Source organism: Ochotona princeps, chromosome Y (assembly GCF_030435755.1).
Source record: "Ochotona princeps isolate mOchPri1 chromosome Y, mOchPri1.hap1, whole genome shotgun sequence".
NCBI classification, from domain to species: Eukaryota; Metazoa; Chordata; class Mammalia; order Lagomorpha; family Ochotonidae; genus Ochotona; species Ochotona princeps.
In genome coordinates, this window is record NC_080866.1 from 8047426 (window position 1) to 8191604 (window position 144179).

General features: G+C 40.8%; 3 protein-coding genes and 1 pseudogene across 3 annotated transcripts; 3 read left to right on the top strand and 1 right to left on the bottom strand.

Moving 5' to 3' along the window:
- Positions 1 to 4552: 4552 nt before the first annotated feature.
- Positions 4553 to 12114, bottom strand: LOC131478701 (histone-lysine N-methyltransferase PRDM7-like; the record flags this gene model as incomplete). The annotated part of the gene is made up of 7 exons (XM_058659285.1): positions 12009 to 12114; positions 10199 to 10248; positions 7948 to 8080; positions 7121 to 7228; positions 6615 to 6908; positions 5871 to 5934; positions 4553 to 4727 (listed from the first exon to the last, which is right to left on the bottom strand). Coding segments are annotated over exons 1-7 (930 nt in total), but the record flags the coding sequence as incomplete, so codon positions are not given.
- A 179-nt stretch (positions 12115 to 12293) lies between these two features.
- LOC131478702 (histone-lysine N-methyltransferase PRDM7-like) lies at positions 12294 to 49820 on the top strand. Its single transcript, XM_058659287.1, has 7 exons — positions 12294 to 12453; positions 14290 to 14410; positions 46066 to 46187; positions 46907 to 47014; positions 47227 to 47498; positions 48203 to 48270; positions 49613 to 49820. Exons 1-7 carry the CDS (start codon positions 12294 to 12296, stop codon positions 49818 to 49820), a joined length of 1059 nt encoding a protein of 352 aa, XP_058515270.1.
- A 6423-nt stretch (positions 49821 to 56243) lies between these two features.
- Positions 56244 to 86208, top strand: LOC131478703 (histone-lysine N-methyltransferase PRDM7-like). The gene is made up of 6 exons (XM_058659288.1): positions 56244 to 56300; positions 82434 to 82584; positions 83303 to 83410; positions 83623 to 83916; positions 84599 to 84662; positions 86001 to 86208. Exons 1-6 carry the CDS (start codon positions 56244 to 56246, stop codon positions 86206 to 86208), a joined length of 882 nt encoding a protein of 293 aa, XP_058515271.1.
- A 6827-nt stretch (positions 86209 to 93035) lies between these two features.
- Positions 93036 to 94328, top strand: LOC131478766 (serine/threonine-protein kinase 24-like; annotated as a pseudogene).
- The last annotated feature ends 49851 nt before the right edge of the window (positions 94329 to 144179 follow it).

The following is a 144179-nucleotide window of genomic DNA, read 5'->3' on the forward strand; positions in this document are numbered from 1 at the left end:
GCCTTGTTCTCATCTGAAGAAGAGGCTTCGGTCTCCTCTAAAGAAGAGACCTCACTCTTCTCTAAAGAAGAGGTCTCACTCGGGGTGGCCTCACTCGAGGCCGCCTCATTCCAGGCTTCCAAGGACCGTAGAACTTCCCACCCCTGGATTGCTTCAAAAGTAGTCTGTACTTCTCTTAACTGTTTCTCAACTTTCACTTTATCAGTAAATAATGAATCATGGACTAAGCGCCACAAAGAAAAGTTAACAATGGGGAAATTATCTGGGTCTTTTTGTAAACAGGATTGTAAATTGGCCTTAACCTGTTCCCAATCGGAAATATTCAAGTTGCCTGAAACAATAAACCAAGGACTGCTAGATTGAATGGCTTTAACAAAATTTCTAATCATTTTAAATTTAACTGGCATCCCCAGCTGATGTAGAAGTTCTTCAAGCTCGGTGGTAAATTCATCCCAGGAGAAGGCAGAACCCATTTTATCGTCCTTTTCACCAGATAAATTAAACACCAAGACCTAACTATACTTCAAAATAAATCTAAAACCTGACTATATTTCATAATGAAACTCCCTCTCCTACCAGTTTAGGACAGACTTACAACACGTCCCACTTACCTGAATCAGCGGGCCAGCCTCCTGGGACGACCCTTCGTCGTATCCTCTCTTTCTCAATCTCGGTGGGAACTCCAGATGTTGGCAATGCCCGCGTCGCCACATAATCCGAGCTGAGCGAAGGGAGTAGGGTTACAACACAGAAAATGCACAGAGGACAACACAACACGCAGTACACCGAATGCCGATCGATGACAGATTGATCTTTATTGCAACTCCACGCTTTCTTTTATACTCTCCCTAGCTCCTCCCAGTGTTTATCCAGTCCTCAAGTGACCACCCTAAATCCTCTAGTTCCTCCCAGTAGTGGCCACCCTAAATCCCTTGAGTTCCTCCCAGTGTTTATCCAATCCTCTAGTGGCCACCCTAAATCCCTTGAGTTTTACCCTATCCCTTGGCAGATAACTTGACAAATAGGAAGCAGGAACTTGCAGTTAAGCCAGTGGCTAGATGTATCAGGCCAAAATTACCAATCCTGTTATGCTCTGAGAAACAATCTAAGCTGTGGAGTTAATCCTTGGGAGACCGGGGCCTGCAAGAGTCACAAGTCAACATCCCCCAACAATCTCAGGAACACTCCTCTGTTTCTCTAACCCATTTCTCATCATGAAAGTGGAAACGTGCTTAAACATTTCTTCAGTTTGCCCACCGTTGGAGAAACTCATGACTCCAATAGCTCAAGACCTTTCTGAACTAAAGGCTGCTGGCTTGTGTTGGCTGTTAGATGATTTTATCTCTCTTTTACTCTCCTTCTCCACAAACACGCTGCTTCTTCCCACATGTGTTCTCTAGTAAGCTGATGAGTGTAGTCTCAATCACACTCCCTGCAAGCATATGGCTTCTACCTCTGTGTCCTCTGATGTGTGATGAAATGTAACTTCTGTGTGAAAACCCTCCTACACTCCCTTCAAATTGAGAGTTTCTCCATTGTGAGTCTTTCGGTACCTGGTGAGGTGTAATTTTTGTGTGAAGCCTTGCCTACATTATTTGCTCTCATTGGGTTTCTTCCCAGTTTGCAAACTCAGGTGACAGATAATAATCTGTGACATATCACTGATGCCTTACAAACAGTTGCCATACTCAGCCAATACTCTGTTTGAGAATGCTACCTCTCACAGAAGATTTGAATGCTTCCTCTGCATTCACTGCCTAGCCTCTTGTGGGATTGTCCTCTTTTTCTCACTCTCAATCAAAGCCTCCACTGAGTTTTGGGTGGAGGCTGGAAGAAAAAAAGAATGGCCCTTATTTCTCCCTCTGCTTTTTTATTTACGAAATGGGTTTGGAATTTTTATGGACCTCTCGTCCTTAACTGTGTCATGGCATCTATGTGGATGAGATGGTGCCCATCCCTTTGACAGTGGTTCACTGGTTACAGGAGCTGTCTTGCAGATGTTTCTGAGAAGTCCCAAGAGCAGTAACTAAGGATGGCATGTCAAATGAAGGACTTGTGACTGGAGAAGAGAAGAGATATAGGTGACCAGGATGGATCTCTGACTACATTGTGTCTTCCAAAATAAGATGTTTTGAGGTTAGGACAGATACAGACAAGCAGCCTGGCAACCTGCTTTCACTTGGGCTAAGCCTGTCCTACTATTTGTTCCTCATGTACTAGCAACAGCTCGCATCCACCAAGTGATCCTGTGTGGTACGTCTATCATCTTTTTTTTTTTTTTTTTATTTTCTACTACAGCTTTAGAAATCCAAAAGATCTGTATCAGCAGACCTTTCCAAATACAAACCAGTCCAATGCAACCAATTACCATACTGTAGTTTCACCCTTAGATTTCCTTCATAGCTTAGACCTCAGGGACCTCTACCACATCCGTTGAGGATGTCCTCTTCATTCATGTTTCCCTGTACTTCTCTGTCTCCCACAGCCTTCACTTGGAACCCTGGCACTTTGTCTTAAAAGTTACTTGAGGCTATATTCTTGTGTTCAAAAGAACTCTGATCACTCAGGGTAGAATTTCTTTCTTGACATTCTTTATGAACAGGAAGAAATCTATGAAAGAAGAGGCCACACAACAGGAGATCCACAAATTTGGAAGACACATTTTGTTTAAGATGAGCACCTATGAGTAAATCTGTGTTTATCAACCCAAAATAAGTGCAACTTGATGTTTTGTGTTACTGCTCTGGCTAGGCAAGGGACAGTAATGCCCATTCCTGAGTCTGAGACAACCTAACTACCACTGCCTCATGCCTACAACAAGGATTGCTTTTCCTCCCTGTCACACAAATCATGTGAAAGAGTATCCTCATGTGTCATGCCTCTCTGTATTGACCAATCTCAGCGTTTGCCTATTTTCCATGCATTGGAACTTTCTACTTCAAAGATACTTCCCTCCATTGACTGACTAGCTCTCTGACCCCAATTCCAGATACCCACTGCCCTCTGATAGGTTTACACATAAGACTCTATCAACTTCAGTGTGATGAGCCAAATCTCCGCAAGAGTCTTTTTTCATCAGGAAAATCTAGATGGACGGGGTAAAACAGCATGGTGGTGAGGTGTGTTAACCCTGAGACTGCAGTGCTGCCAGCCGGTATATATGATTGTTGGACTTGTAGCTATGCTGCTTCTGAGCAACCCCACTGAGAGTACATCTGGGAAAACAGCAGACTATGGCCTTCGTTTGTGGATGCCACTATGTGGGAAACCTGAAAGAAATTCTTTGGCCCTGACCTAAACCTTGTCCAGCCCTGGTTGTTGGGGCTATTTGGGAAGTGAGTCAGCAGATAATGGATTTCTCTCTTCTGTCTTTGTACATTTTCAAGTAAATAGAAAAGTCTTTCTAAAGAAGCAAACAGACATGAAAACCAGACCTAATCCGAAACACTTGGTTGTGCTCATACTCATATTTCACTCGATTGTATTATTCAGCAAATCTCCATTTCCATGGACAGTCTTAAGCACAAAATTCACATGAAAACATCCCATTGAAACAATGACTAAAGCGAAACATACACCTTTTTTGGTGGCGGGGGGGGGGGGGGAGCATGGAGAAAAAGTAAAATAAACTTTTCATGATCCAGAAGGATCTTCCATAGTAGAAGAGGTGCAAAGAGACCAAGAACTTGTTTTTTGTCTTGGGCCCTCTCCAAAAGGGCTGTTGTGGGATATTTTTGTGAACTAAGTATTTAACAAATAAAAGAATTAAATGAAACTGGTATCAATTGTTCCCAGGAGTCAAAGATATAAAAAATAGGTCAGTATTAGGTTACACTGGTTTAAATCACTGACTATGACACTAGTATGCTGTAGAAGCACTAGATTGAGCTCTGACTACACCATGTCAAATCTCCTGTGTGTTATACAGAAGATTATATATATATATATATAGTATACAAATATAAAGATTGGTGTAGAGACAGAGAGGAAATCTTCTGACTTTTGATTCATCTCCAGTGGCCACAATAACCAGAGATGCGTCCATTCAAAGTCTTGAGCCAGGAACTTCTTCCAGGGTCCCCCATGTGGGGGGTAGGATCCCAAGGCTTGAAGCCATCCTCACGTGCTTTCCCAGACCACAATCAGGATTCCGGAAGGGATGTGGAGCAGTCAGGCAATGAAATGGTGTCCATATGAGATCCCAGCATATCCAAAGTGAGGACTTTAGCCATAGAATGCCATAGGATGCCATACTATGCCCTAGTGCAGCTTTTGGGGAATAAAACAGTAGGTGGTGATCTCTCCTTTCTATCTATCTCTATCTCTGTGCTTGAGTCTCTCTATAACTCTTCCTTTCCTTTGATAAGTAAGTCTTTGTATTTGCTAAATGGAAATCACATTTGAATTGAACTTTGGCAGCCCTTACATTACATTTGACTCCTGAGTTGAATCACAAATATTCCCAAGTGGACTCATTTGCTTATTTCAACACAACAGTGCTACTTACATCTCACTGTTGTGGGCTCTTCCTTTTTCTTCCCTTTCCTCCCCTCTTTTTCTTTTCATTGCTTCCCTTGATAACCAGCTTCTGGCCATTTTCATACCCATACCATATTAGCAGCTCACAGCCTGCTTTGATGACCTGGCAGGTGCGGTTAAATATCTGCCTCTGGTACTGGAAGGCCACCAAATTCTGCTCCTCATCATTCCAGGCACAGTTCACATACCTGGGGTGGAGATAAATACTGAGTTTGCATGCTCTGTCATGTTTAAATCTTATGTGTTCTGTAATAGCATTCACCCTGCTTGAATACCAATTCTGCAAGAGCTCTCCCTGCAAACATATACCTCTCTCATGAGATCAGTGAACTCCCAGGTACAAGTTGTAGATACAGTGTTCATTGTGATAAGCATGCTTTCTTCCTTTGGAGTCCTTTCTCTTGGATCTTTCTCCTGGATCTTGGGAGTCCAAGATCCAGATCCAGAAACACAGAGAAGTCTTAATTGTTTCTTATCCTCTCACAGAACGGCTCACAGAAACCCTTGTCCAAATGCAGCTTCCTTCTCTCATCCACATCCCAGGTTTAGTTTTGCTTTGTTTAGTTGATAAAAATTAGTATTTTATTTTTATTTCAGAGGCAGAGAAGCAAAGAGGACAAGGGGCAAAAGACAGAGATGCCAGGAGAACGGGTGGAGTGGGGACACAGAAAGCACACAGTGGCAGGCAGGATTTTCAACCAGGTCTTCCACGTGGACACAGAGGTCAAAGATCGAGGACATTCTCTGAAACTTCCCTGGATGCATGGGGAATCCACTGGTTTGGCAGTAGAGCAACCAGTACTTGGGATGCAGGCTTTGCAGTCACTGCCTTAGCCCACTGCATGACAATGCCTGTCCCTGGAACCCGGCTGTTTCCTCTTTTTTTTTTTTTTCTTTCACTATCTCATTGATTGAAGATCTTAAGTCTGAAGTTGTTCTGACAGTGTATAATTGTCAAAAGACTAAGAAACATTACCGCCAGGCACCAATCTCATGGAATTTCCATGTATTTAGGAAATTTTTGACACTGGAAGGGCTTAACCAATGCTAATGTGAGAAACAGTGAGTCTAATGGCCCAAGTTGATCTAGATTCCTCAAGGCCCATCTTTGTGCTCTCTTTATTAAGCATAGTGATTTATGTTATGATAAAAGAAATAGTATTTATATAGAATGTGCCTTTAGAAACTGGTCATGAGATTCACAGGTCATTAGAATAAAGATGAAAGAGGACATATAATGTAAAAGTCATGAGGAAAGTAGAGGAGAAAGGAAAGTGATGTTGTTTTGAATAGAAATATCCTCTGTAGTTGTAACATGCCATGGCTCTTACCTCATCCAGTTGGCCAAAGAAGTATCCTTTCCATCCATGTACTCATAACTGTTCCTGCTCTTGCCTGAGTTTCAAAAAGATAGGTTAATATGTTTCTGAAATGGGGGTAGTTCAGCAGAATTATTAACAACTCTATCATCATGTTCTGTGACATTACATGAGTCCAACACATGTTGAAAATTTATATAGTGTTGGCACACATTTATTCTGGTTTATTTCCCTACATTTGAAGCCCACAGAGGAGATTGCCACTGCTTTGTTATTTACAGCCCAGTGATCTTCTCTATGCTAATATTTATTTAATTTTTGGAATTATTTATTTTTATTACTAAGTCAGATGTACAGAGAGGATGAGACAGAGAGAGAAAGAGGAGGACTTACCTGCTGATGAGCCACTCCCCCAACTCACCACAGCAGACGGTACGGTGCCGAACTGAAGCCGGGAAATAGGAAACTCTTTGGGTCTCCCATGAAGGTGCAAGATGCCAAGGATTTGGGCCATCCTCAACTGCTATCCTAGGCCACAAGCAGGGAGCTGGATGGGAAGTGGAACTGCTGGGATTAGAAAGAGTGCCCAGTTTTGATCCCAGCAGGTTCAAAGTGAGGACTTTAGCCACAAGGCCATGACGCTGAGCCCTATGCTAATATTTACAGCCTGGTTGATCATGTTGGCTCAACTCATGCCATCATGTGTAGAAGGACACATGAACCAGTCTCGTACTAGGCAGGTGAAAGCCATCAGACTGGAAAGGGATGTGCTTCTTACCTGCCAGCTGTACCCACTGGTGGCTTCCTCTTCCACTTCTGTGATCTTGCCCTCAAAAGGACCAAAGTGCAGCCCCAAAGGCAGATCAGATGCTTCATTAAATACTCCAAGCCCAGCCTCTGGAATGCTTGATGGACCAATTCGAAGTCCAGGAGGCACACTGAGGAGAGTATGGCTAGGATGTCCCTTTTCCACTGGATTGTCCTTTAGAAACACGGGAGGTCCATGAGCAGCACAGCTCTTCAGGAAGCATATCTGACACTTCTCACAGTCTGGAGATGAGAGTGGAAGGGTTTAGGAAAGTATACCAAACATTGCTGGTTATAGAGAGCATCAGAGGCAGCCAAGTAACTGCTCACATCACTCAGCCTCAGTCTTGCACCCCAAGCTACCAGAAGACAGAATGATGTAAGACCAAATTACAAGTGGAATGCAATTCAGACTATGGGATTTTTCTTTGTGGATGTGCCAAAGGGTTACTTACACAGGTAGTCATCATTCTCAGTCTCACTGAACTCTTTGTATGTCTGACCCTTTCTTCCTTTCAAGTTGTACATCTGAAATTCTTCATTCTCATCCTTTCTTCTGAGTTCTGAGATGGAGAGACTAAGTCAGTGAAGTTATCAGTTCTTTAGGTTTAATGTTTCAAATAAAATTAAGGGCTTTCAAGACAAGGAAAAACTGCATGCACATTTGTTTTTCATTACAATCTCTTGTTTTCATTCATTTCCCCTGAAGTTTGAATATCTGTTTATTTAAAAGGCAAAGAATGACACATCTAGAGATTGAGACAGCAGTTGAGAGAATCAGAGCATACAGAAGGCAAAGAGAGGTGGGGAGGTTCACTTTTTGAGTAACCTGGAGAGCACCCAAATCAGTCTCAGATCAGAAAGCTTTATTCAGTTATCCCAGAGGGTTGTAAGACCTCAATCACTTATCTCCTCACCAAGTGTTACTAAGTTGTATATCAACAATTTGCTAGAGTCAGAGATAGGGTCAGTTCTGGAACCCAGGCACTCTGCCATGGGAAACAGGCATATTAACTTGCATCTTCACTCCTAGGACAGCTGAATTCCTCTCCATGAAGTGTTTGCATATAGGCTAAGTAACCTGATCCCAATTATTTTTTTTAGATCATCCCCAAAGAGCTTAAAATGTAATCATGTTTCTAGAGGCTCTTTTTGTTTTTGTGTTGAGTGTGACCCAAGCATGCAATTGCATCCCTCACAGCTTGACCATCCTCATCAAGCCTCACCTTCATTGCGTTTCCTAGTGGGCCTAGAGAGACAACTCCTGAAATTATTTTCTTACCAAGTTTTTGTGTAGAGTGCTGTCCTGAGCTGTTTGGTTCCTTAGGATGGAACACTGTTTTCTGGCCCTTCATTGAGCCAGTTGTGTTTAGGTAATTTGCTGTTCCTGATGATTCCTTTGTACTGATTTCATTATGTAAAGGCCCGCTGGACTTTCCCTTTAATGAGAAAGTAATATTTTTTTTTTAAACTCACTGTTCAGTCCAGTTGTCCTTTGAGATTGCAAAGTGTTCTCAGGTACATGGCGTTCTTCAATATATCAGCAAACATGGGAACTATGAGAGGTGGTTGAATCCTGAAGGGAAAAGCAGTGTCTGTGTTTCTGTGTATTTGGGGATAGATCACATCATTTGAGGCTGTTTGTCTCCAGATGGTTTTCAATTTCCTCTGCACAAGTGAAAGTGGAAAATGGAGGACGTTGAGAAAGATAGATAATCTGGAGAACAACATTTGTGAAAGCAGCTCGGTAGGGCTTCTTTATAAAAGTATGTCTTGGACTCGGTGGTGTGGTCTATTGGCTAAAGTCCTTGCCTTAAACACCCTGAGATCCCATATGGTGACCAGTTTTAATCCTGGCAGCTCCACGTCCAATCCATCCCCCTGCTTGTGTCCTGGGGAAGCAGTTGAGGATGGCCCAATGCATTGGGACACTGCACCCGCATGGGATGTCAGGAAGACATACCTGGCTCCTGGCCATGGATCAGTGTGTACTGGCCCTTGTGACTCACTTGGGGAATGAATGATCAGATGGAAGATCTTCCTTTCTGTCTCTTCTCCTCTATGTATATCTGACTTTGTAATAAAAATAAATGTTTTTGTAAAAGAAATATGTCTTATCACCTGTTTACTGTGAAGGGAAAATATAGGAAAGCACAGACAGGATGAAATACAACTGGAGAATTTGGTGGCATACATGAGGTTAGGAAGAGGTGAAATCAGATGATTGTTCAAAAAGTAAGATCGTGATAAAAGCTGAAAATGATGATATCCTAAGCATAATTGATTTGGGGATTGGATAAGCTGGTGCCTATATGAATTGGCTTGAAACCAGGTATACTGTTAGATACTTTTCCACAGCTACACTTTCTGACCTGTAAATTGGTATACAAGTAACTAAGATTCATTTTAAGATATTACATACTCATTAATGTGCATTTTGTAATATTTTCATAGTACTGCTACCAGTTTTCCATGTTTTTATACCTGAATCCCAATTCAGCAATTTATACATATTTTTAGAATTCCTTGGACTTGCTTTTCTGTTTCATCAGAAAATGTTGAATGTATTTTCCAGAAAATTGGAGAAGTTCTTCATGACGCAAACTCTACCAAAATTTTGGAGAATTACTTGTAATCAACTGGACACTCAAAAGTCATGTTGTATTGTAGAAGCAACAGGAAACAAAAATAACTGCAAACATTGGAAGGAATGCCTACTTAGTACCCAGAGAAAGAGGAGGTTGTTTTGTCCTACAATAATGTGGACATGAGTTTATGATACAATTTTGTTTAATGTATGAGTGAACACAGAGGGAAGTTTAAGTTACTGCCTGTTTGATATATTCTCAGCATTAAATCCTGGAGTCTTCAGGCTTGAACAGACAAATATTATCAATCCACTGGATCATTCCCAAGTCACAGCTACAGCCAGAGCCAGACTGATCTGAAGCCCAGAACCAGGAGCCATCTCCAGGTCTCCCACATGGTGCCATGGTCCTAAGGCTTTGGGCCATCCTCCACTGCTTTCCCAGGACATCAGCAGGGAATTGGATGGGAAGTGGAACAGCTGGGAAATGAACTGGCTTCCACATGGGACGTCGGAGTGTGCAAGGTGAGGATTTAGCCACTAGGCCCTTGGAGACTTTCTATACTCTAAATAAATTCCCTATGAAGATGCAGACACCCACTCTTATCTCAAACACTTAACAGTACTATACCTCACATTCCTCAACATTTATTTGAGTATATTTCAGTAGGGTTGTTGGAAGGTTTAACTGTGTGTGTTGATGATAAACCTTACAAACAAAGTCTGAAATACTGTGAAAACAACACAAGAAGTAGCGATTATTTGGCTTGTCTTGTTTAAGGTTCCTGATCATGTTAGCTATTATGAAAGAATATGACAGGAAGAAGAGAGTTAATATCATTCGGTGTCCTTTCTTCTCTTGCCTGTGAGGGGCTTAAGAGGATTATTACTTATTGTTTTTTTATTATTATTTTCTTCTAGTGAAAGGGTTTTAAGGGCTACTCACCTTCTGCTGTCTGCTGTGCTTCTTTTTGCAGGTCATGCGACGAGGTTTGTCTAGAAGGTGACAAGAAAGCATTGATAAATATTTCAAAACTTTGCAAACTCTTACCAGAAAAGAATTTTGAATCAGAGAGTAGTGATTCTACCTGTGATCCAGATGTGACATGAAGTCACATCTGGAACTATCACTAAGATGTATGTGTATGTGTTGAAGATTTTTTCTTTAAAACAGACCCAAAAAAGCAAAAGAAATCCATCATTTCCACCTCAAATCTTACTTATGTCTATTGTGTTCAATTAAATGAAGTAATTTTATTTTTAGAATGTAACTGCTGAACAATGTAGGAATAGAAGGAAATTTCCTTGAAAAGAAAATGAAAATTATACGGAAAAATCTGTACTTAATTGCAAACTTAGTTTCTAGAAATTGAAATTTTTTTCTCTAAGACCAGAAACAAGGCATGGTTTCTACATACTTGCTACTATTATTTGATCTGAAACTTTTCCTAGACAGAACAATGAGGCGAGGAAATAGCTTCTCCAATTTGGAAATGAAGCAACATGTTTTCTACATTTGCATTTGGCATGAGCTTACACATGGAAAACCCTGAAAATTCCATTAACAACCTGTGAGAGGTAATAAAAAAATTAGCATAGTCATCAGAAAGAAAGAAAGTCAACACTTCCAATGAATTGTTGGACAGCAGCTCAGGTTGTCTACAACATCAGCAACTCCATTCTTGAGCACTGGTTTCAGTTCCACCTGTCACTTTCCCTTCATCACCTGGTGGTGCAATTGGGGAAGCAGGAAGTAATGGCCCTAATATTTGGGATTCTTCTATCCAAATGAAAGCTTCCGGTCGCTAATGTTGATCAGGTTCATCTGCACAGACTAGGGAGTGAATAAATGCTTAGATCTCTCTGTTTCTTTTTCGCTCCCTTTCTCTGACTTTGAACAATATAAACAACCCACTTATGTACAAGCTTGGTTGTACCTCCGTCTTGAATTAGTTAGTTCTGGTTAGCTGTCACTGTTCATACATTTTCCACTTTTTGTCTAATTAATAGCACAGGTTCAGTTCTAGGATCTTATGTCAGCAGCCTCTGACAGGCACTGTTTTCAAGATAGTAAATGGTGTTAATCAAATATTGCTGAATTTGATCCCAAGAATGGTTTTCAGTTGCTGCTTATTTCTCCTGGCCCTCACTTTCTTTAGTAGGCCTCTATTCTCAAAAGTATCTGTGTTGTTCAGGGGCTGTGAGTGCCAAAGCTAATAAGAAAGCCAGTTGAGGGGGCTCTCAGAGTTAGATTAAAGCAAAATCTTCCCTTTAGGCAATACACCTAGAAGGAGAAATGGAAGGCAAAGCGATTCATAGCACTCCCAGGATGGACTGGGAGTATTGAGTGCAGGTGAGAGGTCTGCATAGTCAGAACACAAACACCTTTTCCATATTCATCCCTGAACAGGTGGGACAAGGGGAGGGGAAGCACACAGGCACAATGAGCTGATACTGCATAGGTCTGTGTGACTTGCATGCTATATTTCCACTTCATTTTTTGAAAGTAGGTCTGCTCTCACTTGCCAATCTTTGCACACTATTTCTAGGAGAACTACATGGAAATTTTTTTGAAGGCATCTTGGAATGTTAGAAAACATAAGAAGTTGCTGTGTAAGCACAGTGGCCACGGAAGAACAAGGTATCAGCCATGTCCTCTGGTCTTGATGCAGTTGTCTACTCTGCCAATGCTAAAAGTCTGTCCTGAAGCTCCCATGTCAAACTCACTAACAAAGCAATGTGCCCGAGGCTCTCACCTCCAGATTTCCCAGTGCTGAAGCTGGGTGTGTCCAAGCTTGCAATGGCAGGAACCTTGACACATGTGATTCTGGTATCCCACACCAACTCCTCTGAGTTTGTCATCAGGCAAGAATTTTGAGAGAGGGAAGATGCAGGGGCTTGCTGTGAGCTAGTTTTGAAAACCAAGAACCAAGCCAGGGGCTGTGGCACCAGCAGGATAGTGATCATCAGGCAGGCTCTGCATTCACTGAATTCCTACAGCTCTAGACATCTGCTGTCTCAACAAAGAGAGGTGCATCGTCATGGAAACCAGAATGTGCGGTAGACAGGCAGTTAATGGAATACGGAATTCAGGGCTCCTTGGGGGTGGGGAGGGGGCCAAGAATGTCAACTTGCAGACCTTCAGGTTTGTACTGAAGAATGATGGGCTTCCCCACAAGTGGATAAAGTTTGCGGTCTCAGGTGAAACAGGGTTGGAGTCTAAGATGGGAAGCTTATGAGCCTGACTGAAGAGTATGTGCCTTTGGTACTTTGAGGATACTGAATCCTGGGTAAGTGTAGGCATTAATTGAGGCTAAGCATTTGTGTGAATGAGGCTTGGGATCTTTCAAGTTGGGCAGTTTGGGACTGGCCCTGGTGTTTGATCAAAATGCAACTCTGTGATTAGTGACATGCTGGGTGGGGGTTATTGCAGCACACCAGGCGTGAGGGCAAAGGGCTCTCTCAGGCTAGTGGACATGGTCTCTCAACCACAAAGGATCCCTCTCTATCACTCTGAGGAGATTGGTAGGTGCTCAGGGTGAAGGGGCCTGTGGCACAGGCTAAGGTTAAAGGGGTCTCACAACAATGCCCCAGCCTGGGCTCTGGTCTATTATTCCTGCTCTCCCAAGTGCTTTTAGCCATTGCTGTCCCCTCCTGCGACACGTCTGGGATTACAGAAAATGCCAGCATGGAGTGTTAATGTTCTGTGTGGTACTGGCTCTCTGATGATGCTATGATGAAAGCAGTAGTGCTGGTTGGCAATCTAGGAACTGATGGTGCACGGCAGAGGAAGGAGCCACAACTATCAGTCATGGTTACCTCAGCCTTGGGTCCTGTTGGTTTGGGTGGAGCTGCGTTTACTCGCACCCAAGTCCTGGCCCTATGCACAGCACATCTGTGTCCTACTCAGGGAATAATAAGACCTCCAAGAGTCAAGCTCAAGTCAAGCTTCAACTTCAGGATTGCCCAGAAGCCTCACACCACAAAATTCACTCTCTCACTCACTCAATCAATCAATCAATCAATCAATCAATCAATCAATCAATCAATCAAATAATCAAATATAATAGAAACCGAGAAAAATACAAGGAAAGCTTAGAACTAAACAGGATATGATCATCATGGATTCACATATACCTTACTAGATGGGACACAAAGATTACTTTCTCCTCACTAGGGTATGGATGATTTCTCTGCACACCCTTACTAAAACAGTTCTACACCTCAACTGTAAACAAAGGCCTGATTACAATTATAAGCCAGTTTAAAACTATCCTAAAATTTACCAAGTTCAGCAAAATTATGCAACAACACAATAAACAGCTAAATAATAAAATGAAAACAGATAAGAGACAGATGAATAGTAGCCTATAGACACTTTAAAGTGTATAGCAGCCAGGCTGAGTACAAAGATAAATGCTGAAGTGTCAATGAAGTAATCACAGGAGGTGGTTAGAACTTGCACTGTTATAATGTATTGATTATTCAATACTGTATCAATTAATTCTATAATGTTGTACAATGTTGTTGATGTTCTGCTGGGGCTTGTAATTGATAAGCATGATATTCTGCCAGTTCTACCTTCAGACCAGAGAAGGTCTCCCCAACAATCTCTTGAATTGATCTGGACAATAAGATGCTGGAGTACATGCTTGGTATATGATTACAATGAAAGAATCTTGACTGAATTTGAACTGTAATACTGCCACAAGTTGGAGGAACCCACCAAGGGAGGAGGGCATGGGGAGGGCATGGAGGAATCCCAGAGCCTATGAATCTGTGTCACATGATGCAATGCAATTAATAAAAAAAAAAGCTTACAAATATTCCCGTCACTCTAGTGAATTTGGTGATATTCAGTGCAAGAAGAGATGTGGATAGAAACAGCATGCTCTATTTCCAACAGGAAGAAAAGTATGCAGGACAGCATAGGATCACATCGCCAGTTGCCTATCACTCACATCCAATATCTAGTCTCTGAGAAACATCTCACCATTGATGTTAGGTTGATATTCCTTAACAATCACTGTTTTACAGAAATAGGAATTGCTGTGGAAGAACAACCTGATCTTGATGCAATTCTTGGGAAGCTGGAGTTTGGCCACCTGCTAGGAGAAGATAGAGCCGCTCCTATGTGGATTTCAGTGGCATGTGCAAGGTGAATATTTAATCTTTCAGCCTTTAACCATTGCCCTGTGTCCCTCTTTTATGCTGTCTCTGTCACTTTCTCTTGTTGACAAAGAATTAACATTTTAAAAACAGAAGACACACATATTCAATAGATAGAGTATTTACTTGCTTTAGTTTGAATCTACTTTCTCAAGGCAACAGCAGCTATAATCTTAAGCCAACTTTCAGTTTGTTTTATTGTGATGGAAGATTCATCTAGAAGGTCTACAGGGAAGTGTTGCCCAGAGAACCTCAAAAAAGAATATGCAAGAACCTTAAATACTGTTAAGAAATACTATGTATTTATTAATATTCAAGCACAAGTCCTAGAGTATCTTTAAATTATTGAGGATATTGACATAAAGACAACTGACTTTGAATCCGGTGTATTGGCCCAATAAGTAAAACCATATTTTGCATGTGCTGTGATCACACATGGATGCTGGTTAGTGACCTGGCTGCTGAAATTGCCACTGAGCACCCTGTTGTGACCTGGGAAAACAGTACTGGATGGCCCAAAGCCTGTAACCCTGCTCCCAAGTGGGAAATCAGGAAGAAGCTTTGAGTTCTTGGCTTCAGATTGGCTAGATTCAGCTCTGGATATTGGGGCTTATTTGGGACTGAAGCATTCGATGGTCAATCTTTCACTCTGAATCTCCTTCACACTTTAAATCTGCCTTTCCAATATAAATAAATAAATAGTTAAAAGAAACACACCAGTCTTCACACATTATTGAAACTAATGCATATTATTATTCTGAGGCAATCATCAAGCTTTGTTCCTATGATGCTACAACTGATAGAAGGAGACATTTTGACAAGCAGCAGTTTAGCCAGTTTGTCTATTCTGCTGATAAAACTACCAATCCTATTATGTTCACTGATAGAGACTATTTCCTGCTGAATCTTATGGCTATTCCTAATCAGCTTAATCAACTTACTATCTTTCATTGATATCTTGGATTGATGTTCTTGTCTATTTGCCCTTCTTTATTGTAACTCACTGAGTTTCCTTACAGTTGCTATTTTGAATCATGCAATTGTTCTTTCATTGAGACATTAAGAGATTTGGGAGCACTCGTGCAACCCTGCTTCTATTTGTTTCATGTGTCCTCGTCATAGTCTGCTCATCTAGCTACATGTCCACCCTCCTAGAAGGAGTTGGTTTTATGATTCGTGAGTTTATCTCTCTTCATCATACATGAATTGGATTGGGTTTCTTTCACAGTCGTAGGGCTGCTTGCATATCAACATTTGCTAACTTCAACGGGATGATTTTCTACCTAACAATAACCCCTAAACTTTCCTGTGAACTCTAGTAGTAGTCTTATGGTAGTCTGTATTCCCTTGTGCAGATAATAGTTTGATGTGCCCCAAATATTCTCCTGACTTCCTCTCTTACACTTTGTATCCACTTGATTTTCATTTCTTTGATTAAAATATCCAGGATTCTATTTACTAACAGGAATGAAAGAGTGCATTTTCCTTATCTCAGGATCCTAGCATATATCTATGAATTTTTCCCTGTTCAATATATTATTGAGCTATGTGTGTTTAAAGCATTGCTCATTTTGAGAAACATTGTTCATTTCCAACTTTGCTTTATGTTTTCAGCTAAAAGCCTATTATATTATAACCAATGGTTTTCCTGGGTGTATTGAGTTAAGCAATGCTTTCATTCATTTTATAGGTTGAAGTGTTGTGTAATATTTATTGATCTTATATAGGAATAATCGCTGCACAACTTTCATACATTCTCTAAGTGGGTAATGTTCTTAGTGAGATGAGGGATATGATTAGCTAGTACTTGTTGAGAATTTTCACAATTCATTTAATCAGGGATAGTATTGTGTCTACTGTCCTCATTTACACTTTTGATTAAGGTTTATGTGGCATTAAGAAATCATTTATTTGCTATTTTTCAGATTATCACTATAGGTATTAGTTTATCTTATTCATTTTTTTGTTACAAGTTGTGACTTGCTGTGTTGTTATCTTCATTCACTTCCAGGCATGTTTCAGTTTTCTTTTGATATCTGCCATGGTCGGTTATTCTTCCTGGAGCATGTTATTGCAGTTCTCTTTCTTTGCACACTTCCTACAGTTTCATTAGCTGTTGATTCCTTTTCATGTAATGGTGGTCACAAAGTAAACATTCTACAATTCAGTTTTTACAGTCTTAGGTATCTTTTTCCATAGTGTATATTATTTCTCTTGTTTTTGATGTGTGTGTATTTTTGGGTGGTTGGGTGTGATGATGCTAAAATATCTAAATGTTTGACTATAGTTGTATTGAATCCTTTGTCCTACTTTACATTGATTAACAAAGGCTTTAAATAGGTGGTGCCATGATGTTGGTCCATATATACCTTCTAAAAGCATTTCCCTATATTGAATTATTGCATTATCTGTTATTGAAACACATCTTCATTTCTTCTATGATTTTTTCTGATATCTGAAGCACTGATGTCCGTTTTTCTAAATTGACATGGAATTTCTCTACCACTATTTCACTCTGTATCAGTGTTTTTCTATTGGTGAGTTGCAATACTTTGAGACAGCAAATGGAGTATGTTATTATTTAATATGGTAGGTAAGTATAATCTTTTGGTTTAAGACTTTAAAGGCCATTTGCATATGGGTTTACTATTGAAAACTAACAATCTGATATTATCATTTTTCCATAAGCATTTCAGTACCTAATTTGTGTCCTTTGCACATTGATCAGCGAGAATTTCTTCCCACATTCTCAGGAAATGATTGCAATTCTCCATTTTGAGTGCAGCACTTAGTTAATTATTATTTGTGTCTGAGTAGGTACTGGTCATTTCCTCAAGTTGCTGATTATTTTCCTATCTGATTTTCATTGTGTTTTCTTTTTGCATTCAACTGGCTGCCATAGATGTGGGGTGTAATTTTTGAGCTGGATTTTGTTTCTTTCAGAATCTAAGTATTGAAGGGGAAAGATGACAGTATAAGGTGCAGACAGGTTTAACTGAAGGAAATCATTAGTAAGGGTGAATCACAAAGGGCAGATTCCAGGAAAAGAAATCTAGCCAAGAGCAGTGGAATTCCTAGAATCCCCTGCATACAGCGGAAGTGACCAGAGCACAGCAGCACAACAGAAATCAGATATACATGTGGCAGTCAACAAACAGGCATGCCATCCAAACCCCAAGGATAGTCAAAACATCAGCAGCAGCCAGGTTAGAGATGAAATTGACTGGGAGCTTAGGAATTGAACACAGAAAGAGAATGGTCATTCTCTTGATGTGCTTGCCTGGATAATGAGCAGTCACAGATGGAAAAGGTCATTTGGTGTATTTGGCATGCAACTTACATCGTATGCTTTTACTTGTTGTTAGTTTATATCATCATTCAGGTGTTTATAAATTTTACCCAACTTTGTTTCAGTGTGTGTCTGGTGTGATCATCTCTACTACACAGATGCCTTTCTCTCTGGAATGTTTCATCGTTACTGTTAAGATTTCTACAAGTGTTCTCTATTTCATGCTATTTGTTTATATATACAAAGGGATGTAAACATAGCCAAAACTGTGTTTCTTGCCCACTTCTGAATCTATCTCCTATTGAATTTGACTATTTTCATCTCATACATTCAAAAATCTTTGGAATTTGAGTTTAATGTTTTAATAGTATAATGTATTTGTTGTGGTCAAGACATAATATGACATATTGAGAGAAATGCACTTGACTGATAAGATGGGTGCCTATGATACTTGAGAATAGTCTTCCTACAGTATCCACAGGGGCTGTGTGACCTTGAGATTTCAAAGTGTGAGGCAGAAAACTGGAGTATGATTTTTTTCATTAATTATTTTGCATAATGTGACAGTTTCATAGTCTCTGGGAATCCTCTCACCATTCTGCACCCCTCTGCCCCCAGATGGATTCCTCCACCTTGATGCTGTATTGCAGCTCAAATTCAATCAAGAATCTTTCCTTGCAAACATACACCAAGCATAGAGTGCAGCTGCTTATTTCCAGAATGGCTGAACAGTTTCTTGGGGAGACCATTTCTGGTCCGAAGATAGAGCTGGTAGAATATCATCCCAGTCAATTAAGAGTTCCAATATAACATCAACAGCAATTTGCATCATTACAGAATTGACATGGTTTTGAGTAACTAGTATGTTAAAAAAAAAAAAAAAGCAAGTTCTTTACCACAATCTATGATTAGCTCATTGCCATTTCAATTTTAGTTTATATACAGGACCGGCTGCATCTATTGATACTATTATATGGTTTTTGCTTTTCAGTTTTTGGATGTGATGTATCACATTTATGGATTTCCTTATATTGAACCATCCCTGCATCCTGGATGAAACCTACTTGGTCTGGATGGATGATCTGTCTGATGTTTTTTTGTATTCTCTTGGCTAGGATTTTGTTGAGAATCTTGTGTCAATGTTCATCAGGGAGATCGGTCTGTGTTTTACTTCTCTGTTAATTCTCTGTTTGGTTTGGGGATTAAGGTGATATTGGCTTCATAGAATGGGTTTGGAAGAGTTGCTTCATTTTCTATTGTTTTGAAGAGTTTGTAGAGTATTGGGGTTAGCTCTGGTTAGAATGTTTTGTAGAATTCTGCGGTAAAACCATCTGGGCCTGTGCTTTTCTTTGTTTCTTGATGATTGCAGATCCCAAATAATGCTATCAAGATCAAATCTGACAACTCATAGACAATGGACTCAAAGCGGCACTAAACAATAGTAAAACTACTGTACCAATGCATGAGGGGGGAATCGAGTGTGATCCTGACATCCTTTTAACAGGAGGTCATGTGTGTGGAGCAGGGGGCCCACCAGAGTGGAGCAGGTGGTAAGGAGGAAGCTTGGATCCCAACCATGAAGGCTCCCAGACCTTCACCACAAACTATTAATACAAGCAACAAGGACTATATCTCAACTGTCAAGGAGGCCACAGGGAATTGGATGCCTTCGGAGGCCAAGTACTCTGAGGTCACCCACCCCCAACCGGAGCTTCTGCAGGGGATGGAAGAAGTCCAAACACTACCGTGCAGAAACCAACGTCATCAGAAAAACAACCAGAAGCCCTGAGCAGTCCGCAGAAACAGAAGAACAATAAATGTCCTTCGGGACCAGGGAGAACTTTCTCTATAAAATTTCACTTGAACTTTCTCTAGAAAATATCACCTGAGGAGAGCTTTCTCTAGAAATCATCACTAGAGCTTTCTCTAGATAATATCACCTGTGCCCCACAGAATCTTCTCAGGCCTCTCCTCAGAGTCTCAACAAGGCTTTTCCATCACCACGTTCAACGACCAAAGTCTGGTCTCATCCTGAGAATAAAGACCAAATATAAACTATTGATATTTTGTTGTCTTTGCTAATATATTGTGAACAGCCATTGAATGCCATTGGGTAGATTCATCCCCTACCTTGAAGCACTTAGAGTGACCTAACCCACTTTTACGTATGAAATCCAATAAGGGGTGGAGGGGAAGGCAGGAACAGTTTACCAATACTATGTCCCACCCATACCAGCAGTGTCCTAATTGTTCTGCCTCCCATCCATCTCCCTGTTGATGCACTTGGGAAGGCAGTGGGTGATGGCCAAAATACTGGAGTCCGAGCCACCCAGGGAACAGTAACATGGTGTTCCCGACTACTGGGGTTCTTTGGAGAGTGAAGCAGTATGTAAGAGATGTCTCTCACATATTCACCCCTTGTTTGTCATTTTCTTTCTGTTGCTCTACTTTTCAAATAAATAAGTAGATAAACTGGGAGGAAAGAATGAAGAGAGAGATGAGAGGAAATGAGAGGAGAGAGAGAGAGGTGGGGATGACAGGGAAGGGAGAGTGGGAAGGAGAGGAGAGGAGAGGACAGGACAGGAGAAGGGAAGGAAGGAAGGAGAGTTGAAAAAATAAAGCCCAACAGGGAGTTTGACACTGACAGTTGAGAACTAAAAGTTAAAACCTGGGATTTCAGCTCCGTGCTTGTGGCCTGGGAGGTCGGCGGGGGATGGTCTGGGGTCTTGGGTCCCTGCACCCATGCGGGAGACCTGGAAGAGACTCCTGGGTCCTGGATTGAGTCTGGCCCAGCCCTGGCTTTGCAGCTATTTGGGAAATGAACCAGGAGACAAAAAATTTGCTTTCTATCTGTCCCCTCTCTAACTTTGCCTTTCAAATATAAATCTGGGATTTATTTCCCAAACAAATCATTCAGGTCTTTTAAATGCTTTCATCTCATGTCTGAGTCAGTCTTGCACACTGGGGACTCTAGAGCCAAACTAAGCAGGGAAGGAGTGTACAATTCTCCCTCCTTTCTTCCCTCCCTTCCTGCTGGGGTCCGTGCAGTATGTTTGAATAACACAAAGATGTGAAGAGAACAGCTCCCCTGCTTGGCAGGGCCTGGTGGATTTCTCTCTGACCACCTTGACACAGTTCCACCGCCTTTCAGCATGGACACTCAACCACCGCACTAAGAATTTTGTAATCTATTGAGGCATTGTTTGCCTCTGTGTGATGGCTTTTGCAACCAACATGCACTTGAGAGTTAATGTTATTGATAATGTCTTAGTGAGGGGGCATTTAACTGTGCACAGGGGTACAATTAAACCCATGCCATTTCTGGACACCTTATTGTGTGCCTATTGCCCTGAAATCTGGCCCAGATATATAGCACGCTTTCAGAAAAATGGCTTGATAAGAATTTTACAAACTAATGGAAGTGCGACTCTGGAGGAGCGGCCCAGCCAGGACGGATCCAAAAACAAGGACTCAGCATGCCAAGACCACCGCTGCAAGGCAGTGAGGGGATCCCTGCCTAATTCCCAGGCCCAAGAGCTACCAACTCCCCCCGGGTAAGCCCACCATGAGGGAACCTCTGGAACGGGGCTGGAGGGCTAGCTCTGCCCCTCGGCCATAAGCTAGAGGTGGGGCGAGTGGGGGAGGGATTGGAACCTTGGCCAACCAAACTAAGACCCAGAAGCTTGAGTGGCCTAGTAGGGAGATAGTGGGCATCTTCCTCTTAGGTAACTACCCCCTCTAATTAACATGAAACCAAGATAGGGGTGGGTAGCTAAACAGAAACGCACATGCCAGTATTTATCTGGGCTGGGTAGAGAGCTGGTCTGGTCGAGTTGGGCTTCAAAATGTATCAATAATTTCCAGAGTCTAATGAGAGGTAGGACAGACTGAACAAGACTGCAGTAACTCACTCACATGCATGGAAAGCATCAGGCGGAGGTTGTGCCGAGTCATCCCAACAGGGCTACAGCTCACATTGATTTGTGTAGAGACTGATTGTGAAGTCGGTAGGATCGAGCCGGAACACAATACCCGTTGGTCCAGGTGGATGACAGAGCTGGAAACAGAACTGACCCAGCGGAGTCCGGTCACTTTAAGCAGGACTATGACATTAGCAACACACCAGAGAAACATATTGGGGGAAGACTCAGTTGGGGAGGCGAGGGCCAAACCCTATAGACATTCTAGCCCCACAGGTCACTTCTAGAGATGGAATGGTGATGGACTAAGCTAGGTGTGACTGGGAAGCATGCCTTTGACCACAGGTTTGAGAACCGACCACAATCTGGACTAGTTGGGGCAGCGGCACTCGAGTGTGCATCCTGAGTGGGTTCGGGGTAGGCCGGACTACAACGTTCACCGGCTCAAGCAGGGCAAAGGGGAGTGCCAGATTGCACCAGCACTGGCCCAAAGCGCAGTGGCATGTAGGAGAATGGGATCCGGGAGGGGCTCAAAGGGGAGAAACGTGAAGTTCCCCAGGCCAATTATATCTCCCACTGGTGAACTGGGGGTCGGAAAGGCTGGGCAAAGCTGCATCAACAGCTGGTCAATGTATTAAAATGGCAATGGAATGGGTGCACCGGGCAATACAGAGCACACCTTAGCCCACAATTAAGGTTGGTAAGCAGGGTGGAGCACAGGACATGCTCAACTAAGTTTTTTTTTTTTTAAGATTTTATTATTATTATTGGAAAGCCGGATATACAAAAAGGAGGATAGACAGAGAGGAAGATCTTCCATCCGATATTTCACTCCCCAAGTGAGCCGCAGTGGGCCGGTACGTGCCAATCCAATGCTGGGAACCTAGAACCTCCTCCGGGTCTCCCACACTGGTGCAGGGTCCCAAAGCTTTGGGCCCTGTTTTACTGCTTTCCCAGGCCACAAGCAGGGAGCTGGATGGGAAGCGGAGCTGCTGGGATTAGAACCGTTGCCCATATGGGATCCTGGGGCTTTCAAGGCAAGGACTTAAGCCACTAGGCCACACCGCTGGGTGCCCAACTAAGTTTTTATACCAACTTGTCTGCATGAGCCATGGATGCTGATCCACAGTGTCTAAGGCTAAGGTTGTGACAGGTGAAGGGCTAGGCCAAGCTGAGTCAGAGAAACCACAGGCAGGCAGATCACTGCCTGAGAACAAGCTGTGGTTGAGGGTCTAAGGGAATGCTGTAGCTGGGTGGAGGTTCCCACCAAGAGGCACAGGAGCTGGAAAGGGGCTGCGTATAGTCAGGATACAGTTGTCTCCCTTGGCACAAGTGTGGACTGGGACAAAACGCACAGGGTCAAGCCAGACTGCAACACTTTCTGATATGTTTTGATGTTTTTATGTCAGTCTGCTTGCTTCCAAATAATCTCTTTTCATTACTAGAATTCATCACGTGCTCATGAAGTAGACGATGGCATCATTTTTCCCAAAAGACTTCTGTGTTTCCTTTTAGTTAAGCATGTGTTGGTTACTCAGAGGCGCATTATTTTACCAGGATGCTATAATCTGTTGTTGGTGTTGTTGTTGTTGTTGTGATTGATGTGGCTGTTATGAAATGATGTCGATCCAGAAAACAGTAATATTATTTCAACCACAAACAGCCTGTATCTCATGCAATAAGACATTGTGAAGTAACCAATGAACCAAAAATCGATATGAGTCAGATTGCTTATGATCTACATCAAGAATTGTAAAACCTAATAAACTTGTAAGGCCCTATGATACTTGGAAATGGGGAGGGAGAGCAGAGAAATCTTGCATCACCCTAGTAGATGTGAGGCAGACGGGGAGTATAACCTATCAGGATCATAACTGGTAACTTATAGACAGCAGACTTGAGTCAGCATTAGAAAATAGCAAAACTACAAAGACATGTGGGGGGAATAAGGAGCAATCCTAACAGCCTCTTAACATGAGGTCATAAGCATACAGCAGGGGGGCACCCCAGAGTGGAGCAGGGGGACAGGAGGAGGCTTGTATCCCAACCCTGAAGACTCCCAGAGCCTCATCAAGGACTATCAGTATGAGCACCGAGGACTACATCCCTACTGCACCAAGGAGATCACAGGGGAAATGGAGTGCCTTCCGAGGCCAAGAACTCTGAGGTCACCCACCCCCATTTGGATCTACAATGTGGGCTGGAAGAAGATCAATTCCTGCCTTGCAAGATCCAGGGTCATTGGAACGACAGCCAGAATCCCTGAGCAGTCCGCAGAAACAGAAGAACAGTAAACTTCCTTCAGAACTAGCGAGAGGAGCTTTCTCTGGCCCTTTCCTGCTTCCAACTTTGGGTCCCCACCCTCTTTCGTAAGGACCATCAGAATCGCTCCAGAAACCCCTCATAACAAACAAACAAATGAACAAACTAGAACAGATAGACAGAGAACAACTAGGATAGCTTAGAAAAAGACAGGTAGTGGTCAGCCGGGATGCACTTATAACTCACTGGGTGGGACACAAAGATCAATTACTCCTCTCTGGGGTGATAAAGATTTCTCTGCACACCCCTCCCAAAAATGTTCACCTAAACTGTTGACATATGTCCTGTTAAAGTTATAGAGTTAGACTACCCGAAAAGTAACCAGGTTCAGCAAAATCATGCTTCATTGCTATAAGATGCTGAATACTAACATTAAAATAGACAAGAGAGCTGAATAGCAATATATAGCCATTTTAAGGTATATAGAACATGGTTGAATGTAAACCAAAATTGAAATGTGTATGAAGAAGTCACAGGTTGTGATTGAGAACCTGCATTTCCCTAGTAACATATTGGTTAATCAATACCATGTCAATTAATGCCATAATGTTGTAAATGGTTGGAAATATTATGTTGGGTTTTTTACCTGATTGGGATGATACTCTGCTGGTTCTACCTTCAGACCAGAGATGGTCTCACCAAGAAGTCATCGAACCTACCAGTACAATAAGATGCTGGACTTTATGATTAGTCAAAACCTCCAATGAAAGAATCTCAACTGAATTTGAACTATGGAAATGCAACAAGGTGGAGCAATCCAAAATGGGGTGGGGAGGGTTTAGGAAGGGGCGGGTGGAGGTCCCACCGAGATTGAGAAAGAGAGGATATGACGAAGGGTCGTCCCGGGAGGCTGGCCAGCTGATTCAGGTAAGTGGGACGTACTGTAAGTCTCTCCTAAACTGGTAGGAGAGGGAGTTTCATTTTGAAATATAGTCAGGTTTTAATTTTATTTTGAAATATAGTTAGGTTTTAGACTTATTTTGAAATATAACTAGGTTTTGGATTTATTTTGTAAGTTTTCAATTTATTAAGAAGTATAGTCAGGTTTTAGATTTATTTTGAAATATAGTTAGGTCTTGGTGTTTAATTTACCTGGCGAAAAGGACGATAAAATGGGTTCTGCATTCTCCCGGGATGAATTGGCTACCGAGCTTGAAGAACTTCTACATCAACTGGGGATGCCAGTTAAATTTAAAATGATTAGAAATTTTGTTAAAGCCATTCAATCTAGTAGTCCTTGGTTTATTGTTTCAGGCTACTTGAATATTTCCGATTGGGAACAGGTTAAGGCCAATTTACAATCCTGTTTACCAAAAGACCCAGATAATTTCCCCATTGTTAACTTTTCTTTGTGGCGCTTAGTCCATGACTCATTATTTACTGATAAAGTGAAAGTTGAGAAACAGTTAAGAGAAGTACAGACTACTTTTGAAGCAATCCAGGGGTGGGAAGTTCTACGGTCCTTGGAAGCCTGGAATGAGGCAGCCTCGAGTGAGGCCACCCCGAGTGAGACCTCTTCTTTAGAGAAGAGTGAGGTCTCTTCTTTAGAGGAGACCGAAGCCTCTTCTTCAGATGAGAACGAGGCCTCTTCCTCGGAAGAGAGTGAGGACAAATGAGATGAGGAGGTTTTCTTAAAGCGGAAAATTAAGGATAAAGAGAAGGTTTTCTTAAAGCGGGAAATTAGGGCCATTAAAAGAAAGTTAAAGAAACAGGAATAGGTGCACGTTCCTCTGGCAAATTGTCCAGTTCAAGACCACCACCATATGCACCTAATTTTGTGACCCCTACCACTCCTCCTGAGGAGGAAGCCATGGGCCATTCACCCAATAATTACCCCATGCGGCCATGGAGTGACAGCCTCACTGATCAGCCGGTGGGTGGGGTTCGATGCTTCCCTGTAATAGAGGTCCCAGTTCGAGGAAGTTCCCCTCGCCGGGAGCATCAGCCCCTTCAATTTAAAGACCTCAAAAATGTAAAGCTGGCTGTTAAAGATTATGGTGCCCAGGCACCCTTTACTCTTGCACTCATAGAATCCTTTTTGAGTTTGAATCTTACTCCTAGTGATTGGATGCGATTGTGCCGCTCTGCTCTCGATGGTGGCGACTTTCTCCTATGGAGAGGGGACTTTCAAGATAGGTGCAGATTTTTTGCTGAGCAGAACGCGGCTGGGGGACATGCAGATCGAAGCCTTGAAATGCTTACTGGCACTGGACCTTTTGAGGGCATCCAACAACAAGTTAATTATGACCTAGGAGTTTATGCACAGATAGCAAATGCAGCCCTTGGAGCCTGGAAGGCCTTACCTAACGCTAATACAGGAGACCAGCTTTCCAAGGTCTTGCAAGGCCCTACAGAACCTTTTCAAGAATTTGTGGACCATATTATGCAAGTTGCTAGTAAGATCTTTGGTAACGTGGAACCAGCAATGCCAGTAATTAAGCATATAGTCTTTGAGAATGCTAATAAATATTGCCAGGATGCTCTCAGGTCCCACAGAGATAAGTCCCTGCATGATTATCTTAAAATTTGCAGACATATTGACTCCACCCATGCCCTTGGGCAAGTGATAGCAGCCGCTGTTCAACACCCTCAGCCCCACCCTAGGGCGCCTCCCAAAACCTGTTTCAGATGTGGACAGGCTGGACATTTTAAAAAGCAGTGCCCCAAAATTCCGCGACAAGGAAGATCACCCCCACAATCCTTGCAGGCCCTAGATCTTTGTCCAAGATGCCATAAAGGCTATCATTGGAGCAGTGATTGTAGGTCCAGATATGATGCCCAAGGCAATTCCCTATCGGGAAACGGGGCCAGGGGCCCCCTCCGGGCCCCCCAACCTCAGGTGTACGGAGCCCAGCAGACACCTGTAACTTCCGGAACAGCGCAGACTCCTTTCAGAGTCCCTCTCCCACGGCGAGGAACACCGACATTTCAACCCTCCTCAGAGCAATACCAGGTAGTGCAGGACTAGACCTCTGTGCCACCTCTGGAGAGGTATTGACCCCGCTCCTGGGACCCCAACAGATAAAAACAGGAATCAGGGGCCCTTGCCTAAGAATACCTTGGGCCTTATCCTAGGAAGAAGTAGTGCTACTATGCATGGAATCAGAGTACTCCCAGGAGGGATAGATGAGGATACCCCCGCAGAAATAGAAGTCATGGCAGAATCAGCTAAAGACACTATAATCATTCCACCAGGAGCTAGATTTGCCCAGCTGATCTTGATCCCCAAGGTTCCAACTGACAACCCCATTCTTAAGAGAGATAGACAACGAGGATTTAGAGATTCTGGCCCCTTAGCATGTTGGGTTTCTGACATGCAAACCCGACCCACCTTACAGTTAGAGATAGAAGGGAGAAAATTCACAGGCTTACTTGATACCAGGGCTGATAGCACAGTTATATCCCAGACACAGTGGCCAAGTTCCTGGCCATTAGAGGCCACCCCAACCGTTCTCCAAGGGATAGGAACTTCTCAGCCACAGAAAAGCGCCAGGTTGTTAAGGTGGAAGGATCAAGAAGGGCATTCAGGAGTTTTCCAGCCGTATGTCTTACCACATATTCCTATCAATCTGTGGGGACGAGATTTGTTGAGTGCCATGAATGTTGTATTGACCTCTCAGCCTGTGCCAAATATGCTTAATAGACAGGGATGCTTTCCTGGAAAAGGTTTGGGCAGACATCTTCAAGGTGACCCCCAACCAGTCTGTGACAGGGTTAGGACATTTTTCGCAGGGGCCATTGTAGAGCAGCCTCGTCAGTTAGTGGAACCCATTAAATTAACATGGAAAACAGATGAACCAGTTTGGGTTGAACAATGGCCCCTTTCAAGCGAAAAATTAGAGGCTGCAATTGAGTTGGTAAAGGAACAGCTTGAGGCTGGACATATTGTTCTGTCCACCTCTCCTTGGAACACCCCAATTTTTGTTATTAAAAAGAAAAATAATAAATGGAGGCTTTTACAAGATTTACGTGCAGTAAATGCCGTCATGGCCCCTATGGGGGCCACACAACCTGGTTTGCCATCTCCTGTGGGAATACCAAAAGATTGGCATATGCTTGTGTTTGATTTAAAAGACTGCTTTTTCTCCATTCCCTTGCACCCAGAAGATGCTCCACGTTTTGCCTTTACCTTACCATCCATCAATTTAAAGGCCCCTTCCCAACGTTTCCATTGGGTCGTGCTCCCACAAGGGATGATGAACAGCCCTACCATTTGTCAGATATATGTGGATAAGGCCTTAAAAGGAATTAGATCACAATTTCCAAATATTTATTTAATCCATTATATGGATGATCTTTTGATTGTGGCTGAAACCAGTTCCATTCTGTCCTCAGCAGCACAATGTATTTATCAGGCTTTAGCCACAGCCGGGTTGATTGTTGCCCCGAATAAAATTCAGACAGATTTTCCTTATCAGTATTTAGGCCATCAACTTTTACCAACTGGTGTCACCCCTCAGAATTTGACCATCAGATTAAGTGATGTGAAGACTTTGAATGATCTGCAGAGTTTGTTGGGTGATAATAATTGGATCCGACCAATTTTGCATATTTCCACTGGGCAACTCAAGCCCCTTTTTGATATTCTTAAAGGTGATCCAGATCCTTTCTCACCCAGACAATTTCCAAAGAAGGCAGGGAATGTCTGCAGTTAGTCCAGCAGGCCATTCATAATGCTCATGTTGATTATGTGGATTATAAGGCACCAATGCGGTTGTTGGTCTTTCCTTCCAATCATGCGCCTACAGCAGTGTTTTGGCAGACTGGACCTATATATTGGGTCCACTCCCCAGCATCCACTGGACAAATCGTGCAGTCATATCCCACTGCTGTTGTATCTCTGTTGTATAAGGCATGTAAGATCAGCCTGGAAATTTTTGGAAAATATCCTGATTTCATCTCCATCCCCTATGATTCCCAACAGGTGGTATGGTTGCAGAATAATATTGATGATTGGTCTGTCTTTTGTGCCACGGTTTCTTCTCAGTTAATTAATCATTATCCTTCCCATCCCTTAGTACAGTTTTTTAAAAGACATCCAGTTGTTTTTCCAAAAATAATTAGACAACAACCAGTGTTAGGTGCCCATGTGGTTTTTACTGATGGGTCGGCTAAAGGTAAGGTTGCTATAGTTTCTGGACATGAAGAACGGGCTGTTTCCATCTCTCACAAATCAGCTCAAGCTGCCGAAATAGCCGCTGTTCTTTTTGCCCTTCAAATTTATCATGATGAGCCCCTGAATTTATGCACAGATAGCTGCGATGTGGCTCATGTTGTTTTACCTTTAGAAACCGCAGCCTATATAGCCCCGACCTCCTCAGTTTATTTGCTTCTTTTACAATTACAGCAGCAGATTTGGCAGCGCACTTGTCCCTTATTTGTTGGGCATATAAGAGCGCATACCTCCTTGCCTGGATCCCTAAGTGAGGGTAATGCACGGGCAGATTCGTTGACTCAGGTGTTGCACATATCCCTGACCATAGACCCTTATGAACAGGCAGTGCGCCTTCATAAAAGGTTCCATCTCAATGCAGCTTCCCTGAGATTACATGCTAAGGTGACTAGAGAACAAGCCACCCAGATTGTCACCAATTGTGAAGTCTGCACTCAATATTGTTCTGTCCCATCCCTAAGGGCTAATCCCAGAGGGTTATTGCCCAATCATGTGTGGCAAATGGATGTTACCCAGGTCCCTTCCTTTGGAAGACTTCAATATGTGCATGTTTCAGTTGATACCTATTCCCATGTAATATATGCCTCCGCTCATTCAGGAGAGAAATTAAAAGATGTTAAAACCCATTGTTTACAGGCCTTTGCCTATATGGGGGTCCCCAAACAAATTAAGACTGATAATGGACCGGCCTATGTTAGCCAGGGTTTTGAGAAGTTCTGCCAAGATTTTAATATAACTCACAAAACAGGCATTCCTTATAATCCTCAGGGTCAAGCATTGTCGAACGTGCCAACCGCACCCTTAAAGTTTATCTAGAAAAAATAAAGAAGGGGGATGTGACCAAGCATCGCAGCTCACCCCATTCCTTACTGGCATCTGCCATCTATGTGTTAAATTACTGTCACTAATGATGTAACTCCTGCAGCGCGCCATTGGCTTCGCCCTGCTAATGAGAATAAAGGCCAAGTAAAATGGAAAGATCTGGCCACAAATAAATGGCGAGGACCAGATTCAGTACTAACGTGGGGGCGAGGCTCCGTTTGTGTTTTTCCCCAGGATGAAGAAACACCTAGATGGGTTCCTGAGAGACTTACACGACAAATCTCCTTGGCTCCAACTCAGCATGATCCCACTCCTAATGATGTTCTTGCAGGATAGGAGACCCTGACAGAAGTGGTGCAACTTCCTGGTATCCTGCCCATGGGAAACGCAGATCTCCAGCTGCTCTCCGATTTACCATGATATATGTGTTACCCCTGTGAAATGGCATTTAACTGGCAGCATGGATGTTTTAGGAACAAAGTGGAATCTTGGCCATGGGGCTGATGGTCATAGCCATGATTGCAGTAATGTTTACTCTTCTTTGCCGCCTATGCAGGCAACAAGCCTGGGAGCAGGTCATTATTTGACAAACCATGATGGCTTTAGCTGTGGAAAACCCTAGTGCTGAACATGGTGTGATGGGCAGCCAGAGACGAGTAAGATCTAGCAGCGCTGATGACCAACCTAAGACAGGGATTCCCCGGGTGGGGCTCCCCATGACGGGTAAGGCGTCAACTGACTGCTGGACAACCTAAGACAGGCATCCATTAAAAAAACAAAAAAAGGGTGACATGCAGGCCCCGGTCTCCCAAGGATTAACTCCACAGCTTAGCTTGTTTCTCAGAGGGAAACAGGATGAGCAATTTTGGCCTGATACATCTAGCCACTGGCTTAACCGTAAGTTCCTGCTTCCTATTTGTCAAGTTATCTGCCAAGGGATTGGATAAACACTGGGAGGAACTAGGGAGAGTATAAAAGAAAGCCTGGAGGTTCAATAAATATCAATCTGTCATCGATCGGCATTCGATGTACTGTGTGTTGGCTCTCTGCGTATTGTCTCTTGTGCAACCCTAGTCCCTCCGCTCGGCTCGGGGTATGTGGCGACGAGGGCGTTGCCAACAGGCGGGGGGAATCCCAGTGCATAAAAAAATGTGTCATATAATGCAATTAAATTAATAAAATCAAAAAACAAACTAATGGAAGTGATGGGAATATGGGCTGAAACTGCTATGACAAAAACATATAGCTACTATGACCCTAAAGGCTATCCTGTTACTGTGACTCTAAAGGCCATCCTGTTATTGTGACCCTAACGCCCTCCTGCTATGACAAAAACATAGCTACTGTGACCCTAAAGGATATCCTGCTATGGGAAAAAAATATAGTCACTGTGACCTTAAAGGTTAGCCTGTCCTTGCAAGTCTTTTGAACATATAAAATGTAGTTGTTTTAGCTGCTTTCATAATTTTTTTTAACTAGAAGAAATATAGGATGATTTTACTAACATCATAAACATACACTTTTGATTATTTGATTGTTTATGAGGTTGCAGAGCCTGCAGCTATAGGGGGATATAATGTTTAAAATTTTTGTCTTAGGACTTTAAGTTTTTTCTCCTTTGATGTATTTCCCCCATTAAGTGATGGATAAGTTGTAGAATAAGAATTGTAATATGAGTGTATTACTGATTAATATGTGCTGTCTACTGAAGAATTCTAGGCTACAGCGTTAGAATGGATAATACTCTGCCTAAAGATGAAGCAATTTGCACAATCATATTTGGAAGCACCCACTTGTCCATTGTAAAGTTGAAACAAAAAAAAAATGGCTCATTGCTAACTGCAAAAAAAAGTGTCTATAGGCTACTATTCAGTTGCCTCGTATCTGTTTTCATTTTATTATTTAGCTGTTTACTGTGTTGATGCATAATTTTGCTGAACTTGGTAAATTTTAGGATAGTTTTAAACTGGCTTATAATTCTAATCAGGCCTTTGTTTACACTTGAGGTGTAGAACTGTTTTAGTAGGGGTGTGCAGAGAAATCGTCCATACCCTCGTGAAGAGTAAGTAATCTTTGCGTCCCATCTAGTAAGGTATATGTGGATCCACGCTGATCATTTCCTGTTTGGTTCTAAGCTTTCCTTGTATTTTTCTAACTCTCTATTCTATTTGATTGATTGATTGATTGATTGATTGATTGATTGATTGATTGAATTTTGTGGTGGGAGGCTTCAGGGAAATCCTGAAGGTCATTGCAAGAGAGGGTGGGGATCCAAAGTTGGAACTAAGTAAGGACCAGAAGAAGCTCCTCTCCCTAGTCCCAAAGGATCTTTGCTGTTCTGTTTCCACAAATCTCTCAGGACTCCTTGGGTCCTGTTGTTCCAATGATCTTGTGTCTGGTGGGGAAGGAATTTGGTCTGTTCCATCCCATGTGATAGATCCAGATTGGGTTGAGTGATCTTGGAGTTCTAAGCCTCGGAATGCACTCCAATGTCCCATGTGTTCCTAGTCTTTTGGGATGTAGTCCTTGGTGCCCATACTGATAGTCCTTGGTGAGAATCCGAGTCTTCAGGGTTGGGATACAAGCCTCCTCTTGTCCACCTGCTCCACTCTGGGGTCCCCCCCTGCTCTGTGTATATGACCTCCTGTTAAGAGGTTGTCAGGATCGCTCTTGAATCCCCCTGTATGTCTTTATATTTTAACTATGGCTTAATGCGGATTTGAGTCTATTGTCTATGAATGACCTGCTATGTTTCTGATAGGTTATACTTTATCCCTTCTTCACACATTCTAAGGAGATGGAAGATTTCCCTGTTCTTCCACCCCATTTCCGAGTAGCTTAGGGTCTTAAAAGTATATTAGGTTTTACAATTATTTCATGTAGAACATAAGCAGTCTGATTCACATTGATTGTATGTTTGTTGATACATCACAATATCATAATGCATTAGATACACAGACTGTTTGAAGTTAAAATACTATTGCAGGGCCTGGTGGTGTGGCCTGGTGGCTAAAGTCCTCACCTTGAACACCCCAGGATCCCATATGGGCACCTGTTCTAATTCTGGCCACTCTACTTTCCATCCAACTTCTTGCTTGTGGCCTGGGAAAGCAGTTGAGGATGGCCCAAAACTTTGGGACCCTGTACCCACGTGGGAGACAAGCAAGAGGTCCCTGCTTCCTGGCTTCGGATCAGGGCAAAACTGGCCAATGAGCCTACTTGGAAAGTGAATCATCAGACAGAAGATCTTCCTCCCTGTCTCTGCTCCTCTCTGAATATATGACTTTGCAATAAAATTAAATGAATCTTAAGAAACAATCAAGAGATGAAGCCCAAACAGCACAATTTAAAAACTAATAATAATATTACAATACAGGGGTACCATTTTCTGGATTGACATCCTTTCACCTTATAGTAAGGCAAACATGTGGGTGTTTAACCTTTTGCGATTGGCTCATTTCCCTTGGCATAATGGTTTCCAGTTGGACCCATTTGGCCACAAAAAACAAACAAACAAACAAACAAAAAACAAACAAACAAACAAAAAAAAACGCATTTTGGTCCTTTAATAGTTGAGCAGTATTCCATGGAGTCAATGAGCCATAACTTTCTTATCCAGTCTTCTGTTGATGGGCATTTTGGTTACTTCCTCGTTTTTGTAATTATTGATTGTGCTGCTATAAACATAGGGATACATCTTGGTTTCTTGTGTAGCAAGTGTTTTGCTTATATTCTTAGGAGTGCTATTATTAGATCATATCATATGCAGGTTTTCAGTTGTTTGAGTGTTCTCCATACTGATTTCCATAGAGGTTGTACAAGTTTGCAGTTCTACCAGCAGTGGAGTAGGGTTCCCTTTTCCCAACATCCATGCCAGCAAGTGTTGTTGGTGTTTTTTTGAATGTGTGCCATCCTTACTGGTGTTAGGTGATACCACATCATTGTCTTAATTTGGATTTTCCTTATTGCCAAGGAACTTCAGCATTTTTTCATATGTTTGTTTGTTTGCCATTTGCGTTTTCTCCTTTGTGAAACATCTGCCCATTTCTTGAGTGGTTTGTTTGTTTTGCTGTTTTGGTTGTTCTGGAGATCCTTGTATATTCTGGAGATCAGCCCCCAATCCACTATGTAGTGTGCAAAGGTCTTCCATGCTGTGGTTTGCTTTTTTACTTTGTTGATTGTTTCCCTTGCTGCACAGAAGTTTCTTAGTTTTTTTCAAGTCCCATTTGTTTACTTTGGCCTTGAATGCTAGTGCTTTTGGTGTCCTTTTTAGGAAGTCAGGGTCTACACCTAAATCTTGCGATGTGTTTCCAACATTCTTCCAAAAGTTCAAAGATTTCTGGGTGTGGGTTTAAGTCTTCGATGCGTTTAGATTTGAACTTGGTGCATGGTTAAAAATGTGGGTCTATCTTCTTGTTTCTACAAGCTATTGTCCCTATCTTCAGGACGCAACGCTCAAACCCTGAGGGTGGATTGGGAATGCTGGGCTAGTAGCCCCAGGCTGCTGCAACAAGAAACACACGGACATTTGTGCTTCTACTTTATTTTTACTTCTCATATATATATACATTCTTCTCTAGGGGGAGAAAGGGATGGGTGTCCTGGAAGTAATTATCTTCACTGAAGCAGGGAAGGAACTAAGAAACTATATTGAAACAGGTAGGCTAAGTCCAATGCCCATAAGTCTCTGGCTCCTAACAGGCTATCATCGAGTTGTCCCAACAGCATTTATTGAAGAGACCTTCCCATTTGCTTGGATTGTCCTCTGCCTTTTTCTCAAACATTATTTGGCTGTATCTGTGTGGGTTCCCTTCTGTTGTTTCCATTCTGCTCCATTGATACTCCTCTCTATCTTTGTGCCAGTACCAGGCTGTTTTGATAACCACTGCCCTATAGTATGTCCAGAGGTCCCTGACTCTGATTCCCCCTGTTAAGTTCCAATTCTTCAGAATGATTCTAGCTATTCGTGTTTTTTTTTTTTTTTTTTCCAGGTGAACCTTTGTATCATTTTATCCAGTTCAATGAAGAATTTTTAGGGTATCTTTTTGGGATTGCATTGAATGTATATATTGCTTTTGGTAGTATAAACATTTTAAAGATATTGATTTTGCCCACCCAGGAGCATGGGAGGTTGTTTTATCTTTTGAGGTCTTGCTCAATTTCTTTTTTAAGCATTTTATAATTTTCTTCATAAAGGTCTCCTACATTTTTGGTTAGATTTATTCCTAGATGATTCATACTTTTCTCTGTTATTTGAAATGGTATCTTGCTGGATAGATCTTCTTCCATTTTGGGGCTGTTCGTATACACTATGGCTGTTGATTTTTGTTCATTAATTTTGTACCCACCCACTTTACCAAATTCTTGCAGAAATTTTAGGAGTCTCTGTATTGAGTCTCTTGATTCTTCTATGTAAAGGATCATGTCATCTGCCAAGGGTGAAAGCTTGAATTCTTCCTTTTCCATTTGAACGTCCCATTTGGATTCCTTTGATTTCTTTGTCTTGTCTTATGGGCTCTGCGAGTAGCTCTAGGACTATGTTGAATAGCAGTGGTGATAGTGGACATCCTTGTCTTGTTCCCGATCTCAGTAGGAAGGGATCCAGTTTTTCTCCATTCAGTATGATGCTGGCATTTGGTATTTCATATATTACTTTGATTATGTTGTGGATTGCTCCTTCTATGCTTACCTTGGTTAGAGCTTTGAACATGAAGTGATGTTGGATTTTGTCGAAGACTTTTTCTGTATCTATTGGTACTATTATATGGTTTTTGTTCTTCAGTTTTTGGATGTGGTGTATCACATTTATGGATTTCCGTATGTTGAAGCATCCCTTAGTTCCCAGGATGAATCCTACTTGATCTGGATGAATGATCTGTCTAATGTGCTTTTGAACTTTATTGGCTAGGATTTTGATGAGAATCTGAGCATCAGTGTTCATCAGGGAGATTGATCTGTAGTTGTCCTTTTGTGTTAATTCTCTATCTGGTTTTGGCATTAAAGCAAAGTTGGCCTCATAGATTGAGTTTGTCAGGGTTGCTTCCTTTTCTATTGTTTTGAAGAGCTTGTAGAGTATTGGCTTAGCTCTGGTTGCAATGTTTTGTAGAGGTCTATGGTGAAGCCACCTGGACCTGGGCTTTTCTTTGTTATCAGATCTTTAACCACTGATTCAATCTCTTCTTTGGTTATGGGTTTATTCAGATCTTCTGTTCCCTCTCAGGTTTGTTTTGGTAAGTAGTGGGAGTCTGGGAACCTTTCCATTTCCTGCTGGTTTTCTGATTTGTTGGAGTACAGTTCTTTGTAGTGATTTCTAATTATTTTCTTAATGGCTGCATTGTCTGTTGTTATATTGTCTTTTTCATCTTTGATGCTGCTAATTCTTGCTTTCTCTTGCTTTTTTTTTGTCAGTCAGGCCAGTGCAGTGTCTATTTTATTTATCTTCTCAAGAAACCAGCTTTTTGATTCATTGATTTTGTGTATAGTTTTTTTATTTCTATTTGATTAATTCCCTCCCTTCCTTTGAATATTTCTTGTTTGCTATTGTTTGTGGGGTCGTTTTGCTGCTGTATTTCCAATTCTTGGAGGTGTGTGCTTAATTCCTGTATTTGATGTCTTTCTTGGGCGTTGACATGAGCACCAATTGCAATAAGCTTACTGCAACACTGTTTGACGGTATCCCACAAGTTTTGGGCTGCTGTATCTGAGTTTTCAATGATTTCCATAATTTTATGTCTCATCTTTAATTTCTTTTCTAGCGCATTGATCCTTTAATAACATATTATTTCATCTCCAAGAGTTTATGTATTTCCTGAGGCATTTTAAATTGCTGATTTCCAGTTTCCTTCTGTGATGATCTGAGAAGGCACATGGTATGATTCTGATATTGTTTCACATAGCTGGGTGCATCTGGACTTGCAGCATGAATGTTAAGGATGATGATCACTTCCTAATGGATCTTTTCTTTCAACAGTATGAAATGCCCTTATGTGTCCTTTTTGATGTTTGTCACGTTGAAGTCTATATCATCTGAAATTAGGACCACTACAGCAGCCTTTTTTTCATATGGGTTGGCATGAAATATGTTTTTGCATCCCTTTACTTTCAGTTTCTTAGCATCTTTTCTGCTTAGATGCGTTTCTTATAGGCAGCATATAGTTGGGTCCTGTTTATTGATCCAATCTGTTAATCTATGTCTTTTGACTGATGCATTTAGGCCATTTGTGTTTGGGGTTAATATTTAGAGATTACGATTTTGTCCTGCGTTGAGTTTCTTTTTCAGGTTGTTGGTATCTAATTGTCCTTCCTTGCATGGGCTTTAGTGTGGACATCTTCCCATTTGCCATCCTTGCTTATGGTTTTCTTACTTTTTCTCTGGCCGAGGCACATTTCTAAGGAGATTTTATAGAGCTGGTTTTGTGCTGGCATATTCTTCTAATTTTTTCTTGCTATGGAAGTATGTAATTTCATTCTCAATTGCAAATAAGATCTTGATTGAGTACATTGTTTTTTGTTGACAGTTTTTCTCTTTCCTGATTTGAAAGACTTATTTCATTCCCTTCTTCCTTGGAGTGTCTGTTCTGAGAAGTCAGCAGTGATCCTGATGGACCTGCCTCTAAATGTAAGCTTGCCTTTGCTTCGTGCTAACGTCAGGATTCTTTCTTTGTATTTGCTATTGGGGAGCTTGATAACCACATATCCGGGTAAAGATGTTTGTGGGTCCAATCTGTGGGATATTCTCTGCCCTTCTTGGATTTGGACTGGGCTCATGTTCCAAGTGTTTTGGAAATTCTCCTTTATAATTTCATTGAGCACCGATTGTATGCCTGTCTCTCCTTCTGCTCCTACTGTAAGGACTATAGTTCTGATATTTGACTTCTTGATGTTGGCATTCATCTCCTGCATTGTCTCATTGGTTTTGTTCAGTTGTATCTCTAGTTGGTTAATAATCTGCCTTCTTTCATTCTGGGAATCTTCCAATTTGGATATCCTGCCTTCTGCTGCTATAATTGTGTTGGCTAAGCTTTCAACTCTGTGCTTCAGGTCAAGGATCGTATTATTGACTAATTTTGTTTCTGTGATTATGTGGTTTTTGAATTCCTTAAGTTCCTCCCATCATTTTTCATTGTTTCTGAAGAGTTTCATCATTACTTTGCTGACCACCTTCTCGGATAGGTCTTCAATGTCTTCATCTGTAATCTCTGCGATTAACCAGGCCTTTCAGCGACTTTTTGTGGTGGCACTGGTTCCTTCCTCTGACTCATTTATTGTTTTGTGACCTCGCCTCATGTCTATGTGATAATGGGCATTGCTGGCTTCTATTACATGACCTCTGCTGCCACCAGGTGATTGACCTGAGGTCTTGCAGACCTAGATTTTTTTTTCTTCTTTGTGGCGTCTGGATTCCCCTCCCCCTACTTAGGTCTGTGATTTTGTGGGCTCTTTAAAAGCGGGATTTATGTTAGCTTTCTTTTTTTTTCTTGGAAAGATTTCTTTATTTTTATTACAAAGTCAGGTATACAGAGAGGAGAAGGGATAGAGAGAAAGATATTCTGTCTGAAGTTTCACTTCCCAAGTGTGCCGGTGCTGTGCCAGCTCCCACAATTTCTGGTGCTGTGATGATCCGAGGCTAGGGAAAACAGGAACCTCTTCCGGGTCTTTCATGAGAGTGCAGGCCCCCAAACCTTTGTGCCGTTTTCAACTGCTTTCCCAGGCCTCAAGCAGGGAGTTGAATGGGAAGTGGAGCTGCCGGGATTAGAGCCGGTGTCCATATGGGATTCTGGTGCATTCAGGGCAAGAACTTTTGTTGGTAGGCCATGCCACCAAGCCCTATGGTAGCTTTTGAATGTCCCTTCTGTGAATTTCTTGTGGCCCTGGGATTGGCACCACCCATTGCTGGGAGCTCCAGCTACCACGATCGCCAGGTTCTTTGTTTCTGTGCCTTGTTGATCTCCCCTAAATGTCTGCCCAGATCCAAACCTGCCCAGATTCTATTGAATTTCACTGTGTTTTTGTCCCAGGTTCTTCCTGCTATGGGCGGGCGCTTCGCTGTGTTTGCCAGTCATCTATGTTTGCTCCCAGAATTTCGCTCACCCGATTTGGCCTCCTGCTAAGTGTGGACATTTCCCTGTGTTAGCAACTCTCCAGGGTTTGCTCCCCAAATTTCGCTTGCCAATTTCACTGAGTCTCTGTAGCCCAGGGCTCCTTCTTTGTCCTTCTCATGTTTCTGATCCCAGTATTTTGCCTTCTTTTTCCTGCTGTTTGGTGCCTTTTTCAGTCCAGGGGATTGTGGGGAATTTCCCAGTGTTCCCCGTGGTGCTTTTCCTTTTGGGCTCACTTCAGACTGCTCCTGTCCCTCAATTTTAGAACCGTTGGTTACATCAGTCTCAACCTTTTTTTTTTTTTTTCTTAAAGAAATGTCAGATATACAGAGTGGAAGAGAGACTGAAAGCAAGATCTCCACTCCAATGATTCATTCCCCAATTGGCTGCAATTGCCGCAGGTGGCAAAATCAGAAGCCAGAAAGGAGGATCCTCTTGTGGGTCTCCTAAGTGAGTGCAAGGTCTCAAGGCTTGGGCCACCCTTGAGCATTGTCTTAGGCCACAAGCAGGGAGCAGGTTGGGAAACAGGGTTGCACAGATGAGAACTGGCACCTCTATGGATCCCAGAGCATACAAAGTGAGAACTTTGGCCACTATGTTACCATGCTGGTCCTAAGGAAAGAGATTTTGATCTTTTTTGGTGGCATTAAATGAAAGCTCACACATGAGGGTTGGATTAACTTTCTATGCAGATCCTTGACAGTATGAAACATATTTAGAGCTCTTCTGACAGAATGCATGTCAGTATAAACTGGTATGCTCCGGAGTGCTTTAAATTTAGAATTTGTTCTGTTGGAGATGTGTAAAAATGCTCAGAATTCTGGCATTTATTATACGACCTTGTCTGCCACGGCACTTGAAGGGAGATACAGAGGTCATAGTGAAAGTTGTAGTAAAAAATGTGGTAGGGGACGGCTGCGTGGGCTAATGTTTAAAGTCCTCACCTTGAAAGCCCCGGGGTCCCATATGGACGTCAGTTCTAATCCTAGCAGCTCCACTTCCCATCTAGCTCCCTGCTTGTGACTTGGGAAAGCAGTTGAGGACAGCCCAAAGCTTTGAGACCCTGCACCCGCATGGGAGATCCGGAAGAGGTTCCAGGTCCCTGGCATTGGATTGGCACGTATCGGCCCGTTGTGGTTCATATGGTTAGTGAAACATTGGATGGAAGATCTTCCTCTCTGTCTCTCCTCCTCTCTGTATATCTGGCTTTCGAAAAACAATAAAATCTTGAAAAAAATGTGTTAATTTATAATAATACTAAATAAGCAACAAATTCTGTGATATATATGTCATGTGGGTTTCAGTGATTCTGTGCCAGACTGGGAAATGTAATGTAGATCAAGTCCAGCTATTTGTAGAACTTAATGTGATAGAATGTGTCTGTTCCATGGATTTTACACCATGAGCTGAAATGAACAAACAGACTGAAATATTGCACTAGAGACATGAAGCTATTAAATTTCCAGTTAACAAAACCTTATATGCACATTTATTCACTGTTCATAGATGATCCTAGATGTGGAATTTTGCGGTAACATTTCTAGTTTTTTAAATTCATAGCCATACTCATGTGCATGTGTCAAAAAATCACTCTTAGCATCTCACACAGACTCTATTGCATGTTTGTATCAGTGAGTGTTACAACAAAGTTAATTTATGAAGTTTCCAAGACAAGTGGCCACTTCATCTTCTGTGTAGGCTAATGTAAATTATTTCAATGCTTGGAGATGTCAGACTAAAAATTCCGAAACTCAGCTGTAGTTTGCCAAAACTGTGCAAAGTTGCTACTCTTGCCTCTGGCTAAACCTCAGATGGGAAATGGTATTCTTGACAAACTGGAAAGGGGCATTGGTATCTTTGGCATGCACCTTACATAGTTTGGTTTCACTTGTTGTTAGCTTATATCATCATTTATTGGCAATGAAATACAACATTTAAAACCAGATTTGGTACCACTTGCTACAGTATTTACAAATCGATTTGTGTCACTCCTCTTCCTTATAATGACTCCATTGTCTCTCAGAGTGATATTAAAGTTCACCTCCAAGGTGTATGGAGTGACACATCTCCTAGTCTTTGCATCCACAAATTAAATGCCCAGATTTCTACCATATCTCACTTTCAACTTCAGGCCATTAAATGGGATGTGTTGCTAATCAAATTTTCAATCTCTTTCATCTTTCATTTCTGACAAGATATTTTCTTCATTTTGTCTTATTTTCACAATCACACTAATTGCTCTTCTCTGTATTGTCTTTTGGCCCATTCATGTTCCAATGATTCAGCTCCATGATTCAAACACTCGCAGAGAAATCCACACACTCAAATTTAATAATAAGAGTAGTGGAAGTGCTGGGTTACATGCAGTGGATGTGGAGGACAAAGGTGTGAAGATTATTTGTCCATTGCAGGCATGGCCTCAAGCAATTACCTGCTCTATGGCAGGGCCCAGTGGGAGTGTCTACAACAACCTGAATGCAGCTCTACCTTCCTTTGCATGAACACACTGGACTACCCTGACAAAAATTCTAATCCTTTCAGGCATTATTTGGTACCACGGATTTGGCTTTATACTCAGTGTGAGCTTGGAGGTTAAGGTCAATGATAATATCTTGCAAAAGGGCCATTTATAATGCTTACTGCCTTGGCTATCTCCATTGACCTCATGCTAATGTAGGGACTTTTATTTAGGGTTTCATTCTTTCCTTGTTCTTTAGGTTCTCCTTTTCTTTGTGATAAAAGATTTAGTTATAGCATAAGATTTGTACTAGGAACTTCTATTGTTTTTAGGTGGAACCAATGGCAGAATTACACTTGGATAGAACCATTTGACATTGATGTCAAAAATCTGTGTCAGAACTTGAGATTGTTTCTGTAAAATAAAGGGAGCAGCTTTCCCGCATTGTCCATTATGATCCTGGAATTGTAGTGGTCTGTTTCATTCCTATTTGTGCAGCATCCACGCAGCGTTCTTGAATTCTGAACGCAGATGTAGCTGGGGTCTGGCAAAAGAGTTCTATGATGAAAATTACCGGATACTAATTAAGCTAACCTTAATCAAATCAAATCTAATCAAACCAAATCAAAATAAAATAAATTAGAGATATACAGAAAGTAAAGCATAGAGAAATTCACCATGTTTCTAGACCTGTATAAACAACATCATGAAAATGTTCATATTGGGTAAAGGGTGGCTGTTTAACAAATTAATCCCAAATTTACATGTCAGGAAACACTATGGCTACCAATTTTAATCCTGGTTCCCATCCAGCTCCATGCTTGTGGCCTGGAAAACCAGGCAAGGATGGCCGAAAACCTTGCGGCACTGCAACTATGGTGGAGACCAGGAAGAGGTTCCTGGTTCCAGGCTTTGGGTTGGCTCAGCTCTGCCTGCTGTTGCCACTTGGAAGGTAAATCGGCAGAGGGACAATCTTCCTCTCTGTTACTCCCCACTCTTATTATCTGACTGTGCACTAAAATGCATATAAATATTTAAAGAACAGGTCTATATTACTAAAAGTAATGAAGCAATTCAAGAACTCCCAATCAAAGTCCAAACAACAATCTTCTCAGAAAAGAAAAGAAATCATGAATAGCCAAGTCTAATCTGAGGAAAACAGAAAGCTGAAGGGACCACAATTCCACACAAGACTAAGATAGAACAGAGCAGTGCCATCAAAACAGTCTGGCAATGAGAACATTGTGCTGTTCAACTTAAACAATGTAAAGGTATTTAGAAAAAAGTTACTTTTATCTTTTCAATGAAACAGTCTTTTGCAAGACAACAGGGTCTTAAAACTGCACAATTTTGTCACAAATAATCTTGAAATGCTTCGTTTAAACCAAATCCCTTTGGTGTGTACTATGTGGACTTTTGTTTCAGTGACATACTTTCCAGTAATTTGTATTCCATGTAATTTACCTTGGCCAAAGCTTTTCTTTCATTAACAATCTGTTGGCTTTGAAATAAGTGTTATGCTATGTAAGTCTAAGTGTATGGATGTGAGAGAGATTATTTTATCTGGTTTAAACTCTCCAAAATATTTAATGGTTAGAGTTGCAACAAACTAGAAGATGTGTTATAACCTTTATTCCAGTTACAAGTTCCTAATAATAATTAGCTAGGCAAAGGCAAGTGAAATAATCCATAACTGGCACTGCACAGCATATCTGCACTGCAATGCCTCAATCGATTACAGAATTCTTAGTGCAGTGGTTGAGTGTCTGTGCAGAAAAGGGGATGAAACTGTGTCAAGCTGGTTGGAGAGACACCCACCAGACCCTGCCAAACTGCTGGCAGCTACTCTAGGTCCTGCCAAACAAGGGAGCTGTTCTCTTCACACCTTTGAAGTTGCTGTGTTATCCAAACCAACTGCATGGAGCCCAGCCACTAAATCAGTCTATACTATAATTCTACAAAAGAATGATATTCTCACTTTAATGTAAGTGTACCTTCTAGTTTGCTTTGACATTCTTCATCAGTTAACTCTTATTGTTAGATATGAGAAGTCTGTGGGTAAGTGTTTCAATGTATGTGGTGAGGTCGTGCTTGCTGTTGGAATGCATCCAACAAGGTAAAATGGGGGAGAAAGATTCACGGTTGTGGATGTGTGAAAAAGAGGATCCAAGAAGAAGAGGAACAGGGCCTCTCAGCCAGCATACATGGCACATAGAGTTTGCAAAGTTTTGAAATATTTATCAATGCTTTCTTGTCACCTTCTAGTCAAAACTTGTTGCATGACCTGCAAAAAGAAGCACACCAGACAGCAGAAGGTGATTAGTCCTTAAAACCCATTCACTACAAGAAAATAACAATAAATCAAAAAATAATGATCCTCTTAAGCCCCTCACAGGTAAGAGAAGAAAGGACACCAAATACTATTAACTGGCTTCTTCCTGTCATGATCTTTTCTTAATAGCTTTCATAATAGATCTTTCATAATAGATCATGAACCTTAAACAAGACAAGCCAAATAATCGCTAATTCTTGTGTTGTTTTCACAGTATTTCAGACTTTGTTTGTAAGGTTTATCATCAACACACAGTTAAACAATCCAACAACCCTACGAATCAGTTACTGAAATACACTCATTTAAACATTGAGGAATGTGAGGTATAGTACTGTTAATTGATTGAGATAAGAGTGGGTGTCCGCACCTTCATAGGGACTTTATTTAGAGCAGAGAAAGTCTCCAAGGCCTTAGTGGCTAAATCCTCACCTTTCACACTCCGACGTCCCATGTGGAAGCCAGTTCATTTTCCAGCTTTTCCACTTCCCATCCAGTTCCCTGCTGATGGCCTGGGAAAACAGTGGAGGATGGCCCAAAGCCTTAGGACCATGGCACCATGTGGGAGACCTGGAGATGGCTCCTGGTTCTGGGCTTCAGATCAGCTTTGCTCTGGCTGTAGCCGTCACTTGGGAATGATCCAGTGGATTGATAATATTTGTCTCTCTTTCTCTCTGGAAATGTTCCTTACAAAGAAACATAAAATGTTATTGGAGAGAGAGAGAGAGAACCTCCAAGCATGAAGACTCCAGGCTTTAATGCTGAGAATGTATCAAACAGGCAGTAACTTAAACTTCCCTCTGTGTTCACTCATACATTAAACAGAATTGCATCTTAAACTCATGTCCTCATTCTTGTAGGACTAAACAACCTCCTCTTTCTCTGGTACTAAGTAGGCATTCCTTCCAATGTTTGCAATTATTTTTGTTTCCTGTTGCTTTTACAATACAACATGACTTTTGAGTGTCCAGTTGATTACAAATACTTCTCCAAAATTTTGGCAGAGTTTGCATCATGAAGAACTTCTCCAAATTTTCTGGAAAATACATTCAAAATTTTCTGATGAAACAGAAAAGCAATTCCAAGGAATTCTAAAGATATATATGTATATATATTCATACACACACACAAATATATGTAAATTTCTGAATTGAGATTCAGGTATAAAAACATGGTAAATTGGTAGCAGTATTATAAAAATATTACTAAATGCACATTAATGAGTATGTAATACATCACAATGCACTTTAGTTACATGCATGACAATTTACAGGTCAGGAAGTGTAGCTGTGGAAAAGTATCTAACAGTATACCTGGGTTCAAGCCAATTGATACAGGCACCAGCTTATCCAATCCCCAAATCAATTATGCTTAGGATATTGTCATTTTCAGCTTTTATCACCATCTTACTTTTTGAACAATCATCTGATTTCACCTCTTCCTAACCTCATGTATGCCACAAATTCTCCAGCTGTATTTCATCCTGTGTGTGCTTTCCTATATTTTCCCTTCACGGTCCACAGGTTGATAAGACATATTTTTTTAAAAACGTTAATTTTCATGACAAAGTCTGATATACATAGAGGAGAAGAGACAGAAAGGAAGATCTTCCATCTGATCATACACTCGCCAAGTGAGCCACAAGGACACGTACACACTGATCCAAAGGTAGGAACCAGGAACCTCTTCCGAGTCACTTATGCGGGTGCAGGGTCCCAATGCATTGGGCCGTCCTTGATTGCTTTCTCAGGACACAAGCAGGGAGATGGATTGGACGTGGAGCTGCCGGGATTAGAACTGGTGCAGATATGGGATCTCGGGGTGTTTAAGGCGAGGACTTTAGCCACTAGGCCACGCCACCGAGTCCAGGACATACTTTTATAAAGAAGCCCTACTGAGCTGCTTTCACAAATGTTGTTCTCCAGATTATCTATCTAAATGTCCTCCCCTTTTCCACTTTCATTTGTGAAGAGGAAATTGAAAACCATCTGGAGACAAACAGCCTCAAATGATGTGATCTATCCCCAAATACACTAGAAACACAGACACTGCTTTTCTCTTCAGGATTCAATCACCTCACATAGTTCCCATGTTTGCAGATACTTTAAACAATGCCATGTACCTGAAAACACTTTGCAATCTCAAAGGACAACTGGACTGAACAGTGAGTTTAAAAAAATGTTACTTTCTCATTAAAGGGAAAATCCAGCGGGCCTTTACATAATGAAATCAGTACGAAGGAATCATCAGGAACAGCAAATTTACTAAACACAATTGGCTCAAAGAAGTGCCAGAAAGCAGTGTTCCATCCTAAGGAACCAAACAGCTCAGGACAGCACTCTACACAAAAACTTGGTAAGAAAATAATTTCAGGAGTTGTCTCTCTAGGCCCACTAGGAAGCACAACAAGGCTGAGGCTTGATGAGGATGGTCAAGCTGTGAGGGATGCAATTGCATGCTTGGGTCACACTCAACACAAAAACAAAAAGAGCCTCTAGAAACATGATTACATTTTAAGCTCTTTGGGGATGATCTAAAAAAAATAATTGGGATCAGGTTACTTAGCCTATACGCAAAACCTTTATAGAGGGGAATTCAGTTGTCCTAGGAGTGAAGATGCCAGTTAATATGCCTGTTTCCCATGGCAGAGTGCCTGGGTTCCAGAACTGACCCTATCACTGACTCTAGCAAATTGTTGATATACAACTTAGTAACACTTGGTGAGGAGATAAGTGATTGAGGTCTTACAACCCTCTGGAAAACTGAATAAAGCTTTCTGATCTGAGACTGATTTGGGTGCTACCAAGGTAACTCAAAAAGTGAACCTCCCCACCTCTCTCTGCCTTCTGTATGCTCTGATTCTCTCAACTGCTGTCTCAATCTCTAGATGTGTCATTCTTTGCCTTTTAAATAAACAGATATTCAAACTTCAGGGGAAATGAATGAAAACAAGAGATTGTAATGAAAAACAAATGTGCATGCAGTTTTTCCTTGTCTTGAAAGCCCTTAATTTTATTTGAAACTTTAGACCTAAAAGAACTGATAACTTCACTGACTTAGCCTCTCCATCTCAGAACTCAGAAGAAAGGATGAGAATGAAGAATTTCAGATGTACAACTTGAAAGGAAGAAAGGGTCAGACATACAAAGAGTTCAGTGAGACTGAGAATGATGACGACCCGTGTAAGTGACTCTTTGGGACATCCACAAAGAAAAATCCCATAGTCTGAATTGCATTCCACTTGTAATTTGGTCTTACATCATTCTGTCTTCTGGTAACTTGGGGTGCAAGCCTGAGGTTGAGTGATGTGAGCAGTTACTTGGCTGCTGCTGATGCTCTCTATAGCCAGCAATGTTTGGTATACTTTCCTAATCTCTTCCACTCTCATCTCCAGACTGTGAGAAGTGTCAGATATGCTTCGCGAAGATCTGTGCTGCTCATGGACCTCCCGTGTTTCTAAAGGACAATCCAGTGGATAAGGGACATCCTAGCCATACTCTCCTCAGTGTGCCCCCTGGACTTCGAATTGGCCCATCGAGCATTCCAGAGGCTGGGCTTGGAGTATTTAATGAAGCATCTGATCTGCTATTGGGGCTGCACTTTGGTCCTTTTGAGGGCAAGATCACAGAAGTGGAAGAGGAAGCTGACAGTGGGTACAGCTGGCAGGTAAGAAGCACATCCCTTTCCAGTCTGATGGCTTTTCACCTGCCTAGCATGAGACTGGTTCATGTGTGCTTCTACACATTATGGCATGAGTTGAGCCAACATGATCAACCAGGCTGTAAATATTAGCATAGGGCTCAGCGTCATGGCCTTGTGGCTAAAGTCCTCACTTTGAACCTGCTGGGATCAAAACTGGGCACTCTTTCTAATCCCAGCAGTTCCACTTCCCATCCAGCTCCCTGCTTGTGGCCTAGGATAGCAGTTGAGGATGGCCCAAAGCCTTGGCACCCTGCACCTGCATGGGAGACACCAAAGAGTTTCCTGGTTCCTGGCTTCAGTTCGACACCGTACCGTCTGCTGTGGTGAGTTGGGGGAATGGCTCATCAGGAGGTAGGTCCTCCTCTTTCTCTCTCTGTCTCGTCCTCTCTGTACATCTGACTTAGTAATAAAAATAAATAATTCCAAAAATTAAATAAATATTAGCATAGAGAAGATCACTGGGCTGTAAATAACAAAGCAGTGGCAATCTCCTCTGTGCGCTTCAAATGTAGGGAAATAAACAAGAATAAATGTGTGCCAACACTATGTAAAGTTTCAACATGTGTTGGACTCATGTAATGTCACAGAACATGATGATAGAGTTGTTAATAATTCTGCTGAACTACTCCCATTTCAGAAACATATTAACCTATTTTTCTGAAACTCAGATAGCCAAGGGCATGAGCAGCCATGAGTACATGGATGGAAAGGATAATTCTTTGGCCAACTGGATGAGGTAAGAGCCATGGCATGTTACAACCACAGAGGATATTTCTCTTCAAAACAACATCACTTTCCTTTCTCCTTTACTTTCCTCATGACTTTTACATTATGTGTCCTCTTTCATGTTTATTCTAATGACCTGTGAATGTCATGACCAGTTTCTAAAGGCACATTCTATATAAATACTATTTCTTTTATCATAACATAAATCACTATGCTTAATAAACAGAGCACAAGGATGGGCCTTGAGGAATCTAGATCAACTTGGGCCATTAGACTCACTGTTTCTCACATTAGCATTGGTTAAGCCCTTCCAGTGTCAAAAATTTCCTAAATACATGGAGATTCCATGAGATTGGTGCCTGGCTGTAATGTTTCTTAGTCTTTTGACAATTATACACTGTCAGAACAACTTCAGACTTAAGATCTTCAATCAATGAGATAGTGAAAGATAAAAAAAAAAAAAAAAAAAAGAGGAAACAGCAGGGTTCCAGGGACAGGCATTGTCATGCAGTGGGCTAAGGCAGTGACTGCAAAGCCTGCATCCCAAGTACTGGTTGCTCTACTGCCAAACCAGTGGCTTCCCCATGCATCCAGGGAAGTTTCAGAGAATGTCCTCGATCTTTGACCTCTGTGCCCATGTGGAAGACCTGGTTCAAGCTCCTGCCTGCCACTGAGTCCTTTCTGTGTCCCCACTCCACCCGTTCTCCTGGCATCTCTGTCTTTTGCCCCTTGTCCTCTTTGTTTCTTTGCCTCTCAAATAAAAATAAAATAGTAATCTTTATCAACTAAACAAAGCAAAACTAAACCTGGGATGTGGATGAGAGAAGGAAGCTGCATCTGGACTACGGTTTCTGTGAGCAGTTCTGTGAAAGGATAAGAAACAATGAAGACTCCTCTACATTTCTGGATCTGGATTTTGGATTCCCAAGATCCAGGAGAAAGATCCAAGAGAAAGGACACCAAAGGAATGCCTTTGGGAAAGCTGAGTTGTGCAGCATGTGTGGAAAGCTAGATGTAAGGAGTGTGTCCACTCATCCAATTCTGTAGCAGAAAACTGAATGAAATTTGGAGTTTAGAAAAACTGTGTGTGCTTCATGGCAGTCACGGTGGCAGTAAGGTGGGCTTGCGTTTTGAGGATGACTAGTGAGGAAGGAAGGAAGAAAGCATGATTATCACAATGAACACTGTATCTACAACTTGTACCTGGGAGTTCACTGATCTCATGAGAGAGGTATATGTTTGCAGGGAGAGCTCTTGCAGAATTGGTATTCAAGCAGGTTGGAGGCTACTACAGAACACATGAGATTTAAACATGACAGAGCATGCAAACTCAGTATTTATCTCCACCCCAGGTATGTGAACTGTGCCCGCAATGATGAGGAGCAGAATTTGGTGGCCTTCCAGTACCAGAGGCATATATTTAACCGCACCTGCCAAGTCATCAAACCAGGCTATGAGCTGCTAATATGGTATGGGTATGAAAATGGCCAGAAGTTGGGTATCAAGGGAAGCAATGAAAAGAAAAAGAAGGGAAGAAAAAGGAAGAGCTCACAACAGTGAGAGGTAAGTAGCACAGTTATGTTGAAATAAGCAAAGGAGTCCACTTGGGAATATTTGTGATTCAACTCAGGAGTCAAATGTAATGTAAGGGCTGCCAAAGTTCAATTCAAATGTGATTTCCATTTAGCAAAAACAAAGACTTACTTATCAAAGGAAAGGAAGAGTTATAGAGAGACTCAAGCACAGAGATAGAGAGAGATAGAAAGGAGAGATCACCACCTAATGTTTTATTTCCCAAAAGCTGCACTAGGGCATAGTATGGCATCCTATGGCATCCTATGGCTAAAGTCCTCACTTTGGACATGCTGGGATCCCATATGGACACCAGTGCATGTCCTGACTGCTCCTCATCCCTTCCAGAAACCTGCTTGTGGTCTGGGAATGCACGTGAGGATGGCTTCAAGCCTTGGGATCCTACCCCCACATGGGGGACCCTGGAAGAAGTTCCTGGCTCAAGAATTTGAATGAACACATCTGTGGTTATTGTGGCCACTGGAGATGAATCAAAAGTCAGAAGATTTCCTCTCTGTCTCTACACCAATCTATGTATCTGCATACAATATATATAAACAATTTGATTTAAGTCTGCAACTGCTGAGACGATCTCTGGCTGAAGCCAGTAGTCTGGAATGCATCTAGGTCTCCCAGGTATTTCAGCACTTAAACAATCTTGTGCTCTTTCCCTGGGTACATTAACACACAGGAGATTTGACATGGAGCAGCTAGAGCTCAATCTAGTACTTCTATGGCATACTAGTGTCATAGTCAGTGACTTAAACCAGTGTAACCTAATACCCATTTTTATGTCTTTTTTTTCCTGGGAACAATTGATACCAGTTTCATTTAGTTCTTTTATTTGTTAACAACGTGGTGCGCAAAATATCCCACAACATCCCTATTGGAGAGTGCCCAAGACAAAAAACAAGTTTTTGGTCACTTTGCACCTCTTCTACTATGGAAGATCCTTCTGGATCATGAAAAGTTTATTTTAAATTTTCTCCATGCGCCACCCCCCACCAAAAAAGGTGTATGCTTCTCTTTAGTCATTGTTTCAATGGGATCTTGTCATGTGAATTCTGTGCTTAAGACTGTCCATGGAAATGGAGATTTGCTGAATAATACAATTGAGTAAAATATGAGTATGAGCACAGCCACGTGTTTCAGATTAGGTCTGGTTCCCATGTCTGTTTGCCTCTTTAGAAAACTTTTGTATTTACTTGAAAAGCTGCAAAGAGAGAAGAGAGAAATCCATTATCTGCTGTCTCACTTCCCAAATAGCCCCAACAACCAGGGCTGGACAAGGTTTAGGTCAGCGCCAAAGAATTTATTTCAGGTATCCCACACAGTGGCATCCACAAACGAAGGCCATAGTCTGCTGTTTTCCCAGATGTGCTCTCAGTGGGGTTGCTCAGAAGCAGCATAGCTATGAGTCCAACAATCATATATACAGGCTGGCAGCACTGCAGTCTGAGGGTTAACGCACCTCACCATCACCATGCTGTTTTACCCCGTCCATCTAGATTTTCCTGATGAAAAAAGACTCTTGTGGAGATTTGGGTCATCACACTGAGGCTGATAGAGTCTTATGTGTAAACCTATCAGAGGGCAGTGGGTATCTGGAATTGGGGTCAGAGAGCTAGTCAGTCAATGGAGGGAAGTATCTTTGAAGTGGGAAGGTCCAATGCATGGAAAATAGGCAAACACTGAGATTGGTCAATACAGAGAGGCATGACACATGAGGATACTCTTTCACATGATTTGTGTGACAGGGATGAAAAGCAATCCTAGGCGTAGGCATGACGCAGTGGTAGTTAGGTTGTCTCAGACTCAGGAATGGGCATTACTGTCCCTTGCCTAGCCAGAGCAGTAACACAAAACATCAAGTTGCACTTATTTTGGGTTGATAAACACAGATCTACTCATAGGTGCTCATCTTAAACAAAATGTGTCTTCCAAATTTGTGCATCTCCTGTTGTGTGGCTTCTTCCTTCATAGAGCTCTTCCTGTTCATAAAGAATGTCAAGAATAAAATTCTACCCTGAGTGATCAGAGTTCTTTTGAACACAAGAAGATAGCCTCAAGTAACATTTCAGACAAAGTGCCAGGGTTCCAAGTGAAGGCTGTGGGAGACAGAGAAGTACAGGGAAACATGAATGAAGAGGACATCCTCAACGGATGTGGTAGAGGTCCCTGAGGTCTAAGCTATGAAGGAAATCTAAGAGTGAAACTACAGAATGGTAGTTGGGTTGTATTGGACTGGTTCGTATGTGAAAAGGTGTGCTGATGCAGATCTTTTGGATTTCTAAAGCTGTAGTAGAAAATTAAAAAAAAAAAAAAAAAGATGATTGACGTACCACACAGGATCACTTGGTGGATGCCAGCTGTTGCTAGTACATGAGGAACAAATAGTAGGACAGGCTTAACCCAAGTGAAAGCAGGTAGCCAGGCTGCTTGTCTGTATCTGTCCTAACCTCAAACCATCTTATTTTGGAAGACACAATGTAGTCAGCGATCCATCCTGGTCACCTATATCTCTCTTCTCTTCTCCAGTCACAAGTCCTTCATTTGACATGCCATCCTTAGTTACTGCTCTTGGGACTTCTCAGAAACATCTGCAAGACAGCTCCTGTAACCAGGGAACCATTCTCAAGGGGATGGGCACCATCTGATCCACATAGATGCCATGACACAGTTTAGAACGAGAGGTCCATAAAAATTCCAAACCCATTTCGTAAATAAAAAAGCAGAGGGAGAAATAAGGGCCATTCTTTTTTTCTTCCAGCCTCCACCCAAAACTCAGTGGAGGCCTCGAGTGAGAGTGAGAAAAAGAGGACAATCCCACAAGAGGCTAAGCAGTGATTGCAGAGGAAGCATTCAAATCTTCTGTGAGAGGTAGCATTCTCAAACAGAGTATTGGCTGAGTATGGCAGCTGTTTGTAAGGCATCAGTGATATGTCACAGATTATTATCTGCCACCAGAGTTTGCAAACTGGGAAGAAACCAAATGAGTGCAAATAATATACGCAAGGCTTCACACAAAAATTACACCTCACCAGATACTGAAAGACTCACAATGGAGAATCTCTCAATTTGAAGGGAGTGTGGGAGGGTTTTCACACAGAAGTTACATTTCATCACACAACAGAGGACACAGAGGTAGAAGCCATATGCTTGCAGGGAGTGTGGTTGAGACTAACTCATCAGCTTACTAGAGAACACATGTGGGAAGAAGCAGCGTGTTTGTGGAGAAGGAGAGTAAAAGAGAGATAAAATTATCTAACAGCCAACACAAACCAACAGCCTTTAGTTCAGAAAGGTCTTGAGCTATTGGAGTCATGAGTCTCTCCAACAGTGTGCAGACTGAAGAAATGTTTAAGCACGTTTCCACTTTCATGATGAGAAATGGGTTAGAGAAACAGAGGGGTGTTGCTGAGATTTTTGGAGGATGTTGACTTGTGACCCTTAGACACATCTTTCAGCAGCCTGTTTTCTTCATGCTAATGAATGTTGTCTGCATACACACCTGAAGACCAAGTTACATGCCATCACTGCTACTACTGTTTAGGACAGAGGTTCTAGATCAGCTTTCCTTAAGACTTCATGGAGCTGTAAACCTGTTTTTCTTTTGGGTATAGGAAAGGCGGATCTGTTCATGGACTGTGGGAGAGAAACCTGTTGTTAAATACACACTGGGTTTAGGAGAGGAATCTTATCTCCAGAGAAGCATGATGGCCTCTCTTTGACTTTGGCTCTGATATTGTTGCAAGAAATGGCATCTTCTGGTTCCTCTGCCTGCTGTTTCCAGGCTCTATACCCTCAGTGTTGGTGACCAACAGATGTATGGTACACTTACATGTAGGTGTTTGCATGACTATGTGGGTGTCATGGAAATGTGTACCTGTGTGCGTGTCAGGGAATTGTAATGACATATGTATGAATGTGCCTGTGATCATGAGTAACACATATTCATGTGTGTGTCTTTCCTATATGCTAGTTATAGGAGAAGCCAATGCTCCTGAGACTGCAAGGACCCCGGTAACATTTGCTGGCTGGGTGTGTCTGAGGATAGAGAACTCATATTGTGTCTGATGGGGCTATACAGAAACAATGAGAAAAAGTCCAAAGTTTCAGGGCCTGACCAGTCGTGAGTAGACACACTACAATTATGAATCCATCTACATAGATGCTACACCCAGTACAGGGATACCTGTGGCTCCCAGGACGGGCTGCACAGAACTACAGATGAGTTGGTGCCACTTCCAGGTCTAAGTGGAGAATTTCTCAGGTCGTGCAAGGACTTGGGAAGCAGTACTCATTTGGCTACCCAGAGAAGCTTTGGACAGTATTACAAGGCAGATTTTCAATGGTTAGGGTGAGAAAGTACTTTTGACTTTTGCTGAAACTTGATTTGGGGCATGATACATGGTCTAATTCTGAAAAGGTTCCAAATGCTGATGAGAAGAATGTGTAGTTTGTAGATATTAGGTCAAATATTGTGCAAACCGTCTGTGAAGCCCATCTGCTGGATATCATGATTTGACTTAAATTTATGTTTATTGGCTTTCTGTCTGGATGATTCATTCTGTGTCATACTGAAGGAACTCTGATATGAAACATGATGTCTCAACGATTTTTTGTTACCAATATTTATTTGAAATGGATCAGAGGTAGAGCAGCCAGAACTCCAACTCATGCTCAAGTACAGGTTAAGTTGCATTTAGTGGCCACAGTGCTGACACCTCCACCAGTGTCTTAACCACTAGAGCAACGGTTATTCATCTGGTTCTCATTGATCCTTTGCAGTTCAGTTTAAATATTTCATTAGGGAATTTTTTCTTAAACTGATGAGGTTTGGACCTTGCCTCTGGACTCATCTAGACATCCATTCACACTTTCATCAAAGTCTGGCTTTTTCCTTTGTAGCGTTTAATACAATCATATGTAATAGTAGTGTCATCTGTAGGATTCAGTGTTCTATGTAATAGGGAATATTTCTCTTGACAATCACCACATTATCATGGATCCAGAACACTTTGTGCATAGGTTGGTATTCAACATTCTCTTCTCAGGAAGTTCCTTTAATACACACATTCATCTTACTAGCTATTCTCCAAGGGCTACGTAGGTGGGGAATTGTATACCGTATGATCAAGCAATAGCACTCCTAGGAATATATCCAAAACACTTGTTTTACAAGAAACCAACATGCACTCCTATGTTCATAGCAGCACAATCAGTAATTGCAAAAACATGGGAGCAGCCAAAATGCCCATCAGCCGAGGATTGAATAAGAAAGCTACAGTTCATCTACTCCATGGAATACTACTCAGCTATTAAAAAAAACAAAATGCAGTTCTTTGTGGCCAAATGGGCCAAACTGGAAACCATAATGCTAAGGGAAATGAGCCAATCCCAAAAGGTTAGATACCACATGTTTGCCTTAATTTAAGATGATATTGTGTTATGCATAACATGTTATGTTATGGATGTTATGTCATATGTCGTATATAAACTAAAATTGAAATGTGAATTGTGTGGTCACAGAATGTGGTTAAGAAATCGCATTTATTTTAAACTGTTGGCAGCTCAATACTATGTCAATTAATTCCATAATGATGTCAATGGTTGCTGATGGTATGTTAGTGCTTTTATTTGATTATGATACTCTGCTGGCTCTGTCTTCAGGCCAGAAAGGGTCTCCCCAATAAGTAGTTGGAAATGACTGGACTATAAGATGTTGGATTCAATCCTCGGCATATGCTTGCTAAGAGGGAATCTCAACTGAACTTGAACTATGGTTAAGCAACAAGGTGGAGGAACCTACCATGTGGGGAGTTTATGGGAAGGTGTTGGTAGCATCCCAGTTCCTATAAAATTACACCACAATGTAATTGATGAATAAAATTAATAAAAAAACGTTATTAGGTAAGCAAAAAGTGAGTGAGGTGGAAATTCTTCGAACAGTCATGGAATGAGGCTGCCCCCCACCTCCCATTACTACAACGTTCTTTCTCCATGCTAAAGTAAGTCATGGGACAATCATGTAATCATTGATGGAGCCATTTCAATAGGCAATTCATTCTATTAGGTAAACATCAGCTTACAAACCAAGTACCAGAATGATTTTGCAAAATGAGAATGCTGAGGAGAACTGTCACACTTTAACTGCCTCAGGCTTCAGTGTCGAGATGACTGTGTTCGCCCAACGCACGTCACTGAGAACCATGAACATCCTCCAACGTGGACAAGAACTACACATGCTCCTTTCAGTCTCTGCAAAGGAGGTTACCTCTGCATAGGCCAACACTATTTCTTTTTGTTATTTATTTATCCTTCTTTTCCTTGGCTTCCATTTCTGCGCAGCTTTTTCCATGCACTTGCTCCTCCTTCTAAATAATCCTGATGCTCATTTCTATAGGGGCCATGAATCCAGAGAATCACCACGAGAGCAAAGTGCATGTTGTGATTGGACTGCCAGATGTAAGTCTTCTTCCTCTTGGCTAACAGCTGTGCACTGAACAATCTCACAAATTTCATAGAATTGGAGTCAGACGATTTGTGTATAAGGCATATTGTGAAAGCAAAGACATTTCTTCCTCCCAAAGACACTCTGGACTTGGAAGGCCTGCCCACTGCTCCACCTGCATGCTGGCTCATGGAGAGCAGTCAAAACATATTGTTTGTTCTTTACTGTGGAAGAATCTTCATTTTTACAAAACAAAGCCAGGCCCAGCATGGTAGCCTAGAGATTAAAGTCCTCACCTTGCACAGGCCAGGATCTCATATGGGTGCTGGCTCTAATCCCACTGGTCCACTTCACTTCCCATCCAGCACCCTGTTTGTGACCTGGGAAGCAGTCGAGCATGGCCTAAAGCCTTGGGACCCTGCATGCACATGGGAGACCTAGAAGAAGCTCCTGGCTCCTGGTTTCAGGTCTGGGCATTGTGGTCACTTCGAGACGGAATCATTGAACAGAAGATCTCTGTCTTTCCTCCTCTCTGTTTATCTGCCTTGTCAATAAAGGAGGCTGAATGTGACTTCTCTCCTTGACTGCTGCCTTCCTCCAGATTCAGCAATAAAAAAAAAGAGAGAGAGAATGTGGAAATTGTGATCTCACCCAATGTCCTGTAGCCCTTGACCCTATTCATCCTAATCATCTATGTAAAAATCACCAAAAATGAAAATAAATAAAAATCCAAAAAAAATTGGAGAAGACGACATAGGAAAGCTTTGCTGAGATGTTATCCTGAACTCACAATCTTTGCTTTCAGAATTTGGAATATATCACACGATTCTCTTCTGACCTATAGTCTCCTGTGAGAGATCAGCTATGAATTTAATTGTACTTCCTCTATATGTCAATTGATTTTTTTTTTCCCTAGCACATTGAAGGATTTCTTTCTTGTGTTCCATTGACTAGAGCTTGATTATCTTGCATTGCGGTCAAGATTACTTTTGGTCAAAACACAGGTAGGGAGTTCTGTACGCTACCTGAATGTCAATGTCCATTCTGTCTGCAGTTTACGAAATTTCTCATTTGTTATTTCATTGAATTTGTTGTTTAAAATAGATTTATTTTATGTTTATTGGAAAGTCAAATATATAGAGCAGGTGAGTCAGTGGAAAATCTTCTGCCTGTTGACTCACTTCCCAAGTATCAGTGATGGCAGGAGCTGAGTTGATCCAAAGGCAGGAGCCAGGAGCCTCTTCTAAGTCTCCAGTCTGGGTGCAGCATCTCATGGTTTAGGCCATCCTTCACTGTTTTCCAAGAACACAAGCCAGTAGCTGTAGGGTAAGTCGGGTCATGGGTATTAGAACTAGTGTCCTATGAGATCTTGATGCATGATAAATGATGATTCTGAACGCTAGACTACCATGCCAGGCCCATTGAATTCATTTCTTTGATAAATATTTATTTATTTTTGTTACAAAGTCACATATACAGAGAGGAAGAAGGACGAAGAGGAAGATCTTCCGTCTGATGATTCACTCTGCAAGTGGGTACAACAGCTGGAGCTGAGTCCATCCATAGCCAGGAACCAGGAGCTTCTTCTGGGTCTCCCACATGGCTGCAGGTTCCCAGAGCTTTGGGCTGTCTTCGATTGCTTACTCAGGCCACAAGCAGAGAGCTGGATGGGACATGGAGCTACCAGAATTAGAACCAGCACCCACACGGGACCCCGGGTGCCTCCAAGATGAAGATCCCAGCCCATGCTGCTTGGCCCATTGAATACATTTTTAAACAGAACTTCTCTTTCTGCACCTTCTAGGATTTCTATAACTCTTCTATGTGGGCCTTTTAGTAGTGTGTCTTACTTCTTAAATGCCTTTTCTTTTTTTATAGCTTTACCCAGCTCTGCTTCCAGCTTTAAATGTTTTCCCATTGTAATAAGAAATATCTTTGAACTCTGAGATTATTCTTCTGCCTCTGTCATTCTGTATCCTCTATTTTCTCAATGTAGTCCTCAGTTATCACTGAGGGTGCTAAAGACTTTTGTTCCTTGACAGGGGAGTCTTCAGTTATCTATGTTGTGATTTGTTCTCTACTTTAATCTTGATCATTGTACTTCTCATTAGCTGATTCCTTTGCTTTTTTGTATATGTTTTTATTTTGAAATTTTGAATTTTGTGGTTCAATATTGTATAGACTGGGATTCTGCCCCACAGCACAACAAATTTTCCCCATAATTTCATAATTATGTCATAATTCCTTCAAACTCTTATTCATGTGTGCCAAGCATTGCTGGTACAGACAAAGCCAAACAGTTCAGCAACCAATTGTCTACATATTTCCAACAATTTTATTGCGAGTCCATCTTTTGTTTGGAAGCAGGACTGAATGTTGAATTGTTCCCCCACATCTGGATATGGTAGGCCTCAGTACTTCATCCCTATATATTTGCATAAATGAGAAACCATGGAATAAGGTTAAATACTGATATGAATTAGAATAACAGCAACAGGAACCACACAGCAATTATGATATCATGGAAAAACCAACACTGATTAACCAACACAAGTGTGAAAAAATACACACACACACACACACACATACACACACACACAAGTCTCTTATGGCCCAGCAGCGTGGGCTAGTGGCTAAAGTCCACACCATCAGTGTTCCCGGGGTACCATATGAGCAATGGTTCTAATTCCAGCAGCTCCACTTCCCATTCAGCTTCCTGTTTGTGGCCTGTGAAAGCAGTCAAGGATAGCCCAAAGCTTTGGGATCCTGCACCCGTGTGGGAGACATGGAGGCGGTTCCTGGCTCCTGGCTCTGGATCAGCACAGCATCGGTCCTTGAGCTCACTTGGGGAGTGAATCATCAGACGGAAGAGCTTCCTTTCTGTCTCTCCTCCTGTGTGCATATCTGACTTTTCAATAAAAGTTAACCAAAAATACGTCTCTTGGGAAAAATGATGCCACCATGTAATCCATGAGGCAGTGAGGAATTCAAAAAAAGGAAAGAATGTATCTGGGATACATGAAACTGAGATCTAAAACAACAAAAGATGGGGTGCAGCAAAAATAAATAAATAAATAAATAAAATAGTCAAAAACTAACAAACTAACAAACAAATAAAAACCAGTATGGATCAGGTCATTGAAGTTATACTTTCCATAATGGTTTCTTAATATTAGCGAGAAAATATGTATTTGCTATTCTGTGATTGATATATTTGACTGAGCATAATGGACTCTCCTGGGACCACCTGGTTGTAAATGGCATAATTTTGTTCTTCTTAATTTTAATACTATTTCATGGAGTAGAAGTGGCACAGTTTCTTTAACTGTTCTTCTTTGAGAGCACATCTGGATTGTTTCCATGTCTTTGCTAGTGTAGATTGTGCTTCTGCATATAAAGGCCTATAGATCTCTTCACATATGCAGATTTCATTCCTATTGGGCATATTCATAGGAGAAGGAGAACTGTATCACATGGTAGACTTGTTTACAATTCTCCCAACACTCTCCATACTGATTTCCACAATGTTTACATTAGCCTACACTGCACCAACAGTGAAGGAGGCTACCTTTCTCCCCACATCTTTGCCAGCAGGTACTGTTACTTGAGTTCTGAGTGTAGGCCAGTCTTACTGGAGTTAGCTGGTATTTCAACATGGCTTTCAATTGGATCTCTCTGATGGCTTGAGAGCCTAAGTATCTTTTCATGTGTCAGCTATTTGAGTCTTTTTTATTGAAAAATGTCTGCTCAATCCTTTGCCCATTTCTTGACAGGCGTCTTTGCTTGTTTGTTTTTCTGTAGCCCTTTGTAAATCCTGGATATTAGTCTCCTATCACTTGTGTGGTGTGCAAATATTTCTGTTTCTGTTGGTTACTTCCTCTCTTTGATAATTGTCTTCTTTGCTGCACAGAAATTTTTTAATTTGATGTAGTCCCATTTAAGGCATTTAAGGTTGCTCCCTTCTATGTTAAAGGGATCTGTACTTACAATTTCTTTCTCAGCCTTGAAATTGTTTGCGTACACAGTGCCATTGACTTGTGCTCAGTAACTATGTACCCTGCTACTCTGCCAAAGTCTCTAATGAGTTCCAACAGTCACTTGACTGAGTCTTTGGTTCTCATATGTAGAAAATCATGTAGTCTTCAAGTAGGAATAATTTCAGTTCCTCATTTCCAATTTGGATTCCTTTAATTCTGTTCTTTCTTCTCTGATGGCTCTGGTAAGGACTTCCAATACTATGGTGAAGAGTAGTGGTGACAGATGTCATCCCTGTCTAATTCTTGATTTCAATGGGTAGGTTTCCAATCTTTCTCCATTTAGTATGATGCTGGCATTGGTTTTCTCGTATATTGCTTTGATTGTGTTGTGGAATGTTCCTTCTATGTCTGTCTTTCTTAGGAGATTCATCATGAAGTGTGTTGGATTCTATCCAATGCCTTCTTTGCATCTGTTGAGAAGATCATATGGTTTTTATTTTTAATTTGTGTATGTGATGTATCATATTTATTGATTTGTGGATGTTGAACCATCCCATATGGTCCAGGTGAATGATCTGTTTGATGTGTCGTTGGATCTGGTTGGCTAGCGTTTTGTTAAGGATCTCTGAATCTGTGTTCATCAAGGATATCGGTCTGTATTTCTCTTTTTCTGTTGTTTCTCTCTCTGGCTTTGGTTTTAAAGTGATATTGGATTCATAGAAAGAGTTTGGAAGATTTGCCTCTGTTTCTATTATTTGGAAAATCTTGTGGAGAATTGAGGAAAGTTCATCTTGAAACATTTGTTAGAGTTCAACAGTAAAGCCATCTGGTATAGGACTTTTCTAGGTTGGGAGGGCTTTAATTATTGGCGCAATCTCAATGTAATGTGATAGGTCTACTTAAATTGTTAATTGTTTCTTGATTCAGTTTTGATGGATTGTATGTGTCCAAAGAGCTATCCATCTCTTATAGATCTTGTGATTTGCTGCATATAGTTGCTTGTAATAATTCCTGATGGGCTAGTGGGGAGTCTGTTTTGTTAAGTTTCTCAAAGAATCAGTTCTTTTATCTCTAGTTTGTTTATTAATTCACTTTTTTTTTTGTCTTGCTTCTCATGTCAGGATTGAGTTGCTGTTGTTTTCTTGCTTCTTGAACTGTAGGGTTAGCCGATTTATTTGATGATTTTCTAGTTTCTTGACATAAGCACTGATTGAAATGAACTTTTCTCTTAGCAACACATTGATTTCCCTTTGATTTCCTCACTAACCAACTACTCATTTAGTAACATATTATTTATTGTGCATGTGTTAGCAAGTCTTGTTTGGTATTCTGACTTCTTAGTTTCTAGCTTCAGTTGAAGATTGTCTGAGAAGATGCTTGATATAAGCTTAATTTTTAAAATTTGCCAAGGCTTATTTTGTGGCATGTAACATGGTCAATTCTGGAGACGGTTCCATGCTCTGATTTAAAAAAAAAAAAGGCTTATTCTCTGTCTGTATGATGGACTGTTTGAGAGATATAAGCTAAGTGCATTTGCTCTAGAGTTTGGGTGAGTTCTGCTATTTCTTTCCTTAGTGTCTGTCTCCTTGATCTGTTCATTGATGCTAATGGGGTATTAAGATCCCCCACTATGATCATCTTGGAGTCTGTTTCTTCCATTAAAGCCATTAATATTTGTTTCACATAGCTAGATGCTTTGGCATTTGGCACATATACATTTGTTATGATGGTCTTCTTGCCAAATGGATCCTTGGATCATTATGTGTTGTCCATCTTTATGTCTTTAATGTTCTTCACATCAAAGCCTATGTCATCGGACATAAGAATGGCTAGCCCTGCACATTTTTCCTTATGATTCACTTACAATATCTTCTCCCATCCTTTCACTTTCAATTGCCTCTGATCTTTGTTGGTGAGATGTGTCTCCTGTCAGCAGCAGATAGATGTATTTTGTTTTTTGATCTGGTCCTCTAATCTATGCCATTTGACTGATGAGTTTAAGCCATTTAAGTTCAGCGTTATTATGGTAAGGTGCAGTTTGGTCCTGTCATTTTAGCGATGGGTTGTTCCTTGAGTGAGTCTTCTGTTAGCCTTTTAGTGGGATGTTCTCCACATTTGCTTTTGCTTTTTGTAGTTGCTATTCCCTTTTGACTTTCATGGGAACTTCTTTGAGTATCATTTGTGGGGCATGTTTAGAAGAGGCAAATTCTTGAAGTTTTTCTTTATTGTGAAAGAATTTTATTTCATTTTCAAAGACAAAGGAGAACTTTGCAGGGTACATTATTCTGGGCTGAACTTGTTTGCTTTTAGAATCTGGAATATGTCATTCCATTCTCTTCTGGCCTGTAGTGTTTCCCCTGTGAGGTCAGCTGTGCTGACTGATTGATTGTGCTTCCTGTATAGATCACTTCATTTCTTTAAAGGTGCACACTTAATCATTTTTTTTTCTTTTTGTTCAAATGAAGAGAGCACGATTCTCATGTATTGGTGTGAAGTTCATTTTTAATCAACCCAGTTGAGAGTTTGGTGTCCCTCCTGTATATTGTTTTCCAATTCTGTCTCCAGATTAGGTTAGTTTCCCTTTATTATTTCATTAAATATAGCTGGAATCCCAACTTCTCCTTCTGTGCTTTCTGGAACTTCAATAATTCTCATGTTGGGCCTTTTAATCATATCTTTTAATGATTGAATACTTGTTTCAGCTTGACCCATCTCTGCTTCCAGGTTTTTTTTTTTTTTTTTATTTCTTCATGGTGACAGAAAATATTTTCTAATTCTAATATTCTTTCTTCTGCTTCATTCTTTCTATTTTTGATACTCTCCACTGTACATTTAATTTGATCCACTGTGTTCTTATTTTGATTCATTGCCACTATTTCCTGTGTAACATATTCCTTAAATTCATTGAACTCTTGTATGTGCTTCCCATTGTTGGTCAGGCATTTTATAATGAGTTTTCTCAAGGTCTTCCTCAGTTAACTCTGAGGGTAGTAGAGGCTTTGCTCCTTTGCTGGAGCATCTTCAGTAACATTCATAGTGCCTCTGTCTTTTCTTCTATCTTTTGCCATTGCCATTCTGGTTGGTAGGTTCTTCTCCTTAATGCAGATTCCTAAGATGCATTACCTGCATGTCTGCGAGTTGATTTCTATGTTCACTCAGTACCCAAGATTAGGAAGACACCAGTTCACCTGAATAACAAACACACAAACAAAGGCAGCAAAAAGCAAAAAACTCTACAGGACCTAATTATCTGGTTACAGAAAATGGGTGGACACCACAGTGAGCTCTGTCAAAGATCTGGCACTCTCCGAACGCCGTCAATGCCATGGGCAGGCCGATGCTTGTCAAAGGCCAACATGCCCTCTCCTATCAGAGCTCAAGCAGGGCTGATGCCAGCACCCATGTCAGTGGGGGTATAAAACCGTTGTCTCCACCACCCTGCTTGTCTTTCCCACTTGAGACCCTCTCTTCTCCTGTGCATTCCTCCATCACAAGGGATAGGCCCAGGAACAGACTTCTCTTTGCGTAATAAAGGTCTGTTTGTATTATTTGGCATTTTCTTTCTTTAGCACTTCTAGCAGAAAATGTGGAACATCTACTCCACAGAACACTACTCAACCACTAAAAAGATTTTGTCCTTTTCCCATCGATTGAAGGGCATTGCAATTTCTCATGTTGTTTGGTGTATGAATTAAATTCTACCACATTTTAATGTTATTTGGATAGCCATCTTCAAAGCTATTTTTGAAGTTTCATGATTTATGGTTTCCGAAGTGCTAGAGAATATGCTGAGACTCAGGTTAACATTGGGAAAAACTGCTTAATATTCTTCCAAACCAGCAAACTATTACATGTTCCACCAGCAATGAATGAGAATTTCTATTTCCGTCACGCATTATTGAAGTTTTAATTTGTGTTAGGAGTGCTTTTGGCTATTTTGTTTGGTGTGCATTACTGCTGTATTTTCTGTGTATCTTTTCCTTATGAAAGGATGTTGAGTGTTGCTTTGTGTCTTTTCTGGAAAGCTGCAAACCTTGTAATTGAGTAGCTGTTTAGATTTTTTTTTCTCTTTTTGATTTTTCTCTTCAGTGTTGAATGTATAGTGTCTTTCTTTGTTTCTAAAGTGTAACTTACTTATTTGAAAGCCAGAGACATCTCCGAAGTACTGCTTCATTCCCCAAATCACTGCAATGTCCAGAGCTGAGCAGTTAGGAGAATGGGAGCCCGGAGTTCTCTCATGTGGATTTAAGGATACAAGGGCTTGAGCCATCATCTGCTGCCTTCCCATGCTCGTTAGCAGGGACTTGACTCAGATGTAGAGCAGCAGAATATGAAAGATAAGTGTTTTCTTTATTTGAAATGTCCAAGTAATAGGCAGACCCAAATTGAAATAAGGATGTGGGATGAGAATGAAGGATATTTAATGACAACGAAGAATTCTTTCACAAAGAGATCTTACAGCAAAAGACAACAGTGACTAAAAATTTTGAATTTTGCAAGAGGAAGAGATTATCATAGTATTTAATATGTATTAATTTGAAAGTTATGGTGAAAACTTCCATAATCTGTCTATTGTCTTTACTACTGAGAAAGTGAAAAGTGACTACACACATTCCGCATGTACTGTTTGAAGCCAGCCCTGCTTTACTCATCCCCTAAATGTTACAAGGAGGAAAATAGTTTCCTACAGTTACTCAAATCATACTCCAGTTTTCTGCCTCAAACTTTGAAATCTCAAGGTCACTCAGCCCCTGTGGATACTGTAGGAAGACTGTTCTCAAGTATCATAGGCACCCATCTTATCAGCCTAGTGCATTTCTTTCAATATGCCCTTTTATGTCTTGACCACAGCAAATGCATTATACTACTAAAACATAAAACTCAAATTCCAAAGATGTTTGAATGTATGAGATGAAAATAGTGAAATTCAATAGGAAATAGATTCAGAAATGGGTAAGAAAAACAGTTTTGGCTATGTTTACATACCTTTGCATATATAAACAAATAACATAAAATAGAGAACACTTGTAGAAGTTTTAACAGTAAGGATGAAAAATTCCAGAGAGGAAGGCATCTGTGTAGTATAGATTATCACACAAGACACACTGGAACCAAGTTGGGTAAAATTTATAAACACCTGAATAATAATATAAACTAACAACAAGTGAAACAAAACGATGTAAAGTGCATGCCAAATATAGCAAATGACCTTTTCCATCTGTGACTGCTCATTATCCAGTCAAACGCATCAAGACAATGACCATTCTCTTTCTGTATTCAATTCCTAAGCTCCCAGTGAATTTCATCTCTAACCTGGCTGCTGCTGACGTTTTGACTATCCTTGGGGTTTGGATGGCCTGCCTGTTTGTTGACTGCCACATGTATATCTGATTTCTGCTGTGCTGCTGTGCTCTTGTCATTTCCGCTATATGCAGAGGATTCCAGGTATTCCCCTGCTCTTGACCAGATTTCTTTTCCTGGAATCTGCCCTTTGTGATTCACCCTCACTAATGATTTCCTTCAGTTTAACCTGTCTGCACCTTATACTGTCATCTTTCCCCTTCAATACTTAGATTCTGAAAGAAACAAAATCCAGCTCAAAAATTACACCCCACATCTATGGCAGCCAGTTGAATGCAAAAAGAAAACACAATGAAAATCAGGTAGGAGAATAATCCAAAATAATCAGCAACTTGAGGAAATGACCAGTACCTATTCAGACACAAATAATAATTAACCAAGTGCTGCACTCAACAATGCAGAATTACAATCATTTCGCAAGAAGAATGTGGGAAGAAATTCTCCCTGATCAATGTGCAAAGGACACAAATTAGTACTGAAATGCTTATGGAAAAATGATAATATCAGATTGTTAGTTTTCAATAATAAACCCATAAGCAAATGGCCTTTAAATCTTAAACCAAAAGATTATACTTACCTAATGTATTAAATAATAAGACAGTCCATTTGCTGTCTCTAAGTATTGCAACTCACCAATGGAAATACACAGATACAGAGTGAAATGGTGGTAGAGAAATTCCATGTCAATGGAGAAAAATGGACATCAGTCATTCAGATACCAGAAAAACATCTTAGAAGAAACGAAGATGTGTTTCAGTAAAAGATAATACAATATTCAATATAGAGAAATACTTTTAGAAGGTATATATGGACCAACATCATGGCACCACCTTATTTAATGCATTTCTTAGTCAATGTAAAGTAGGACAAAGAATTCAATACAACTATAGTCAAGCATTTAGATATTTCAGCTTCGTCACACTCACACACACACACACACACACACACACATCAAAAACCAGAGAAATAGTATATACTATGGAAAAAGATACCTAAGACTGTAAAAACTGAATTGTAGAATGTTTACTTTGTGACCACCATTAAATGAAAAGGAATCAACAGTTAATGAAACTGTAGAAAATGTGCAAAGAAAGAGAACTGCAATAACATGCTCCAGGAAGAAAGACTGGCCACGGCAGATATCAAAAGAAATCTCAAACATGCCTGGAAGTGAATGAATGTAACAACACAGCAAGTCTCAACTTGCAACAAAAAAATGAATAGGATAAGCTAATATCTATATTGATAATCAGAAAAGTAACAAATAAATGATCTCTTAATGCCACATAAACCTTAATCAAAAGAAATTCTCAACAAATACTAGCTAATCATATCCCTCATCTCACTAAAAAACCCACTTAGAGAATGTATGAAAGTTGTGCAGCGATTATTCCTATATAAGATCGATAAATATTACACAAGACTACAATCTATTAAACGAATGAAAACATTGCTTAACTCAATAGACCCAGGAAAAACATTACTTGTAATATAATAGGCTTTTGCGCTGAAAACATAAAGCAAAGTTGGAAATGAACAATGTTTCTCAAAATGAGCAATGCTTTCAACACACATAGCTCAATATCATATTGAATAGGGAAAAATCTGTAGATACATGCTAGTATCCTGGGACAAGGAAAATGCACGCTTTCATTCCGGTTAGTAAATAGAATCCTGGATATTTTAATCAAAGAAATGAATATCAAGTGGATACAAAGTATAAGAGAGGAAGTCAGGAGAATATTTGGGGCACATCAAACTATTATCTGCACAAGGGAATACAGACTACCATAAGACTACTACTAGAGCTCACAGTAAACTTTAGTGGAATTGTTAGGTAGAAAATCATTGGGGGCGGGATAGGAAAAAGATGCTCGACCACAGAGAGATGGTGTAGGGTGGAGTAGGGAAAGAGGGGAACCGATCCAGCAGTGAAACACGCCAGGAAACACAAAATGGTAGCGAGAAAAACGAGAAGGTCACTGGAGTTCCCTAAAGCCAGAAGATCCACACAGCATGAAGTAACAGCCGCATAAAGTGGGAAAGAAAATACAGCACGCAGCGAGAAACTTGGTGAGTCACGATCCCAGGCAGGTGTAAGGAGGCCAGAGTCTCAACGGTCCCAGGGAAAACAGAGGTGGCTGGAAGAAAATGCGCCCACACCGACAGGGGCACCAGTCCACTGGAGAGAGGGGGCCCCGAGAAGAGTCTACTGGACTGAGCATAGGGGGCATCATTCCCTGCAGAAGTGGAGGACAAGCAGGGGAGATTTCCCAGAAGTATGCCTCCCAACTGCTTAGCAGCTTTTAGAGAATGCAGAGGGAACTGGAGCCACACTATGGGACTGGGGCTCAGAAATCCCCATATCAGCTCCGAACTGTGGACTGGCTGCTAGAGAATCCAGTGGATCCTATTGCTGGGCTCAGCCTGAATTCCAGAGGCTGGGCAACACAAGGCAGAACCTCACGACCTGGGCATAAGAGCAAACTAGTAGTGGCATGGCTGCGTGCCCCTCACAGCTCTGTGCCTCTCAGGGTTCTGCTTCTAACATTGAGAAAGTGCAACTGAGATTGTAGCTTCATGTAGGTGCCTGGGCTGTGAATTCAAAGCAGAGAACAGCCACTGCCTCAGGCAGAATCCCCTGCTGGGCTCAGCTGGACAGGCCCAACCAGAGCTGGCTCAGTGGAATCGGCCAGGCAGGTTCTCCCAGCAGGAGCCCGCTCAGAAAAGCCTGTCTGCCCAGTAGCAGGAGGCGGTGTTGCACTTTTCAGTGGAGTAGCACTTCGAATGGGAATTCCGGAAAGCAGAGTTTAGCGCTGAGGCCCGCAGAAATTTCCAATGCAGCCTGGGGTTGAGGATTTCAAGTTTCAAGCAGCAGAGGCCTCTGCTGTGCTAACTTCAAGACCTGAAGGAGAGTCTTGGCTCGGCACTGAGGCAGAAACCCCCACTGTGCTAGGCTTGTGACCCAGAGCCGAGGTGCGGCTCGGCAGAGTGGATCTCTGTGGGGCAATGCCTTGGAATGGGGGCTGTAGGGGAAGGGGCCCGGCACTAGGGCTGGCCCACAAAGCCTCCTGACCCAGCTTGGGGCTGTGATCTACAGACCCTGAACAGCAAGTAGCTGGTGACTCAGGCAGTACGCCATGCCGGGCTCAGCCGGAGACCCCAAACCAGAGCTGGCTCAGTGGAATTGACCTGACAGGATCTCCCAGTGGGAACCCACTCAGAAAAGTCTGCCTGCCCGGTGGCTCGAAGCGGTGTTGCACCGGTCAGCGGAACAGCACTTCTGAGTGGGAATTCTGGAAAGCAAAGTTTGGCGCTGAGGCCCGCAGAAATTTCCAACCCAGCCCGGAGTTGGGGATTTCAAGTTTCAAGCAGCAGAGGCCTCTGCTGTGCTAACTTCAAGCCCTGAAGGAGTGTATCGGATTGGCACTGAGGAAGAAGTCCTCAGTGGGGCAACGCCTTTGAAAGGGTGCCGCAGGGAAAGGGTCCTGGCACTAGGACTGGCCCATAAAGCCTCCTGACCCAGCTCAGGGCTGTAGATAACAAACTCTGAGAAGCAAGCAGCTGTTGACTCAGGCAGCACCGGCTGCTCTACTCAGCTGGAGCCTCAGAGGTGGTGGCGCACGTAGGACAACTCCTAACCAACCAGCTAGTTGCAATGGAGCCAGGTGGCAGAAATATAAACCCAGGCGCAAATGAAGCAACCCAACAACAACCCAACCATCACCCGCTGTCCCCAATAGAGTAAGAAATATAACGCTTATGCCAGCATATCATACAGCAGCAGCTAGATCACACCTCCTACAGATTACAGCACTGAGGGCAACGGCTGTGGACAAACAAGTAGGACGCTAAAATCCCAAAACAACAAGAAGCAAAATCACAATGAGGAGAAGTATCAGAAAAAGCAATGACTCAGAAGAAGGATTAAGCACTCCCTCCCAATACAGCCAAAAACTAATCTCAATATCTGAGATGCAAGATGAACACATAGAGGAAATACCAGACAGGGAATTTAAGAAACTAGTGATGAAATTCATCAGAGACAGCTAGAAGAGCTCAGAAAAGTCCAAGGAATTCGAAAACCATGTCACTGCAGAAATAAATCAAGTCAAAAAGGGAATCCTCGATCTAGAGCACAAAATTGAAAGCCTAACCAACAGAATGAACACAGCAGAGGACAGAATATCAGAATTGGGAGACAATCAGAATGAAAGGCAGCAGCTCATCAAACAGTTGGAGACAAATCCAGAGAAAGCCAATAGGTCCATACAGGAAATGAAAGACAACCTCAAAAAATCAAATATTAGAATAATAGGCCTTCCCGAAGGAGTGGAAAAGGAGACAGGCTTGCAACGGGTGCTCAATAGGATAATACAAGAGAACTTCCAGAACACCAGAAATATAAATCCAGCACAAATCCAGGAAGGACAAAGAACCCAGGGCAGATTCGACCCAAACAGATCCTCACCCAGACATGAATTTCTCAAGTTACCTTCAAGTGAATACAAGGAAACTATTCTAAGACAAGTAAGAAAAAGGATAAGATTACTTTCAGAGGAAGGCAAATCAGAATCACAGCCGACCTAGCAGAAGAAATGCTCCAAGCAAAGAGAGAATGGGGTAAAACCTATCAAATCCTGAAACAAAACAACTACCAACCAAGAATAATGTACCCAGCAAAGCTCTCATTTGTATTTGAGAATGAAATCAAATCCTTCAACAGTAAAGAGAAACTCGAAGAATACACCAGCATGAAACCAGCTCTAGAAAACCTATTCAAAAATGTGCTAATCCCAGAAAGGAAAAATGAAAACCAAAATAAAAGATGGCAAATGGGAAGACATGCCCACTAAAATCCATACAAGGAAAGGCAACCAATCAGAAATTATAATGGTCACAAATATACACTTGCACACTTACACACACTCATGGAAGCCCAAAATCACACCCTCTTGATATTGTCTCTAAACGCAAATTGCCTAAATTCACAAATCAAAACACAGATTAACAGACTGGATCATGAAACAGCACCCAACTATCTGTTGCCTACAAGAGACACATCTAACTAGAAAATCCTCTAAGAAATTTAAAGTGAAGGGATGGAAAAAGACATTTCATGCCAATGGATGAGAAAAAAGGCTGGCGTAGATGTCCTAATCTCAGATGACCTAGACTTCAAGCTGACAGACATCAAAAAGGACAGAGAAGGACATTATATATTGGTTAAGGGATTGATCCACCAGGAAGTAATTACAATCGTGAACATATAGGCACCTAATTCCAAAGCACCTAGCTATGTGAAGCAATGAAGGGGAGACATAAAAATATACACAATAATAGTGGGCGACAGTAACACCCCGCTAACAACGGACAGACAGATCAACAAAAGAAAAACTCAACAAAGAAACAAAAGAGCTAATACAAACTTTAGAACACCTAAACTTGGTAGACATTTAAAAAACTTTTTACCCCATGGCCACAGATTATACATTTTTTTCAGCAGTGCATGGCACCTTCTCCAGGATTTACCACATGATAGGACACAAAGCAAACCTAAATAACTTCAAAAAGATAGGAATCATACCATGTGCCCTATCAGACCACCACGGAATGAAACTGGAAATCAGCAATTCAAAATGCCCAAGGAAATACGGAAACACCTGGAGGTTGAACAATATGCTATTATAAGAACAATGGGTTAGAGAAGAAATTAAAGATGAGATCAAAAAATTTATGGAAACCAATAAAAACTCTGACACAATATTCCAAAACTTGTGGGACATGGCCAAAGCAGTGCTACGGGATAATGCGTTGCAATTGGAGCCCATATCAAGGCCCAAGAGAGGCGTCAAATACAGGAACTAAACAAAAACCTCCAGGATTTGGAAAAAATGCAGCAGATTAGCCCCACACACAACAGGAAACAAGAAATCATCAAAACAAGGGAGGAAATCAACCAGATAGAAATAAAAAAAAAAACTATACACAAAATCAATGAATCAAAAAGCTGATTTTTTGAAAAGATAAACAAAATAGACACCCAACTGGCCGACTGACAAAGAAAAAACAAGAGAAAGCAAGAATTAACAGCATCAAAGGCGAAAAAGGCAACATAACAACAGACATTACAACCATTAAGAACATAATTAGAAATTACTACAAAGCACTATACTCCAACAAATCACAAGACTACCAAGAAATGGAGAAGTTCTTAGACTCACACCACCTGCCAAATCTTAGTCCAGAGGCAACAAATGAACTGAACAAAGCCATAACTGAAGCAGAGATTGAATCAGTGATGAAAGATCTCCCAACTAAGAAAAGCCCAGTCCCAGATGGCTTCATTACAGAATTCTACAAAGCATTCTGAACAGAACTAGCCCCAATCCTCTACAAACTCTTCAAAACAATAGAAAAGGAAGCAACCCTGCCAAACTCATTCTCTGAAGCCAACATTACTTTAATCCCAAAACCAGACAGAGATCCAACCAAGAAGGAAGACTACAGACCTATCTCTCTGACGAACATTGATGCTAAGATTCTCAACAAAATCCTAGCCAATAGAATTCAAAACTCATCAGACAGATCATTCATCCGGATCAAGTAGTATTCATCCCTGGAATGCAGTGGTGGTTTAACATCTGGACATCCATAAATGTAATACACCACATCCAAAAACTGAAAAACAAAAACCATATAATAGTATCAATAGACGCAGAAAAAGCTTTCGACAAAATCCTACACCACTTCCTGCTAAAAACCCTAACCAAAGGAGGCATAGATGGAAAAATCCACAACATAATTAAAGCAATTTATGAAAAACCCAACGCCAGCATCATACTGAATGGAGAAAAACTGGAACCCTTCCTGCTGAGATCTGGAACAAGACAGGGATGTCCACTTTCTCCACTGCTATTCAACATAGTCCTAGAGGTACTCGCTGTGGCCATAAGACAAGACAAAGAAATCAAAGGAATCCAAATGGGAAATGAAGAAGTCAAGCTTTCACTATACACACATGACATGATTCTCTATATAGAAGAGCCAAGAGGCTCAACACAGAGAGAACAAGAACTTTTACGAGAGTTTGGTAGAGTGGCAGAGTACAAAATTAATGAACAAAAATCAATAGCCATAGTGTATGCAAACAGCCCCAAGTTGGAAACAGATCTAACCAGCAAGATAACATTCAAAATAACAGTGAAAAGTATGAAGTATCTGGGAATTAACCTAACCAAAAGTGTAGGAGACCTATTTGAGGAAAACTACAAACCACTTAAAAAAGAAATTGAACAAGACCTCAAAAGATGGAATAAATCCCATGCTCCTGGATAGGTAAAATCAATATCATTAAAATGTCTATATTGCCAAAGGCAATATATACATTCAACGACATTCCAAACAAATTGCCAAAAACACTCTTCATGGAACTGGAAACAATGATCCAAAGATTCATCTGGAAACACAAAAAAACCATGAATAGCTAGAACTATCCTGAAGAACATTTGTTAGTAAGGGGAATCACAGTTCCGGACCTCTGGACATATTATAGGGCAGTGGTTATCAAAACTGCCTGATACTGGCACAAAGATAGAGAGGAAGATATGGAGCAGAATAGAAACACCAGGTGGAAACCCACAGACATACAGCCAAATAATCTTTGACAAAAAGCCAAACGACCACCCAGGGAAATGGGAAGTTCTGTTCAATAAATGCTTTTGGGACAACTGGTTGATAGTCTGCAGAAACAAAAACATAGATCCACATCTCTCACCATACACCAAGATCAAATCTAAATGGATAACAGATCTAAACCTACATCCAGAAACCTTCAAACTTTTGGAAGAAAAGGTTGGAAATACTCTGCAAGATATCGGGTAGGTCCCTACTTCCTATAAGGACCCCAAAAGGAATAGAAATCAAGACCAGAATAAACAAATGGAATCTCATCAAACTAAGAAGCTTCTGTACAGCAAAGGAAACAACCAATAAAGTAAAAAAGCAGCCCACAGAATGGGAGTAGATATTCACGCACTACATAGGTGATAGAGAGCTAATCTCCAGAATATACAAAGAACTACAAAACAGCCCAAACAACCAAGCCACTCAAGAAATGTGCAAGGAAAATAGGCAGACACTTCACAAAGGAACAAACCCAAATGGCAAATAAACATATGAAAAATGCTCAAGTTCCCTGGCAATAAGGGAAATCCAAATTAAAACATCAATGAGGTACCACCTAACGCCAGTAAGAGTGGACCAATGAATAAAAGCACCAACAACACTTGTTGGCGAGGTTGTGCGGAAAAGGGATCCCTACTCCACTGCTGGTGGGGCTGCAGGCTGGTACAGCCTCTATGGAAATCAGTATGGAGAACATTCAAACAACTCAAAATCAACATACCGTATGATTTAGCAATAGCACTCCTAGGAATATATCCAGAACACTTGTTTTATGAGAAACCAACATGCACTCCTATGATCATAGCAGCACAATCAGTAACATGGAAGCAGCCAAGATGCCCATCAGCAGAGGATTGGATAAGAAAGCTATGGTTCATCTACTCCATGGAATACTACTCAGCTATTAAAAAAAACAAAATGCAGTTCTTTGTGGCCAAATGGGCCAAACTGGAAACCATAATGCTAAGGGAAATGAGCCAATCACAAAAGGTCAGATACCACATGTTTGCGTTAATTTAAGATGATATGATGTTATGTATAACATGTTATGTTTTGAATGTTATATGTTGTGTATCAACTAAAATTTATATGTCAATGAGGTGGTCACAGAAGGTGGTTAAGTACTCGCATTTACTTTTAACATATTGGTTACTCATTACTATGTGAATAAATTCTATAATGAGGTAAATTTTTGCTGATGGTATGTTGAAGCTTTTAATTGATGGGGATGATACTCTGCTGGCTCTGTCTTCAGACCAGAGAGGGTATACCTAAGAAGCCATTGAACTTGACTGGACAATAAGATGCTGGACAATATGTTTGGTATATGCTTGCAATGTGGGAATCTCAACTGAACTTGAACTGTGGTTATGCAACAAGGTGTAGGAATCCACCATGGTGAGAGGGTTTAGGGAGGGGAGGAGGGAATCCAAGTACCTATGAAACGGTTTCACATAATGCAATTTAATTAGTGAATTAAAAATAATAATTAAAAAAACAAAAAAAAACTTGTTACACATTAAAAAAAAAAGAAAATCATCCCGTTGAAGTTAGCAAACATTGATATACAAGTAGCCCTATGACTGCGGAAGAAACCCAATCCAATTCATGTATGATGAAGAGAGATAAACTCACGAATCATAAAACCAACTCCTTCTTGGAGGGTGGACATGTAGCTAGATGAGCAGACCATGATGAGGACACATGAAACAAATAAAAGCAGGGTTGTACCAGTGCTCCCAAATCTCTCAGTGTCTCAATGAAAGAACAATTGCATGAATCAAAATAGCAACTCTAAGGAAACTCAGTGAGTTACAATAAAGAAGGGCAAATAGACAAGAACATCAATCCAAGATATCAATGAAAGATAGTAAGTTGATTAAGCTGATTAGGAATAGCCATAAGATTCAGCAGAAAATAGCCTCTATCAGTGAACATAATAGGATTGGTAGTTTTATCAGCAGAATAGACAAACTGGCTAAACTGCTGCTTGTCAAAATGTCTCCTTCTATCAGTTGTAGCATCATAGGAACAAAGCTTGATGATTGCCTCAGAATAATAATATGCTTATAGTTTCAGTAATATATGAAGAATGGTGTTTTCTTTTAACTATTTATTTATTTATTTATACTGGAAAGTCAGATTTACAATTAGACGGAGATTCAGAGTGAAACATTGACCATCGAATGCTTCAGTCCCAAATAAGCCCCAATATCCAGAGCTGAATCTAGCCAATCTGAAGCCAAGAACTCAAAGCTTCTTCCTGATTTCCCACTTGGGAGCAGGGTTACAGGCTTTGGGTCATCCAGTACTGTTTTCCCAGGTCACAACAGGGTGCTCAGTGGCAATTTCAGCAGCCAGGTCACTAACCAGCATCCATGTGTGATCACAGCACATGCAAAATATGGTTTTACTTATTGGGCCAACACACCAGATTCGAAGTCAGTTGTCTTTATGTCAATATCCTCAATAATTTAAAAATACTCTAGGGCTTCTGCATACCAATTTATAAATACATGGTATTTCTTAACAGTATTTAAGGTTCTTGCATATTGTTTTGTGTTTTTTTTAGGATCTCCAGACAACACTTCCCTGTAGACCTTCTAGTTGAAGCTTCCATCACAATAAAACAAACTGAAAGGTGGCTTAAGATTATAGCTGCTGTTGCCTTGAGAAAGTAGATTCAAACTAAAGCAAGTAAATACTATATCTATTGAATATATGTGTCTTCTGTTTTTAAAATGTGAATTCTTTGTCAACAAGAGAAAGTGACAGAGACAGCATAAAAGAGGGACACAGGGAAACAGTTAAAGCCTGTAAGATTAAATATTCATCTTGCACATGCCACTGAAATCCACATAGGAACTGCTCCATCTTCTCCTAGCAAGTGGCCAAGCTCCAGCTTCCCAAGAATTGCATCAAGATTAGGTTGTTGTTCTGCAGCAATCCCTATTTCTGTAAAACAGTGATTGTTAAGGAATATCGAGCTAACATCAATGGTGAGATGTTTCTCAGAGACTAGATATTGGACGTGAGTGACAGGTAATTGGCGATGTGATCCTATGCTGTCCTACATACTTTTCTTCCTGTTGGAAATCGAGCATGCTGTTTCTATCCACATCTCTTCTTGCAGTGAATACCACCAATTTCACTAGAGTGACAGGGAATATTTGTAAGCTTTTTTTTATTTTTTACATTGCATCATGTGTCACAGATTCATAGGCTCTGGAATTCCCCCATGCCCTCCACATGCCCTCCTCCCTTGGTGGGTTCCTCCAACTTGTGGCAGTATTACAGTTCAAATTCAGTCAAGATTCTTTCATTGTAATCATATACCAAGCATAGAGTCCAGCATCTTATTGTCCAGATCAATTCAACAGTTTGTTGGGGAGACCTTCTCTGGTCTGAAGGTAGAACAGGCAGAATATCATGCTTCTCAATTACAAGCCCCAACACAACATCAACAACATTGTACAACATTATAGAATTAGTTGATACAGTATTGAATAATCAATACATTATAACAGTGCAAGTTCTCAACCACCTCCTGTGATTACTTCATTGACATTTCAGTTTTTTGTTTGTACTCAGCCCCGGCTGCAATACACTTTAAAGTGTCTATAGGCTACTATTCATCTGTCTCTTATCTGTTTTCATTTTATTATTTTGCTGTTTATTGTGTTGTTGCGTAAATTAGCTGAACTTGGTAAATTTTAGGATAGTTTTAAACTGGCTTATAATTGTAATCAGGCCTTTGTTTACAGTTGAGGTGTAGAACTGTTTTAGTAGCAGTGTGCAGAGAAATCGTCCATACCCTAGTGAGGAGAAAGTAATCTTTGTGTCCCATCTAGTAAGGTATATGTGGATCCACGCTGATCATATCCTGTTTAGTTCTAAGCTTTCCTTGTATTTTTCTGACTCTCTATTCTATTTGATTGATTGATTGAGTGAGTGAGTGAGTGAGTGAATTTTGTGGTGTGAGGCTCCTGGGCAATCCTGAAGTTGAAGCTTGACTTGAGCTTGACTCTTGGAGGTCTTATTATTCCCTGAGTAGGATACAGATGTGCTGTGCATAAGGCCAGGACTTGGGTGCGAGTAAACTCAGCTCCACCCAAACCAACAGGACCCAAGGCTGAGGTAACCATGATTGATAGTCGTGGCTCCTTCCTCTGCCGTGCACCATCAGTTCCTAGATTGCCAACCAGCACTACTGCTTTCATCGTAGCATCATCAGAGAGCCAGTACCACACAGAACATTAACACTCCATGCTGGCATTTTCTGTAATCCCAGACGTGTCACAGGAGGGGACAGCAATGGCTAAAAACACTTGGGATAGCAGGAATAACAGACCAGAGCCCAGGCCGTGGCATTGTTGTGAGACCCCTTTCACCTTAGCCTGTGCCACAGGCCCCTTCACCCTGAGCACCTACCAATCTCCTCAGGGTGATAGACAGGGATCCTTTGTGGTTGAGAGACCATGTCCACTAGCCTGAGAGAGCCCTTTGCCCTCACGCCTGGTGTGCTGCAATAACCCCCACCCAGCATGTCACTAATCACAGAGTTGCATTTTGATCAAACACCAGGGCCAGTCCCAAACTGCCCAACTTGAAAGATCCCAAGCCTCATTCACACAAATGCTCAGCCTCAATTAATGCATGCACTTACCCAGAATTCAATATCCTCAAAGTACCAAAGGCACATACTCTTCAGTTAGGCTCATAAGCTTCCCATCTTAGACTCCAACCCTGTTTCACCTGAGACCGCAAACTTTATCCACTTGTGGGGAAGCCCATCATTCTTCAGTACAAACCTGAAGGTCTGCAAGTTGACATGCTTGGCCCCTCCCCAGCCCCAAGGAGCCCTGAATTCCGTATTCCATTAACTGCCTGTCTACCCCACATTCTGGTTTCCATGACGATGCACCTCTCTTTGTTGAGACAGCAGATATCCAGAGCTGTAGGAATTCAGTGAATGCAGAGACTGCCTGCTGATCACTATCCTGCTGGTGCCACAGCCCCTGGCTTGGTTTCTGGTTTTCAAAACTAGCTCACAACAAGCCCCTGCATCTTCCCTCTCTCAAAATTCTTGCCTGATGACAAACTCAGAGGAGTTGGTGTGGGATACCAGAATCACATGTGTCAAGGTTCCTGCCAAAGCAAGCTTGGACACACCCAGCTTCAGCACTGGGAAATCTGGAGGTGAGAGCCTCGGGCACATTGCTTTGTTAGTGAGTTTGACATGGGAGCTTCAGGACAGACTTTTAGCATTGGCAGAGTAGACAACTGCATCAAGACCAGAGGACATGGCTGATACCTTGTTCTTCCGTGGCCACTGTGCTTACACAGCAACCTCTTATGTTTTCTAACATTCCAAGATGCCTTCAAAAAAATTTCCATGTAGTTCTCCTAGAAATAGTGTGCAAAGATTGGCAAGTCAGAGCAGACCTACTTTCAAAAAATGAAGTGGAAATATAGCATGCAAGTCACACAGACCTATGCAGTATCAGCTCATTGTGCCTGTGTGCTTCCCCTCCCCTTGTCCCACCTGTTCAGGGATGAATATGGAAAAGGTGTTTGTGTTCTGACTATGCAGACCTCTCACCTGTACTCAATACTCCCAGTCCATCCTGGGAGTGCTATGAATCGCTTTGCCTTCCATTTCTCCTTCTAGGTGTATTGCCTAAAGGGAAGATTTTGCTTTAATCTAACTCTGAGAGCCCCCTCAACTGGCTTTCTTATTAGCTTTGGCACTCACAGCCCCTGAACAACACAGATACTTTTGAGAATAGAGGCCTACTAAAGAAAGTGAGGGCCAGGAGAAATAAGCAGCAACTGAAAAACATTCTTGGGATCAAATTCAGCAATATTTGATTAACACCATTTACTATCTTGAAAACAGTGCCTGTCAGAGGCTGCTGACATAAGATCCTAGAACTGAACCTGTGCTATTAATTAGACAAAAAGTGGAAAATGTATGAACAGTTGACAGCTAGCAAGAACTAACTAATTCAAGATGGAAGTACAACCAAGCTTGTACATAAGTGGTTTGTTTATATTGTTCAAAGTCAGAGAAAGGGAGAGAAAAAGAGACAGAGAGATCTACCCATTTATTCACTCCCTAGTCTGTGCAGATGAACCTGGTCAACATTAGAAACCAGAAGCTTTCATTTGGGTAGAAGAATCCCAAGTATTAGGGCCAATTGCACCACCAGGTGATGAAGTGAAAGTGACAGGTAGAACTGAAACCAGTGCTCTAAAATGGGGTTGCTGCTGATGTTGTAGACAACCTAAGCTGCTGTCCAACAATTCATTGGAAGTGTTGACTTTCTTTCTTTCTGATGACTATGCTAATTTTTTATTACCTCTCAAAGGTTGTTAATGGAATTTTCAGGGTTTTCCATGTGTAAGCTCATGCCAAATGCAAATGTAGACAACATGTTGCTTCATTTCCAAATTGGAGAAGCTATTTCCTCGCCTCATTGTTCTGTCTAGGAAAAGTTTCAGATCAAATAATAGTAGCAAGTATGTAGAAACCATGCCTTGTTTCTGGTCTTAGAGAAAAAATTTTCAATTTCTAAAAACTAAGTATGCAATTAACTACAGATTTTTTCATATGATTTTTATTTTCTTTTCAAGGAAATCTCCTTCTATTCCTACATTGTTCAGCAGTTACATTCTAAAAATCAAATTACTTCATTTAATTGAACACAATAGACATAAGTAAGAGGTGAGGGGGAAATGAAGGATTTCTTTTGCTTTTTTCGGTCTGTTTTAAAGAAAAAATCTTCAACACATGCACATACATCTTAGTGATAGTTCAAAGATATTTTCATGTCACATCTGGATCACAGGTAGAATCATTACTCTCTGATTCAAAATTGCTTTCTGGTAAGAGTTTGCAAAGTTTTGAAATATTTATCAATGCTTTCTTGTCACCTTCTAGTCAAACCTCGTAGCGTGACCTGCAAAAAGAAACACACAAGACAGCAGAAGATGAGTAGCCCTTAAAACCCTTTCACTAGAAGAAAATAATAATAAAAAAACAATAAGTAATAATCCTCTTAAGCCCCTCACAGGCAAGAGAAGAAAGGACACCGAATGATATTAACTCTCTTCTTCCTGTCATGATCTGTCATAATAGCTAACATGATCAGGAGCTTTAAACAAGACAAGCCAAATAATCGCTACTTCTTGTGTTGTTTTCACAGTATTTCAGACTTTGTTTGTAAGGTTTATCATCAACACACACAGTTAAACCTTCCAACAACCCTACTGAAATATACTCAAATAAATGTTGAGGAATGTGAGGTATAGTACTGTTAAGTGTTTGAGATAAGAGTGGGTGTCTGCATCTTCATAGGTAATTTATTTAGAGTATAGAAAGTCTCCAAGGGCCTAGTGGCTAAATCCTCACCTTGCACAATCTGAGGTCCCATGTGGAAGCCAGTTCATTTCCCAGCTGTTCCACTTCCCATCCAATTCCCTGCTGATGTCCTGGGAAAGCAGTGGAGGATGGCCCAAAGCCTTAGGACCATGGCACCATGTGGGAGACCTGGAGGAGGCTCCTGGTTCTGGGCTTCAGATCAGTCTGTCTCTGGCTGTTGCTGTGACTTGGGAATGATCCAGTGGATTGATAATATTTGTCTGTTCAAGCCTGAAGACACCAGGATTTAATGCTGAGAATGTATCAAACAGGCAGTAACTTAAACTTCCCTCTGTGTTCACTCATACATTAAACAGAATTGTTTCTTAAACTCATGTCCTCATACTTGTAGAATGAAACAACCTCCTGTTTCTCTGGGTACTAAGTAAACAGTCCTTCCAATGTTTGCAATTATTTTTGTTTCCTGTTGCTTTTACAATACAACATGACTTTTGAGTGTCCAGTTGATTACAAGCAATTCTCCAAAATTTTGGTAGAGTTTGCGTCATGAAGAACTTCTCCAAATTTTCTGGAAAATTCATTCATCATTTTCTGATGAAACAGAAAAGCAAGTCAAAGGAATTCTAAAAATATGTATAAATTTCTGAATTGGGATTCAGGTATAAAAACATGGAAAACTGGTAGCAGTACTATAAAAATATTACAAAATGCACATTTATGAGTATGTAATATTTCAAAATGAACATTAGTTACATGTATGCCAATTTACAGGTCAGAATGTGTAGCTGTGGAAAAGTATCTAACAGTATAGCTGGGTTCAATCCAATAGATATAGGCACCAGCTTATCCAATCCCCAAATCAATTATGCTCAGGATATCGTCATTTTCAGCTTTTATCATCATATTACTTTTTGAACAATCATCTGATTTCACCTCTTCCTAAACTCATGTATGCCACAAATTCTCCAGTTGTATTTCATCCTGTGTGTGCTTTCCTATATTTTCCCTTCACGGTCCACAGGTGATAAGACATATTTTTTAAAAAAAAAACATTTATTTTTATTACAAAGTCAGATATACATAGAGGAGAAGAGACAGAAAGGAAGATCTTCCATCTGATCATTCACTCCCAAAGTGAGCCGCAAGGGCTGGTACACACCTATCCAAAGGCAGGAACCAGGTACCTCTTCCTGGCAAACCATGCGGGTTCAGTGTCCCAATGCATTGGGCTGTCCTCGACTGCTTTCCCAGGACACAAGCAGGGAGATGGATTGGACATAGAGCTGCCGGGATTAGAACCGGTGCCCATATGGGATCCAGGGGCGTTTAAGGCGAGGATTAGCCACTAGGCCACGCCACTGAGCCCAACACATACTTTCCTAAAGAAGCCCTACCGAGCTGCTTTCACAAATGTTGTTCTCCAGATCATCTATCTATGCCCTCCCCTCATCCACTTTCACTTGTCTATCTATGTCCTCCCCTTTTCCATGTTCACTTGTGCAGAGGAAATTGAAAACCATCTGGAGACAAACAGCCTCAAATGATGTGATCTATCCCCAAATACACTAGAAACACAGACTCTGCTTTTCCCTCAGGATTCAATCACCTCATATAGTTCCCATGTTTTCTGATACTTGAAAGAATGCCATGTAACTGAAAACACTTTGCAAGCTCAAAGGACAACTGGACTGAACAGTGAGTTTAAAAAAATAAATGTTACTTTCTCATGAAAGGGATAGTCCAACGGGCCTTTACATAATGAAATCAGTACGAAGGAATCATCAGGAACAGCAAATTACCTAAACACAACTGGCTCAAAGAAGGGCCAGAAAGCAGTGTTCCATCCTAAGGAACCAAACAGCTCAGGACAGCACTCTACACAAAAACTTGGTAAGAAAATAATTTCAGGAGTTGTCTCTCTAGGCCCACTAGGAAGCACAACAAGGCTGAGGCTTGATGAGGATGGTCAAGCTGTGAGGGATGCAATTGCATGCTTGGGTCACACTCAACACAAAACAAATAGAACCTCTAGAAACATGATTACATTTTAAGCTCTTTGGGAATGATCTAAAAAAAATAATTGGGATCAGGTTACTTAGCCTATATGCAGACACTTCATGGAGAGGAATTCAGTTGTCCTAGGAGTGAAGATACTAGATAATATGCCTGTTTCCCATGGCAGAGTGCCTGGGTTCCAGAACTGACCCTATCTCTGACTCTAGCAAATTGTTGATATACAACTTAGTAACACTTGGTGAGGAGATAAGTGATTGAGGTCTTACAACCCTCTGGAATAACTGAATAAAGCTTTCTGATCTGAGACTGATTTGGGTGCTATCCAGGTTACTCAAAAAGTGAACCTCGCCACCTCTCTCTGCCTTCTGTGTACTCTGATTCTCTCAACTGCTGTCTCAATCTCTAGATGTGTCATTCTTTGCCTTTTAAATAAACAAATATTAAAACTTCAGGGGAAATGAATTAAAACCAGAGATTGTATTGAAAAAAAAATGTGCATGCAGTTTTTCCTTGTCTTGAAAGTCCTTAATTTTATTTGAAACATTAAACCTAAAGAACTGATAACTTCACTGACTTAGTCTCTCCATCTCAGAACTCAGAAGAAAGGATGAGAATGAAGAATTTCAGATGTACAACTTGAAAGGAAGAAAGGGTCAGACATACAAAGAGTTCAGTGAGACTGAGAATGATGACTACCTGTGTAAGTGACCCTTTGGCACATCCACAAAGAAAAATCCCATAGTCTGAATTGCATTCCACTTGTAATTTGGTCTTACATCATTCTGTCTTCTGGTAACTTGGGGTGCAAGCCTGAGGTTAAGTGATGTGAGCAGTTACTTGGCTGCTTCTGATGCTCTCTATAGCCAGCAATGTTTGGTATACTTTCCTCATCCCTTCCACTCTCATCTCCAGATTGTGAGAAGTGTCAGATATGCTTCCTGAAGAGCTGTGCTGCTCATGGACCTCCCGTGTTTCTAAAGGACAATCCAGTGGAAAAGGGACATCCTAGCCATACTCTCCTCAGTGTGCCTCCTGGACTTCGAATTGGCCCATCGAGCATTCCAGAGGCTGGGCTTGGAGTATTTAATGAAGCATCTGATCTGCTATTGGGGCTGCACTTTGGTCCTTTTGAGGGCAAGATCACAGAAGTGGAAGAGGAAGCTGACAGTGGGTACAGCTGGCAGGTAAGAAGCACATCCCTTTCCAGTCTGATGGCTTTTCACCTGCCTAGCATGAGACTGGTTCATGTGTCCTTCTACACATTATGGCATGAGTTGAGCCAACATGATCAACCAGGCTGTAAATATTAGCATAGGGCTCAGCGTCATGGCCTTGTGGCTAAAGTCCTCACTTTGAACCTGCTAGGATCAAAACTGGGCACTCTTTCTAATCCCAGCAGTTCCACTTCCCATCCAGCTCCCTGCTTGTGGCCTAGGATAGCAGTTGAGGATGTCCCAAAGCCTTGGCACCCTGCACCTGCATGGGAGACCCAAAGAGTTTCCTGGTTCCTGGCTTCAGATCGGCACAGTACCAGCTGCTGTGGTGAGTTGGGGGAGTGGCTCATCAGCAGGTAAGTCCTCCTCTTTCTCTCTCTGTCTCATCCTCTCTGTACATCTGACTTAGTAATAAAAATAAATAATTCCAAAAATTAAATAAATATTAGCATAGAGAAGATCACTGGGCTGTAAAAAATAAAGCAGTGGCAATCTCCTCTATGGGCTTCTGCTGTAGGGAAATAAACAAGAATAAATGTGTGCCAACACTATGTAAATTTTCAACATGTGTTGGACTCATGTAATGTCACAGAACATGATGATAGAGTTGTTAATAATTCTGCTGAACTACCCCCGTTTCAGAAACATACTAACCTATTTTTTTTGAAGCTCAGCCAAGGGCAGGAACAGCCATGAGTATGTGGATGGAAAGGATACTTCTTTGGCCAACTGGATGAGGTAAGAGCCATGGCATGTTACAACCACAGAGGATATTTCTCTTCAAAACAACATCACTTTCCTTTCTCCTCTACTTTCATCATGACTTTTACATTACATGTCCTCTTTCATGTTTATTCTAATGACCTGTGAATGTCATGACCAGTTTCTAAAGGCACATTCTATATAAATACTATTTCTTTTATCATAACATAAATCACTATGCTTAATAAAGAGAGCACAAAGATGGGCCTTGAGGAATCTAGATCAACTGGGGCCATTAGACTCACTGTTTCTCACATTAGCATTGGTTAAGCCCTTCCAGTGTCAAAAATTTCCTAAATACATGGAGATTCCATGAGATTGGTGCCTGGCGGTAATGTTTCTTAGTCTTTTGACAATTATACACTGTCAGAACAACTTCAGACTTAAGATCTTCAATCAATGAGATAGTGAAAGATAAAAAAAAAAAAAAAAAAGAGGAAACAGCAGGGTTCCAGGGACAGGCATTGTCATGCAGTGGGCTAAGGCAGTTACTGCAAAGCCTGCATCCCAAGTACTGGTTGCTCTACTGCCAAACCAGTGGCTTCCCCATGCATCCAGGGAAGTTTCAGAGAATGTCCTCGATCTTTGACCTCTGTGTCCACGTGGAAGACCTGGTTGAAAATCCTGCCTGCCACTGTGTGCTTTCTGTGTCCCCACTCACCCGTTCTCCTGGCATCTCTGTCTTTTGCCCCTTGTGCTCTTTGCTTCTCTGCCTCTGAAATAAAAATAAAATACTAATCTTTATCAACTAAACAAAGCAAAACTAAACCTGGGATATGGATGAGAGAAGGAAGCTGCATTTGGACAAGGGTTTCTGTGAGCAGTTCTGTGAGAGGATAAGAAACAATTAAGACTTCTCTGTGTTTCTGGATCTGGATCTTGGACTCCCAAGATCCAGGAGAAAGATCCAAGAGAAAGGACTCCAAAGGAATGCCTTTGGGAAAGCTGAGTTGTGGAGCATGTGTGGAAAGCTAGATGTAAGGAGTGTGTCCACTCATCCAATTCTGTAGCAGAAAGCTGAGTAGAATTTGAAATTTAGGGAAACTCTGTGTGCTTCATGGCAGTCAAGGTGGGAGTAAGGTGGGCTTGGGTTTTGAGGATGACTAGTGAGGAAGGAAGGAAGAAAGCATGATTATCACAATGGCACTGTATCTACAACTTGCACCTGGGAGTTCACTGATCTCATGAGAGAGGTATATGTTTGCAGGGAGAGCTTTTGCAGAATTGGTATTCAAGCAGGTTGGAGGCTATTACAGAACACATGAGATTTAAACATGACAGAGCATGCAAACTCAGTATTTATCTCCACCCCAGGTATGTGAACTGTGCCTGCAATGATGAGGAGCAGAATTTGGTGGCCTTCCATTACCACAGGCATATATTTTACCGCACCTGCCAGGTCATCAAAGCAGGCTGTGAGCTGCTAATATGGTATGGGTATGAAAATGGCCAGAAGCTGGGTATCAAGGGAAGCAATGAAAAGAAAAAGAAGGGAAGAAAAAGGAAGAGCTCACAACAGTGAGAGGAAAGTAGCACAGTTATGTTGAAATAAGCAAAGGAGTCCCCTTGGGAATATTTGTGATTCAATTCTAAGGAGTCAAATGTAATGTAATGTAAGGGCTGCCAAGGTTCAATTCAAATGTGATTTCCATTTAGCAAAAACAAAGACTTACTTTTCAAAGGAAAGGAAGAGTTATAGAGAGACTCAAGCACAGAAATAGAGAGAGATAGAAAGGAGAGATCACCACCTACTGTTTTATTCCCCAAAAGCTGCACTAGGGCATAGTATGGCATCCTATGGCATCCTATGGCTAAAGTCCTCACTTTGGACATCCTGGGATCCCATATGGACACCAGTTCATGGCCTGACTGCTCCACATCCCTTCCGGAATCCTGCTTGTGGTCTGGGAAAGCACGTGAGGATGGCTTCAAGCCTTGGGATCCTACCCCCACATGGGGGACCCTGGAAGAAGTTCCTGGCTCAAGAATTTGAATGAACACATCTCTGGTTATTGTGGCCACTGGAGATGAATCAAAAGTCAGAAGATTTCCTCTCTGTCTCTACACCAATCTATATATATTCATACTATATATATATATATATATATATATAATCTCCTGTATAACACACAGGAGATATGACATGGTGTAGTCAGAGCTCAATCTAGTGCTTCTATGGCATACTAGTGTCATAGTCAGTGATTTAAAACAGCGTAACCTAATACTGACCCATTTTTTATATCTTTGACTCCTGGGAACAATTGATACCAGTTTCATTTAATTCTTTTATTTGTTAAATACTTAGTTCACAAAAATATCCCACAACACCCCTATTGGAGAGGGCCCAAGACAAAAAACCAGTTCTTGGCCTCTTTACACCTCTCCTACTATGGAAGATCCTTCTGGATCATGAACACTTTATTTTACATTTTCTCCATGCTCCACCCCCCACCAAAAAAGGTGTATGTTTCTCTTTAGTCATTGTTTCAATGGGATGTTTTCATGTGAATTTTGTGCTTAAGACTGTCCATGGAAATGGAGATTTGCTGAATAATACAATTGAGTGAAATATGAGTATGAGCACAGCCAAGTGTTTCAGATTAGGTCTGGTTTTCATGTCTTTTTGCTTCTTTAGAAAGACTTTTCTATTTACTTGAAAATGTACAAAGACAGAAGAGAGAAATCCATTATCTGCTGACTCACTTCCTAAATAGCCCCAACAACCAGGGCTGGACAAGGTTTAGTTAAGGGTCAAAGAATTCCTTTAGGTTTCGCACATAGTGGCATCACAAACTATGGCCATAGTCTGCTGTTTTCCCAGATGTACTCTCAGGGGGGTTGCTCAGAAGTAGCATAGCTAAAAGTCCAACAATCATATATACCGGCTGGCAGCACTGCAGTCTGAAGCTTAACGCACCTCACCATCACCATGCTGTTTTACCCCGTCCATCTAGATTTTCCTGATGAAAAAAGACTCTTGTGGAGATTTGGGTCATCACACTGAGGCTGATAGAGTCTTATGTGTAAACCTATCAGAGGGCAGTGGGTATCTGGAATTGGGGTCAGAGAGCTAGTCAGTCAATGGAGGGAAGTATCTTTGAAGTGGGAAGGTCCAATGCATGGAAAATAGGCAAACACTGAGATTGGTCAATACAGAGAGGCATGACACCTGAAGATAGTCTTTCACATGATTTGTGTGACAGGGAGGAAAAGCAATCCTTGATGTAGGCATGACGCAGTGGTAGTTAGGTTGTCTCAGACTCAGGAATGGGCATTACTGTCCCTTGCCTAGCCAGAGCAGTAACACAAAACATCAAGTTGCACTTATTTTGGGTTGATAAACACAGATTTACTCATAGGTGCTCATCTTAAACAAAATGTGTCTTCCAAATTTGTGCATCTCCTGTTGTGTGGCTTCTTCCTTCATAGAGCTCTTCTTGTTCATAAAGAATGTCAAGAAAGAAATTCTACCCTAAGTGATCAGAGTTGTTTTCAACACAAGAAGATAGCCTCAAGTAACTTTTCAGACAAAGTGCCAGGGTTCCAAGTGAAGGCTGTGGGAGACAGAGAAGTACAGGGAAACATGAATGAAGAGGACATCCTCAACGGATGTGGTAGAGGTCCCTGAGGTCTAAGCTATGAAGGAAATCTAAGAGTGAAACTACAGAATGGTAGTTGGGTTGTATTGGACTGGTTCGTATTTGAAAAGGTCTGCTGATACAGACCTTTTGGATTTCTAAAGCTGTAGTAGAAAATTAAAAAAAAAAAAAGAGATGATTGACGTACCACACAGGATCACTTGGTGGATGCCAGCTGTTGCTAGTACATGAGGAACAAATAGTAGGACAGGCTTAACCCAAGTGAAAGCAGGTAGCCAGGCTGCTTGTCTGTATCTGTCCTAACCTCAAAACATCTTATTTTGGAAGACACAATGTAGTCAGAGATCCATCCTGGTCACCTATATCTCTCTTCTCTTCTCCAGTCACAAGTCCATCCTTAGTTACTGCTCCTGGGACTTCTCAGAAACATCTGCAAGGCAGCTCCTGTAACCAGTGAACCACGCTCACGGGGATGGGCACCATCTGATCCACATAGATGCCATGACACAGTTAAGGACAAGAGGTCCATAAAAATTCCAAACCCATTTCAAAAACAAAAAAGCAGAGCGAGAAATAAGGGCCATTCTTTTTTTCTTCCAGCCTCCACCCAAAACTCAGTGGAGGCCTCGAGTGAGAGTGAGAAAAAGAGGACGATCCCACACGAGGCTAGGCAGTGAATGCAGAGGAAGCATTCAAATCTTCTGTGAGAGGTAGCATTCTCAAACAGAGTATTGGCTGAGTATGGCAGCTGTTTGTAAGGCATCAGTGATATGTACAGATTATTATCTGCCACTAGAGTTTGCAAACTGGGAAGAAACCCAATGAGTGCAAATAATGTAGGCAAGGCTTCACACAAAAATTACACCTCACCAGATACTGAAAGACTCACAATGGAGAATTTCTCAATTTGAAGGGAGTTTGGGAGGGTTTTCACACAGAAGTTACATTTCATCACACACCAGAGGAGACAGAGGCAGAAGCCATATGCTTGCAGGGAGTGTGGTTGAGACTAACTCATCAGCTTACTATAGAACACATGTGGGAAGAAGCAGCGTGTTTGTGGAGAAGGAGAGTAAAAGAGAGATAAAATTATCTAACAGCCAACACAAGCCAGCAGCCTTTAGTTCAGAAAGGTCTTGAGCTATTGGAGTCATGAGTTTCTCCAACAGTGTGCAGACTGAAGAAATGTTTAAGCACGTTTCCACTTTCATGATGAGAAATGGGTTAGAGAAACAGAGGAGTGTTGCTGAGATTTTTGGAGGATGTTAACTTGTGACCCTTAGACACATCTTTCAGCAGCCTGTTTTCTTCATGCTAATGAATGTTGTCTGCATACACACCTGAAGACCAAGTTACATGCCATCACTGCTACTACTGTTTAGGACAGAGGTTCTAGATCAAATTTCCTTAAGACTTCATGGAGCTGTAAACCTGTTTTTCTTTTGGGTATAGGAAAGGCGGATCTGTTCATGGACTGTGGGAGAGAAACCTGTTGTTAAATACACACTGGGTTTAGGAGAGGAATCTTATCTCCAGAGAAGCATGATGGCCTCTCTTTGACTTTGGCTCTGATATTGTTGCAAGAAATGGCATCTTCTGGTTCCTCTGCCTGCTGTTTCCAGGCTCTATACCCTCAGTGTTGGTGACCAACAGATGTATGGTGCACTTACATGTAGGTGTTTGCATGACTATGTGGGTGTCATGGAAATGTGTACCTGTGTGCGTGTCAGGGAATTGTAATGACATATGTATGAATGTGCCTGTGATCATGAGTAACACATATTCATGTGTCTGTCTTTCCTATATGCTAGTTATAGGAGAAGCCGATGCTCCTGAGACTGCAAGGACCCCGGTAACATTTGCTGGCTGGGTGTGTCTGAGGGTAGAGAACTCATATTGTGTCTGATGGGGCTGGGAAGAAACAGTGAGAAAAGTTCCAAAGTTTCAGGACCTGAACAGTCGTGGATAGACACACTACAATTATGAATCCATCTACATAGATGCTACACCCAGTACAGTGACACATATGGCTCCCAGGAGGGGCTGCACAGAACTACAGATGAGGTGGTGCCAGTTCCAGGTCTAAGTGGAGAATATCTCAGGTCGCACAAGGGCTTGGGAAGCAGTAATCATTTGGCTACCCAGAGAAGCTTTGGATAGTATTACATGGCAGATTTTCAATGGTTAGGGTGAGAAAGTACTTTTGACTTTTGCTGAGACTTGATTTGGGGCATGATACATGGTCTAATTCTGAAAGGGTTCCAAATGCTGATGAGAAGAGTATGTAGTTTGTAGATATTAGGTCAAATATTATGCAAATCGTCTGTGAGGCCCATCTGCTGAATAGCATGATTTGACTTAAATTTGTGCTTGTTGGCTTTCTGTCTGGATGATTCATTTGGTGTCAAACTGAAGGAACTCTGATATGGAGCATGATGTCTCAACGATTTTTTGTTACCAATATTTATTTGAAATGGATCAGAGGTAGAGCAGCCAGAACTCCAACTCATGCTCATGCAGGATGTGGGCATCACAGGTAATGGCTTAATGTACAGGTTAAGTTACATTTAGCGGTCACAGTGCTGACACCTCCACCAGTGTCTTAACTACTAAAGCAACTGTTGTTCATCTTGTTCTCATTGATCCTTTGAAGTTCAGTTTAAATATTTGATTAGGGAATTTTTTCTTAAACTGATGAGGTTTGGACCTTGCTTCTGGACCCAACTAGACTTCCATTCACATTTTCATCAAAGTCTGGCTTTTTCCTTTGTAGCATTTAACACAATCACATGTAATAGTAGTGTCATCTGTAGGATTCAGTGTTCTATGTAATAGGGAATATTTCACTTGGCAATCACCACATTATCATGGATCCAGGACCTTTTTTTTTTGTAGGTTGGTGTTCAATATTCTCTTCTCAGGCAGTTCCTTTAATGCACACATTCATCTTACTAGCTATTCTCAAAGTGCTACGTAGGTGGGGAATTATAGAGTTTTTGAATCTTGGCATGGGTGACAGTGGCTGATGGCCAAAGATTAGGGTTAAGTTATTTGGGAAGCAAAAATTGAGGGAGGTGGAAATTCTCCGAACAGTCATGTAATGAGTCTGTCATCCACCTCCCATTACTACAACGTTCTATCTCCACCCTAAAGTAAGTCATGGGACAATCATGTATTCATTGATAAAATAATTTCACTAGGCAATTCATTCTATTAGGTAAACATCAGCTCACAAACCCAGTACCAGAATGATTTTGAAATGAGAATGCTGAGGAGAACTGTCACATTTTAATTGCATGAGGCTTTAGCATGGAGATGACTGTGTTCTCCCAAGGCACATCACTGAGTACCAGGAACATCCTCCAACGTGGACAAGAATTACACATGCTCCTTTCAGTCTCTGCAAAGGAGGTTCCCTCTGCATAGGCCAACACTATTTCTTTTTGTTACTTATTTCCCTTCTTTTCCTTGGCTTTCATTTCCATGCAGCTTCTTTCCATGCACTTGCTCCTCCTTCTAAATAATCCTGATGCTCTTCTCTGTAGGGGCCATGAAACCAGAGAATTGCCATGGGAGCAAAGCGCATGTTGTGCTTGAACTGTCAGTTTTTGTTTTGTTTTTTTTTTTGTATGATATCTGATCCTGAAATCACTAGAATAACTAACACCTTTAGCCTTTAAAAAATAGTGAGTAACTAGGAATAAATCATCTCTCCTGGTCTGGGACAATGTTACCCTCAGAACTCAAATTTCAGAACTCAGAACACAAGACTCAGATTTCAGAGCTCAGAATTCAGGACTCAAAACTCAGAACTCAGAATTCAGAACTCAGAATTACAACCTTGAGCTCTGAACTAAGAACTCAGAACTAGAATTCAGAAATCAGAACTCAGAACTCAGAATTCAGACATCAGAATTCAGCATTCAGATTTCAGAGCTCAGAACTCAAAAATCACACTTCATCTCAGAAATCAGAACTCAGATTTCAGTACTCAGAACTCAGAATTCAGAAGTTAGAATTCAGAACACGGAACTCAGATTTCAGAACACGGAGTTCAGAACTCAGAACTCAGAATTCAGAACTAAGAACTCAGTAATCAGAGCCTAGAGCTAGCCTCACAGAACTCAGATATCCAAACTCAGATTTCAGAACTCAGAATCCAGTACTCAGAACTCAGAATTCAGAACGAAATTGAAAACTTTGAACTCAGACCTCAGAACGCAGTACTCATGCTTCAGAACACAGAATTCAGAACTTGGCACTCATAAAACGGAATTCACAACTCGAAATTGAAATCTCATAATTCTGAACTCAGAACTCAGAATTCAGAACTCAGCATGAGAACTCAGTATTCAGAACTCGCAATTCAGCACACAGAATTTACAACTTAGAAATCAGAACACAGAATACAATGTTCAGGATTCAGAATTCAGCACGCAGAACTCAAACTCGTGGACTCGGCTGGTTGTGTGCACCCACTCCAGGTCCGGGCGGCTAGAGCGTAAGGGCTGAAGGCCGCCTGGCTCCCTCCTAGAAGCAGCGGTGGAGGTGGAGGTGGTGGTGGCAGTGGCTCTCGCTCGGACCCCTCCTCCCCGCCCCGCTCCGCTTCTGGGCGCTGTGCATGGAGACATGGCCCGCTGCCTGTCTCAGAGCCCCGCCGCCCGCAGGGACTCGCCAGGAGCTGGGGTGGCCTCGGGACCGGCACGGCTCGTGGGCCTGTTCGCCTGCGCGGATCGCCACGACACGACCGCCCCGTCCCAGGAAGTGGACGTCCTGAGCGCCATGGCTCACTCCCCGGCGCAGTCAGGCCTGCCCGGCATGCAGAATCTGAAAGCAGACCCAGAGGAGCTTTTCACAAAACTGTAGAAAATTGGGAAGTACCAAGTAACCAAGTACTACGGATCTTATCTGAAGGACTCCAAGCTGTGGATTATCATGGAGTACCTCGGCGGAGGCTCAGCCCTGGACCTGTTAGAGCCTGTCCAGTTGGATGAGACTCAGATTGCCACCATCCTAAGGGAGATCCTGAAAGGGCTCGAGTACCTGCACTCAGAGAGAAGAAGATCCACAGAGACATCAAAGCGGCCAACGTCCTGCTGTCTGAACACGGGGCTGTGAAACTGGCTGATTTTGGAGTGGCGGGCCAGCTGACAGACACCCAGATCAAAAGGAACACCTTTGTGGGCACCCCCTTCTGGATGGCGCCTGAGGTGATCAAGCAGTCAGCCTATGACTCAAAGGCAGACATCTGGTCCCTGGGCATCACCGCCATCGAGCTGGCCAAGGGGGAGCCCCCTCACTCAGAGCTGTACCCCATGAAAGTCTTGTTCCTCATCCCAAAGAACAGCCTGCCCACGTTGGAGGGCAACTACAGCAAGCCGCTCAAGGAGTTCGTGGAGGCCTGTCTCAACAAGGAGCCCAGCTTCAGACCCATTGCTAAGGAGCTGCTGAAGCACAAGTTTATACTCCGCAATGCCAAGAAGACGTCCTACCTGACTGAGCTCATAGACAGGTACAAGAGGTGGAAGGCTGAGCAGAGCCATGAGGACTTCAGACCTGAAGACTCGGATGTGGAAACAGACGGCCAGGCCGCTGGAGTAGTGACTCGGGGCACTGGATCTTCACCATCCGAGAGAAGGACCCCAAGAATCTGGAGAATGGGGCTCTTCCACCAGGCGATCTGGGAAGAAATAAGTTGACAGACATCCCAAAGAGGCTTTTCTCCCCGTGTTTATCTACAATAATCTCTCCTCTGCTTGCTCAGTTGAAAGAAGTGCCAGGCGTGTGGCGGGAGCGTGGGTTCCATTGAGGAGCTATGTGGAGTCATTTACCTGGCAGAGGAGGCCTGCCCGGGATCTCCGACACCAGGGTGGCCCAGCTGGTGCAGCGGCTGCAGAGATACTCTCTGAGTGGTGGAGGAACCTCATCACACTGAAACGCTGTGTCATTATGGGTTTGGGGTTTTCTTTCTTCTTCTTCATCCTCCTTTCTCAAAGTCAAGGAGAGCCTCTGCTGGCTGCTGAGCAGGTGTGCCGCTCAGGAGCCATCCTCACAGACACCGGTGCCCTGGCCCTCACTGTGCCGAAGCCAGATGAAGTCTCTTGGATAGATGGGGTGGGAGGGCCAGCTTCTGCAAGCGATCGTTTTATTATCCCTGCTTTACTTTTCACCATAGTGCACATATTCAAGGAAAGTGTCTTTAAACACACACACACACACACACACACACACACACACCCCTGAAAGTGTATATTTGGGATTATGATAAGGCAACTACAGACATGAAACCTAAGGAATCCTGCTTTAAGTTGACAGCTCCCCTGGGAGACAGAGAATCGCTCCGGCAGATCAGTGTACAGATCTTTATATAGTGTCATTTTTATGGAACCCCTTTGGGCGTGCATAAGGAGTCACTGTGCACACACTGGCCAAGTGCTTCTGTAGATAATGTCAGTGGAGCAAATATTTGACAGGCCATAACTTGAGTCTATTGCCTTGCCTTTATTACATGTAAATTTTGAATTCTGTGAGCAGTGATTTGGGTTTTATTTTGTACTTGCAGGGTTTGCATTAATAATTAACACTCCTTGTAGGGAACACTTCTCTTTGTACCTCAGCACAGACCCACATCCCCTTGGTACACTTAGATGTTGATTTCCTGTCTCATGGATGGTATTATGATTTCTTAGTGTTTTAAATCAGAACCTATCTTGTCTCATGGAGCTCTAAGTTATTATCATTTCACCTTTCTCCTGGATGATGCACTCTCGTCTAACACTCGTTTGGAGTTGGGCTGTTGCTGGCCTGCGCCAGATGTGCTGTCTTTTCCAGTACAATTTTCTGTTGCACCTTGCAGTAGAATCTGCATGTCATCTCTGCCAACCAAAAAATCTGAATGCTTACACAAATGAATTTTATAACACTGAAAAAAAAATGAACTGTCAGTTGTAAGTTTCCTTCCTCTTGGCTAACAGCTGTGCACTGAACAATCTCACAAATTTCATAGAATTGGAGCCAGACGATTTGTGTATAAGGCATATTGTGAAAGCAAAGACATTTCTTCCTCCCAAAGACACTCTGGTTTTGGAAGGCCTGCCCACTGCTCCACCCACATGCTGGCTCATGGAGAACCGTCAAGGCATATTCTTTCATCTTTACTGTGGAAGAATCTTCATTTTTACAAAACAAAGCCAGGCCCAGCATGGTAGCCTAGAGTCCTCACTTGCACAGGCCAGGATCCCATATGGATGCTGGCTCTAATCCCAGTGGTCGACTTCACTTCCCATCCAGCACCCTGTTTGTGGCCTGGGAAGCAGTCGAGCATGGCCTAAAGCCTTCAGAGCCTGCATGCACATGGGAGACCTTAGCAGAGGCTCCTGGCTCTTGGTTTTAGATTAGCTCAGCTCTGGGCATTGTGGTCACTTCGAGACTGAATCATTGAACAGAAGATCTTTGTCTTTTCTCCTCTCTGTTTATCTGCCTTTTCAATAAAGGAGGTTGAATGTGACTTCTCTCCTTGGCTACTCCCTTCCTCCAGATTCAGCAATAAAAAAAAAAAAGAGAGAATGTGGAAATTGTGATCTTACCCAATGTCCTATAGCCCTTGACCCTATTCATCCTAATTACCTATGTAAAAATCACCAAAAATAGGATAAAATAAATAAAAATCCAAAAAATTGGAGAAGACGACAAAGTAAAGCTTTTTTTTTAAGTTTTTGTTTGTTTGTTTGTTTGTTTTAATTAATATTTAGCATTATGTGACAGTTTCATAGGCTTTGGGAATCCCCCTGCCCCTCCCCCTCCCCTCCCCCCTGGTGGATTCCTCCACCTTGATGCAGCATTACAGTTCAAATTCAATCAAGATTCTTTCCTTGCAAACATATATTAAGCATGGAGTCCAGCTACTTATTGTCCAGATGGGTTGAACAGTTTCTTGGAGAGACCATTTCTGGTCCGAAGTCAGAGCTGGTATAATATCATCATAGTCAATTAAGAGTCCCAATATAACATCAACAGCAATTTGCAATATTATGGAATTGACATAGTTTTGAGTAACCAGTATGTTAAAAAAAAAAAAAAGAACAAAATAACAAAAAACAAGTCCTAACCACAACCTATGATTTGCTCATTGACATCTCAATTTTAGTTTATATACAGGACCGGACCGGCTGCTATATACCTTGAAAAGGCTATAGGGTACCATTCAGCTGTCTCATATCTATTTCTCTATTTCATTTTAGTATTTAGCCATTTGTTGTGTTGAAGTATAATTTTGTTGATCTTGGCAGATCTTGGGATAATCTAGACTGGCTTGTAACTCTAACAAGATATTTGTCGACATTTAATGTGCAGAACATTTTTTTTGGGGGGGGTGTGCAGGAAAATCCTCAACACCATGGTGAGGAGTGACTAATCTTTGTGTCCCACCCAGCAAGGCATGAGCCAATCCATGCCAGCTCTTTCCTGTCAGATTTCAAGCTCTACTTTCTGTTGTTTGTCTATTTATTTTAGGGTTTTTTTTTTTTGTATGATTGTTTGTTTGCTGTGAGGGGTTTTCGAAGCGATCCCGATGGTCACTGCGAGGGAGGGCGGGGGTCCAGAGGTGGAGCCAGGCTCGGACCAGAGAAAGCTCTCCTCCCTGGTCCCGAAGGACATTAATTGTTCTTCTGTGTCTGCTGACCGCTCAGAGCTTCTGGTTGTCTTTCCAATGATGTTGGTTTCTGCGAGGTAGTGTTTGGACTTCTTCCATCCCCTGCAGAAGCTCCGGTTGGGGGTGGGTGACCTCAGAGTACTCGGCCTCCGAGGGCATCCAATTCCCTGTGGCCTCCTTGGCAGTTGGGGTATAGTCCTTGTTGCTCGTATTAGTAGTTTGTGTTGAAGATCTGGGAGTCTTCGTGGTTGGAGTCCAAGCTTCCTCCTTACCACCTGCTCCACTCTGGAGTGCCCCCCTGCTCCACGCACATGACCTCCTGTTAAGAGGTTGTCAGGATCGCACCCGATCCCCCCCTCATGCATTGGTATAGTAGTTTTATTGTTGTTTAGTGCCGCTTTGAGTCTGTTGTCTATGAATTACCAGATTTGACCTTGATAAGCTATATTGTATTTTTTTTGTCTCTCACTCTTTTTATGGTCTTGAAAGATTTCCCTGCACTCCCTCCCCATTACCGGTTAACATAGCGTATTGAGGGTATAGTAGGTTTTACAGTTTTTCAATGTAGATCTTAAATATTCTGACATTAATTATAGATTATATCGCGTTATCTTATTGCATTGGATACAGGTTGTTAGAGATTGCACTAATATTACAATATACAGGTACTATCTTTCAAGTTGTCATCTTTTCATCTCAGATTAAGGCGAACATGTGGTATTTAACCTTTTGGGATTGGTTCATTTCTCTTAGCATGATGGATTCCAGTCGGGCCCATTTGTCCACAAAGAATTGCATTTCGTTTTTTTTAATAGCTAAGTAGTATTCCATAGAGTAGATGAACCATAGCTTTCTTATCCAGTCCTCTATTGATGGGCATTTTGGCTGCTTCCAGGTTTTTGCAATTGTAGATAGTGCTGCTATGAACATAGGCGTGCATGTTGGTTTCTTGTGTAGGAGATCTTTTGGATATATTCCTAGGAGTGCTATTGCTGGATCATATGGTATGCTGATTTTCAGTTGTTTGAGTATTCGCCAAACTGATTCCCCTAGAGGCTGTACCAGTCTGCAGTCCCACCAGCAGTGGAGAAGGGTTCCCTTTTCCCCACAGCCTCACCAGCAAGTGTTGGTGGTATTATGTATGTGTGCCATCCTTACTGGAGTTAGGTGGTACCTCATTGTTGTCTTCATTTGGATTTCCCTTATTGCCAAGGAACTTGAGCAATTTTTCATATGCTTGTTTGCCATTTGTGTTTGTTCTTTTGTGAAATGTCTGCCCATTTCCCGTGCCCATTTCTTGAGCAGTTTGTTTGTTCTGTTGTTTTGGTTTCTCTGTAGCTCTTTGTATATTCTGGAGATCAGCCCTCTATCTCCTATGTAGTGTGCAAAGATCTTCTCCCATTCTGTAGGTTGTTTTTTTACTTTGTTGGTTGTTTCTCTAGCTGTACAGAAGTTTCTTAGTTTGATGAGGTACCAATTGTTTATTTTGGTCTCGATTTCTACTGCGTTTGGAGTCTTTTTTAGGAAGTCAGGGCCTACCCCTAAGTGTTGCAGTGTGTTTCCAACATTTTCTTCCAAAAGTTTGAAGGTTTCTGGATGTAGGTTTAGATCTTTTATCCATTTAGATTCGATCTTGGTGTATGGTGAGAGATGTGGGTCTATCTTTTTGTTTCTGCAGGCTATCAACCAGTTTTCCCAACAGCATTTATTGAACAGACCTTTCCATTTGCTTGGGTTGTTGTCTGTCTTTTTGTCGAAGATTAATTGACTGTATCTGTGTGGGTTTCCATCTGTTGTTTCTATTCTGCTCCACTGATCTTCCTCTCTATCTTTGTGCCAGTACCAGGCTGTTTTGATGACCACTGCCCTATAGTATGTCCATAGATCCGGTACTGTGATTCCCCTGTTAAGTGCCTGTTCTTCAGAGTGGTTCTGGCTATTCATGGGTTTTTGTGTTTCCAGATGAATCTGTGTATCATTTTTTCCAGTTCAATGAAGAATGCTGTGGGTAATTTGATTGGGATTGCATTGAATGTATATATTGCTTTTGGTAGTACAGACATTTTGATGATATTAATTTTGCCTATCCAGGAGCATGGGATGTTGTTCCATCTTTCGAGGTCTTGTTCTATTTGTTTTTTGAGTGTTTTGTAATTTTCTTCATAAAGGTCATCTACACTTTTGGTTAAATTTAAATTTATTCCCAGATATTTCATGCTTTTCTCTGTTATTTTGAATGGTAGCTTGTTGGTTAGATCTTCTTCCATCTTGCGGCCGTTTGCATACACCATGGCTATTGATTTTTGTTCATTAATTTTGTATCCTGCCACTCTGCCAAATTCTCGTATGAGTTCTAGGAGTCTTTGTATTCAGTTTTTTGGTTCTTCTATGTAGAGAATCATGTCGTCTGCGAATAGTGAAAGCTTGACTTCTTCATTTCCAATTTGGATTCCTTTGATTTCTTTGTCTTGTCTTATGGCTTCTGCAAGTACCTCTAGGACTATATTGAATAGCAGTGGTGATAGTGGGCAGCCTTGTCTTGTTCCAGATCTCAGTGGGAAGGGATCCGGTTTTTCTCCATTTAGTATGATGCTGGCATTGGGTTTTTCATATATTGCTTTGATTATGTTGTGGATTGTTCCTTCTATCCCCACCCTGGTTAGGGCTTTTGACATGAAGTGGTGTTGAATTTTGTTGAAGGCTTTTTCTGCATCTATTGATACTATTATATGGTTTTTGTTTTTCAGTTTTTGGATGTGATGTATCACATTTATGGATTTTCTTATGTTGAACCATCCCTGCATTCCCTGGATGAAACCTACTTGGTCTGGATGAATGATCTGTCTGATGTTTTTTTGTATTCTATTGGCTAGGATTTTGTAGAGAATCTTAGCGTCAACGTTCATCTGGGAGATCGGTCTGTAGTTTTCCTTCTCTGTTAATTCTCTATTCCGTTTGGGGATTAAGGTGGAGAAGATGACAAAGGAAAGCTTTGCTGAGATGTTATCTTGAACTCACAATCTTTGCATCCAGAATTTGGAATATATCACACCATTCTCTTCTGGCCTATAATCTCCAGTGAGAAATCAGCTATGGTTTTAATTGTACTTCCTCTATATGTCAATTGATCTGTTTTTTTTTTTTTTTCCCTAGCACATTGAAGGGTTTCTTTCTTGTGTTCCATTGACTAGAGCTTGATTATCTTGCATTGTGGTCAAGATTACTTTTGGTCAAAACACCTGTAGGGAGTTCTGTACACTTCCTGGATGTTAACGTCCATTCTGTCTGCAGTTTATGAAATTTCTCATTTGTTATTTCATTGAATTTGTTGTTTAAAATAGATTTATTTTATGTTTATTGGAAAGTCAAATATATAGAGCAGAGGAGTCAGAGGAAGATCTTCTGCCTGTTGACTGATTTGCCAAGCATCAGTGATGGCAGGAGCTGAGTTGATCCGAACGCAGGAGCCAGGAGCCTCTTCTAAGTCTCCAGTCTGGGTGCAGCATCGTATGGTTTGGCCTTCCTTCTCTGTGTCCATGGACACAAGCCAGTAGCTATAGTGTAAGTCGGGTCATGGGTATTAGAACTAGTGTCCTATGAGATCTTGATGCATGAAAAATGGATTCTGAACGCTAGACTAGCATGCCAGGCCCATTGAATTCATTTCTTTGATAAAGATTTATTTCTTTGTCTTACAAAGTCACATATACAGAGAGGAAGAGATAGAGAGGAAGATTTTCTGTCTGATGATTCACTCTGCAAGTGAGTGCAACAGCTGGAGCTGAGCCAATCCATAGCCAGGAGCCAGGTGTTTCTTCTGGGTCTCCTCCATTGGTGCAGGATCCCAGAGCTTTGCGCTGTCTTCGACTGCTTACCCAGGCCACAAGCAGAGAGCCGGATGGGACATGGAGCTACCAGGATTAGAACCAGTACCCACAAGGGACCCTGGGCGCCTCCAAGATGAAGATCCCAGCTGCTAGCCCATGCTGCTTGGCCCATTGAATACATTTTTAAACAGAACTTCTCTTTCTGCACCTTCTAGGATTTTTATAACTCTTCTATGTGGGCCTTTTAATAGTGTGTCTTACTTCTTAAATACCTTTTCTTCTTTTATAGCTTTACCCAGCTCTGCTTCCACCTTTTAATTGTTTTTCCATCGTAATAAGAAATATCTTTGAACTCTGAGATTATTCTTCTGCCACTGTCATTCTGTATCCTCTATTTTCTCAATGTAGTCCTCAGTTATCACTGAGGGAGCTAAAGGCTTTTGTTCCTTGACAGGGGAGTCTTCAATTATCTATGTTGTGATTTGGTATCTACTTTTATTCTTGATCATTGTACTTCTCATTAGCTGATTCTTTTGCTTTTTTGTATATATGTTTTTATTTTGAAATTTTTGAATTTTGTGGTTCAATATTGTATAGACTAGGATTCTGCGCCACAGTACAACAAATTTTCCCCATAATTCCATAATTATGTCATAATTGCATCAGTCTTTTATTGAAGTGTGCCCAAGCATTGCTGGTACAGATAATGTCAGAGAGTTCAGCAACCCATTGTCTACATATTTCCAACAATTTTATTGGGAGTTCATCTTTTCTGTGGAAGCAGGAATGAATGTTGCATTGTTCCCCCACATCTGGATATGGTAGGCCCCAGTACTTCATCCCTGTACATTTCCATAAATGACAAGTCATGAAACAAGTTCAAATACTGGTATGAATTAGAATAACATCTACAACCACCACCACAGCAATTACAACACCATGGAAAAACCACCAATGATTAACCAACACAAGTGTGAAACACACACACACACACACACACACACACACACAATCAAAAGTCTCTTATGGCCCATCAGCGTGGACTAGTAGCTAAAGTCCTCACCATGAGCATGCGGGGATACCATATGAGCAATTGTTCCAATTCTGGCAGCTCCACTTCCCATTCAGCTCCCTGTTTGTGGCTGTGAAAGCAGTCAAGGATAGCCCAAAGCTTTGGGATCCTGCACCCGTGTGGGAGACATGGAGGAGGTTCCTGGCTCCTGGCTCTGGATCAGCACAGCATCGGCCCTTGAGCTCACTTGGGGAGTGAATCCTCAGATGGAAGATCTTCCTCTCTGTCTCTCCTTCTCTTTGTATATCTGACTTTGCAATAAGAATTAACCAATCTTTATAAAAAAAAGTCTCTTGGGAAAAATGTTGCCACCATGTAGATCCCCTTCACATATGCAGATTTCCTTCCTATGCAATGAATATATTCATATTGGGTATATTTGTAGGATCAGTAGAACTGTATCATATGGTAGACTTGTTTACAATTCTCCCAACACTCTCTATACTGATTTGCACAACGGTTTCATTAGCCTACATTGCCACCAGCAGTGAAGGAGACTACCTTTCCCCCCACATCTTTGCCAGCAGGTACTGTTACTTGAGTTCTGAGTGTAGGCCAGTCTCACTGGAGTTAGCTGGTACTTCAACATGGCTTTCAATTGGATCTCTCTGATGGCTTGAGAGCCTAAGTATCTTTTTATATGTCAGTTAGCCATTTGAGTCTGTTCTATTGAAAAATGTCTGCTCAATTCTTTGCCCATTTCTTGACAGGCTTGTTTGCTTGTTTGCTCTTTATTGTCTCTGGGATTCTGCAGCCCTTTGTAAATCCTAGATATTAGTCTCTTATCACTTGTGTGGTGTGCAAATATTTCTCTGTTTCTATTGGTTACTTCCTACCTTTGATAATTGTCTCCTTTGCTGCACAGAAATTTTTTAGTTTGATACAGTTCCATTTAAGGCATTTAAGGTTGCTCTCTTCTATGTTAAAGGGATCTGTACTTACAATTTCTTTCTCAGCCTTGAAATTGTTTGCGTACACAGTGCCATTGACTTGTGCTCAGTAATTGTGTATCCTGCTAGGCTGCCAAAATCTCTAATGAGTTCCAACAGTCTCTTGACTGGGTCTTTGGTTCTCATATGTAGAGAATCATGTAGTCTTCAAGTAGGAATAATTTCAGTTCCTCATTTCCAATTTGGATTCCTTTAATTCTGTTCTTTCTTCTCTGATGGCTCTGGTAAGAACTTCCAATACTATGGTGAAGAGTAGTGGTGACAGATGTCATCCCTGTCTAATTCTTGATTTTAGTGGATAGGTTTCCAATCTTTCTCCATTTAGTATGATGCTGGCATTGGTTTTCTCATATATTGCTTTGATTGTGTTGTGGAATGTTCCTTCTATGTCTGTCTTACTTAGGAGATTCTACATAAAGTGTGTTGGATTCTATCCAATGCCTTCTTTGCATCTGTTGAGAAGATCATATGGTTTTTATTTTTAATTTGTGGATGTGATGTATCATATTTATTGATTTGTGGATGTTGAACCATCCCATATGGTCCAGGTGAATGATCTGATGTGTCGTTGGATCTGGTTGGCTAGCATTTTGTTAAGGATCTCTGAATCTATGTTCATCAAGGATATCGGTCTGTATTTCTCTTTTTCTGTTGTTTCTTTCTCTGGCTTTGGTTTTAAAGTGATATTGGATTCATAGAAAGAGTTTGGAAGATTTGCCTCTGTTTCTATTATTTGGAAAATCTTGTGGAGAATTGAGGAAAGTTCATCTTGAAACATTTGTTAGAGTTCAACAGTAAAGGCATCTGGTATAGGACATTTCTTGGTTGGAAGGACTAAATTACTGACGCAATTTCAATGTGATGTGATAGGTCTACTTAAATTGTTAATTGCTTCTTGATTCAGTTTTGATGGATTGTATGTGTCCAAAGAGCTATCCATCTCTTATAGATCTTGTGATTTGCTGCATATAGTTGCTTGTAATAGTTCCTGATGGGCTAGTGGGGAGTCTGTTTTAAGTTTCTCAAAGAACCAGCTCTTTGATTCATTGTTTTATGTCTAGTTCTTTTATCTCTTTTTTGTTTATTTCTTCCCTTATTTTGTTGTTTTTTTTTCTTGCTTCTTATATCAGGATTGAGTTGCTGTTGTTTTTCTAGCTTTTTGAACTGTAGGGCTAGCTGATCTATTTGATGCTTTTCTAGTTTCTTGACATAAGCACTGATTGAAATGAACTTTTCTCTTAGCAACACATTGATTCCCCTTTGATTTCCTCACTAACCAACTACTCCTTTAGTAACATATTATTTATTGTGCATGTGTTAGCAAGTCTTGTTTGGTGTTCTGACTTCTTAGTTTCTAGCTTCAGTTGAAGATTGTCTGAGAAGATGCTTGATATAAGTTTAATTTTTATTTATTTATTATTTTTAAATTATTTATTATTTAACTTCAGTAATTACATTGTATTATGTGACACAGTTACATAGATACTTGGGTTCTCCCCACCCCTCCCCAAACCCTCCCACCATGGTGGATTCCTCCACCTTGTTGCATAACCACAGCTCAATTTCCCGAGGCTTATTTTGTGGCATGTAACATGGCCAATTCTGGAGACGGTTCCATGCTCTGATTTTAAAAAAAGGCTTATTCTCTGTCGGTATGATGGACTGTTTGAGAGATATAAGCTAAGTCCATTTGCTCTAGAGTTTGGGTGAGTTCTGCTATTTCTTTCCTTAGTGTCTGTCTCCTTGATCTGTTCATTGATGCTAATGGGGTATTAAGATCCCCCACTATGATCATCTTGGAGTCTGTTTCTTCCATTAAAGCCATTAATATTTGTTTCACATAGCTAGATGCTTTGGCATTTGGCACATATACATTTGTTATGATGGTCTTCTTGCCAAATGGATCCTTGGATCATTATGTGTTGTCCATCTTTATGTCTTTAATGTTCTTCACATCAAAGCCTATGTCATCGGACATAAGAATGGCTAGCCCTGCACATTTTTCCTTATGATTCACTTACAATATCTTCTCCCATCCTTTCACTTTCAATTGCCTCTGATCTTTGTTGGTGAGATGTGTCTCCTGTCAGCAGCAGATAGATGTATTTTGTTTTTTGATCTGGTCCTCTAATCTATGCCATTTGACTGATGAGTTTAAGCCATTTAAGTTCAGCGTTATTATGGTAAGGTGCAGTTTGGTCCTGTCATTTTAGCGATGGGTTGTTCCTTGAGTGAGTCTTCTGTTAGCCTTTTAGTGGGATGTTCTCCACATTTGCTTTTGCTTTTTGTAGTTGCTATTCCCTTTTGACTTTCATGGGAACTTCTTTGAGTATCATTTGTGGGGCATGTTTAGAAGGGGCAAATTCTTGAAGATTTTCTTTATTGTGAAAGAATTTTATTTCATTTTCAAAGACAAAGGAGAACTTTGCAGGGTACATTATTCTGGGCTGAACTTGTTTGCTTTTAGAATCTGGAATATGTCGTTCCATTCTCTTCTGGTCTGTAGCTTTTCCCCTGTGAGGTCAGCTGTGCTGACTGATTGTGCTTCCTGTATAGGTCACTTCATTTCTTTAAAGGTGCACACTTAAGTATTTTTTTTTTTTCTTTTTGTTCAAATGAAGAGAGCACGATTCTCATGTATTGGTGTGAAGTTTATTTTTAATCAACCCAGTTGAGAGTTTGGTGACCCTCCTGTACATTGTTTTCCAATTCTGTCTCCAGATTAGGTTAGTTTCCCTTTATTATTTCATTAAATATAGCTGGAATCCCAACTTCTCTTTCTGAGCTTTCTGGAACTTCAATCATTCTCATGTTGGGCCTTTTAATCATATCTTTTAATGATTGAATACTTGTTTCAGCTTGACCCATCTCTGCTTCCAGGTTTGTTTGTTTGTTTTTTTATTTCTTCATGGTGACAGAAAATATTTTCCAATTCTAACATTCTTTCTTCTGCTTCATTCTTTCTATTTTTGATACTCTCCACTGTACATTTAATTTGATCCACTGTGTTCTTGTTTTGATTCATTGCCACTATTTCCTGTGTAACATATTCTTTAAATTCCTTGATCTCTTGTATGTGCTTCTTATTGTTGGACAGGCATTTTATAATGAGTTTTCTCAACCGTGTGTCCCCCATTTTCTCAAGGTCTTCCTCAGTTAACTTTGAGCGTAGTAGAGGCTTTTGCTCCTTTGCTGGAGAGTGTTCAGTAACATTCATAGTGCCTCTGTCTTTTCTTCTATCTTTTGCCATTGCCATTCTGCTGGTTGGTAGGTTCTTTTCCTTAATGCAGATTCCTAAGAGGCATTACCTGCATGTCTGCAAGTTGATTTCTATGTTCACTCAGTGCCCAAGATTAGGAAAACACCAGTTCACCTGAATAACAAACACACAAACAAAGGCAGCAAAAAGCAAAAAACTCTACAGGACCTAATTATCTGGTTACAGAAAATGGGTGGACACCACAGTGAGCTCTGTCAGAGATCTGGCACTCCCCAAAGGCCGCCAATGCCATGGGCAGGCCGATGCTTGACAAAGGCCAACATGCCCTCTCCTATCAGAGTTCAAGCAGGGCTGATGCCAGCACCATGGCACTGGGGGTATAAAACCGTTGTCTCCACCACCCTGCTTGTCTTTCCCACTTGAGACCCTCTCTTCTCCTGTGCATTCCTCCATCACAAGGGATAGGCCCAGGAACAGACTTCTCTTTGCGTAATAAAGGTCTGTTTGTACTTAGTTGCTATTTTCTTTCTTCAGCACATCTAACAGAAAATGTGGAACATCTACTCCACAGAACACTACTCAACCACTAAAAAGATTTTGTCCTTTTCCCATCGATTGAAGGGCATTGCAATTTCTCATGTTGTTTGGGGTGTGAATTAAATTCTACCACATTTTAATGTTATTTGGATAGCCAGCTTCAAAGCTATTTTTGAAGTTTTATGATTTATGGTTTCTGAAGTGATAGAGAATATGCTGAGACTCAGGTTAACCTCGGGAAAATCTGCTTAATATTCTTCCAAACCAGCAAACTATTACATGTTCCACCAGCAATGAGTGAGAATTTCTATTTCTGCCACGCATGATTGAAGTTTTAATTTGTATTAGAAGTACTCTTGCCTCTTTTGATTGGTGTGCATTACTGCTGTATTTTCTGTGTATCTTTTCCTTATGAAAGGATGTTGAGTGTTGCTTTGTGTCTTTCCTGGAAAGCTGCAAACCTTGTAATTGAGTAGCTGTTTAGATTTTTTTTTCTTCTTTTAATTTGTCTTTTCAGTGTTGAATGTATGGTTTCTTTCTTTGTTTCTAAAGTGTTACTTACTTATTTGAAAGTCAGAGACATCTCCGAAGTACTGCTTCATTCCTCAAATCACTGCAATGTCCAGAGCTGAGCAGTTAGGAGACTGGGAGCCCAGAGCTCCTTGCAGTTCTCTCATGTGGATTTAAGGATACAAGGGCTTGAGCCATCATCTGCTGCCTTCCCATGCTCGTTAGCAGGGACCTGACTCAGACGTAGAGCAGCAGGACGTGAAAGATGAGAGTTTTCTTTTTATGAAATGTCCAAGTAATAGGCAGACCCACATTTAGATAGGGATGTGGGATGAGAATGAAGGATATTTAATGGCAATGAAGAATTCTTTCACAAAGAGATCTTACAGTAAAAGACAACAGTGAGGGCCCGGCGGCGTGGTCTAGCGACTAAAGTCCTCGCCTTGAAAGCCCCGGGATCCCATATGGGCGCCGGTTCTAGTCCCGGCAGCTCCACTTCCCATCCAGCTCCCTGCTTGTGGCCTGGGAAAGCAGTTGAGGACGGCCCAATGCATTGGGACCCTGCACCCACGTGGGAGACCCGGAAGAGGTTCCAGGTTCCCGGCATCAGATCGGCACGCATCGGCCCGTTGCGGCTCACTTGGGGAGTGAATCATCGGATGGAAGATCTTCCTCTCTGTCTCTCCTCCTCTGTGTATATCTGGCTGTAATAAAATGAATAAATCTTTAAAAAAAAAAAGACAACAGTGACTAAAAATTAAATTTTGCAAGAGGAAGAGATTATCTTAGGATTTAGTATTAACTAATTTGAATGTTATGTTAAAGAGAGTCAAAGATGGCTGACCACAGAAAGTGGTATAGGGCATAGTGTGGACAGAGGGGAACCGATCCAGCAGAAAAACAAACCAGGAGACACAGAATTGTGGGGATAGGTGTAGGAAGGACACTGGAGTTTGCTGAAGTAATATGATCTACATAACGTTTAGAGACAACCATAAAAAGGACAAAAGAGGAGACAGCACATCACGAGAAATTTGGACAACACCCAACCAACTAGCTACAATGGAGACAAGTGGCAAAGATATAAACCCAGGCACAAACAAAGCCAATCAACACCCATCTCACCATTATCTGCTGTCCCCCATATAGTAAGAGGAAGTACACTTAGGCAAACACTCTATACACCAGTTGCTGGGTCACACTTCCTATAAGCTACAGCACCGGGGCAACGGCTCCAGACAAGCAAGTCAGAGGCTAAAATCCCAAAATGGCAAGAAACAACAACACAATGAGGAGAAGTATCAGAAAAGGTAATGACCCAATAGAAAGATCAAGCATTTCCCCCGAAAACAACCAAAAACTAATCTCAATACCTGAGATGCAAGATGATGACATAGAGGAATTACCAGAGAACGAATTTAAGAAACTAGTGATGAGATTCATCAGAGACAGCTAGAAGCGCTGGTATGAGTCCAAGGAATTCGAAAACCATGTCATTGCAGAAATAAATCAAGTCAAAAAGGGAATCCTTGATATAGAACACAAAATTGAAAGCCTAACCAACAGAATGAACACAGCAGAGGACAGAATATCAGAATTGGAAGACATTCAGAATGAAAGACAGCAGTCCATCAAACAGTTGGAGACAAATCTGGAGAAAGCAATAGGTCCATACAGGAAATGAAAGACAACCTCAAAAAATCAAATATTAGAATAATAGGCCTTCCCGAAGGAGTGGAAAAGGAGACAGGCTTGCAACGGGTGCTCAATGAGATAATACAGGAGAACTTCCAGAACACGGGAAATATAAATCCAGCACAAATCCAGGAAGCACAGAGAAACCCCAATAAATTTGACCCAAAGCAATCTTCACCCAGACATGTGGTCCGCAAAATGCCTTCAAGCGAATACAAGGAAACAAATCTAAGACAATTGAGAAAAAAGGACAAGATTACTTTCAGAGGAAGGCAAATCAGAATCACAGCAGATTTCTCAGAAGAAACACTCCAAGCAAGAAGAGAATGCAGTAAAACCTTTCAAATCCTGAAACAAAACAATTACCAACCGAGAATAATGTACCCAGCAAAACTCTCATTTGTATTTGAGAATGAAATTAAATACTTCAACAGCAAAGAGAAACTAGAAGAATACACCAGCATGAAGCCAGTTCTAGAAATCCTACTCAGGAAAGTGCTAAACCCAGAGAGAAAAAATGAAAACCAAAATCAAAGAAGGCAAACGGGAAGACTTCTTCACAAAAACCCATACGAGGATAGTCAACCAAGCAGAGATTCTAATAGTCGCAAATACACACTTGCACACTTACACGCCCTCATGGAAGCCCAAAATCACACCCTCTCAATATTATCTCTAAACAAAAATGGCCTAAACTCACCAATCAAAAGACACAGATTAACAGACTGGATCATGAAACAGGACCAAATAATTTGTTGCCTACAAGAGACACATCTAACCAGAAAAGCCTCTAGGAAACTGCAAATAAAGGAATGGAAAAAGACATTTCATGCCAATGGTTGAGAAAAAAAGCCTGGAGTAGCTGTCTTAATTTCAAATGATATAGACTTCAAGCTGACAGACAACAAAAAGACAGGGAAGGTCGCTATTTATTGGTGAGGGGACTGATACATCAAGAAGTAATCACCATTGTGAATATATATGCACCAAATTCCAATGCTCCTAGCTACGTGAAGCAATTACTTACAGACTTAAGAGGAGACAAGATAAGCACACAATAATAGTGGGCAACAGTAACACCCCGCTAACAACGGACAGACAGATAAACAAAACAAAAACTCAACAAAGAAACAACAGAGCTAATACAAACTTTAGAACACCTAGACTTGATAGACATTTATAGAACTTTTTACCCCATGGCCACAGATTATACATTTTTTTCAGCAGTGCATTGCACCTTCTCCTGGAACGACCACATGATAGGACACAAAGCAAACCTAAATAACTTCAAAAAGATAGGACTCATACCATGTACCCTCTCAGACCACCACAGAATGAAACTGGAAATCAGCAATTCAAAATGCCCAAGGAAATACAGAAAAACGTGGAGGTTGAACAATATGCTATTAAATGATCAATGGGTCAAGAAGAAAATAAAGATGAAAAAAAAAAATGATGGAAACCAATGAAAACGCTGACACAACATTCCAAAACTTATGGGACACGGCCAAAGCAGTGCTGCGGGGTAAATTCCTTGCAATTGGAGCCCATGTCAAGGCCCAAGAGAGGCGTCAAATACAGGAACTAAACACACACCTCCAGGAATTGGAAAAACAGCAGCAGATGGGTCCCACACAACACAGGAAACAAGAAATCATCAAAGCAAGGGTAGAAATTAATCGGATAAAAATTAAAAAAAAACTATACACAAAATCAAAGAATCAAAAAGCTGGTTTTTTGAAACGATAAACAAAAGAGACACCCCGCTGGCCCAACTGATAAAGAAAAACAAGAGAAAGCATGAATTAACAGCATCAAAGATGAAAAAGGCAACATAAAAACAGACACTGCAACCATTAAGAACATAACCAGAAATTACTACAAAGCATTATACTCCAACAAATCAGAAGATTACCAAGAAATGTAGCAGTTCTTAGACTCACACCACCTGCCAAATCTTAGCCCAGAAGGCACAAACGACCTGAACAAACCCATAACTGAAGCAGAGATTGAATCAGTGATTAAAGACATCCCAACAAAGAAAAACCCAGGCCCAGATGGCTTCACTTCAGAATTCTACAAAACATTCCGAACAGAACTAGCCCCAATCCTCTACAAACTCTTCAATACAATAGCAAAAGCTACAACTCTTCAAAACTCATTCTATGAAGCAAACATCACTTTAATCCCAAAACCCGACAAAGACCCAACTGAGAAGGAAAACTACAGACCTATCTCTTTGATGAACATTGATGCTAAGATTCTCAACAAAATTCTAGCCAATAGAATTCAAAAACTCATCAGACAGATCATTCATCCAGATCAAGTAGGATTCATCCCTGGAATGCAGTGGTGGTTCAACATCTGGAAATCTATAAATGTAATGCACCATATCCAAAAATTGCAAAACATGAATCACATGATAGTATCCATAGACTCAGAAAAAGCTTTCAACACAATCCAACACCACTTCCTGCTTAAAACCCTAACCAATGTAGGCATAGATGGAAAAATCCACAACATAATTAAAGCAATATATGAAAAATCCAATGCCAGCATCATTCTGAATGGAGAAAAACTGAATCCCTTCCGACTGATATCTGGAACAAGACAAGGATGTCAGCTCTCTCCGCTGCTGTTCAACATTGTCCTAGAGGTACTTGCTGAGGCCATAAGACAAGACAAAGAAATCAAAGGAATCCAACTGGGAATCGAAGAAATCAATGCTTCACTATACACATATGACATGAATCTTTATATAGAAGAGCCAAGAGGCTCAACACAGAGACAACTAGTACTTATATGAGAGTTTGGAAGAGTGGCAGGGTACAAAATTAATGAACAAAAATCAACAGCCATAGTGTATGCAAAGGGCCCAAAGATGGAAAAAGATCTAACCAGCAAGATAACATTCAAAATAACAGTGAAAAGTATGAAGTATCTGAAATAAACCTAACCAAAAATGTAGGAGACCTATTTGAAGAAAACTACAAACTGCTTAAAAAAGAAATTGAACAAGACCTCAAAAGGTGGAATAAATCCCATGCTCCTGAATGGGTAAAATCAATATCATTAAAATATCTATACTGCCAAAAGCAATATATACATTCAATGCAATTCCAATCAAATTGCCAAAAACATTCTTCACAGATCTGGAAACAATGATTCACAAGTTCATCTGGAAACACAAAAAAAATCCATTAATAGCTAGAACCATCCTGAAGAATAGGAAGTTAGCAGGGGGAATCACAGTTCCGGACCTCTGGACATACTATAGGGCAGTGGTTATCAAAACAGCCTGGTACTGGCACAAAAATAGAGAAGAAGATCAATTGAGCAGAATAAAAACACCAAATGGGAACCCACAAACATACAGCCAAATAATCTTTGACAAAAAGACAAACGACAACGCAGGCAAATGGGAAGGTCTGTTCAACAAATACTTTTGGGACAACTCGTTGATACTCTGCAGAAACAAAAAGATAGACCCACATCTCTCACCATACACCAAGATCAAATCTAAATGGATAAAAGATCTAAACCTATATCCAGAAACCTTCAAACTTTTGGAAGAAATTGTTGGAAATACTCTACAAGATCTAGGGGTAGGTCCATGCTTCCTAAAAAGGACACCAAAAGCATTAGCAGTCAAACCAGAATAAACAAATGGGACCTCATCAAACTAAGAAGCTTCTGTACAGCAAAGGAAACAATCAGTAAAGTAACAAAGCAGCCCACAGAATGGGAGAAGATCTTCACGCACTACATAGGTGACAGAGGGCTAATCTCCAGCATATACAAAGAGCTACAAAACAACCAAAATATCAAAACAAACAAGCCATTCAAGAAATGGGCATGGGAAATGGGCAGACACTTCACAAAAGAACAAACCCAAATGGCAAATAAACATATGAAAAAATGCTCAAGTTCCCTGGCAATAAGGGAAATCCAAATTAAAACATCAATGAGGTACCATCTGAAGCCAGTAAGAGTGGCCCACATGAATAAAAGCACCAACAACACTTGTTGGCGAGGTTTTGGGGTAAAGGGAACCTTACTCCACTGCTGGTGGGCCTGCAGGCTGGTACAGACTCTATGGAAATCAGTATGAAGTACATTCAAACAACTCAAAATCAACATATTGTATGATCCAGCAATAGCACTCCTAGGAATATACCCAGAACTCCTGTTTTATGAGAAGCCAACATGCACCCCTATGCTCATGGCAGCACAATCAGTAATTGCGAAAACATGGAAGCAACCAAAATGCCCATCAACAAAGGATTGGATAAGAAAGCTATGGTTCATCTGCTCAATGGAATACTACTCAGCTAGTAAAAAAGCCGAAATGCAGTTCTTTGTGCCCAATGGGCCAAACTGGAAACCATAATGCTAAGGGAAATAAGCCAATCCAAAAAGGTCAGATACCACATGTTTGCGTTAATTTAAGAGGATATGATGTTATGTAAAACAAGTTATTTTATGTATATTATGTTATATGTTGTGTATAAACTAAAACTGAATTGACAGTGAGGTGATCACAGAAGATAGTTAAGAAATTGCAATTGTTTTTAACATATTGATTACTCAATACTATAACTAGTAGTTACACAATGAAGTTAATTGTTGCTGATGGTATGTTGGAGCTTTTAATTGATCGGGTTGATAATCTGATGGTTCTGCCCTTGGACCAGACAGGGTCTCCCCAGGAAGCAGAGGAATTAGACTGGACTATAAGAGGCTGAACTCTATGTTTAGTTTATTCTTTTAAAGAGGGAATCTCAACTGTACTTATCAGTGGATATGCAACAAGCTGGAATGTTCCACATGGGGGGAGGGCATTGGGAGAGGTGATGTGATTCCCAGTCCAAACGAACCTGTATCACAAAATACAATGTAATGAATAATAAAAAAAAAAAAAGAAAGTTATGGTGAAAACTTCCACAATCTGTCTATTGTCTTTACTACTGAGAAAGTGAGAAGTGACTATACACATTCCACATGTACTGTTCTAAGCCAGCCCTGCTTTACTCATCCCCTAAATGTTAAATGGAGGAATGTAGTTTCTTTCTGCAAATCAAAGCGTTTCAAAATTCCATTTATCACTTAAGGGATCCATGTGATTTATACTGCAAAATCATACACTACTTACTGAAAAATAATACTGAAAAAGTAAGGGATCCACATGATACATACAGCAAAATCATGACAGTATATTATAAAAAAGGATATGAAAACTTCGTGGGCTCTTTAGCCACCTGAATCTAATGTGGTTAACACACAAAGTACAACTTGGACAATAACTTTATGTTTTGTATCTTGGCAGGGTTTTAAAGAATATGAATAACAACTCAACATTACCTATGGACAACATTAAGTTACTAAACAATCCTACAAAAGAGTATTCATTCTGCCATCACAACAGAATTGTTCCAAAGGAAGACACTAGAAATGTGTTCTGTCTAGAAGTTAATGGCTTAGAGAACAGCTACCAATCAAAATAAGCATCTGGCGATATTTAGTGTGTGATTAATGTGCCGTGAAACAAATGACATCTTTCTTTTTTTTATCTCTGTTTGTGACTGTCATATAAAAGCCACTGGTGAATCTTTCTTTGTCTCATTTGCATCTCTTGCAGAATGCAAACATTCACTGATTTTCACTGGATCTTACAACTTGTGCAAATAATATTGTGTATTTGATTTTCACTTATTTCATGGGTTACAACAAATTATTGTTAGGAGAATGTAGAACTAAGTCATACAGTTCAATATGAATTCATATTTGTGCAGCTAGTTGAGTACGGATACAGCACTTTGAATCTCTGCAAGAATTGATCCTATAGCATGGGTCCTGACGATGGATACTGAAGGTGCTCCATTTAGAGTGATATTGCAACCCTTAAGACAACATTCACTGAAACATCAGTCATGAACTTCAGTTTCATGCATGCTTTTTCTATTAATGTTATCTCTTGTCCTATGGTGCACACGCTAACAACCCTGAACTAGTGCCCATACATAGTGAATCGGCTTACAAGCCTACGCTGTGACTCTGCACCATACAAAGACTCCTACACTGTTACTCAAATCATACTCCAGTTTTCTGCCTCAAACTTTGAAATCTCAAGGTCACTCAGCCCCTGTGGATACTGTACGAACACTGTTCTCAAGTATCATAGGCACCCATCTTATCAGCCTAGGGCACTTCTCTCAATATGCCATTTTATGTCTTGACCACTAAAAATGCATTATACTATTAAAACATGAAACTCAAATTCCAAAGATGTTTGAATGTATGAGATGAAAATAGTGAAATTCAATAGGAAATAGATTCAGAAATGGGTAAGAAAAACAGTTTTGGCTATGTTTACATAGCTTTGCATATATAAACAAATAGCACAAAATAGAGAACACTTGTAGAAGTTTTAACAGTAAGGATGAAAAATTCCAGAGAGGAAGGCATCTGTGTAGTATAGATTATCACACAAGACACACTGGAACCAAGTTGGGTAAAATTTATAAACACCTGAATGATGATATAAACTAACAACAAGTGAAACAAAATGATGTAAGGTGCATGCCAAATATACCAAATGACCTTTCCCATCTATGACTGCTCATTATCCAGTCAAACGCATCAAGACAATGGCCATTCTCTTTCTATGTTCAATTCCTAAGCTCCCAGTGAATTTCATCTCTAACCTGGCTGCTGCTGACGTTTTGACTATCCCTGGAGTTTGCATGGCATGCCTGTTTGTTGACTGCCACATGTTTATCTGATTTCTGCTGTGCTGCTGTGCTCTTGTCACTTCCTCTGTATGCAGGGGATTCCAGGTATTCCACTGCTCTTGACCAGATTTCTTTTCCTGGAATCTGCCCTTTGTGATTCACCCTTACTAATGATTCTCCTTCAGTTAAACCTGTCTACACCTTATACTGTCATCTTTCCCCTTCAATACTTAGATTCTGAAAGAAACAAAATCCAGCTCAAAAATTACACCCCACATCTATGGCAGCCAGTTGAATGCAAAAAGAAAACATAATGAAAATCAGGTAGGAAAATAATCCAAAATAATCAGCAACTTGAGGAAATGACCAGTACCTATTCAGACACAAATAATAATTAACCAAGTGCTGCACTCAACAATGCAGAATTACAATCATTTCGCAAGAAGAATGTGGGAAGAAATTCTCCCTGATCAATGTGCAAAGGACACAAATTAGGTACTGAAATGCTTATGGAAAAATGATAATATCAGATTGTTAGTTTTCAATTATAAACCCGTATGCAAATGGCCTTTAAAGTTTTAAACCAAAAGATTATACTTACCTACCATATTAAATAATAAGACAGTCCATTTGCTGTCTCTAAGTATTGCAACTCACCAATGGAAATACACAGATAAAGAGTGAAATGGTGGTAGAGAAATTCCATGTCAATGGTGAAAAACGAGCATCAGTCATTCAGATATCGGAAAAAAATCATACAAGAAACGAAGATGTGTTTCAGTAACAGATAATGCAATAATTCAACATAGAGAAATGCTTTTAGAAGGTATATATGAACCAACATCATGGCACCACCTTATTTAACATTTGTTAATACAAGCAAAGTAGGACAAAAAATTCAATACAACTATAGCCAAACATTTAGATATTTCAGCATCATCACACCCACCCACCCACACATACACACACATGAAAAACAAGAGAAATAGTATATACTATGGAAAAAGATACCTAAGACTGTAAAAACTGAATTGTAAAATGCTTACTTTGTGACCACCATTAAATGAAAAGGAACCAACAGCTAATGAAACTGTAGAAAATGTGCAAAGAAAGAGAACTGCGATAACATGATCCAGGAAGAAAAACTGGCCATGGCAGATATCAAAAGAAAAACTGAAACATGCCTGGAAGTGAATGAAGATAACAACACAGCAAGTCACAACTTGCAACAAAAAAATGAATAAGATAAACTAATACCTATAGAGATAATCAGAAAAGTAACAAATAAATGATCTCTTAATGCCACATAAACCTTAATCAAAAGTGCAAATGATGACACTAGACACAATACTATCCCTGATTAACCGAATTGTGAAAATTCTCAACAAGTACTAGCTAATCTTATCCCTCATCTACCCACTTAGAACATTAGCCACTTAGAGAATTATGAAAGTTGTGCAGCGATTATTCCTATATAAGATCAACAAATATTACACAAGACTACAACCTATTAAATGAATGAAAGCATTGCTTAACTCAATAGACCCAGGAAAACCATTGGTTGTAATATAATAGGCTTTTGTTGTGACAACATAATGTAAGGTTGGAAATGAACAATGTTTCTCAAAATGAACAATGCTTTTAACACATTTAGCTCAATATCATATTGAAAAGGGAAAAATCTGTAGATACATGCACTCTTTCATTCTTGTTAGTAAATAGAATCCTGGATATTTTAATCAAAGAAATGAAAATCAAGTGAATACAAAGTGTAAGAGAGGAAGTTAGGAGAATATTTGGGTCATATCAAACTATTATCTGCACAAGAAATACAGACTACCATAAGACTACTACTAGAGCTCACAGAAAAGTTTAGGGGAATTGTTAGTTAGAAATCATGCCATTGAAGTTGGCGAACTTTGATATACAAGCAGCCCTATGACTGCGAAAGAAACCCAATCCAATTCAAGTATGATGAAGAGAGATAAACTCACGAATCATAAAACCAACTCCTTCTAGAAAGTTAGACATGTAGCTAGATGAGCAAACTATGACGAGGACACATGAAACAAATAGAAGCAGGGTTGTACCAGTGCTTCCAAATCTCTCAACTTCTCAATGAAAGAACAATTGCATGATTCAAAATAGCAACTGTAAGGAAACTCAGTAGGTTACAATACAGAAGGGCAAATAGACAAGAACATCAGTCCAAGATATCAATGAAAGATAGTAAGTTGATTAAGCTGATTAGGAATAGCCATAAGATTCAGCAGAAAATAGCCTCTATCAGTGAACATAATAGGATTGGTAGTTTTATCAGCAGAATAGACAAACTGGCTAAACTGCTGCTTGTCAAAATGTCTCCTTCTATCAGTTGTAGCATCATAGGAACAAAATATGATGATGGCCTCAGAATAATAATATGCTTATAGTTTCAGTAATATATGAAGACTGATGTGTTTCTTTTAACTATTTATTTATTTATTTATTTATTTATTTATTTATTTATTTATACTGGAAAGTCAGATTTACAATGAGACGGAGATTCAGAGTGAAAGATTGACCATCGAATGCTTCAGTCCCAAATAAGCCCCAATATCCAGAGCTGAATCTAGCCAATCTGAAGCCAAGAACTCAAAGCTTCTTCGTGCTGTCCCACGTGGGAGCAGGGTCACAGGCTTTGGGCTATCCCGTACTGATTTCCCAGGTCACAACAGGGTGCTCAGTGGCAATTTCAGCAGCCAGGTCACTAACCAGCATCCATGTGTGATCACAGCACATGCAAAGTATGGTTTTACTTATTGGGCCAACACACCAGATTCAAAGTCAGTTGTCTTTATGTCAATATCCTCAATAATTTAAAAATACTCTAGGACTTCTGCATACCAATTTATAAATACATGGTATTTCTTAACAGTATTTAAGGTTCCTGCATATTATTTTTTGAGCTTCTCCAGGCAACACTTCCCTGTAGACCTTCTAGTTGAAGCTTCCATCACAATAAAACAAACTGAAAGGTGGCTTAAGATTATAGCTGCTGTTGCCTTGAGAAAGTAGATTCAAACTAAAGCAAGTAAATACTGTATCTATTGAATATATGTGTCTTCATTTTTTAAAATGTGAATTCTTTGTCAACAAGAGGAAGTGACATAGACAGCATAAAAGAGGGACACATGGGCAACGCTTAAAGGCTGAAATACTAAATATTCATCTTGCACATGACACTGAAATCCACACAGAAGCTGCTCCATCTTCTCCTAGCAAGTGGCCAAGCTCCAGCTTCCCAAGAATTGCTTCAAGATCAGGTTGTCTTCTGCAGCAATCCCTATTTCTCAAACACAGTGATTGTTAAGAAATATCGAGCTAAAATCAATGGTGAGATGTTTCTCAGAGACTAGATATTGGACATGAGTGACAGGTAACTGGCGATGTGATTCTATGCTGTCCTGCATACTTTTCTTCCTGTTGGAAATCGAGCATGCTGTTCTTATCCACATCTCTTCTTGCAGTGAATATCACTAATTTCACTAGAGTGACAGGGAATATTTGTAAGCCTTTTTTATTAATTACATTGCATCATGTGACACAGATTCATAGGCTCTGGGATTCCCCCATGCTATCCCTATGCCCTCCTCCCTTGGTGGGTTCCTCCAACTTGTGGCAGTATTACAGTTCAAATTCAGTCAAGATTCTTTCATTGTAATCATATACCAAGCATAGAGTCCAGCATCTTATTGTCCAGGTCAATTCAACAGTTTGTTGGGGAGACCTTCTCTGGTCTGAAGGTAGAACTGGCAGAATATCGTCCTTATCAATTATAAGCCCCAACACAACATCAACAACATTCTACAACATTATAAAATTAATTGATACAGTATTGAGTAATCAATACATTATAACAGTGCCAGTTCTTAACCACCTCCTGTAATTACTTCATTGACATTTCAGTTTTTGTTTGTACTCAGCCCTGGCTGCTATACACCTGAAAGTGTCTATAGGCTACTATTCAGCTGTCTCTTATCTGTTTTCATTTTATTATTTAGTTGTTTATTGTGTTGATGCATTACTTTGCTGAACTTGGTAAATTTTAGGATAGTTTTAAACTGGCTTATAATTGTAATCAGGCCTTTGTTTACAGTTGAGGTGTAGAACTGTTTTAGTAGGGGTGTGCAGAGAAATCATCCATACCCTAGTGAGGAGTAAGTAATCTTTGTGTCCTATCCACTAAGGTATATGTGGATCCACGCTGATCATATCCTGTTTAGTTCTAAGCTTTCCTTGTATTTTTCTGACTCTCTGTTCTATTTGATTGATTGATTGATTGATTGATTGATTGATTGATTGATTGATTGAATTTTGTATGTGTGCCATCCTCACTGATGTAAGGTGGTATCACGTTGTTGTATTAATTTGGATTTCCCTTATTGTCAAGGAACTTCAGCATTTTTTCATATGTTTGTTTTTTTGCCATTTGGGTTTGTTCCTTTGTGAAACATCTGCCCATTTCTTGAGTGGTTTGTTTGTTTTGCTGTTTTGGTTGTTCTGGAGATCCTTGTATATTCTGGAGATTAGCCCCATATCACCTATGTACTGTGAAAACATCTCCCATTCTGTGGGTTGCTTTTTTACTTTGTTGATTGTTTCCATTACTATACAGAATATTCTTAGTTTTTTTGAAGTCCCGTTTGTTTACTTTGGCCTTGATTGATAGTGCTTTTGGTGTCCTTTTTACGAAGTCAGGGCCGACACCTAAATCTTGCATTGTGTTTCTAACATTTTCTTCCAAAAATTCAAAGATTTTTGGGTGTGGGTTTAAGTCTTCTGTCCATCTAGATTTGAACTTGGTGCATGGTTAAAAATGTGGGTCTATCCTCTTCTTTCTCCAGGCTTTTGTCCTGACCTGCAGGACACGATGCTCAAACCCTGGGGTGGACTGGGAATGCCGGGCTGGTAGCTTCGTCTGCTGGCACAAGAAACACATGGACGCTTGTACTTCTACTTTATTTTCACTCCTTATGTATATACTTTCTTCTCTAGGGGTGGGGGAGAAAAGGAGGGGTGTCTTGGGAGTAATTATCTTCACTGAAGAAGGGAAGGAACTAATCAGCTATATTGAAACCGTGGAGGAAATAATTATTTGAACTGGAACAAGGGTGGAGGTTCTATTCTATTTGCTCTACAGAGGATGTTTTGGCCTAATATCCTGCTTGCTGTAGCCCTGTTTGCAGGCTTTTGCAATGCAACAAGCTGTCAGGTTGGCCAAGTCTAAAGCCCATAAGTTTCTGGCTCCTAACAGTTCCCCCTTCTATTTTTTTCTATGATACAGTAAGTGTGTGGCTCTGTGACTCTGCCTGTGTTAGGTCCTCTGACCTCCTATCAGTTCCTTACCCGTCACGGGAAGCATAGGCAGATGGCGAGTCCTAACACCTGTCTTAGGTTGGTACCTGATTGAGTCAGAGGTTGCCTGTGTTTGACTACCAGCCCCGGCTACTGTATAGGTGAGAGCCAGAATTGAGGGTCTTGCCTTCCTCCTAGGGCTGCAAAGACTTGTTTTATGGCCATAACCTTGCTGTTTTTTCTGCTTAAGCTGAAGACACAGAAAAGGAGGCCTATAAATAAGAGAGTGATCATAGCAGTACCTGCCCAGTTTCTGAACAAATGGAACCCCTGAACTAGAATATCTATGAGAGAATTCCAGGAAATGGGATCAACATGGGTAGAATCAATGGCAAAGATGTGATGTCGAAGCATGCTGCTCATGCTTTCAAAGTCTGCATTCCAGGAACCATTCAGCCTGTAAGAGAGCTCATGAGAGAGATTAGCAACTGTAGAGAAACATTCCCACATTACCAAGGTGATACATACTGCATTGAACCCGAGTAATAAATGTCAACATTGACATTCCTGAAAAAGCTTTGGGAGGACTCTAGTCATAGGTCCCAATGGCAGTGGAAGTGGGATTGCTCTCATTATTTCTCCATGTATCTCCATCCTTATGGGGTGTGGGTTCCATAGGAGTAGAATTAGTGAGCATGGGAGACGGTGTTTAACCAGCCTTTCAGGAATGCACCAGGGCTGTCTTCATCCTGTGGGAAAAGACAAACACTTCCTCTTCCCTTGTCGGGGTCTTTTGTCCCTCAGAAGAATTCACCCGACACTCCAGGTTCTCTTTCTTGAGGAACTTTATTTTTCCAACCAGTCTGTTTCCCACCTGGTCGACTGGACTTCTACTACCTCCCATTTTTATTCCGCTGCTCTCTGCTTCCTTTCCCAGTCTCCTCATTGCCCCTAGTCTTCTGTCCATCCATCCGTCCGTCCCAGTCCTACCCTGTCCTCCGTCTCAGTCCATCCATCTGTCTCCATCTGTCTCCGTCTTCCTGTCCTGGCCCGCTCCTTCCTGAAACCCCCACAGCTAAATACAATCCTAGTCCAATCATCTTAAAGGTCATCGATGCACATGGCAGGCACGCCAATCATAGCTCTCACCATGCGTAGCACACGCGCTAAGCTTGCAGCTACAGGCCAATCAGAAGGCACTTCTTGAAACCTGTGTACCGCCAAGATCTGGGGGGAGGAGAGGTCTCAGCGCCATCTTAGGGCACACATGCAGTGCTCCTGACATTCCCCAAATAAGAACAGGATCAGGCCCTTGCCATTGTCCAGTCAAAACATTTTTCCAACCAGGAGTAATAAGGAAGAGTTCTATCTGTTTAACAATGAATCAGTACTTAAGTTTAGAGCTTTTAATTTGGGAAGGTGTAATATGCCTTTTCTGTTGCTGGGCTATGGTCCTGGCAGGTGTCCTGCCAAACCAGTTCACCCCAGGACAGGGTGACGTGGAGAACAGCAGCACAGACTCTTAACACCACAGACACTGAAAAGCATACAGCACTTTCATGCTCTCACGAGCTGATTTGCCCCATTGGCAATAATCAATCAGTGTCAGTTCATGTCATAACAAACATTTTCAAACATTTGGACTATAATTTGAATACTAAAACAACCAAGCTACAAATCGAGGAATCCCAGTTGTTAAAGCACAAACACCACTCTCCCCTTCCAAAACCTCTCAATAGAACAAGCTGAAAACTTTGCTAAGTATGCATTGAGAAAATGGCCAAGGGTGGATTGGACATTTGTGACATGTTTAGGGGGGCCTGCCTTCCCTCAACCCCCACCATTTGTCAAATAGCAGTTTTTAGAACTGGTTTTATTCTCTTCTCCTTGGACATGGGTGAAACTTTGCAGGAGAGAGCCAAAGGTAAGCAAATCTTCTCATTACCAGAAGATGGCTTAGTTTTCATTGATGCAATTTCAGCAAATGAGAAGCTTTGAGTGTTTGCATTTGAGGGGGTTCTGTAGGTCTTGTCAGGAGCCCTCATCCAACTTCAGGTTTTCAGACTTAGATCTTCAGAATCCTGACTTTAAGACAGGAACCGGGGCATAGAGGAAGTAGAATTGTGAGGTATAAACCGCATGCAATGATCAGGATAGTAACTCTAAGCTTACCGCTGGATTTCCGGGGTCACTCAGATTATCCCTCGTGCTCCAAGAGAGGGAGAACGTCTGGGGATGAAATGAACTATGCCCCTCCAAAGTTCCAGGGGCCTCAGATTGTTCCTCGCGCTCAGAACAGGGAGAGGGTCTGGGGATGAAATCAACTATGCCCCTCCTAAGTTCCAGGAGTCTATCAGATTGTCCCTCATGCCCTAGGACAGGGAGAGGGTCTGGAGATGAAATCACTTATGCCCCTACAAAATTTTTCTTAGAAATGTCCGAGTCAATTATTGACTCACCTTTTTTTGCCTCGCACCCCAAACACTTCAGCCGAAGTCTTCACCGCGAGTTTCCTCAGTAGCTCCACCGTATCAAGGTCCCCATACGGGCCACCAATTCGTCCTGACCTGCAGGACACGATGCTCAAACCCTGAGTGTGGACTGGAAATGCCAGGCTGGTAGACCCGGGCTGCTGGCACAAGAAACACACGGACACTTGTATTTGGTGGGGAAAGTATCTCTCTTGTATTTTTACTCCTCATATATATATACTTTCTTTTCTAGAGGAGGGGGAGAAAAGGAGGGGTGTCTTGGGAGTAATTATTTTCACTGAATCAGGAAAGGAACTAATCAGCTGTATTGAAACAGAGGAGGAGTTAATTATTTGAACAGGAACAAGGGTGGAGGTTCTATTCTGCTTGCTATACAGAGGATGTTTTGGCCTAATATCCTGCTTGCTGTAGCCCTGCTTGCAGGCTTTTGCAATGCAACAGGCTGTCAGGTAGGCCAAGTCTAAGGCCCATAAGTCTCTGGCTCCTAACAGGCTATCATCGAGTTGTCCCAACAGCATTTATTGAAGAGACCTTCCCATTTGCTTGAATCGTCCTCTGTCTTTTTCTCAAAGGTTATTTGGCTGTATCTGTGTGGGTTCCCTTCTGTTGTTTCCATTCTGCTCCATTGATACTCCTCTCTATCTTTGTGCCAGTACCAGGCTGTTTTGATAACCACTGCCCTATAGTATGTCCAGAGGTCCCGGACTGTGATTCCTCCAGTTAAGTTCCTATACTTCAGAATTGTTCTAGCTATTCATGGTTTTTTGTGTTTCCAGGTGAACCTCTGTATCATTTTATCCAGTTCAATGAAGCATCTTTTGGTACTTTGATTGGGATTGTGTTGAATGTATATATTGCTTTTGGTAGTATAGACATTTTAATGATATTGATTTTGCCCTTCCAAGAGCATGGGAGATTGTTTTATCTTTTGAGGTCTTGCTCAATTTCTTTTTTAAGCATTTCATAATTTTCTTCATAAAGGTCTCCTACATTTTTGCTTAGATTTATTCCTAGATGATTCATACTTTTCTCTGTTATTTGGAATGATTCTTGCTGGTTAGATCTTCTTCCATTTTGGGGCTGTTCGTATACACTATGACTGTTGATTTTTGTTCACTAATTTTGTACCCTGCCACTTTACCAAATTCTTGCAGAAGTTCTAGGAGTCTCTGTATTGAGTCTCTTGGTTCTTCTATGTAAAGGATCATGTCATGTGTAAACAGTCAAAGCTTGAATTCTTCCTTTCCCATTTGAACATCCAATTTGGATTCTTTTGATTCCTTTATCTTGTCTTATGGCCTCTGTGTGTGCTCTAGGACTATGTTGAATAGCAGTGGTGATAGTGGACATCCTTGTCTTGTTCCCAATCTCAGTGGGAAGGGATCCAGTTTTTCTCCATTCAGTATGATGCTGGCATTGGTTTTTCATATATTACTTTGATTATGTTGTGGATTGCTCCTTCTATGCTTACCCTGGTTAGATTTTTGAACATGAAGTGATGTTGGATTTTGTCGAAGGCTTTTTCTGCATCTATTGATACTATTATATGGTTTTTGTTCTTCAGTTTTTGGATGTGGTGTATTACAGTTATGGATTTCTGTATGTTGAACCATCCCTTCATTCCCGGGATAAATCCTACTTGCTTTAGATGCATGATCTGTCCGATGTGCTTTTGAATTTTATTGGCTAGGATTTTGATGAGAATCTGAGCATCAGTGTTCATCAGGGAGATTGGTTTGTAGTTGTCCTTTTGTGTTAATTTTCTATCTGGTTTTGGCATTAAAGCGAAGTTGGCTTCATAGATTGAGTTTGTCAGGGTTGCTTCCTTTTCTATTGTTTTGAAGAGCTTGTAGAGGATTGGGGTTAGCTCTGGTTGCAATGTTTTGTAGAGGTCTATGGTGAAGCCATCTGGACCTGGGCTTTTCTTTGTTAGGAGATTTAATCACTGATTCTATCTCTTCTTCAGTTATGGGTTTATTCAGATCTTCTGTCACCTCTCAGGTTCGTTTTGGTAAGTGGTGGGAGTCTGGGAACCTTTCCATTTCCTGGTGGTTTTCTAATTTGTTGGAGTACAATTCTTTTTTCTTGGACTATTGTATCTGAGTTTTCACTGATTTTCATATTTTTTTTGTTCTCATCTTTAACTTTTTCTCTAACCCATTGATCCTTTAATAACACATTATTCCATCTCCAAGAGTTTATTTATTTCCTGGGGCATTTTGAATTGCTGATTTCCAGTTTCATTCCGTGATGATCTGAGAAGGTACATGATATGATTCTGATATTTTGAAGGTAATTAGACTTGCTTTGTGTCTTACCATGTTGTCTATGCTGGAGAAGGTGCCATGCACCACTGAAAAAATTGTATAATCTGCGGCCTTAGCATGAACTTTTCTGTATATATCTACTAGGTCCAGTTGTTCTATTGTTTGTGTGAGCTCTGTAGCTTCTGTGTTGAGCTTTTGTCTCATTGATCTATCTATTGGTGTCAATGGTGTGTTCAGATCTCCCAGGATTATTGCATGTTCATCTCTATCTCCCTGTAAGTAACTGTTTCCATAGCTGGGTGCATCTGTATTTGCAGCATGAATGTTAAGGATGATGATCACTTCCTAATGGATCTTTCCTTTCAACATTATAAAATGCCCTTGTGTGTCCTTTTTCATGTTTGTCACGTTGAAGTCTATATCATCTGAAATTAGGACCACTACAGCAGCCTTTTTTTCTCATCTGTTGGCATGAAACATCTTTTTCCTATTCCTTCACTTTTAGTTTCTTTGCATCTTTTCTGCTTAGATGCATCACTTGTAGGCAGCATACAGTTGGGTGCTGTTTATTGATCCAATCTGTTAATCTATGTCTTTTGACTGATGCATTTAGGCCATTTGTGTACGGGGTTAATATTTAGAGATTACGATTTTGTCCTGCGTTGAGTGTGTTTTTCAGGTTGTTGGTATCTAATTGTCCTTCCTTGCATGGGATTTAGTGTGGACATCTTCCCATTTGCCATCCTTGCTTATGGTTTTCTTACTTTTTCTCTGGCCGAGGCACATTTCTAAGGAGATTTTGTAGAGCTGGTTTTGTGCTGGCATATTCTTCTAATTTTTCCTTGCTATGGACGTATGTAATTTCATTCTCCAATGCAAATAAGATATTGATTGAGTACATTATTCTTGGTTGACAATTGTTCTGTTTCCTAATTTGAAAGACTTTATTCCATTCCCTTCTTGCTTGGAGTATCTGTTCTGAGAAGTCAGCAGTGATCCTGATGGGCCTGCCTCTAAATGTAAGCTTGCCTTTGCTTCGTGCTTCTTTGTATTCGTTAGTGGGGAGCTTGATTACCACATATCTGGGTAAAGATGTTTGTGGGTCCAATCTGTGGGATGTTCTCTGCCCTTCTTGGATTTGGACTGGGCTCATATTCCAAGTGTTTTGGAAGTTCTCTGGTATAATTTCATTGAGCACCGATTGTATGTCTGTCTCTCTACTCCTACTGGAAGGACTATAGCTCTGATATTTGACTTCTTGATGTTGGCATTCATCTCCTGCATTGCCTTGTTGGTTTTGTTCAGTTGTATCTCTAGTTGGTTAATAAGCTGTCTGCTGGCTGGTACAGCCTCTATGGAAATCAGTATGGAGAATATTCAAACAACTCAAAATCAACATACCGTATGATCCAGCAATAGCACTCCTAGGAATATATCCAGAACAATTGTTTTATGAGAAACCAACATGCACTCCTATGCTCATAGCAGCACAATCAGTAATTGCAAAAACATGGAAGCAACCAAAATGCCCATCAACAGAGGATTTGAAAAGAAAGCTATGGTTCATCTACTCCATGGAATACTACTCAGCTATTAAAAAACAGCAAAATGCAGTTCTTTGTGGCCAAATGCGCCAAACTGGAAACCATAATGCTAAGGGAAATGAGCCAATCCCAAAAGGTTAAATACCACATGTTTGCCTTAATTTAAGATGATATGATCTTATGTATAACATGGTATGTTTTGAATGTTATATGTTGTGTATCAACTAAAATTGAAGTATAGGGGAGGTGGTCACAGAAGGTGGCTGGGAACTCGCATTTACTTTTAACATATTGGTTACTCATTACTATGTCAATTAATTCCATAATGATGTAAATTTTTGCTGATGGTATGTTGGAGCTTTCAATTGATGGGGATGATACTCTGCTGGCTCTGTCTTCAGGCCAGAGAGGATATACCTAAGAAGCTGTTGAACTTGACTGGGCAATAAGATGCTGGACTCTATGTTTGGTAGACGCTTGCAATGGGGGAATCTCAACTGAACTTGAGCTGTTTTTTATGCAACAAGGTGGAGGAATCCACCACGGTGGGAGGATATGGGGGGAGGAGAACCCAAGTATCTATGTAACTGTGTCACATAATACAATGTAATTAATGAAGTTAAATAATAAACAATTAAAAAAATAAACTCTCAATTCTGTGCTTCTGGTCAACTTCGCATTTTTGACTAGTTTTGTTTCTGTGATTATGTGGTTTTTGAATTCCTTAAGTTCCTCCCATCATTTTTCATTGTTTCTGAAGAGTTTCCTCATTACTTTGCTGACCACCTTCTCGGATAGGTCTTCAATGTCTTCATCTGTAATCTTTGCGATTGACCAGGCCTTTCAGTGACTTTTTGTGGTGGCACTGGCTCCTTCCGCTGACTCATTTATTTTTTTGTGACCTTGCCTCATGTCTATGTGATAATGGGCATTGCTGGCTTCTATTGCTTGACCTCTGCTGCCACCAAGTGATTGACCTGAGGTCTTGCAGACCTAGATTTTTTTTTCTTCTTTGTGGCGTCTGGATTCCCCTCCCCCTACTTAGGTCTGTGATTTTGTGGGCTCTTTAAAAGCGGGATTTATGTTAGCTTTTTTTTTTTTCTTGGAAAGATTTCTTTATTTTTATTACAAAGTCAGGTACACAGAGAGGAGAAGCGATAGAGAGAAAGATATTCTGTCCGATGATTCACTCCTCAAGTGAGCTGGTGCTGTGCCAGCTCCCACAATGTCTGGTGCTGTGCCGATCCAAGGCTAGGAAACCAGGAACCTTTTCTGGAACTTTCATGTGAGTTCAGAGTCCCAAACATTTGTGCTGTTTTCAACTGCTTTCCCAGGCCTCAAGCAGGGAGTTGAATGGGAAGTGAAGCTGCCGGGATTAGAGCCGGTGTCCATATGGGATTCTGGTGCATTCAAGGCAAGGACTTTAGTTGCTTGGCCAAACCGCTGGGCCCTACGGAAGCTTTCAATGTCCCTTCTGTGAAGTTCTCGTGGCCCTGGGATTGGCACCACCCATTGCTGGGAGCTCCAGCTACCAGAGTTGCCCAGGTTCTTTGTTTCTGTGCCTTGTTGACCTCTCCGACCTGTCTGCCCAGATCCAAGCCTGCCCAGATTCAATTGAATTTCACCGTGTTTTTGTCCCAGGTTCTTCCTGCTATGGGCGGGCACTTCCCTGTGTTGGCGACTCATCTATGTTCACTCCCAGAATTTTGCTCACCCTATTTGTCCTCCTGCTAAGGGTGGACATTTCCCTGTGTTAGCAACTCACCAGGATTTGCCCCCCAAATTTCGCTCGCCAATTTCACTTGAGTCTCTGCAGCCCGGGGCTCGCTCTTTGTCCTTCTCATATCTCTGATCCCAGTATTTTGCGTTCCTTTTTCTGCTGTTTGGTGCCTTTTTCAGTCCAGGGGATAGTGGAGAATTTCTCATAGTCTTCCCCACAGTTCTTTTCTTCTCGGGTTTACTTCATACTGCTCCTGTCCCTTAATTTTAGAACCCTCGGTTACATCAGTCTCAAGCTTTTTTTTTTTTTTCTTAATGAAATGTCAGATACACAGAGAGGAAGAAAGAAAGAGAGCAAGATGTTCAATCCAATGATTCATTTCCCAAGTGGCTGCAATTTCCGCAGGTGAAAAATCAAAAGCCAAAAAGGAGGATCCTCTTGTGGGTCTCCTAAGTGAGTGCAAGATCTCAAGGCTTGGACCATCTTTGAGCATTGCCTTAGGCCACAAGCAGGGAGCAGGATGAAAAACAGCGTTGCTCAGATGATAACTGGAACCTCTATGGATCCCAGAGCATACAAAGTGAGAACCTTGGCCACTATGCTATCATGCTGGTCCTGAGGAAACAGATTTTGATCTTTTGTGGGGACATTAAATGAAATCTCACACAGGAGGGTAGGATTAGCTTTCAATGCAGATCCTTGACAGTATGAAACATATTTAGAGCTTGTCTGACAGAATGCATGTCAGTATAAACTGGTGTGCTCCAGAGTGCTTTAAATTTAGAATTTGATCTGTTGGAGATGTGTAAAAATGCTCAGCATTATGGCATTTATGATATGAAATTCTCTGCCATGGCACTTGAAGGGAGATACAGAGGTCATAGTGAAAGTTGTAGTAAAAAATGGTTAATTTATAATAACACTGAATAAGCAACAAATTCTGTGACATATATGTCATGTGTGTTTCAGTGATTCTGTGCCAGACTGGGAAATGTAATGTAGATCAAGTCCAGCTATTTGTGGGACTTCATGTGATAGAATGTGTCTGTTCCATGGATTTTACACCATGAGCTGAAATGAACAAACAGACTGAAATATTGCACTAGAGACATGAAGCTATTAAATTTCCAGTTAACAAAACCTTATATGCACATTTATTCACTGTTCATAGATAATCCTAGATGTGGAATTTTGCAGTAACTTTTCTAGTTGTTTAAATTCATAGCCATACTCATGTGCATGTGTTAAAAAAATCACTCTTAGCATCTCACACAGACTCTATTGCATGTTTGTATCAGTGAGTGTTACAGCAATGTTAATTTATGAAGTTTCCAAATCAAGTGGCCATTTCATCTTCTGTGTAGGCTAATGTAAATTATTTCAATGCTTGGAGATGTCAGACTAAAAATTATGAAACTCACCTGTAGCTTGCCAAAACTGTGCAAAGTTGCTATTCCCGTCTCTGGCTGCTGGATAAGAATGGCTAAACCTTGGATGGGAAATGGTATTCTCTGCCAAAGATGGAAAGATTCATTGGTATCTTTGGCATGCACCTTACATAGTTTGGTTTCACTTGTTGTTAGCTTATATCATCATTGATTGGCAATGAAATTCAACACATAAAAACCAGATTTGGTACCACTTGCCACAGTATTTACAAATTGATTTGTGTCACTCCTCTCCCTTATAGTGATTCTATTGTCTCTCACAGTGATATTAAAGTTCACCTCCAAGGTGTATGTAGTGACACATCTCCTAGTCTTTGCATCCACAAATTAAATGCCCAGATTTCTGCCATCTATCACTATCATCTTCAGGCCATTAAATAGGATGTCTTGCTAATCAATTTTTGCAATCTCTTTCATCTTTCCTTTCTGACAAGATATTTTCTTCATTTTCTCTTATTTTCACAATCACACTAATTGCTCTCCTCTTTGTATCCTCTTTGTATTCTATGATGAACATTATAGAATACTAATTAAGCTAACCTTAATCAAATCAAATCTAATCAAACCAAATCAAAACAAACCAAATTAGAGATATACAGAAATTAAAGCACAGAAAAATTCACCATGTTTCTAGACATGTTTCTATAATCAACATCATGAAAATGTCCATATTGGGTCCAGGGTGGTTGTTTAAAAAATAAATCCTCAATTTACACATGTCAAGAAACACTACGGCTACTGATTTTAATCCTGCTTCCCATCCAGCTCCATGCTTCTACTCTGAAAAAGCAGGCAAGGAAGGCCCAAAACCTTGGGACCCTGCAACTATGATGGAGACCAGGAAGAGGCTCCTGGTTCCAGGCTTTGGGTTGTCTCAGCTCTGCCTGCTGTTGCCCTTTGCAGAGTGAATCAGCAGAGGGACGATCTTCCTCTCTGTGTCATCTCCTCTCTTTTTATCTGACTGTGCAATAAAATGCATATAAATATTTAAAGAACAGGTCTATATTACTAAAAGTAAAGAAGCAATTCAAAAATTCCCCAGTCAAAATCCAAGCAACAATCTTCTCAGAAAAGAAAAGAAATCATGAATAGCCAAATCTATCCTGAGGAAAAAAGGCTGAAGTGACCACAATTCCACACAAGACATAGATAGAACAGAGCAGTGCCATCAAAACAGTCTGGCAATGAGAACATTGTGCTGTTCAACTTAAACAATGTAAAGGTATTTAGAAAAATGTTACTTTTATCTTTTCTATGAAACAATCTTTTACAAGACAACAGGGTCTTAAAACTGCACAATTTTGTTACAAATAATCTTGCAATACTTACTTTAAACCAAAACCCTTTGGTGTGTACTATGTGGACTTATGTTTCAGTGACACACTTTCCAGTAACTTGTATTCCATGTAACTTACCTTGGCCAAAGCTTTTCTTTCATTAACAATCTGTTGACTTTGAAATAAGTTTTACGCTATGTAAGTGTAAGTGTAAGGAAGTGAGAGATATTGTTTTATCTGTTTTAAACTTTCCAAAATGTTTAATGGTTAGGGTTGCAACAGTCAAACTAGAAGATGTGTTATAACCTTTATTCCAGTTACAAGTTCCTAATAATAATTAGCTAGGCAAAGGCAAGCGAAATAAGCCATTACTGGCACTGCACAGCAGATCTTCACTGCAATGCCTCAATTGGTTACAGAATTCTTAGCACAGTGGTTGAGTGTCTGTGCAAAAAGGGGATGAAATTGTGGCAAGGTGGTTGGAGAGACACCCACCAGACCCTGCCAAACTGCTGGCAGCTACCCTAGGTCCTGCCAAACAAAGGAGCTGTTCTCTTCACACCTTTGAAGTTGCTGTGTTATCCAAACCTACTGCATGGAGCCCAGCAACTAAATCAGCCTATACTATAATTCTACAAATGAATGATATTCTCACTTTAATGTAAGTGTACCTTCCAGTTCCCATTGACATTCTCCATCAGTTAACTCCTATTGTTAGATATGAGAAGTCTGTGGGTAAGTGTTTCAATGTATGTGGTGAGGTCGTGCTTGTTGTTGGAATGCATCCAACAAGGTAAAATGGGGTGACAGATTCAAGGTTGGGAATGTGTCAAAAAGAGTATCTAGGAAGAGGAGGAACAGGGCCTCTCACCCAGCATACATGGTACCACCACTGAGTCCTCCAAGGTGTTTTCATGTACTTCTTGAGGAAACGCGAACATCCGTGGTCGGTCTAATCAGTTAACCAAGGCCAGAGAGTACTCTTTATCTCTTCTGCATTTTAACAGTGCTTTGACAAAGCTCCCTTGTTAATTTTCTTTGAACTTCCTGCTTACATTCATGATCTAATTCTGAGTTGTGTTTGAGTTATTGCTTTATAAGTATGTAAGAACTGAAACCCTGAAAATAAATCTTGATAGCTCTCCAGGCAAAGACCCTGCCCCTTTCATTTTGATTGTTCTTCTTCTCACAATGACGCACAAGGCAAACTTGCAGCATTTGTTGAGATTTTTACAGTCATCAGGACTAGGTCAGTCGTTTGTGTGAGAAAGAAACTCAAACTCAATCTTCCTCATGAACAGCAGGAAATATGTTTCTGGCCATCACCTATTCCTTTCTAGGGTGCACAACTGTAAAAATGTGGATCCAAAGGGGTATATGGCAAGACAAGAAGAATTCGAGTAGAGCATGTCATTGATCCAGGAATTTCAGTGAGATATGTCTTTCCCTATTTCTCTATTGAAGACAAAATTTTAAAAGAACATATATGTTTAACATGCTAAATAATTTATTTCAATGTAAGGAGAAATGTATCAGAATAAGATGATAGGATAATTCAAGTTTGGATTCACTTTTTATATATATTCAATTAGGATTCAACTTCTCTTCCATCGGTGCAGTTAAATTATCCTATCCAAATTTCAAAGGCAATTCTGAAAGTTTAGTAACTGTTTTTCAGAATATTCTGTTGCAAATATGTGGAATATTAATATGCAATGACACAGAAGAAAAATGAGAAAATAGTTCTCTCAATTTTCAAATCTCCAATATACACCTGTCCTTGCATATATTACAAGATTCTAATGTCAAGAAAAACTAAAAATTCAAGAGAATTATTCCATGAAGACTACAGCATTCCTTTATCGACCATAGGATGAAATGTACATTTGACTCAGATTACAGAAAAATACAAAGTCCTTTATCATCAATACACCACAGGTTAATATGTGGGGAATTCTGGTTAGATTACTTGCCATGTACAAGGGAAATGATTAAATTAACTTTACTCACAACTGATGCAGTGACTTGTCAGCATTGTAAATCTTATGTGTCTGATAATTTTCTAATTTGGATGAGGAGATTGTCTTCTCTACCAAATTATGTGGGCTACAGCTCAAATTATTTTTTGGCACAATCTGCTGAATCAGCCACACAGTGTCATTCATTCTGTTTCCATGTTGGTGGTTCAAATAAAAACAAGATATCATTTTAACATGTAAACCTTGGCATGTGGTTTCAGCTGCACATGGCCTTATAATGAATTCAATAACAATCAATGTCCTACATCATGTGGGTTACACTGAACTGCAAAAAAGTGCTTCCTCACAACTCAGAATTGATGTTGAGGGACTCAAAGAGCAGTTCAAGTGAAAAGCTGGATGTACTAGGCTTTCCTTTTCAGGAAATTCACAAAGTGCTAGAAAATCACTTTTAGTTACAAAACTATCAATATTTGAGAGCATGATTCATTCTGTTTATAATACCGCTTTGTTTTTAAGAAATGTGCACAAGCACCTAATAAATGCATTGCCTTTCTTCTGTTGCTGCTGTTGCAGATGAGTTATTTGAGAAGCTTATATACACTTGATACATGCAGACTCAAACTCAATTGATCACGTTCAAATATTTCCTTGCATTCTCTCAATTTTTTCTTATCTTGAATAGTTGCGCAATATTTATAAATGTTACAATATATAGTATTTACAATGGTTCCTTTTAAGACATTGTTCATATTAAATTGTCAGGATATACTTAAATAGCAGAGTAATGACTTAATGACTGTTTTGGAAGGACAACACTATTGTGATGATACAGGCGAAAATAGGCTGTGGAGTACTGGTAAGAGAGAAGGTAAATCCTAGAGCCTATGGAATTGCATCACAAAATAAGATTAAATTGCATTTTTTAAAAATTGTGTATGAAAACAAATCTATCAGGTTGCTTCTCCCACAAGTGGATACGGTACTGCAATGTGACTATTGGGCTGCCTCTAAGAATACACAAAACACCAGGGACAGACGTGGGTAAAGATGACCACAGTTGGCCCCACTTTGAGAGATGGGAGATCTACTCTGTGTATTCCTCCAAAGGAAAACCAGAGATGTGCATCTGCAGTCAGCCCTGCAGTTGTTCTGTGACCTGCTCAATGCAGACCTGTTCTCCCTGGAGCTGAGCTTCTGTGTGGCACTATTTCACTCTCAAAATATGTGCAACATCCACAGCTAGGATAAGCCAAAGGCTGAAATCGGGATTCCATTTACATTTCTCAGGCAGGTGACAGACATCTAGACTCAGGAGCCATCACCTGCTGCCTTGCAGTTCATGTGTTAGTAGATATGTTGAAGCAGGATCAGAGAGAAACTAATATTCCTTCACACAAGGACATCTTCCCTTCCAGTCCAAGTGTATGTCGTCTCTTGTTAATAATTGGTTGTAGGATGTTAACGCACTATATTCCTCTATGCATTATGCTCCACTTGGCATGACTCAACACTGTGTGGGAATATGACAAAGCATCTATAGAAAATGTGAAATGACATATGTATCTCCAGGGCCAGGTCAGGTTTCTCACCAGAAAAGCATCACCCACAATCCTAGAATTTCATTTGGGACATGATTGGAGTCTTGGTGCTCCTCTTCTAATCACGCTTCCTGCTAATGTGACAGAATGGTGGAAAATAGCCAATGTGCTCTGGCACCTACATACATGCAGGGAACATCATAATGGCCTACTCCTGGCCTTTGTAGCAATTTTGTGCTGAATCAGCAGATGAGAGACCTATTTTCCTCTATCCTACCCCAGCCCGTCTATTCCCTTTCTCCTTACCTACCTTACTACCTTACTACCTTACCTACCTTACCTACCTTACCTTACCTTACCTTACCTACCTTACCTACCTTACGTTACCTTACCTTACCTTACATTACATTAACTTACCTTACCTTACCTTACCTTACTTTACCTTACCTTACCTACCATACCTACCTTACTCCTTACCTACCTTACTACCTTACTGCCTTACCTACCTTACCTACCTTATTATTCCTCCTCCCTTTCCAGTCCCCACATTCCTCTTTCTAATAAAAATAAATGGTTTTAAATTATACACAGATTCAAAAATGTATGGCAGCATAAAATAAAAAGCTTTCAGCTCCATTCCCAATGACATTACTTTTCTGTACTCTTACACAGATATGCCATAACTGGTGCAGCTGCTCACCCACTGACAAACCCTAGAAGAGTGTCCCTCTTTTTGTTGCAATGGATAGGGCTTTTATATGGATATGCATGCACATGGTTGAGTATAGCAAGCAACTTAGCAAGCACTGTATAACACAAGTTAGCAAGGTCTCAGAAAAGAGTGATATCATCATCCACAAAATTATAATCACCTTAGCTTGTCTGAGCACACAGCATGGTCTTTATACACTGAGAAAACTGCATGAGAATGTGTTTCTCAGGAAGTAAGAATTCTCAAGAAGCAAGAAATTACTGTATTGGGTTAGACCTGATTTGGTAATTACGTAGATTAAAGACAGCTGGAAAACAAGATCATTCTGCACTTACCTTTGAAAATTTCACAAAATAACTTTGACAGAACCAGAAATCTACAATGATATATGTATGTATATATCTGTGTCTCCCGTCGTGTGGAAGACATCACACCCCACACTGGAAAGTGTTTCAGAGGCACTTTTATTCCAAACTTCAGTTCCTTCTTTTGGGCAGAAGTCCCTGGCTTATATATCCCTCCTATCCGTTAAATCCGTTACCCAGAAACCTTCAGTTAAGTCAGTTAATTCTGTTATTCCCATCACACAGAGAACCCCCTCACTCCTCTCCCAAGGCTCCTGGCTTGTCCAATCAGCTTACATGCCTGAGGTAGGCAGTAAAGGGCCAATCACAGGGCTCTTCCTGAACCTGTCTCCAAGAGGAAGTAGGGTCAGGCATCATCTTAGGGCAGGGCACACCTGCAGTGCTCCCAACAACTCCCCCTTCTTGTTTTACTAAGCAAAAGACTGTTCCTGTCTTAGGTGTTCCGAGTTCGGGCTCCCCTTACCCGTCATTGGCTAACCACGTGGTTAGGAACATGGCGCCTGTCTTAGGTTGGTGAAGCTGTATCGGATGCTTACCCATCTCTGGCTACCGGTCCAACATTCCTAGCCAGACTTCTGGGGATTCTCTGTTGTGAAGGGCAAGCACAGCTTGCTTTAGCAGCCGCTGTTGCTGCTGCTGACACTGTACTTGAAAATGAAGCATCAGCAGACCCCAAAGAAATAATTAATAAGAAAAGGCCCAGGCCTACTATACCGGCCCATTGGCATGCAAAGGAAAGACCCTTTAGTATCCAATTTGTCCATTGCTCTACCGTTGCAATCTCTACTTTGGTGCTATTTATGCCTATAATTTGGGATCTTAGTTCCTAAGCAAATTATAACTCTCTGGACAAATTCAATGTCAAGAACCATTGGTGACAATAGAGGGAGTAACACACAATCCAGGTAGACTAAGCGCCTAGGAGGTCCCCATATAATGGAGCTTGTACACATACATAAATAGCATTATAGATAACATCACGACTGCAATTAACTTTAACATCTTCCCAATTTCTAGAACTATTACTACTATAATTACAATTTTTTATCACTACCTTATCAATAAATGCAAAAGCTGATATATCTGAACATCTACCCCTACTGATGCACAATACCCAAGCATTCCAGGGCAGGGCAGATACAGATTGAACAGGATTACCATATGTATAATTATATCAAACTGAACATCCCAAGTCCCATACAAATAAACTCAAAGGCTTCTAAATAAATTAGCTTCAAGTTGGAAACTGAGAGGACCTCAGATAACATGTCCACCTGTTCTTAAGTCAAGTCCACTCATCAGTTCATGATTAGCAAGCCAGTCCAAACATGTTGGCTAAACTGCTCCCATCTGAAGAACCACAGAGATCTGCCGTGCCAAGGCATTCACAGTCATAACCGCCAGTACAGCAGTAGCTATTGCTGTTACAGTGGCAGCGGTAACCCTGAAGTCATACTTTGGCTGCGGGTGGACTGACAGGTCTTTTTTTCAACCATCATCGGTCTAGGAAAATAGGTGGGCACGCACATCACCACAGCCAGCGGGTACTCGGTTGTATTCCAACATTCTGAAAGAAAACAATCTATTCCACAAGATAAGTGAATCCCTACCTGACTAGCATTGCTAACAAGAAACACAAATGGACCTCAGGCACACAGGAGTGGGCCTAAAACAAAAGCAATGCAATTAACCACTGCTACTGAGCTCTCAAAAGTATCATTACCTGAATAAAAGTAAAAGCAATTCTGCAACTGGCCTCCAAAAATCATGGACATTGCTGCTCCCACAGCACAAACGGAGGCTTCACCTCAAAAGAATTTGTGTTTATACTTTGCATAGGATTTTAGTAGGAATACTTATGTCCTCTAAATGTACTGTTTTTATCTGTGAGAAAATTTTTGGAAAAGGTAAAAGAATGGCCACTATTCCTAAAGTTTAATTAGTCAATACAATGCAGGGTGATGGTACAGTAGAATTACTAATATTAATACTCACCTGAAAAAATAATAACTAGCTTGTCCTTTGGGGATCTATATTGATCCCTATTCCCCCTTTCTGTTTGTATAGCATAGTTTTAATCTTTTTTTTTTCTATGCTTGCATAGCTTTATTACCTCTTGGCACCATCTTTTAGCCTGTTCATACGCTAACTGCTTTACCAAAGGCATTGCTGACTCCACCTCCCCAAAAATTCTAGAGGCAGTTTGAATAAGTATAGCTTCAAAATCAACATAAAGCGCATTTGCTCCTTGAATAACTTTGGACAGACATCCCTGTAGATCCCCACTGCCTGTTCTAAATTCCACTGGAGGTTTCCTGCAGCAGCATTATGCTGCACAGTGTCTGAACAAATCTCTTGGTATGCCACCTTCCAAGAAATAGCATGGGCAGAAATTGAGCTATTTATAAAAAGATCTCCAGACCCCCAACAGCTGGGGTCACACACCAGGCAGTCTGATAGTCTGGCTTAAGGAGAAACTGGCAGGAAATATCAGGACCTAGGTGTTTAACAAATACTAATATATAATATTTAAAAGCCTAATACAGTTGCTTGTCACGTCGATCTTCTGATTCAAATGTCATCATGTTGGCCAGTACTCGAGCTTTCACAAGAATCAGCAGCAGGAGCTTGATGGACAAGCCTCTCAGGAATGCACCTCAGATGATTTTCATTTTTTGGGAAAATACAGACTGATCCTCACCCCCAAATGAGGATGGGATCTGGGCCTTGGGTCTGAGGTACCAGGTTGCTTACTCTTGTAGGGTTAGTATAAAGTGAAAACTGTCAGATAATAGCTTTACTAAACATTTATCCCAAAGGCCTACTTCCTACTATAAATGAGGCAGGAGCACAGGTTAATAATAAATGTATCAAAGATATAATATATTTTGAAAACAATTATTAGTAATTTAAATTACATAAATTTAAGAAATCCATGGTACTAGTAATCTTATTCAAAGTAAATGAGTTTGTAGTAAAGGTTTAAAATCACTTAGATATTTTTACAATCCTATCAGAAAGCTCTGGGAGTGTCTGCAGAATTCAGAGCTCAAGGCAACCTCCTTTTGCTGATGATATGCAAATTATGTGTCCTGGGTTTGCAGTTGAGTATCCAGATAGCTGATGAGACAGATGCATTACTTTACCTGCTTCTTAAAATGTTTCCTACAGGAAGTTTAAACTTAATTCACAAAAGCTAGAATGTACAGAAGACAAATATTAAGACACACATGTGCGCGCACACACACAAAGACACATACTTTTGGAAACTTAAAAAAAAAAACTTATTCTCAATCAAACTTAGTAATAGTTGTGTTCTCCAGAAACCAGTAGTTGTAACATCATCAAGTAAATAGTCTTGAACAAAGACCTTGAGAAAGAAAAGTCACCGTTATGAAATCTTTTCACCATTGCAAACTAAAATTTAAACCTTCACAAATCCATGGATGTATACAGATGTATACATGGAAGACAGATTTTTACTACATTTGGCAATAATCTTAATCCAATCAATCTGGTTAACTGTCTCCACAAAACAGGAGATAAATCCGTTGGCATTTTTGACGCCTCAAACAAATACCAAGGGAAACCCTAGAATTGGAAATTTTTGAATTCTTGGATACCCCATTAAGGATGGCTAAAAATATCTGGAAGAAGGTTTTTGTTGTTGTTAGTATAACACATTATAGGTTAGACTTCGTTATTGACATGAAATCATCACTCAAATACTTTTAAAACAAATACAAAATCTTTACCAATTTAAAGCAGTGAGAAGTTTGATAACCAGCTGAAAACACAAGAATTATTTTAAACTATAAAAATGCTTTATATACAATAAATACCACATTAATTTAACTTATATCTTGAAATAATTTAATAGTGAATTACAGTTAACTTCTATAACAAATTATTTGCAATAAAATTTTACATTTTTGAAAACATCACAAATGAAGCCTTAAGAATTAGAAGAGATAAAATCATTTTTTTTCTTGACCTTTTCTTTCGGATCATACTAAAAAGATTTTTAAAAGGTAGAAAACCAGGCAAGAGAAAACTTATGGTCAGGTATTGGAGGTCTGAATGAATCAAAAAGCAGCCACCTGTAGCAATATAAGGCCTGACTAACGAAATCAGCATCCCAAGAACTGCTATCAGAGCAAAGAATTTAGCAAAGTATTTAGCAAAGCTTTTAATGGGTGGGGTATGCTCAGAAGACTCACTTCCAGAGACCTCTTCCTTATCCTCCGAGTCTGACTCTTCTGACTCACTTAACAATCTCTGCAGCAGGTGCTGCATGCACACCGTGGAGGACAAATTCCCCATTGCTCTAACTTTTCTCTAGTGCCTCAACTGTGAACCTTATTGTGCCAACTGCGAACCTTTTTATTTTTATTTTTTTATTTTTTCTTGTCGCTAACCTCCAAACCTGATTTGCATGTCCCCGCGTTGTGCGGCTTTCTGAGCAAAAGGCTCAGTGGTAAACTAATCCTGGTATAAGTGGCTACCTGAGTGATCTGCTCAGCTACTTACCTTCCTGGTATTCACCAGCTAACTTCTATCCGAGTATCAAGGCACCAAATATCTGTGTCTCCCATCCTGCGGAAGACATCACACCCCACACTGGAAAGTGTTTCAGAGGCACTTTTATTCCAAACTTCAGTTCCTTCCTTTGGGCAGAAGTCCCTGGCTTATATATCCCTCCTATCCGTTAAATCCGTTACCCAGAAACCTTCAGTTAAGTCAGTTAATTCTGTTATTTCTGTCACACAGAGAACCCCCTCACCCCTCTCCCAAGGCTCCTGGCTTATCCAACCAGCTTACACACCTGAGGCAGGCAGTAAAGGACCAATCAAGGCACTTCCTAAAACCTGTCTCCAAGAGGAAGGAGGGTCCAGGCATAATGTTAGGGCAGGGCACATATGCAGTGCTCCCAACATGTATATATATATGTATGTATATATATATGTATATGTATGTATGTATCTTTTTCAAAAGATATTTTTATTGGAAGATCAGATATACAGAGAGACGCAGAGACAGAGGAGAAGATCATCAGTTCACTGATTCACTACCTAAGCAGCTGCAATGGCTGGAGCTAAGGCAACCCAAAGCAAGCAGACGCAGACAGGAGCTTCTTCCAGGTCTTCCCCATAGATGAAGAGTCCCAAGTCTTTTGACTGCCTTACCATGCTACAAACAGGGAGCTGGGTGAGAAGCAGGTCCACTGGGATTAAAATGGTGCCCAAATGGGATCCCAGTGCATGCAAAGTGAGGATTTTAGCCACTAGGGTACTGCGACTGTGCTCTCACACCCATCTTTAAAAAAAAAAAAAAAGAACTTTTTTTTTTTTTTTTTAATTGGAATGTCAGATACACAGAGAGGAGGGGAGAAAGAGAGGAGGACCCATGAATGTTGTGAGGTTTCACATAATTCCAAGTCATTCATTTCCCTTTCTGTAATCTCTGGATCAGAAGTGGTTTAACATTGGGCTTTTAAATTGGTATAGATCAGGCTTTTTGACATCTTTTCACGTGCATGGTAAAATTTTATATATATCTATATGAACAAGGAATATGTATTTTGAAAGCGCTTTTTCATTTTGAAATTCTGTCATTTACTTATATTCCTTCCTAAAAGCACAAAGTGTCCTCCAAATCCATATTTATGCTTCTGATAAAAATTTAACATTTCTTATATTTCTCTATACTCATTGTGACATTTAATACATCCCTTGAATTTAATTTTTCTCTTGTACTGAAAACTTTTGCAGTTTTTCTAAGGCAAAGACATTCAAATTTGTATCTTTCTCTAAGTTGACGTTATCTTTTTCTGTCTCTAATACTTTATCTTCCCCTTCAGCTATAGATTGAAGTATTAAATATGTGTATTTCCTGTTTTGATTCCGTACTTTAAAGTTCTCCCTTATTCTGCTTCACTGTTTTGCCATTTTTCTCCTAATAATACAATATCATTTCTATTTCATTTTCATTTTTAATGAATTGATTCACCAGGGTTAGCAAATGTACACACTCACTGCAACACAGACCTGGCAATGTGATTTTTTTTTATCCTTTTTTTATTTTATTTATTTATTTTTATTTATTTATTTTTTAAATTATTTGTTTTATTATTTTTAATTCATTAATTACAATGTATTATGTAACACAGTTTCATAGGTACTTGAGTTCTCCCGACCACTCCCCAAAACCTCCCACCATGGTGGATTCCTCCACCTTGTTGCATAACCACAGTTCAAGTTCAGTTGACATTCCCCCATTGCAAGCGTATGCCAAACATAGAGTCCATCATCTTATTGTCCAGTCAAGTTCAACGGCTTCTTAGATATATCCTCTCTGGTCTGAAGACAGAGCCAGCAGAGTATCATCCCAGTCAATTGAAAGCTCCAACATACCATCAGCAAAAATTTACATCATTATGGAATTAATTGACATAGTAATGAGTAACCAATATGGTAAAAGTAAATGTGAGATCTTAACCACCTTCTGTGACCATCTCATTGACATTTCAATTTTAGTTGATACACAACATATAACATTCAAAACATAACATGTTATACATAACATCATGTCATCTTAAATTAAGGCAAACATGTGGTATTTAACCTTTTGGGATTGGCTCATTTCCCTTAGCATTATGGTTTCCAGTTTGGCCCATTTGGCCACAAAGAAATGCATTTTGTTTTTTTTTTAATAGCTGAGTAGTATTCCATGGAGTAGATGAACCATAGCATTCTTATCCAATCCTCTGCTGATGGGCGTTTTGGTTGCTTCCATGTTTTTGAAATTACTGATTGTGCTGCTATGAACATAGGAGTGCATGTTGGTTTCTTGTTAAACAAGCATTTTGGATATATTCCTAGAAGTGTTATTGCTGGATCATATGGTATGTTGATTTTGAGTTGTTTGAATGTTCTCCATACTGATTTCCATAGAGGCTGTACCAGCCTGCAGCCCCACCAGCAGTGGAGTAGGGTTCCCTTTTCCCTGCAACCTCACCCAAAACATTCTTCATTGAAGTGGAAACAATGATCCAAAGGTTCATCTGGAAACACAAAAAACCATAAATAGCTAGAACCATCCTGAAGAATAGGAAGTTAGCAGGGGGAATCACAGTTCTAGACCTCTGGACATACTATAGGGCAGTGGTTATCAAAACAGCCTGGTACTGGCACAAAAATAGAGAAGAAGATCAATGGAGCAGAATAGAAATACCAGAAGGGAACCCAAACAGGTGCAGCCAAATAATCTTTGACAAAAAGACAGACGACAATCCAGGCAAATGGGAAGGTCTCTTCAATAAATGCTGTTGGGACAACTGGTTAATAGCATGCAGAAACAAAAAGATAGATCCACATCTCTCACCATACACTAAGATCAAATCTAAATGGATAACAGATCTAAACCTACATCCAGAAACCTTCAAACTTTTGGAAGAAAATGTTGGAAACACACTGGAACACTTAGGGGTTGGCCCTCACTTCCTAAAAAAGACTCCAAAAGTAGTAGAATTCAAGTCCAAAATAAACAATTGGTACCTCATCAAACTAAGAAGCTTCTGTACAGCTAGAGAAACAATCAACAAAGTAAAAAGGCAACCCACAGAATGGGACAAGATCTTCGCACACGACATAGGTGATAGAGGGCTAATTTCCAGAATATACAAAGAGCTACAAAACAATCAAAATGTCAAAAAAACAAGCCACTCAAGAAATGGGCATGGGAAATGGGCAAACACTTCACAAAGGAACAAACCCAAATGGCAAATAAGCATTTGAAAAAATGCTCAAGTTCCCTGGCAATAAGGGAAATCCAAGTTAAAACATCAATGAGGTACCACCTAGCGCCAGTTAGACGGGCCCACATGAATAAATTATTTATAATTTATTAATTACCTTGTATTATGTAACACAGTTTCATAGGTACTTGAGTTCTCCCCACCACTCCCCAAAACCTCCCACCATGGTGGACTCCTCCACCTTGTTGCATAACCACAGTTCAA

Coding starts and splice junctions, on each gene's coding strand:
- LOC131478702 (XM_058659287.1), top strand. CDS start 12,294: ATGGAAACCAGAATGTGCGGTAGACAGGCAGTTAATGGAATACGGAAT. Junction 46,188..46,906: donor GCACTCTACACAAAAACTTG/GTAAGAAAATAA, acceptor TCTCCATCTCAG/AACTCAGAAGAAAGGATGAG. Junction 47,499..48,202: donor ACAGTGGGTACAGCTGGCAG/GTAAGAAGCACA, acceptor TCTGAAACTCAG/ATAGCCAAGGGCATGAGCAG.
- LOC131478703 (XM_058659288.1), top strand. CDS start 56,244: ATGAATCCAGAGAATCACCACGAGAGCAAAGTGCATGTTGTGATTGGA. Junction 82,585..83,302: donor GCACTCTACACAAAAACTTG/GTAAGAAAATAA, acceptor TCTCCATCTCAG/AACTCAGAAGAAAGGATGAG. Junction 84,663..86,000: donor TCTTTGGCCAACTGGATGAG/GTAAGAGCCATG, acceptor TCTCCACCCCAG/GTATGTGAACTGTGCCTGCA.